Here is a 144,179-nt window from a genome sequence, read left to right on the forward strand (position 1 = left end):
TTTTTTTATTTGCATTTTAAAAACCTTTATTTTGCTTCTTATATACATTTATTGATGAAACAAACTTCTGAGGTAGCGCAAATGAAACGATTTAAATTTATGATGAAGTTTTTTTTTTTATATAAATAAATCGTAACCCAAAAGTGAGCAAACATAATTATCTTTTGAAACGAAGATAGAATTATTACTTCTTATGCCTCCTTTTCCCCCCAAAAGTTTGTTTCTTCAATAATAAGAAATAATAAGTACAATCAATGTTTTTATACTGCAGAGAAAAGAAAAGTGAAAGAAGCTGAAATGGAATAAGAAATGTCATAGGACAACAGGAAAAGTTGTGCTTGAATGAAGGAGGAACCAGTAGTGTAGGGATTGGAAAAGGAGTCAGACAAGGATTTAGTCACGTCTCCCCAATTATGCAGCATTTACAGTGACTGTTTAATGAAGGAAGTATTAATGAGAATGGGAAATTTCAAGATTAGAGGACAGATCATTAACAAGATCAGGCATGTAGATGATATGGTTATTATAGCTATACAGGAGAAGGACTACAGGCATAGGCGGAGCTAGGAATTGTCTGCTGGGAGGGCAGTGGGGGCAGACCTTTTGGTCGGTCTTGAAAATCTTGGTAAGTGGCCATATTATATGTGGCATTTTTATAATTTGCCAGAAAAGTTCGGGGGCAATGCCCCCCATAACTCCGCCCATGACTTCAGTAGATGATGGACAAAATGATTTACACTTTGAAATTATGTGGAGTGGAAAATCAATATCGATAGGCAGAAGATTATCCCGTGGAAACGCATCCTTACAGGTCAGAGTAGAACAAAGAAAACTTGAAGAGGTCGATAACTTCAAGTACCTGGGAAGTATTTTGACGAGAGATTATTACTGCACCAAAGAGATCAGGTCAAGAATTGTGATAACCAAAGAAGCATTCAACATGAAAAGGTCATTCTTAACTAGCAGGCTCAATATTGGACTCAGGAAGAAGTTGGTCAAGTGCTATATCTGGAGCATTGGACTGTATGGTTCAGTGACTTGGGCATTACTGAAATTAGAGAAGAAATATCTAGAGAGCTTCGAAATTTGGAGTTGAAGGAAGATAAAATGGATGGAAAGAGAAACAAACAAAGATGTTTTAAAATGGATAGAAGATTTTCATATAAAAAAAATACGTGTTATCCCATTTTGTGGATACTTATTTTCATGAAATATGAACTTCTTTTAACACTCTCACTGCCTTAGAAGGTGTTTCATAAGGGAGTATTTGCTGTAATGGTTGTTGATTTTAGGAAGAGTGAATATGTAGAACGTCTGGACATATGAGTTAAAAACTATGGTGCATAAAATACGAACAAACACAAACACAAACAAATTTGTGGTAGGTACCACTATAAAGCACGAATGCTGCCTAACCGAATTAGGGCAGGAAGACTGCACAGAAACGATGGGGATGTCCGTAGGGAAACAGTGCGTCAGTGATAACGATAATATAGTGGGGAAACAAAAACTGCTGCCTTAAATGTGGTACAGCTTTGTAACACTTCTATGATCACTTTGTACATTGTCTTTACAGAACATGTTAGAGGTAATCCACCTTATGCAGAGTCATTTTGACATATGATTAGCGTTTTACTAAAGGTCTGATTACTACGGGAAACTTATGTTAGTCGATGTCTTTAGTATGGCACTAATCACGCGTCAAAACGACTCTGAATAATGCCCAATATTTCTATATATTTTAGTTACTTATAGAATGATATTGTAAATTCAAGAAATATTTCTCCCGTAGATTTTACAAATCTATGCCCCCCCCCCCCATGAAATGGGATATCATCCAAAAGCATTTCTTAACTTCCTCATTCTTCAACTTTTCAGTATTGAACTTCTTATTGCCTACTTCTGGTACAGCTTTTTAGTTGAATATCTACTTTAGCCAGCTCAAGGTTACAATAACAGAAAATGTCGGCACCAAACATCGAAATAACAATTATTATTTGTAAAGAGGTAGTTACAATTTTCCACACTGATCAGAGGATACGTCATGGAACATTTTCTAAATAGTCACAGGTTATAAAAACCTCTAAAATAAAAAGAAGAAGACACATTGGAGTCTGCGAACAGCTGCTCTTGGCGTAGCTCTGTAGCATTTGTTGGTTCTTATAGTCACATTACAAAAATTAAAATATGTTAGTAGATGTAACAAAAAATGTATTTGGATTATTTATAGGATAGTATAATTAGTGATTTGGTTTATAAGGGTTAGTGTAGCGTGTTTTGAAAGTATGACTCTTGTATGTTGTAATAGTTCTTCAAAATTACTTTTTTATGTGTGATTGATAGTTTTATGTATATTTATACTTTTTTTTCTACCTTACATGGTTAACATGTAGTTTCTGTTTATAGCTTTTAATGCATTTTAAAATCAATATTAGGGAAAGAAATGACTTTTACTTTATTTAATTTTAGCTGTATTGGTTGGTGCAAGGATTAACTAAACTATAAAAGCAAATCTGAAAGTCGCAAGGAACGCTAAGGAACGTGAATATAATCACTGCCTTATTTTAAGAAACGAGGCATTTTGGGTATATTTTAGGGACATTTCCGTAGTTGGCTTCGTTTTAGTGGAATATTTTGTAATCTCAATCATTCGATTGGTGGACAAAGGCAGCTCAGTGGTAGAGCACTCAGCAAGTTTTACTTTTTGTTATTTCATTCATTTTCAATTCTTCGATTCCGTGATTTGGATCTTTTGGTTCCAGTTTTGAAAACATATCTGTTATTCTAGGCTCGTTACTGATGTCGAGTAACGTGGTGACTTACTGTTGCTTTTCTGTGGGAGCATGATAGTGTGGATATGACTTTGACATCATGCCGTGATAATGTTTTTCTTCATGTGGTCTTGCTTATGGTGTGCTATGGTGCTTTGTACGTACTGTGTTGTTAACATTAGTATGTGTCAATGAAGTTAACACTCTTTTTCAGTGGTAATTCATACTTAGTAGTCAGTAAAGGTACGTAACTGAACCACTGCTCTAATTTCGTCTATCCTATTAGTGGGATATAATCCAATTTGTGGTTCTTATTTTTCGGTCATTTTCTTTTGTGTATTTTTCTGCTTTGGATTTTGGACCTTGATAATTTGCTTTTGGTTTCTTATTGTGTATTGTTGTGCCCTTTATAGCAAACGAGAAATATGGTGGTTCTTGCTGTAGTTTTTTTCGTTGTTATTTTATATATTGCATATTTCAGATTTTAATAAATTTAGAATTGGGTTATGATGGGAAGTTAGCATGGTGTTTAAAAAATTTGTAGAAACCTTACAATCTCAACCACCATGTTTTCCAAATGATTCGATTCGTGGAGATCTTATTCCTAGTGATATTTTAATATTAAACGAACTATCCCGAAGAACCAGTTCCATAAGAATCGATTTATTAAATAAAATGACCAAAGTAAAAGCTTGCCGGGCGCTCACTTCTGGTGGGAAGGGGCTAAGGTACGGCAAATGGGCACATGGAATTATGTACCTGACCTCCGTTTGACGTTCTGATTGTGTATTGTTATATGACATGTTCCCGTGCATGCGCATTTTGCTTACAAGGGAAGGCACCCAGGTGATACATGCCGATTTTAGTGAAACTTATACAGTGGATACTAGAGGAAGTAGAGAGATCCGTATTTTGTGATATCTGCAACGGAGGGATTTAAGGGGGCAAATCCCTTCTTTCAACTTCAATATTACGCTTTTGTGATAGCAAACCATTAAGATGTTTCTCCGATTTTAATATTTAGGCTATACAGTGGGCACTAGAGACAAAACAGAGACTGTCAGTATATCGGCAACCGTGGGGTTTAAGGGGCCAAAAGTGTGGAGGGAAAGAAACGCAGCACTTACATTAAGTATGTCTGATATGACTATTGCAAGACGTATAGTTTTGACATGATTGAAGAGATTAATGTATACATACATGTTATAAAGAACATGTGTCACAAGAGTATAAATCTGTGCCTGAGACCATGAACTGAGTAAGTCCAATTTTAGCGAGGTGAGCTAAAAACCAGTTTTGTAAATCTTTCGGAGGTCTGCAACGAATAGTTGGTTTTCATTTTGTTCTATACGGGTTGATGATTTAATTAACCAAGTATATAATGTAGCATGTCCAATATGTATTTAGTGCTTAAGTAGGGTAAGTGTTTTTGCTGTTTTCTCAAAAACAAGGATTTGTGACTTACGCACTTCATAGTCTCAGGTACAAAAATATGCATTGATGTGGGTGAAAATATGCAACAAGTGTTCAAAAAATACGGAGTTTGCTTTGCATGACACGTTCCAGTTCGTCTTAATGCACATTGAAATATAGGACTGGTTTAGGAAGGTAGGATAGGGAAGGTAACTAGATTCCTTCAGGAAAAATTAATCCAGTGCCATTTTTCGTGTCTACGTAAAGATACCAACTGGAGCGAGCCTTGTAAAGTTAGTCCAAAACACAAACCAACTTATGTTAGATGGCCGGTAAAAGCAAGAATTGTATCTAATTTAGTCAATCAGGAAAAAACACTGATAGTTAATTTTGCCCCGGTTGGAGTAGGTTTACAGACAAAGGAAAAGAGGTGTATGTTGTATTTATTGATCTAGAAAGGGTTTTTGACCTCGTGAATTGGGAATTGTTGAGAGTTCTAAAGAAGGTTGTGTTGGTTTAATATGTGCGTTTGTCTTGGATCGAGTGGTGGACAACATCGTGTCCATGAGTTTATTCGGATACTCGCTTTTTCTCCCACGACTCATTCCACCAATTCTTCCATCATCATTTGCTTTGATTACCTGTCTCCCTTAGTCCAAAGGATATAATCGTGAGACGTTAAAGCGAGAATTATCATTTTCTTCCGATCGAAGCCTACAGTGTGGCGCATAAACATCGATAAATGATAAGGCAGCTAGTCCCCAGCCCAGTTTAAGTTAACAGTGAATGGCGTTTAATGTTCTTGTTTTCCGTAATCTAATAGTATTTTGTAAATAATATCTCTTATTTGAATACAAAAATACTTGAGCTCCTCGGTGGCTAAGCGGTTAGTGTACGCGCCTTTGGCGTGGGAGACCCGGGTTCGATTCCCGGCAGGAGCTCATGTGGTTCGTATTACACGTTAATCCGTAGGTCCCGTCTCATATAGCCTCGCTACTGAAATGGACGTTAAACTCAAAATCAACAAAAATACTTGTAATGATAATAATATAATTTAAATTCTTTCTAGCTAAATTTGAATAAAAAACACTGATTTTCTTCTCGCTGTTGGCCAAGAGAGCCGTCCATTTAACACAGACAAAGGTGCACGTAACGTGTGTGAATGCAACGAAGAGACTTTTGTCGATTTAATATACTCTTCTAGTTTTGCCTAAATATCATTATCATCAGTGAAACCTCTGTAAGTATAGAATTTATACAAGCTAAAATAAGTTGTACAAGTGTAGTTTTCCTGGTATAAAAAATAGAAACTTTATCCAGGTGACTGAGGACAGATATCAATGGAAAGCTTTTGTGAACTTAACATTAAATTTCCACCTCGTATAGGCCACAGAGTTAGTGTCTAAGTGTATTTTCTTTGATTCTGATGAATTGTTGACAAATGCTGGTTATTATATTACTGTTATTTATTTATTTATTTTCTAGAGATCTTGCAGCCATGCAAACATTGCCAAGAATTAATATAGATGAGCCTCGCTGGGACCAAAGCACGTACTGGGGAAGAGCGAAACATTTCTTTACAACGACCAATCCACTGAATCTATTATGCAGCTCCCAAGAATTGGAAGAAGCGCGGTCAATTGTTCACAGATATAGGTAAATGCTCAACCATTAGCGCAACAAGTAACTATGCACGTACGGACAAAGTTCAATTTTCCAAAATGCTTAGACAATAACGGCTGTAATTATTATTATTGCTTAAAGTGTTGATAAGAATTAATAAATTATTTTTTGTAGTACTATTTATGTGTCAGAAAACTAAATTGCTTAGCACTGTTTAGCAGAAGGCATAGTACTTCAGGGTAGAGGACTCACTTCCGCCGCATGAGGTTTTAGGTTCTGTTATAGGTCATTTGAATTTGGGATTGAAATTTTATTTATTTATTCAGTTCCCCACGTTTCCTCGCACTTTCTTGTTCTTGCAGCTTTTCGATAATCAGTCCCTTTAATTGGTCACCGTCCCCTTTAATTCACAGGGTTATAATTACTTGTGTTACTTGTTCTGTGAAAACTAAAAATTTAATTAATTTATTAGGTCAGTGGTTCCCAACCTTTGACAGATGACTCATTTCACTGAACGCTCACTGCTTTGCAACACAATTAGGTTAGGTTAAGATAGATCAGTATTGTGGATTGTTGCTGCTATTGCGGGCTTTGACTAGGATAATGTATCAAAATTTATTTTTACCTACTATCAAAGGCTTCGTCGTAAAAATCAAATTGCCATATAAAGGCTAGGCTTATGCACCATGAAATTTAGTTTTAAATTCTAAAAAGTTTGCGATATATCGGGCTCGTGGGTTTTCTCGGGGTTCTCCCGTTTCCTTCCACTTTCTTCATTCCACCATTTCACTCATTTCTCATATCACCGTCTCCTTTAGCCTAACCAGCATAAGCGTGGGACGTAAAAATTAAAGGTTTGCGATATATCGGTTGAGAAGGCCTGTATTAGGTAATAAAAGGTTTGCCTGATTAGTTAAATGGATAACGACTGTCTTTGGTGCTCATGGGATCAGGTTTTAATTTTGAAGGGGGCACAGTACTTTCGGTGTTACTTCAATAAATGAGCCAGTGAAGGAGCTATTTGAATTAATAAGCAGAAGTGGCAAAGTATTGTTCGGATAGAACACTAGAGCTAGGGCTGACGGATCTTGGCCAATTTCATCTAATACGAGCGATATTGGTTGTGAGAATCAATCATCCATGGATTTTAATGTTAGGAAATAATATTAGTTAATTCTGTGGTAGAGTTCTTTTTCGTAATAATAAAATATAAATAATTTTTTCGTAATCACTATTTTGAAAGGTGCTAGTGTGAATCACCGTTATTTATTGCTTCTTTAGGAGTTTTCCTGAGCAGTTTGTTACTTGTTCTGTGACCTGTCTTAACAAATGAGGTTATTCACATGAAAAATCGAATCACATTATGAAACATCTCGCTTTTTAGGTGCAGGGTTTCTAAAATTGAAAAATGACCTCTTAGTACACTTGTATTTGTAGAAAGAAAGTCATTTCTACACCTATGTTAACGACTTGGATTGTACTTAAAGAGGAGGGGGGGGGGGAGCACAATGGTTCAGTGGTAGAGCGCTTACCTCTGGTTTGGTTTCCGGCCAAGTAGGTTTATAGGATTTAGATTTCTGAGCTTTCGGCATCTATGGCCATTTTAGCCCGTCACGTATGAGGAATAATGTCTCTCGGCGAGCACACTATCCGGGAAAAAGGGAAGGGAGGATTACCTGGGACCTATAAGTCAGGAACCACCCCGGCATTTGCCTGGTATGAATGAGGAAAACTTCATTCAGGATGGCTGGCATGAAAAGGCTTTGTACACTTTTGCGACCGAGTGCCCCCACCGGCAGTCAAACCCGGGACCGCTCGCAAGTAGGTTTGTAGTAGACATCGTCTCAATGGGTTTTCTCGGAGTACTCGCGTTTCCTCTCACATTCTCATTCCACCATTTCTTCCGTTATCCTTCACTTGCCTTAATCATCCGCCTCCCTTAGCGTAATAGGCTGTAGTCATGGAACGTTCAACTGAATGATTTCGTTTTGAATTGTAATATATAGGTTAAGCGTGAGATGTTTCCGCCATTGCGTCCGGCGTTATTTCTTTCCGATAAGTTCCGAAGACATGACCTATATATAAAGAACTTACAATGCTTGTGTTTTGCATTGACATGTAGATATTATTAAAGAAGGGCAGAATTGCAATTTTTGTGTATATTTGCAAAAGAAGGAACTGTAAAGAGCAAGTGGCTCGAGGATAAGGAAAGTAAACAAACGTATTTATATGAAAATAAAGTGAAACATACACCAACCTATGTTTTCTTTACTAAGTAGACGTTTTCTGGATCCGAAAATAAGAGTTTGGATCCTTGCACTTAGGTAAAGAGCCAAAGTTATGAAATTACTTTACTCATTCATTGCAGAGATGATATATAATTCATCTCACGGTGTCATACGTACATAATACACCATAGACAAATAGGTATACTTCGATAATTTTAAAACTTAAATAATACTCTTTCACTCTCAATGTTCGGACACTAGTTCTCTAAGTACGATTTTTTTTTTTTTTTTTTTTTTTTTTTTAAATAACGAAAAAGTTGCATTGAATGGTCAAATGGTTTTTCGAGATTTCTTCTAATGAAGAATATGGTTTTCGTGAAGAAGTTTGGGATAATATGTACTCCGAATTTTAATTTTATAATTCGTGGATTCATATATAAGCAGCATGGCAGGTGATTCCTCAGACGCACCCAACGCCTGTTTGACTCCATGCCAGGACGTATAGAGACTTTGATTTATATAGCACATGCCATACTGATTTATCAGAGTTAGAGGTGTTAGACAGTTCTGAAATAGTAATCATTTATTTATTTATTTGACAATCACCAGATACAGCTCAGAGGCCATTTTACACTGGTTATCCAACAACAACAACAACAATGGAAAGGATTTGGGAAGGTATCGGCCAGGGCCTGTTTAGTAGGTACCATCCCGGCATTTGCCTGGTAGGACTGAGGGAAACCCTGGAAAACATCAGTCAGGATGGTCGGCAGCGGGATTCGAACCCACAACCTCCCGAATGCGGAGCCAACGCTCTACCACTTGAGCTACTTCGCTCGCTGATTTGTGTAACGAATCAGTGGTATACATTTAATTGCACTTTTTTCTTTCGTTGTGTTGCAATTTTTATTAACAATAGAGTATTTTGAGCCATTACTGATCAAGAGGATTTGTTTCTTTGTATTTAAGAAAATATTCTTTGTTGCAGAGCTGGCGAGGTTATACCAGGTTTAACAGAAGAAAAACTGTGGCAAGCAAAACATATATATGACTCTGCATTTCATCCAGATACCGGAGAGAAGATGGTGTTAATTGGCCGAATGTCTGCTCAAGTTCCCATGAACATGATGATCACCGGCTGTATGTTGACATTCTACAAGTAAGTATAACCTGTTTAGTTGTTGATATTGATATATACCCTTTTTGTCTTTCTGTACTAAGGAGAATACAAGTAATTAGGAAAAAAAAGTAATTTCTATTATATTCGAACATTGACATCTAGTAAATTGATTTCAGAAAGCATGAAAGAGAAAATTATTCATACCTTGTATCCTGGAAATAAATATCAAAACAAACTTATCTCGAGGCATCACTGGCACCTTTGTCAGGAGAGGAGTTGCGATGACGTAATCATTTTCCGTTATACAAGCTTTGCTTTTAGTAGACTTACAGGGTGTCCGAGAAGTCCTTCCCTGATTACAGAAATTGATAACTCAGGCTAGAAATAAGATAGAAATATGAAACTGGTGTTGAATTGTTTACAAACTATAAAAGTTTTGGTCACATCAGTACACTTCCACATGAGCACCCTTGGTAGCACATCTAGGCGATATTCAATTTCCATCCACACTTTAGCCAACATCACTGGAGGGATCGATGCAACGACTGTGGTTATTCGTTGCTGCAGGGTTTCAAGATCTGGTACACGTGTTCGGTAGACCTCATCCTTGACAAAAACTTTTATAGTTTGTAAACAATTCAACACCAGTTTCATATTTCTATCTTATTTCTAGCCTGAGTTATCAATTTCTGTAATCAGGGAAGGACTTCTCGGACACCCTGTATATTCGATTTAAACTACTTGCTGAGCGAAACAATACGTTTATTGTAAAAGAATATTAATTGTAATAGTTTCACTGCAGATTTACAGTGTCTGACGAAGCCAAAGTGGATAATTGTCTAAACTGTTACACGTTAATAATTTTTATAATAAATGTATTGTTTCGCTCAGCGAGTAGTTTAAATTGGACATAATCATGAATTCAATATACAGTAATATCTGAGTCCGTGCAAGCTATATGAAAACCTTAACATTTTATACAATAAAATCTTTTTAACTAATGTATGTAATCACCGTTTATTTTTGTTTTATACTTTTGCTAACTTTTCTACAACTTAATTTGTATAATTTTTTGTTTTCTTAACAAGAAGTTAACACATTTATCACATGAGTTTAAGAACCATTGCATAAAAAGAGTTTCCTGATTAGTTGCGTTGTCGTATTTCTTGTGTTCTTGACCTTCGTAATTGTATCTAAGCAAATTTTTATTGCTTTGAAACAAATTGTTTTGATATTTGTTTCAGGGATGCAGAGCTAGCTCTCTCTCTCTCTCTCTCTCTCTCTCTCTCTCTATATATATATATATATATATATATATATATATATATATATATATATATATATATATATAAATATGCATTCTATGGCTGCTTTAAGTTATTTCGAAATTCTATCTTTTCCTTTTTAATTCTGAAATAGATGAAAAGATCGATGATTGGGACAGTTGCACAATTTACACATTAATCAATATGTATCAAGTTCTGCTACCATTTTATCTACTGGGAGGCACGGTGCTCAGTGGTAGAACCCGTTCACATCTGGTGCGTGGGGGGTCTAGTTCGATCCCCGCTTGCGCCAAATGAGCTTTGTAGTAGGCAAACACCGTGTTCGTATGTTTTTCGGGGTTCTCCCGTTTCCTCATACTTTCTTCATTTCATTCCTTTATCATCATCTTTTTTAGCCTAGCTGGCATAACCGGGGACGTAAAACTCAAAAGATTTCGTTTCATTTTATCTTCTGTTTCATTCTTTTTAAACATTTTGCCAAGTGAAGATTTGTTAGGTAGGATTATTCGCAGTTGCAGTATTATGGAAGTAATGATGTACACTGTAAATCTTGTCTGTTTTAGGAGCACACCAGCAGTAGTTTTCTGGCAGTGGATCAACCAGTCCTTTAATGCAATAGTTAATTATACAAACAGGAGTGGAGATTCTCCTGTTACAACTAAGTAAGTATATGATTTTTTTGTATTTATATATATATATATATATTTTTACTTATGGAGAATTTATTGACTTATTGTTTATTTTATGCAGGCAGTGCATACAGCTTATTAATGTAGTTAGTTAATATCTATTTCATAAAGTTTCGTGATAATGTAAGGAGAATTTTAAGTATAAAAAATTACTTTCCTCTCTGACTGTCCAAGCCAGACAGGAAAAGTTGTAACATTCCTCACACTCCACACTGTACTGATTACAAAATTAGGACACGTTGGCTCAGTGTTAGAGCTCTCACCTCTAGCACGAGAATCCCTGGATAGAGTGTCTACTAAAATAGCAAAATGAAATTTCGTTACTTTTTCGTGACCTTTTCTTTACCAAGCCATAAAATTTCGTAGCATTCAAAAACTAATAATAGTACCTATGTTTTTTTAGCACTTCGTGTCGTCTCACAGTTGAATGAACTGGTTAGATGCGTAGGTGGTTTCGGCAATGCGATGCGATTTGCATCGCCACTGCTCAATGATGCCAACTGAAGCACAATCTCAAGAGCAAATTTGGATGCAAACTAGGCCAAATTTTCATGCATGCGATAGAAGCGTGCTTTGCTTGCGATTTGGTAGCGTCTAAAGTCGACCATAGACATTTTTGGCATTTTATAGAAGAAAATTTTCCAGTCTGTCTTTATATTTGTACAGATTTAAAAAAAAATCATGACCCAAAAGCTAAATTTCATGACTTTTTCTTGACTTTTATGGCCATTTTCTGATTTCGTGACCGATAGACGCCCTGCTGGATCAATCCTAGGCCATGTGAGTTTGTGGTGGACAACAACGTGTCTTTAGGTATTCTCAGAGTTCTCCCGTTTCCTCCCACATTCTATTTTATCAATTCTTTCATAGTAACTTACTTTCATTAATCATCCGTTCACGCGATTTAAAAAGCTGAAAGATTTAATTTCATTTTATTTATTACGGAATTTCTATTCAATGCATAGGTGTTACTCGTGGACGTTACATGAACAAGGTCTGCACATTAGATCGAAAGTTCGTAATTAGTGGTAAATTGCGAAGGAAAAATACTTGCGTTCGGTGGTTTTCTACTGGGAATCCTACCCGGGACCGAGTGCGCTAAAGGTGCGCATTAGCTACTAGACCAGAATGCACTTGCATCTAGCGACATGTAGCCTGTGAAATTTTACTTTGTTATACGGGAAACTTTCGTCTTACTTCTGAAGCTCCAAGGAGAGGAAGGATATGTTGAGGGATGAAATTTCTATATTGTAATCTAAGCATTTCAAACGATTATTATGTATGTAACGTTTATTTTAAATATTCCGAACTAGTATTGTTTGTAACGTGTACTTTAATCACTCCGAAATATTACAGTTTTAACGTTGATTGTAAGCACTATGGACAGTCATTGTTTGTAATGTTTATTCTAAGCATTCCAAATGATTATTTAAATGTAACATTATTTCTAAGCACTCTGGACTATTATTGCTTATAACTAGAGACCGGATGTTTAGGCATTAAAATCCTGCAAAATAGGCAGGCAAATAGGCACTTAAAATTTAAATATAGGCAGTAAAATAAACACTAAAATATAACTTTAAATAATGAAGATAAATACTCAATACAATTAGAAACATAAATTGAAATCATAGATAATGTTCAAAGAATATAGAAACATACCTGTTTGTTAATAGGTATAATAACGAAGTTTGACATGTATTCCATGTATATTTGGTAAGTACATTCTCTACAGCACTTTATCACTACACATAACAGTCCAATGTTTATACACTTTATCAGTACACATAGCAGTCCAAACCTTTAGGACATCTTATCACTACAAACAACACTTATATTTCTCGAAAGAGACAGAATCCTTTCTTGAAGTACTAAATTATATATTTTTTCTCCAATAAAGTCTTATTTTGAAGAAAATGCACAGAATAGGCAACATTAGGCACTAAAGCAATTATTTAGGCAGGAATGGGCGAAATAGAGGCCAAATAGACAAGTAAAATTGGCTTAACCCATTAACGCCGAAATTATTTTTTGTTTTTAATTTCGGTGAAATTTGTAATTTTGAGTTATTTAGGTGTAAGGACCACTTACGAGAAATTTTGAGTTCGTGACGTAAGCGGTTTTTTTGGGGGTGGCCCGTGATCATATGAACACGCTAGGCGTTTAAGTACTTTCGTATATCAAGATTAAGTGGTTGCCCTGTTAAATTGAACGAGTGAGTTGAAAAAGGTACACATTCCAGAAAATAGGCAAGCAAAACTGGTATGGTTATATTCATTTTATATGTACTTGCACCACCTTGAGAGGAACAAGGAATGCATTCATTAATTTTAGGTCATCTTTACTGAAGTCTAGGGGAACGTATGTGGGAAAAATCGAAGATATTACTGGAATTTGTTCATGTTTCCACCCAGCGTTTGAAAGTTGAGGTTTTTGGAATATGTTCCTTTTTCAACTCACCCATTCAATTATTAACAAATATGGAAGAGAAAAGAAACATTCTCTGTCTTAGAAATGTTTACACTTTAGAAGACAAAAATAAGCACAGTATTTGGACTATGGAATTGTCATGTTATGAAGCCCATTATCTATGGAACTTTATGGTAATTGAAAAAAAAAATGTCGGTAGGTACACAAACCCATGCTATATTCGAAACATTTCGTAAGTACTGTGCTTGAACATAGTGTCCTTCCACAACGTTTACGTTTAGACCGAACCACAAAGTGGTTTCATCCATAAAGACAAATCTCATTCCTTACATGGTATTGCTGACTGCTGTACTCAGAAATGGATGGAAGCCCTGCATCTAATAGAATGGTTTTATACCTTTGCAAATAAGTTTAAACAATATGTCTTCCAAATTCTAAGTGTGAGATGTCTATTCTGACTTTTCTCAACATTAGACATGCGTTTTGTGCGATACATCACTCATCCACCATTTTTTGGACTTGATTCTAATTCTATAATATGAGAAATCCTCGTCCGTTTGATCAGTAAGTTCCATGTGTTTGCTGATATTCGCCGAATTCATACACACGAGTACTTCCTCTTTTCACTTTGGGAATTTTGCTCCACATTAAAAATAGGCTGAAACCCGTTAGAAGTAGACGCAGTTGTGACAACAGAGTTGTCACATCATCTTCACCAAGTTGAGTATTATCTGTAAAAACAACTTCAGCATGACTGGTAAGTTGTCGCCATGTAAGGTTCTCGATGAGTCCATTTCCATCCTCTTTTCCTGAATCTTCATCCGAAAAGACATTAGGTTTTGGAGGCTCAGCATATATGTCTTGCATGTCATGTGATTCTAAAGAATCAAGAATTTGTTGAAGTGAAAGACCTCTGTATCTAAAGGGCAAACATTTAATTACCAGTAACATGAGTTCCAAAAGGCATTAATAATAATAATAATAATAATAATAATAATAATAATAATAATAATAATAATAATAATAATAAAGTAAAAAGAATAAAGTAAGTCAACTGAAAGCATGTACAAACTGTTCTAAATTGATATACTGTACCTGCAAAATTTTACTGTATTATCGACACCTATACGTACGTACGTAAGAGAAAAAGCTACTTAAACGCCTTGCGTGTTCATATGATAACACTGATGGAAAACGTCAATAACCGTGACCCAAATATTTTCAGATGAGTGGAATATAATCTGTAACAACTTTTGACAACTCTAAAACATAACCCAGCAGAAAATAATTTGAAAGGATAAGATATAAGATTCTTTTTCCATACTTACTACGAGGACGATGCCATATTTCTTGTATTTCTGACGCGTTGCGGATATCTGTGCCTCTAGGTTACATTCACGACACAATGTGGAATTTGTTTTGTCTGAATATCGTTACCAGAACCTTCTCCTAGTAGTCAACACATAAAGCGTAAAGAAACCTCTAAAAGTATGTTATACAAGCCTTATTTTCATAAATACTAACTGCTGTGATCATATGATCACGCACGGCGCTAATGGGTTAAGTTGAAACTATAAACCCCGATATAAACTTTAAAACGTCATTTTTGATGATATCTCTAATATTAAAGAATAGGCATTTTGCCTAACATCCGGTCTCTATTTGTAACGTTTATTCTAAGCATTCCGAATGATTATTGTAAATGTAAACTTTATTCTAAGCACTCCGGATGATTATTGCTTATGATGTTTATTCTAAACGTTCCGAATAATTATTGTGTTTGTAACATTTATTTTAAATATTCCGAACTATTAATGTTTGTAACGTTTATTGTAATCACTCCGAAATATTACAGTTTTAACGGTTTATTGTGAGCACTTCAAACGATCATTGTTTGTAACGTTTATTCTAAATATTCCAAATGATTATGGTCTTTGTAACATTTATTTTAAATATTCCGAAAGATAATTGCGTTTGTAATGTTATTCTAAGCGTTCCGAATGATTATTGTCTTTGTAACGTTTATTCTAAAGATCTGAACGGTAATTGTGTTTGTAACGTTCCATCTACAGGATATATTTTGTATCGGAAGTGCTATTCGGTAACGTTCTACTGCTGAGTCACGTCCGTCGTCAATCGGCAGCATCTCTTTAAAAGTAAATCATTATCTTAGATAAAGCTAGCAATGTCGCTGTGTTCATAATGTAAAGGAGTTTTAATTTACCTTTTCTTGCGATAGCAACTGGTTTTTATTATACGTCATGATTTATTAATGAAGTAGTATTTTCTCAATTAATATTGAAACCGGAAGTGGCAAATTTCTTCTTATATTAGAATGAAGATGATCGAATATGTTCTTGGGATGCTTAGTGTATGACAGAAAACATCTTCACGCTATTTGTTAGCATTTTTTACTCTATAGCAATCGACGTTAAAACCGGAAGTGATTCATTTCTGCCGTTTCCGGTTTTTATAAAAGGTTAAAAGAGAAGGTGATGGCTAGTCTTAGAATGCTAAACTCACTATCTCTTATTGTTTCTGTTCTATGTAGATGAATATTGAAACTGGAAGTTTTTGGTTTCAGTACAGAGTTAAAGATGGTGAAATGTATTCTTCGAAAGCTTTATCAATTGCAGGGAACCATTTCTCGCTATAGTGATTAACGCTAAAACCGGAAATGGTTGAATCGTATCACTTCCGGTGAATGGCTTACCTCCATCAATGAACTTAGTTCCTGTTTTGATCCTGTACATCCTAGCCAAGATTGATGGTGATCCGTCAGATAGCTCTTGAATTTTATCTCGTCCGAACGGACACACGAACAGAGTGAATATATAAAAGTTTTTGGTAAACTAGACTCCTTAAAAAAGATCGGACTTCTCTACAATTTTCCTTTAATACTAATAGATAGAAGTACCTTACCTTGTATCCGATGAGAAGACTTTTCCGAAAGTTTTCGTTCTCCCTGAGAACTTTGTCAGTATCATCAAATTACACTGTTAGGCTGTAAAATGTACGAAGCTTGTCTGGAAAGTATTCGACCTTCTATGTTTTCCGGAAAACTACATGGCACAGGCTGGTCACACTTTGCATCGTGGAAGAGGGTTTCGTGATGTTTTTCACCTGCAGGTGGCGTTACTGTCACTTCCGTCTGCTGTTGTAAAGGAGTGGTTATATTGGATGCTCGTCTGTGGTTGCGATTCTGGTCTAAAATCATGAAGATGTGGATGTACGGATAGGATCCGAAAACGAAGTCGACATCGATATATCCGGCCTCGTCAAGGCTTGTAAAGACTCAGAAATATTCACCAGGTGCGTAGCAAAATCAAAGCAATGTTGATTGCGTTCTATGACTACTGTGGCAATGTGCACGATGAGCACGTAGAGGAAGGACGTACAGGGATCACTTTAGATATCTACCGTTGTCTTCGTGACGCACTTTGCAGGAATGACCAGATCTGTGGAACAAAGGCCGGCAGACTTCACCTGGATAATGATTCCATTCATGCGGCTCTGTGATTGTCTTTTTCGACATAGCACAACGTTTCAATGGTTCAAGCTTCCTACTCTCCGGATATAACCTCATGAGACATTTGACTGTTCCCAAAAATGAAAAGATACCAGAAAGGAGCTCTTTTGCCCCCGAGAGGACATCTAAAGCAACGCGACGGCTGCTTTTGCAGCATTTCCCAACGAGGGATTCCATGCCAGTTTCTAGCAGTGGAAAGACCACTGATCTCGATGTGTGGAAGCAGGAGAGAACTAGTTTGAAGAGGATTAGGACGATGAAAACACTATCTGAGTGTATTTTGTTCTCAAGACCATGGTCTAATACTTTTCCAACAGGCCTCGTATATGGATTCCTTTCTTTCTGTGATGGCCTTTTTCCTAAGCACGGCCTTTTGAGTGGGAGACCCGGCTTCGATTCCCGGTGGAAGCTTGTGGTTCGGATTCCACGTTAATCAATAGGTCCACGTATCATATAGACTCGCTGCTGAACGGGACGTTAAACTCAAAATCAACTCAACTCAACGGCCTTTTGAAAAGTTGCCGTATAAAATTAAACACTCGTACACAGCGCAGACAGCTTTTCGCCGGTTTGTTATTCCAAGATAAAACCTGTAAAAACAATCTAGTATCTACTACGAATGTTTTTAAATTTTTTTTCCCTACATTACAACACACTACTTACATCTTTTATACTTCTACAGGTAGATAGTGCAACAACTAGGTTAAGAATACGTGAGTCGAGTCGAGTTTGAGTTTAACGTCTTGTTCAGCAGCGAGGCTATATGAGATGTGGACCTACTGATTAACGTGGAATCCGAACCGCATGAACTCTCGCCGAGAGTCGAACCCGGATCTTCCAGGCCAAAGGTGCGTACGCTAACTACTTAGCCACGAAGGAGCTCAAGAATATTTGAAAATACTATTCAGTTTTCAATAAGGTGAAACACCACGTATTTTTCAGAAGGCTATGTTAGGAAAAGTTCAGAAGGCTATGTTAGGAAAAGGAACACTACAAAATGGAAGAAATCCAAATTCATACTAATAGCCTTGCAGCATATCTGACTACACTGACGAAGTTGCCAAAGAAGTATTGAGAATTGTTGGGTAAGTCGTGTCATTGCATACAAGCTAAGGTATTTTTATCTCCAGTATTAAATATGTTGTAGATATTGTACTGCCATTAGTAATCTTTTCTGTAAGTTTATTCCTCACTCTGACTAAAATCTTTTACTTTGTTGCAGACAGATTGGTGTTTCGTACGTACTGGCTACAGGCGGTGCATTAGTCACAGCTCTAGGACTGAACAGTCTTGTTAAGGTGAGAAGTAATTTTCTTTCGTACAGTGATACAGCTTGTTAGATAAAAGGTGTATTTCAATTAAATTAAACGACAAAGACCAGTGTTGTGCAAACGGATAAGTGATTGTTGATCAGTGTCCTGCAACTTACAGATTTTTTTTTTTTTTTTTTTTTTCTGAAATACGCACAGGATCAATGTAATAAATGATAGTAATACCATATTAACCCTCCATTTGGAAGTCTGTATTGTATCTAAATACTTTTATCACTTACCTGTTTACGCTTTCGGTAGCAGGAAGATAACTTAAGATAAAAGCGAAAGGAATCTGCTGTCAAGATATAAATTGGATTTTTAAACAAACGAATATCACAACACGATTTAATAGTATTTACCTGTTCTCATCATGTAAATAATGTGCGTTTTAATTTTTTCGTTTTTCGTTTTTTTTTTTTTTTTTTTTCATATTTGTTCTCATGTGATTCAGGTTCCTTTCAATATTGTGTCATATCTTTCTGCTACTGATTAAATCAACATATTAGCTGACGAAACAATTTGCTTATAATAAAGGTGTCGCAGCTGAGGACTAAGAAAAAACAGGCTTAATTATAGACGCCATAGGGTATATTTTAATATAAAATCTAAACCTACTTTGTACTTAGTACTTCCTCGTTTCTTCTCGATATTTAACCCTTGGCCTTATGGGACCTTGGAAGCTGGTCGGATACCACTAATTAAGGCATTTTGAAATGGTTTTTCAGAATAGTGGAATGATCGAGGAGAATGCTCTCATAAAAAAACGAGGAAGTACCGGGTACAAAGCAGGTTTAGACTTTATAAGAAATGGTCTTGTGTAAAAAAGCTTACCATTCGTCTTTGTTTAAAAGATCGGATTATCATGACCATACATAGCATAAGTTAGTATTATGGCTTGAAGTGGGCACGGTGACTCAGTGGTCTTACTTCTCGTGCGAGAGGTCCCTGATTCCATCCTCTGCCAAGTAGGTTTGTGGTGTATCGTGTTCGTGGGTTTTTCGGGTATGATTTCCTTCCACTTTCTCATCCCACCAATTTTTCCATAATCATTCACTTGCTTTAATCATAGTCTCCCTTAGCCTGAAAAGACATAAATGTGCGACGCTAAACTCAAAGATTTCATTTTCATTTACCGTTTCTCTCTCCCTTGCAAGATATGCTAGCTATAAAATTAATCATTGGTTCAATAAACTTACATATATATCTTAATATGTACTAACAGTATTTCAATGAAACTTTGTACTACGAGGACATGTATTTTTCGAGGGTACTGTTCGTGCGTGTGTCTGATCGTAGGTTGCGAAATAAGTGCTCCCAAATAATAATAATAATAAAAAAGAACTTTCTGCGAATCATTTCGAAAAATTTTCCGTATTTGTGAATCGTGACTCATTCGTGTGTATTCATTCGAAAGACATTAATGTATGAATTTTAGGATAATTAGGAATGAGAAGAAGCTTCCAACTACAATTTCTTTTTAAATAAGTTAGCAATGCTTCAGAAATATTACCAAAGAGAATTGACATTTCTAAGTCAATTGTAAAGTCACGTTCAAAAATATTACAATTTTTGTGTTTTTAAATGATTTTACCGTAGTTCTTGGCTATTAAAATTTAGGCAATGCAAAACCATGGTCAGGAATTCTAACCATCGTTTTTCTTACAGATTTTTTTAATTCCTGAATTTTCTTTAAATTTCCAAGCTTTCGACTCTCTTTTGGAAACTTGGTCACGGAGGACAAAAACAGGAAAAAAAAAATTAAAAATAGAAATATCAAGAAATAAAAAGGGAACAGACTTACCAAGGGAAGAGCAGAACGGAAACACGTTGTACGGAACAACGTTATCAAGTGCGTGAGTAATCTCCAGTTAAAGATGATGCAAATTAAATATGCCGGAGTCAATATGTGCGCCTTTCTTGTTGGAAGGTTGCCAACTCATGTTATTTTTATTGTCATGCTAAGGCTGTGAAAATTTTGTAATTATCGCCCCCCATTCGTCACTCAACCATCCATTGTCTAAATTTAATTTCGTTTTTTTAATGAATAAATAGCATTGGCATGACAATAAAAATAATAACACGAGTTGGCAATCTTTCAAAAATAAAAAAAAAAACGCACAAATTGACTCTGCTATATTTTAGTTTGCATCATCTTCATCTGGAGATTACTGATGCACTTGGCAACGTGTTTCTGTACAACTTACGTCTTCCCTTGGTAAGTCCCTTCCATTTTTATTCCTTGATGTTTCTATTCTTTTTCTTCCTGTTTTAACCTCCGTGACCAAGACTTCAGGGGTAGAGTCGGAAGCTTGGAAGTTTAAAGAAAATTCAGGAACTACAGAAATTTCTAAGTAGAATGATTATTAAAATTTAACTTAAAATGTTATTTTTGTGAGGCCAATAAAAATGGCACCAGTTAAAAAAAAAAAAAATATTTGGTATGAAAGGTTTTTTCAGTTCCATACGAAATCATGTACACGTTAAGTGGACAGTGTCCATGTATTTTCTTTGGTTTCCTCTCTCCCATTCTTTCATCATCATTTCCTTACATTTGTTTCAAACTGGAAATAATAGTTGCAGTACTCCCGAGTTTGTTTGTACTTCAGAAAATCATCTACAGCGCCATGCTGAACAAATAGAACTATTTATACAGAGGACTGTTTGGAAGAAATTTCTTAAATTTCCATAAAATTAAAGAAAAAGTACCGTGTAGAGATATTTATGTTCTTTCTTTGATAATGTTTATTAATTTTACTTAGATTTTGCTTTTATCTTTTCAGACTGCACCACCTTTAATTGGTCGTTTTGTTCCATTGGCAGCTGTAGCAGCTGCAAATTGCGTAAACATTCCTATGATGAGACTGAAGTAAGTACACCAGTTATATACTATGGAAATCATTGGAAGTTGAATATGTTAGAAACAAGTCATATATGGCACACAAAATTAAAACACCCTGAATTAATATATACGAGGGAGGATCAGAAACTAAAGTTACAAGACCGATATTTCTGAAGTTTCATCTGTTACAGAGGAATGAGAAGTTGAGTTGAGTTGATTTTGAGTTTTACGTCCCTTTTCAACAGCGAGGCTATATGAGACGTGGACCTACTGTTTAACGTGGAATCGGAACCACATGAGCTCCCGCCGGGAATCGAACCCGGACCTCCCACGCCAAAGGCGCGTACGCTAACCGCTTAGCCACGGAGGAGCTCGAGGAATGAGAAGTGTGTAGTAATTTTAATTCATGGAGTTGGCAACTGTGCAATTTCAGCCACGCGCCACCTACAGCGCTAGTTGTAGGTAAACACAAATGGCGAGTCATGTGGATAACTGGTCTCGCGAAGAAGTCCTTTCAGTTACTCGATTTCTGTGTGCGAAACATGCACCGCGGCTAAAATTCACCGGCAGTTGGTAGAGATTTACGGAGAGACTGTAATGTCTCGTCAGAATGTCGCAGAATGGTATCGAAAGATTGCGGCTGGTAAAGAAAACGTCACCGACGAAGAGCGCAGTGGCCGACTCAGCACGCTGCTGAAGCAGTTTCGCTGGGACATCATCAACCACCTTCCCTACAACCCGGACCTTGCTCCAAGTGATTTTCACTTGTTCCCGCACTTGAAGAATCGCCTAGGAGGCTGTCGCTTCGCTTCAGACAAGGAGGGGAAACACTTCGTGACAACATGGCTAAACACACAAGGACAATATCTTTACCAAGAGGAAAACTTCATACTCATCCCACGATGCACAAGTGCCTTAACGGATATGGAGACTATGTCGAAGGATAACCTAATGTATGTACTACTGTCTGTTGTCTGTATTGGTTGTATGAAATAATATATACACGTTTCACTGCGGGCTTTGTAACCTTACTTTCTGATCACTCCTCGTGTATAGCGATAATTTTCTGCAAGGCATATGAATTGTTTTTGTGAAAGAATACGTACAGTTTCATTAATAAACAAGTGATTATTATAGTGTTGTGTGTTTTCAATAGTGAAGTGTGAGAATGTCATATATTACATATATTTAGGGCATAATAACTGTTTTCATACAGTTATCAGTTAGTATATCGCAAGTAGAATGTGAAGCCATTTGTGAGTTTACATGTTTATTTCTTTTTGTGGAAACTATCCAATAAATACAACATATTCTAATAGTACTTTTTTTTTTCAAACAAAGAATGGGAGACAGTAATTAAAAAATACATGCATTGGCACAAAACCAAAAATCATGCGCTGGCCTCCTTATCTTCCTGGACAAAATAAATACAAATCTTCCTCTACCATGCGACTTGTGATAGGGAGTTAAAACAAGGTGTTCTTTTCACTGCTCTACCTCGGTGTGTTCGTTCTTTTTATCTTCCTGATTTTATTATTTTTCCTACTGTTTCTACCCGCCATGAATAAGTGAAGTGAAATGAAATGAATTTTTTAAGTTTTACGTCAAACGTTATGCCGGCTAGGCTAAAGGAGACGGCGATGAAAAATGAAGGAAATGGTGGAATGAAGAAAGTGGGAGGAAACAGGAGAACCCCGAGATAACCCACGTATACGATGTTTGTCTACCACAAAGCTCACTTGGCGCGAGCTGGGATCGAACCAAGGACCGCATGCACCAGAGGTGAACGCTCTACCACTGAGCCACCGTGATCCCACGCCATGAATAAGGTCTAGTGGAGAGCGGAAAGCTAGGAAATGCAAGATATTTTTAGGTATTACAATTACATGTAAGTTAAAATGATTTTTGAGTGCGTTGGCATATTGTCTGAAGGTGATCTGAGTAATTCAGTTTCTTCTCAGCAGCATGTTCTGGCCACCCTCGGCAGCATGAGTAATTCAGTTTCTAAGTTCATAATTAACAGTCAGTCAATTTCCCTTGCAGTTACCTTTGATGCTGTAATTTAATGTATTGATTATCAATGTTTCAGAGAAATTCGAGAAGGAATTCCAGTGTTTGATGCTAATAATAATAGACTTGGAGATTCCAAAACGGCAGCTAAAGTTGGAGTTAGTTTAGTAGTTCTTAGCAGAATTGGGATGGCGTTTCCTGGAATGTGTAAGTACACTAGTTATTAAACGTATTTCACGATTTGGTACATTTCTGTTCAATAAGAATGAATCCTTTGGTTTGTTTACATGTTTTCGATCTCATATTTCACAGTTTGTTTTTCCAAGACTCAAAATATTAGTTAAAAGATTGCAATTTTTTTGAAAACAACCTTCAAACGTAATAGTTGAATTCATACTGGAAACCATAATTGGAAACTAGTAGCTGTGTCGCAAGCTTTCCGTTTAAGGACTCGTAAACTTGCCAATTTTTGGAACACTTTTGATTTCGGTCTTTTTAATGATGATCTATCTATAGAACCGTGATCTAATTCAATAAAACTTGCCTAATCTCCCAGTAATTAGTACACTTCGCGCAACTACCACTTGTGATAACTTTATTATTTTTTCCTTTTTGGTGTTGACGTTACCAAGTGAAATGAAATGAAATCTTTGAGTTTAACGTCCCACGATTTTGTCCGTTAGGCTAAGGTTGACGATGATTAAATCAAGTGAATGATGATGGAATAAGAAGGTGGGAGGAAACGGGAATTCCCTAAGAAAACCCACGGACACAATGTTGTCCACCACAAACTTACTTGGCCGGGGATCGAATCAGGGATCCAATGTACCAGAGGTAAGCGCTCTACCACTGAGCCAACATGCCCCTACGTTACGAAGTATTCGAAGATTGGTATGTTGATCTTTCGGAGTTCAGATTTAGTTTTGTACTTCTATATATAATAAAAATGTATAATAAAGAATGACTTCTGTACCTGATTCGTATTAAATTTTGGGGGTAATAATCCTAAAAATATTAATTTGGTGTTCTAAAACTGAGACATATCTGGAAAATGTGTGTTCCTCCGTTGCATTTATGTACCATCTGAAGATAATGCCCCAAGAATATCTGACATGGGACACTTATTTTTCCACACTGTCGTCGCGGTATCCAGATATTTCTCTCCGCGTCATAGATATCTACTGTCTTCTCGTTTTGAACATTTTGGTTGCAGACGAATGCTTATGCCATCATTGAAGCGATTTTTATCTTCCCAGATGGTTTTGTTTACAGTCAGCCGACATGTGCTTATAATGACAAACATCGACCATGTGTGTCTTACTATGGATTACTATAGACGCAGACGACAGGGACAGCAATGGCACCACTGGTCATATGACAGCATTGGAACAACAGCCCCACAATCACACTTGGAACACCTATATAAAAGAGAGGATTTCAACGAGAGGCATCAACTGTGACTGGTCACTCCTTCTATAGCTTGCCCGTGAGTGGCTCTAGGAGGTACCTAACTCAAAGCCTCTGGTTTGCCCGGAACTCTAAGCTTCCTCTGTGCCCTCGTAGCTTGCGCGGAGCTCTGTTGGGCTTCCTAACCTCAGTCACCTAGCTTGCTTCGGAGCTCTGTGACTCTTAACCCCCTCACTGCTTGCGCGGAACATTCGAGATCCTAAAATCCACTCCACCTAACTTGCTCGGAGCTGTGTAGAGATCATGCGCTAAGGTGTTCGGGCCTTGGTACACCTCTTTGTAGCCAGTATTAGAGGAATTACATTAAAGTATTTATAGTATTTGTAATATACTGTATTGTTTAAAGAGAATTTTGTAAGAAGAAAAAAAAAATGAAATGAAATCTTTGAGTTTTACGTCCCACGAGGCTAAAGGAGACGGTGATGATGAGTGATGAATGAAATGGTGGAATGAAGAAAGTGGGAGAACCCCGAGAAAACCCACGCACACGGTGTTTGTTCACCACAAAGTTCACTTGGCGGGGGCTGGGATCGAACCCGGGACCCCAAGCACCAGAGGTGAACGCTCTACCACTGAGCCACCGCGGCCCCCCTTTTTTTTTTTGTAAGAAAAGTCGGTAGAGGGAAAACTATTCCGGACTGTAATTTGCTCTACCTATGCTCTGCCTATACCTGCACAAGCAGAACTTTACAATATAGTCCTAAAAAAAACATTCTTTTCCTCTTCGTACCGTTTAACTCCCCCGCTTCTGTTTGTGCTTCTTAGTCAAGATTTTGGATACTCTGTGCCTGCTCATTTTTTCTATGTCATAGTTTCATGAAATATTATCCTTGACATCTCGGGACCGTTACAACTTGTGTAGTGTCATAGGTCGATTTTTGCGTACTTCGCACTTCGCGACGTCTTGAATCGGTGTGCAATTTCACAAGTGTCACTTTTCCACAACACCAGCTTTCGTTGCTACATAAACCCTGGTGACTCAGCTCAAGGTCGACGATAATGTTACCACCTCAAACGTGACAAAAGAAAACAGTACATTAGCAAAACCTTAAGAAACTTAATTTTTGGATATGTCTTCTTTTCAAAGTCGTGGTTTCGAATCACATACGCCTTCCTTGATTCTGGTAGTATAAGTAATATCAGATACACTTTTGTACTGGAATCAAGAGAGACATATCATGATTTCAAGTGTAAAGAATTACCGATTCCAAGTTTTTCGAGACATTTAAAAGATTCAAAATATCAAATTGTAATTATTAAGATTATAAAAAAGACGAATTTAAAATTTGAAATTCAAGTAAATTTTTACCCCTTTTTTAAAAAATAAAATTGAATCTTCGTTGTACAAAACATGATTTCCACTATTTTATAACTTCTGCATCTAGAAAGAAAATTAAAGGAAAAAGAATAAAATAGCACCAGCACGTGTCAGAGCCATTGCAATTGATAATTTACTGAAGTAGATTCACTGCTGCGAGGTTTGGGTTTTACGCAAATTCTAGACTTCTTGTGAACCTTCTTGTTCCTTGTTCTGCTGTTTAGTTTTAACTATTTTTTTCTCCTGAAGATGGAGCCAGAGTAGTTACGAGAAATTGGAAAGTTAGAAGTCATTACACTTGCGAGATAAAGTACTACTCATAATTTCTAACCGTCAGGCATAGTTAACTATTTTCTTCTGGCGTCCTCCGAAAGATGGTTGCTTTGCCAAATCTTACTTTCAGGTATTTGACATGCTATCACTTTTATATACCATAGATGATAGAGTGTGGATAATTATCTCCAAAGATCTATAACGCACACGCTTTCTAGAACATACCAGAATATAAGATTCAAAGGTGCTGCCTGGGCCGCGGTGGCTCAGTGGTAGAGAGTTCACTTCTGGTGCATGGGGTCCCCGGTTCGATCCCGGCTCTCGCCAAGTGAATTTTGTGGTGGACAAACACCGTGTGCGTGGATTTTCTCGGGGTTCTCACGTTTCCTCCCACTTACTTCATTCCACCATTTCTTTCATTTCTCATCATCACCGTCTCCTTTAGCCTAGCCAGCATATGCGTGGGACGTAAAACTCAAGGATTTCATTTCATTTCAAAGATGCTGCCTAAAATGGTGTGGCCTTTGAGTGGACGTATAGAAGCATAAGATCTGTTAGAATAATTCCATTGATTTTTGTTTCATCAGATGTGTCTCGTTACTTTATTGCCAGACCACGTAAATGCTAAAATATATGGTAAAAATAAAGAACGTCTATTTATTAGAGATAATATCAAGGATAGAATGTCAATTTAGTATATTGTGGGAAATATTTTTACGTTCTCTTTGAAGCAGACAATTGAGTGATAAACTCTTTCAAATCTTATGTATTCTGCGCGCCAAATACGACCTTTATTTTTTAATTTTTGTTTTATTTTTAACTTGATGTTACTTCTTTTCAGTCTCTGTACCAATTATAATGAATAGCTTAGAGAGGCGAGGCATACTGCGAAGGTTTCCAATAGTGAATGCTCCTCTGCAGGTTCTTCTCACAGGAGTCTTCCTTACTTTTGCAACTCCAATGTGTTGTGCATTGTTCCAGCAAAGGACTTCTCTTCCTGTGTCGAGTTTAGAAACTGAATTGCAGGTAAAATTATTCGAGGCACTGTTGAAATCTAATATATAAAATTAAAAGTAACTATGTTTGTAACTTCATAACCCCTGAACCATCCGACCGATCTGACCAAATTTGTAACATAGATGAAGTTCGGACTTGGAATTGTTTTTATCATTTCATTTTGACGGTGCAACTTAGCGGAGGGAATATATATATATATAAATGATAGAAAATGACCGATGTTAGTGTGAATCCATAGTTTTCGGAATCGCTGAGACGAACAGTGACACTTCCGATGTCGTTTAAATCGAAATTCAGCCCTTTATGTGCAAAATGAAACTATTCTCCCCGTGCGAAGAACGGGTATTCTGCTAGTGTATTATATAAAAATAAAACTGATCTTTGTGATCACTTCATGGGGAAACGGCTGAACCATTTAAAATATATATATGTAGTTACCATCTGCCTCGAACTGCGTTTCTATATATTTCTTTGACAAATGCATATCTCAAAAGAGGGAGGGGGGAGAGGGATCATTATTTATAACCGAAAAATCGAATATCTCAGGGACCACTCAAGCTGAGAACATGAAACTGTATATAAACTTGTTACCAGGGCCGTGCCGTGGAAAATCAGCGCCCGGGGCGAGAGTATACGACGGCGCCCCCATACATATATTCCAAGCAATTTTTCCTATCTTTTTCCTTTTTCTCACGAATTTTTCGCCCCAATTACTTCGGCGCCCGGGGCCATCGCCCCGCTGGCCCCCCTCCCCACGGCATGGCCCTGCTTGTTACTGAAAATAAACAGACATGTTTTTCAGTTTTTTTAACGGTACAATAGGGACATTTAATATTATATAAATGGATGTATGTACTGTACATGTATGTGTTCCAGCATAACTCTGGAGCGCCTCGATCGCTTTCCCAAACTTAGCAAAGCTATAAGGTACGATCTAAAAACAAATATTGTGGTGATAAGACATCTTTAGTACCAATATCAACATTGGGAAAGAGGGCAGGAAAGGGTGTAATGTAAAAATAATCGAAAATGATTGATATTTGTGCCAAATGTATAGTTTTGGGGATTGCTTAGATGGATAGTAACATTCCTGATGTCATTTAAGTCAGAGTTCAGCTCCAGTGAGGTAAATACAACGCACCCTAGGGGTGGGAAGAGGTAATCTGTAAATATAATTGCAAATCAGGAATCTTAGTGTTGAGTCCATAGTTTGAGGGGTTGCTGAGATGAATAATGACACTCCTGATATGTTCCTTGAGGGTAAGACATCCTCATCTTACCTAGGGAAATAGGAAGGGGTGACATGTAAAAATAGTCGAAAACGGCCGAATCCACAGTTTTTGGATTGGACACAGTGAATTGGCATCACAGTTCTTTTGATGTTCAGCATCATAAATATTTTTAACGATGGCCAAGAGTTCTTTTATCCTGCCTTGAGACACGATAAAGTTTGAAACCTGTGCTTCACAATTTCACAGGTCAGCAATCGGGTTATGATGCCTTTGCCCTTTCCCTTACAAGACATGCTTAACAGTTTTGGGCAACGAATCAGGAACAAATTTCTCTTGACTGAAGAGCTCAGCGTTGTAAGTAGATTTAAGCATTAAGAATAAATATTTTTCACAGACAAGTGTGTGATGTAAAAAGATCATGTAGATAAGGCTAAGATATTGCAAGGAAAATGAACAATGGAAAATTATTCTTCGTGTTATTAGTATTATATATGGTAATCTTTATTTTTCAAATGCAATTTTTCTCATAGAAAAAAAATGTTTTTCTATTTCAGGAGAAGATCAATAAACTAAATAACCCACCGACCCATGTGTATTTCAACAAAGGCTTATAAGGGGAAAAATGAACTGTGAAAGTAGAAATTTCACTCAGGGTACACCGTTCAGGGTACACAGACGACAATAGCTGAACCACCGGAGATTCTTGTAATAATGTTGCGGTGAACCATAGAGACCACAGTTCTCTATGGAATAATTAGTTCTGTTATAGTTTTCCATGATTCTCACTGTACTTTTGTTAAAGAATATCTTTTGTTTTCTATTTTTATGTTTTTACGTTTTGTATTTTTTAGGGGTAATATGTATAAGAAGTGAAATTTAATATAAAGTTTGGCCATCTTCTTTTAAGTGGTTGGATTTTAGATTGTTTAATGGAAAATGTGGATGGAGTAAGTGTGGAATTAAATGAATTGTATAAAATAATAAATATCGTTTTCCCGACTAAGGGTTTACACTTTGTGTGGCTAAGAAGGCTTTCCTGAAGAACATATTTTCGAAATGTTACTTGTTAAATGATAGGTAGTTGATTAAATCTCAAAATATCACTGTAATTTCAGATAGTGCCAAAAGTAATTATGATTGTTTTTGTTATTAATTGTCGAGCTTTTTTCTCTAAGAATAAAGAGAAATGTTTTTACATTAATTTTTCATTATAGAAGAATGTAGGCTTAGATTTACGACTGCAACTTATATTCCACTCCGTGTATATACTGGAAGATGAAATCCTTTATATTTCGAGTTGTAGCCAGTGAAATCTTTTGTTGTTATTCAGACGTTATGATGCGTACTGAAACGTTAAAAAGGAAAAGATTGAAATTATCCCGTAGGATGACAGAACAGATATCCATTGACATAATAGTGTTTGATGTTTAAAAAATTACTTATAAGTGAAAGATAATAGAACAGTACAGTATACCGTTTGTCATTGATGGTTTTTAATGTTTAGATTTGTTGCACCTGAAATCGTAATAAGTATGAAAATAAAGGCATGTCTTATGTGAATTATTCTGTAATGTTCAAATGAAAATTAGTTGAAAAATTTATTTGTGGTGATCAAGAAATAGTGCACATCTGATTTCAAAAGAAAGAAAAACTGTAGTAGCTTCATAATTTTTATCCTTGTAGTGAATAGAAAGATCTTTATTGTTTGAAACTTCAATATGCAAACTACAATACCTTATACGAGGGGAAAGTCTAAAACCAAGTTTCCCTAGGCGATTGTGGTCAGATGTAGGGATGCAAGAGCGAAAATAGCATGTAACATTCAATATCAAACGTACTTTCATTTTTTTCACATAAGTACCACGTACATTGAGATATTTGTCATATCGGTCTATAAGCTTCAAAAACCTTTCCAGGAAAAATTCAGGGCTCTACATACGGATGAAACGTCGAACAGCTTCGACTTCAGCATTGCTTCCAAAGCGCCTGCCGCTGAGAGTCTTCTTCGAAGCCGAAAACATGGAAACTTGCGTCTGGGTGTGTTGCGCGTGCAACCACTGTCTTGCTTCTCCCATTGCTGTCCCCTTTCGTGAGGAAAACGAGAGGGGAAACTTATTTTCGAACTTTCCCTCGTATATGTAAATTTCTATTCATTGTTGTCGAACCTCGATTTCTTCGTGTTGTTCGTTGTTGAAATGTTTTAATTGTTGAAAATATTGTTAATCTAGAATGAGTGATATATGTGTGTGCTTGCTAGATTTTTACTGCAGATATTTTATTTTTTATGGGAATTGTTTTTCGTCTTTTTTTTAGGTCATTAATTATAGCATTGCGGTGTGTAGTGTGTTTGCAAGGAAAGGGAGGAAATATTCTGTAGAATGAATCGAAAGACGGTGGAGAGGAAACATTGATTATGCGTTGTACGAGTAAAATAGAATTGTAATTATCAATGTAAAATAGTGTTGTCGGAATATTGAGAGTTGGTTGATATATTTTTGGAGTTGTTTTGCAGAGTTGAGGACAATAATTGTTTGGTATTTATGTGCATCGAAAACTTATTTCATAGTTTTTGCAGTTACGCTGTATCAGAAAGCCCAAGTACCTGTATAAACTACTTATGACAAATGAATGTTAAAACATATCTCTGATAGGTAAAAATAATGGTCCAATATTGCTCTAGGAAAACAAGCATAAAAATATACAGAGTTTCGTACAAATCATAAACTAGTCAGTTCTTTGTGATGGATCTTATTTTTTGTAGGGTTTTCAGTGAAAGGAAATGAATACAAGGTTTGACAAAGCACCAGGACTGACGTTGGTGTCTGGAAACTTGAAGTTACTGGAACGAACCGCAGAGAGGGTTATTCAAAGTAGTCCCCCGTTTTCTCGAAATGCCTATGTTTGTCAGTTTCACGAGGTCTCCAAAACTAGTTTTGAAGTCATTCTCTAGAATGCGGTTGAGTTGTGCCGTCAGCGATGTCTTAATATCCTAAACAGTTGTGAAATGCTGTTTTTACACTGCCAGTTTGAGTTTGGGGAATAGGAAAAAGTCTCTGGAAGCCAAATTCGGATAATAAGGAAGATGTATGAGCTTGGGGATCCTATACTTCACTAAGAACTGCGCCAAAATTACTACTGAGTGAGGACAGGCATTGTCATTCAGAAGGAACCAGTTACCGCGTTCTCGCAAGTGTGGTGTCACGATGAACCCACTGCCCAAATGATCAAGCAAGTCGCGATAGAAAGGACCGTTGATTGTTGCACCCTTGGGAACCACTGGAACTTCAGGACAGTCATGTGACGGTCTGACTAGCAAGTGGCGAACATGCTTTCACATTATTCGTGGAATGACTTATTGTCGGAGTGTACGTCTGGGGTCATCAGAAACTTCAATCACGAAATAGGGCGTACTATTCGAACACACGACCACGAAATAGGGTAATCTGACAGTAAAAAAATCTGATAATCGCGTTGTAAGTTTCTGTTGTTATTTCCCTTACTTAACAGTAAAACTTAATATTCGCCGCTTGTTCCATGCAAGGATACATTAGAATGGGAACCAGCTGTGTTTTCAATGACCATGTTTAAGAAGGGCTCACATGATCTCATTACTAAACCTTTGTCCGGCAAAAGAAAAATATCCTACCATTAGTCTCATATGATAAACAATTTTCTGTCATCAGCAGTTACAGAGTACTAGTATCAGTCCTGTTACTTTGTCAAAGCTTTTACGACAAATGGGATATATAGCTATTTTCATCAATATCGTAGGTACAAACGGAAAATGTGGCGTCAGAGACCGTATTTCTCTATACATTATCGAGAACCATACTCATGTTCAGTTCGAAGTTATTAATAGACGAACAAACATAAGATATGTACATTTTTTTACAGTGTAATAAAATTTCAAGCATCTCTCAGTTATGCCTTTTTGGGTAAAGGAGACGATGGTAGATGTAAATAATGATAGGGAGGGGGGGACAAATTGTAACGAGGAACCTACACAGAATGTATATACGCTCATTTTTCTTCCATTTACACAATACTTGATCATTACCAAGGTTCATACTCGCAATTCTGCAACAATTCGAACACTTGAGGCGCCGCAGATCTTCCACAGATATTGTATTCACGTGTTTTATCTCTTTTTTGTGACTTAAAGTCGTTACATCACATTTAGGCATAATAGTAACAGACATGAACGAAATTGATTCGAACTTCAATAAAACATTAATGGCAAGTAAGGAATGAGTAGTACTACTTTGTACAAAACCATTTATCGGTGGGAATATTATCAAAGAAATTAAAAGTAAGTTAAAAAAAAAATACTTGTGCTTATTGTACTATATGGATACGAAGGATGAGCTCTAATCCATAGAAAGACACTCAGGATAAAGGCTTCCAAAGAGAAATACTTGTTCCGAAAATAAACGCTACTGGGGGAAAGTTACATAACTATATATACACGTTACCGAGTGTAGCCAATAGTTAAATAAGGACCTCCTTCGTGGCTAGGCGGTTAGCGTACGCGCCTTTGGTGTGGGCGACCCGGGTTCGATTCTCGGTGGGAGCTTATGTGGTTCGGATTCTACGTTAAACAGTAGGTCCACGTCTCATATAGCCTCGCTGCTGAACGGGATGTTAAACTCAAAATCAACTCAACTCAACCAATAGTTAAAAATTATACGTACAAAACTGGAAGCATTGCGACATATCGTTTTACATTCTTATATCAATCAGAAAATCCTGGGAAGATATTTGCTATAAGCTGTTGTATTCTAACTTTTTAATATCTTGAATTTTAGTGGTGCATAGCGTTCTTCTTCCCCAATTCATGTAAGTTGGTTGTGCAAGTATCACAATTACACCGATCAGTCAAGTCCTACCAAATTTTATAGTGATAGTGAGCATTAATGGGAGTGGAAAAGGGTAGCCACATTCGTAATCGCATGTACTATTGAGGAACAATCGCCGTCCACATCATACAATCAATCCTTACCAAATTTTGTACGGTGATAGGGTGGTCACATTGGGAATTGCAAACTACATGAATAATAATAATAAACTTTCCCATAGAGTTCAGTAGAACGTGAAAAAAAGAGTGAAATTATGTGAAACCGATGTCAATAGTGCAATGGAAGTTTATAGAAAATAAACTGTTGGTTTCTTTTTTGCGGTGGCTATGGTAGATAACCCTCAATTATGATGTGGTGACACCGGGGCACGTTTCACAATACTACTGTCTCATCACAGTATATCTCAACAGTTTCATTTCTCCATCTCGGAATTATTTTCCAACACAGTATATTGTTTCGAATCAATGAGAGTAGGTAAATCTTTGTGCATTAGTACTTACGAAATGAACCGATATGAGGAAGTTGCCCTTTTGCTCTTACTGTGATTGTTGTAAATCACCTAGTTTGTAGTATATTTCGGTAACTAATTTTAATGTAAAATTTAAGGGACCATTTTTTTTAAGGCAATAAAAGTAATGAAGCTTACAGAGATTCATTCAAAATATTCTTTTCAGAGTATTTTAGTGTTATTGCTTAGTTTATAATCTAGGTCAGAGGTGACCAACCTTTTTAGGTTTGAGGGCTACTTTTCGTTTTCAGAAATCAATGATGGTCTGCTTCTCTGTTCATAGCTTGTTAGAGGAAATCATGAAACATTAAGAAGGATGGATAAGGTAGTAGCACATAGAAAACCGTGGGCTACCTCTCACGACTTGCCGCTCGACTAAAAGACTGTAATACACGCATTAGGTACCAATTTGTATATTTATTTCTAGCAAAATTAATGCGTACCATTATAGTGCAGCATTCTTTTTGGCCAGCTTTGTTTTTAGTGGAACCACGTGTTATTTTGCATTTCTACGATATATAATTTATCGCCTCTTTATTACAACATTCGTAATGTTTGTAATTACAAATGTAGTTTATTTCTATCAGTACTTTGGTCTCACCTTGGTCTTCCATTGCGCCCCTCAGGTCAGGAATTATTGTTACAAAAAATGTAGAAAAGAAAGAATAATTGGTAATTACTTATGCACACTCTCCTCATTAACATTTTAATTAAAGTGCTATGTATAAATTTAATTTTATGCAAATATGGTTTATACTTATTGTGTTAAAGAGTAGCAGATAATCTGTGAATTTGTATGTTTGATATCACTATGTTACTTTATCACGTAATGTATCATGTAATTATGCTCAATTTACTTTGTACCATATCACACAGATTCTGTAGTTGCAGTTGTGAAATTCACAATGAATCTGAAAACTGTTTATTTAGAAACCAATGTTACTTATTAAAACTCTACTTATCACAAATCAGTTTACCTGAATTTACAACGAATGAAGTATATAAATAGTTCGCACTATTCCTTTTGGTAGGTGCTGATTGATTCTTGGTGATAACTTACGAAAGTGCTTCATCGGCATGCAGAGTTAATTGGATTTGATGTGATTTGCGTCCCTTTCAGCAGCGAGGCTATATGAGACGTGGACCTACAACTTTTTCCGTCAGGGATCGAACGCGGGTCAACCACGGCAAAGGCGCAGAGTTAATTAACTCAGGTGTTTCTTAGCTTGGGCGTTCTAGGAGAGGATTTCAAGATTTTTTTTTGGTTCTTACCGTATAAGTAAATCTTAGAACGTCAACCTCAGTAACTATGGTTTTTACATACCTAAAGCCTTTGTATTTTTCAAGTGTGCCCCTGCTAGCGCTGCTGTCGATATGTGTGTTCCCGTACCTCCCTCGAAAGAGAAGGAACAAGTTGCTGTGGCCGAGTTGGATGCAAATAGGGTTGCTACACTTAAACACGTTATGGGCTTCGCTGTGCAGTCTTGTTAGCCATTCTAAGTAGCCTACGATCTTCACTCGCCAAGACCAAACGACTGAATGACAAATTGGCAACACAGCCGAAGTAATTCACTTCTTTTCTCAAAGCAAAAGGAAGGTTTTCTCTGTAAGAGGGTTGGAGCCGAAGTATGTTTCACATATTTTCCGAGGGCACACTTGAAATAGGAAGGCTCTAGTGATTTGAATCCAACTTTAAACAGTTGGTCGCGTGTCATACAGCCTTGATGTTGAGAAGGAAAGTTGTATCGCTATTAATTAATCAACCAATCAATGTGCTCAATTTTTAACCGCAGAGTAGTCGAGAGAGATATTTTAATAAGGTTAATTTCGATTTTGAAACCATCTTAGTCAGCATGACTATTTTATATCTGCTTCTTGTATACACTTACTTTTAGTGTGAATTATTATATCCTTAGAACACATTTTTTAATCTTTTACGAAGTATTTTGTATAAGCTAAAGCAACAACAGTCACAAGTATATAATACAATCACGTACATTCCATAGAAATAGGGATGGATATTCAGCCGATTCTATTTATTTATATATAAGCATTTATGAGTAACAAATATTGTGCCAATTTTCACACTAGTAACAATTTTGAATATGATGTCTTAAAAGCAGAACAAAATTGTACTTAAGAAATGCTTGACTGATTAGGAACTGAATCCTCTAGTGTTTCGGTTTTCTAATAGATCACTTTTGGTTTCTGTCTTTACTTATGCAGGCAGGATCAATCTAGCATAATTGGAACTTGATTTATTTCTGTACCATTTATACAGAACGTACTGAGATTCACATAGTGGTTAATCCTTTTCTGCAAATTATTCGAGTATTGTAAGGTGTGAATTTAATCCCCCAAACAGTACATATCAATTGTTTTTCATATATAACCGAACTAATTAAATTAATAGCAAAATGTAAGTGAGAATTGGTTTTTGATGGGAAAGATATACTAATTTTTATAATACCTGCATTAGGTGTTATTATTAATATGGTTGTTTTCACCATACATGAAGGTAAGTCAAAAATTTTCCGCAATGTAGCTAGTAGCACGGGAAAAGTGTCTTGCCGCAATGGAATGTCTACGAATGGATTGAAAACTTCAAAAATGGTCACACTAGTGTGGAGCCGGACGATCATCCTGCGTCGTGCGTAACACTTGTGCGACCATTTTTTTTTTTTTTAAGTTTTCAATCCATTCGTAGATAGTTCATTGCAGTAAGACATTGTTCCCGTATTGCCGAAAGTCTTTGATGGATTGCGACTCCTGATACACCCTGCGACCACAAAAATCGAATCACTGCTCGTTGTTCCTCTTTGGTGCAAACTTCTAATGGAGCGGCCATGATCCATCTGCAACAAAAGGAAGACAGATGGAGGAACTAGGATCAAATTTTCACAGCATGACAACAGCAGCATAGCAATAAAATAAACGAGGACAGAGATCCGTATGAACAATGTAAGAAAACTTATAGCTACATTGTGGATAGTTTTTTACGTACCCTCGTATATATTGTTTTATTACGCCATTCAATTGTGTTCAGAGGTCATCTCTACTACAAAATAAGGATCTATTTGTGATTCACTTATTTATTTAAATAATAAAGAGTTTCTATTGCTGAATATAAAAGCTTCTGGATTGATTTTCAGAAAAATTTTAAAAACTTATTTTGATTAACAAAAATGTTCTTTTAATCAGTTTTGTAACTAGCCATATTTTAAGTTCTGTAAAAATATATTTCAAATTGTAAGAAAGAAAACATGCATTAATTAATACAAAAGCTGAAAACTTTCAGCCAAATATTAAAGTTTCTTAAAGAAAAGAAAAATAGAATAGAAAGGGAAACATTAGATTGAAATATCGGTATAATGTGTACTGTTATATATAACAACATGTTTTCTGTGGACCATAATACATGCTACTAAGTGACTGAAATTAATAAGCCCAACAGTGTTTTGTGTTCCTATTTGATTGCACTTCATTTAAGCTTCCATAAATTTTACAATACAGGGTTAGCGTAAATGGTTCATTCGTTTTGAAAAAGCTATTACTCGTACACACATAAAAGATATATGAAAAGAATCACAAACCCACTAAGTTTGTAATGTGTGTGGAAGCACGAGTCCATTATCTTTGCGATCGGGTGTGGCAGTACAAGGTTAGTACCTGTCGAAAATGGAGGGAAAGCAAGAAAAAAGACGAATATCGTCTGGACATATGTCGTGTCACCAAAGGGGCACATATTGGTGAACATTTGTAGAGGATGTATAAACTTGTTTAAACTTGGTGAGTTTGTGATTCTTTTCATATATATTTCATGTGTATACGTATAATACTTTTGAAAATATAGCTTTTTCAAAACGAAAAGATGAAATGAAATTTTTGAGTTTTACGTCCCACGGTTATGCCGGTTAGGCTAAAGGAGACGGTGATGATGAGTGATGAATGAAATGCTGGAATGAAGAAAGTGGAAGGAAACGGGAGAACCCCGAGAAAACCCACGCACACGGTGTTTGTCCACCACAAAGTTCACTTGGCGGGAGCAGGGTTTGAACCCAGGACCCCAAGCACCAGAGGTGAACGCTCTACCACTGAGCCACCGCCCCCCCTTTTTCAAAACGAATGAATCATTTATGCTAACCCTGTATGTCATCAACTGGCAGCATCATATATTCTAGCTTTTTAATTTTTTTAAAGTTAGATTAATTAGTTAAAAATAATATTAGAGGTTCGAGCGCAGATAAATTAGAGTAAACTTGTACGTTTTGCTGTAAAGTATTTTGAATTTCGAGCATAATGTAAGAAACTAGAGAGATTTGGACACAAAATACAATATTTCATGTAATTTATTGTTTTAAATTATGGAAAACACAGAAAACTTCCTTACATTGTTAACTTATACTCCGCTGTAATGTCCTCTGGAAATCCTTTATTCCTAGTAAATTTGACAAGAATTGGAATTTAGCTATAAATAGCTTAATTCAAAATCGTAAATTTCTGAGACTTGAAATTGTATAGGTAACACATTTTTTCGGATTTGTATAAGTAGATGCAATTTTTCTATGGGTCAAAAAGATGAAGAGGAAGAAAAAGAAGATAATAACTGAAGCGAAACATTTTAAATTATATGAAAGGAGTGTAAAGAGTAGCATTGTAAATTGCTTTTTTTATTGGTTTGTTAAGTTGCGAGTTGTTGTATGTAGTGATCACCAACATTTCAATAAATCATTGCTGAGTAGTGTTTTGTGTACAAAAAGTTCTAAGTTGAACATACTTATGTCATCTGATAGTTATATTATTACAATACAGAAAGGGTCATCGGATTTCATTCTTGGCATATAGTTTACAATGCTTTTTTTTCTTAATGTAAAAGATGTATATGTACAGTGTTGGTTAATCTAGTCATCGACACGTTTGATGAGTTCTTCAGAATGAAGGATCGAACAATTAGACTATTTTGAGAATCTTCAGATTAAAATTTTTGCTAGAGTTGTTGCTGGTAAATGTGCAACTAGCGATACTTGTTCGAATTAGTCTTAACAGGGTTTGTGACAATTTCCTAGTATCGTAGATCTTTATGGGATTCCATGTATGGGGTTTGCATTTGAGCGTGTGCTTCCTGGCTCTCGTATATATATAGGGTGATTCCTGATATTAATAAAGAAGGAACTGATAGTAAATAAAATCTGAGCAAGGCAGTAACTATGTGTTAATAAGCCGTCCGACAATTAAGTAATGAAACTGATTTTATTGTGAGCAAAGATAATGTAATAATACCTGTTTCTTGTTGAAACTATATCACTCTTGCGTCAATACAGCGAATGGCATGATCACTCAAGTAGAACGATCTTTGCAACTCAATTTGTGGTATGGGGTCCTCGGTGGCTCAGTAGTAGAGCGTTCATCTCTGGTGCATGGGGTCCATGGTTCGATCCCAGCTCGTGCCAAGTGAACTTTGTAGGGAATAAACACCGGGTGCGTGGGTTTCTTTGGGGTTTTCCCGTTTCTTCCCACTTTCTTCATTCCACCATTTCATTCATTTCTCATCATCACCGTCTCCTTTAGGATACCCGGCATAGGAGTGGGACGCAAAACTCAAAGATTTCATTTATTTTTTTCGGTTTGTGGTATGTCCATAATGCCATTGTCACAGCTCCTTGAATGTCTTCAACATTGTCAAAAAGTCATCCTTTTAATAATAACTTCAGTTTAGGGGACAGAAAATAGTCACAGGAGGACATATCTGGAGAGAATATGAATGTTGTAGCACACACACTTGTTTTATGGCCAAATATTCCTGAACAAGTACTGCCCGGTGAGTGGGTGCCTTGTCATGGATAAGTAAGCAGCTATATGGGGCTGAGTATTCAGGCCGAACACGACGAATTCTCTTCATGAAACTCCCCAAAGTACTTAAATAAAACTGGGCATTCACTGTGTTGATTTTCTGGTACAAATTCATGATGAATGATACCCTTACTGTCGTAAAAGAACGGGAGAATTGTCTTCACTTTTGACTTCTGAAGTCGAAGATTCTTCGTATCCCCACATACTCTCCGCATCAAATCAACAGTCTCTGTGGCAGTTTTACCCAGTTTACCACAGAATTTGATATTCGCTCTCTGCTCCTTGCTGCTAGCGTAACGAGAGCCTCTCAGTGGCTGCTGATAATCCGTGGAATTTCCCGTCATGCTTCGCATGCGACAATGCGTATTACCAGATTGTAAAGGAAGGATTACTCTTTCGAACGCATATATTGATTTACGGATCACAGTCACAGTCGAATCAGTCTCATTACTTAATTGTCGGACCGTTTAAGTTGTGTTGCAGTTTCGGAAATTTATTATTGCTTCATCAGGCACATTATCTGAAGGTACATGGTACGAAACATGTTTGATAACATGGTTAGGGCTTTGATTAAGTTTGATTTATTATCAGTTTTAGACACATTCAAACTAATGCGAAGAAAACGTAAGAAATAAATAAATAAAATTAAAAAAAAACTAGGTTGAAGTTCGTTCGATTACAGTCAGTTAATCGGAAATTTTGACGAGTAAATCTCACAAATATGATATGATTTTCTGTATTTGGCGTCGTTTGTTAGTACATCCATTCGTTTTGAGATTTTCGCATCTCAGGACTTAAGAGTAATGTGCCAACAGCTTAAGATACCCATATATAATTGTCTCTACTCACTTTGAACGTATAATATTTTTGATTTTTAATTTTAAATGGTTAAAAAATAGTGAATCATTCTTGCCATTTTTGATAATTAGTTTTTGTTCGTTGTGTTTATTTTTTAGTATTTTTTTTGTGGAAATTTGATTTTCTTGCCATATTTTGCAGGCATTATTTTTTAAAGTTTTTTTGGTAGTTTATAGTTATCAAGTAAGCACTTATTAGTTTGTTAGTAGGAATAGAAAGAGGAACTTTGTAATTTTGTGTACTTTGTAATATGACGCATTAAACAGAAAGTGACAAAGGAGGCGACGCTACTCCTACAGTTTTCTAGACTCCTTGCGTATGAATAAAAGGAAAAGAGCATTAGTGTGTTATAGTAAAAACAAAGAAGAAAATATGGATACAAGTGCTACTCGTATGAGCATATTCAAACATGGAAACAAAATCATGTAAATATTACCCAAGTTCTTTGTAGTGTGTAAAAAACACACATCTGCTTTTTAACGTAGATTTTCCGTAAGCCTAAAGACAATTTTACTTGCTTAAAATGTTCCTACATTCCTTAAGCTTTCTTAACCATATTTTAAAAATCTAACCACATTTTTTTACCCATATAATAACCGGCTAGAAAAGTAGGTGTGTTTTTTTACTACTGTTCAGAACTTCCAGGTAAATTCTGAATGTGATACTAGTTTATGATAGATTTATGTTAGAAAGGTGCTTATTTTGAAGACAATAAAATTGCTGGTCGTAAAACTACTGTTTTATTTATTTGTATTTCATCCCTTATCTTCTCTTGATACTGTGGATACATACAAATGGTTGTCGAAATAAGGGAAACACCTTGAAATGTAATTGAACTGTCAATATAGCGATAATACTACCTTTAGCTTGATTGATTTGTCTTGAAATGGAGACTTATAAGCCATAAATGGTTTCTATTGAAATCTAAATAAATACAAATTGTGGCTTCGTATGTAATTTAGTACGTTACATGCTTCGTTTAGTAACCTACTAAAGCCAATGGGCCTTATGCAGAGTCGTTTTGACGTATGATTAGCGTCATACTAAAGGCCTGACTACTGCAGGAAACATGTTAGTAGAACTCTTTATTATGGCACTAATCCCGTGTCAGAACGACTCTGCATAAGGCCCAATAACTCAATTACGTTGTTAGATCTATTTATTCTTTTATAATATCTGTTTAATTACTATAATGACTCATAATTAAATCAATCGTATTCCACAAACTAACATAAACTTATATTCCAATCTTTGATGGTACTTCATATTAGAGACCTGCACGGGCCGAATTTTTCGGCCCGAGCCCAATCCAGCCCGAATGTACCTAGGCCCGGCCCAGCCCGGGCCCGAAAAGTTTTGGAGATTTTCGGCCCGAGCCCGGCCCGGCCCGATAAGTTTTTTAAAATTCTTGGCCCAAGTCCGGCCCGGCCCCGATAAATTTTAAAAGTTTTTGGCCCGAGTTTAAAAAATTTAGCTCGAGCCCCAATCTTTCTCAAAATTTAGTATTAAGCTTGACCTAACCCTCAGAAACATTTTCTAAACTGGTTGACAACCTGACGCTTGCCTCCCGAATGGTACCATTGCCTCCTAGAACTTTTCCTGTCATCGAGAGAACAAAAACTCCATTTCCTGTAACAAAAAATTAACTTAATTGATTTTAGCATAAAGTGACAATGGCAATATTGTTTAGCGACAAGCAACTTGGGTTCAGTGAAGATCAAGGTCAGAGCTCAATTTACTGTACAATGCCTGCAATCCTCTATAGTGAAAGTGGAGCCGCTAAGCAACACAAACTGTAAATAACTATTGCATTCTTTGTAACATTTTTCAACGGGCACACTTCTTCAACGTTTGGCTTTATTCCAATTATCGTTTAACGAAAGTCAATAATTATTAAAGAATTGCAATTAATCGGTCCCAGCCCGGCCCGATCTGAAGAGAAATCAGTGTCGGCCGGCCCAAAGAAATAACAGAGTCGGCCCGCCCAGGCCCGGCCCGGTCTAAAGAAATAAGAGTCGGCCCGGCCCGTGCAGGTCTCTACTTCATATATGTAAAATCTTCATTATAATTTTATCTGATTAAGCTACCTGTCTGTACATGCTATAAACTCTCTCAAATGTAACAGTATGTGCCACGTTCATATATCCAATAGTTTCCAGATATATTTTGTACAGTTCCTCTTGCTGTTTAGTACTTAGTTCCATCAGCGGAAATAGAACAGGGTATGTGCTTCGGATTATGAGTTTCACAATTAACATATAATGTTGAGGTCTGGGGTTTAGACAGGCCAAAGGAGGTGTTATAGTTATCCTGATGTTCATGAAACTACGCTTCAATATAGCTCCATCATTGTGGATATTCCGGAGTCAGAGCTCCAGAATTAATTAAAGGTGTTTAATAGTGTTGCAGTCGGGGGATTGAGTAGGTCAGGGAAGGTATTGTGATTCATCTAAGATGTTCATCAAAGTACTCCTTAATAGTAACATCACTGATTATCTGGAACCATATTTCCAGAATAAACTAAAGGTATTTGATAATGTTAAGGTGTTGTAGCTCATTCCGATGTTCACGAAATCACCTCTCAACAGCTCTTATCAGTATGGCAGTGTAGGTTAGTGTTTTTCAAAGATAGGAAAAGGGCAGTGAAACCAACACCAAATGACAAAATGTGAGGCGGCCACGTCTTATTAAAGCTATCGAACGTCGTAGACTCTCAAAGTTGGTACAACAGGATGTAGCACAAATAATAGCCGACTTCAACAGTGAACAAAGTACGAGTATGTGAGCACACAGTTTACCGTGCTATTAGATATAGGCAGATATAGGCTTCCGCAGCTAACGTTCCACACGTGTACCAATGTTAACCGTATGGCATCGTCGATTACAACTAGAATGGGCACGTGCCTATCGTCATTGGACTGCCGAGCAATGGCCAACGTTGCATGGTCCGATTAATCACACCGTGTGCTTGAGTTTTCTCGGGGTTCTCCCGTTTCCTCACATTTTATTCATTCATTTCTTATAATCACCGTCTCCTTTAGCCTAACCGGTATAACCGTGGGACGTAAAACTTAAAGATTTAATTTTTCCGATTAATCACGATACTGCTTTAATCATAGCGATGACCTAGTCGGAACTCGTCCTCTTCCAGGAGAATAGCTGCTCGAGACGTATAAAGTAGAACGATGATAGGCCGGTGGTGGAAGGAATCTTCATGATCATCTATGACCTAAGTAGTGCATGTGGAGGGCACCATGAGGCTCCTCTAGTTATCGGCAGGTCATTGCTAATCACGTACACCCATTCATACCACTGTTTCCAACTGGAAATAGTATTTTTCAACAGGACAACGCAACTTGTCAGAAAGCCAACGTTGTGGTGCAGTGATTCGACGAGCGCAATGGTGAATTTCAATTGCTGCAATGGGACTCAAACTTAGTTGATTTTAATCTAATTGAATACCTTTTAAGATGTCATTAAGCACCAGAACCGAATTCATCTTGGAATAGAGGGATTTAGTAGCTTGTGTATGCAGATTGTGTGCGCCATGTCTCCAACCACTTACCAAAGCCTCATTAGTTCTATGCCAAACAGCATTCCGAATCAAAGATGGACATACCTTGAAGTGCTTGATTCGGCGAGTCATTACATTTTTTTCTTGTTAAACGAAATAGTTTTCTATTTAGTTATTCTGTTCTCTTCAAACACTTACATCAAACCAATCATTCCCATGTTAAAATCTTAACCACTGGAACCACTGATTCTCCTGCACTGTGATTGCCAATGTGACTCGATGTCTTTTTTCCTTAGGTCACCGATTTTTATCAGTCGTTGCGTAAAGTTAGAAGTACAAACATCGTTACCATGCGAGGGTAAGTTCGGATAGTATCACAAAAACTTCTATACTTCAGTTGAAAACATATCGTTACCGGTTTAATTCTAGCCATATCGCTGGTGAAATTCTCATTAAATCACTAACCATAAATTTAACAATTCTAGCCTATTTTGTGTTTTGTGAATGAATAGAAATATACATCAAATTGACTTAAATATAGATTGCTTTGAATTTAATTCTCTTCGTCGGTCAACACTACTGAAAGCATGTTGAAGAAGCTAGTTAGTAAGTTGCGTATGTGATCAGTAAAATTATGTTGTATAAGGGGAAGGCAAGTATGTGCAATTTTAAAGTTGATTTACGGATTCCTTGACAGACTCATTACATTGCGTTGAGTGTAATCCTGTAGTGCTTATACTTAAAAGAAAAAAAAAATTACAAATAATGACACATGCTCACGGAAGATATCTAGATCCTCTGCTATCTTTTTTATAGCAGAAACTCATCGGTCTAACATAATCATTTCAGACATCTTTTCAATCGTTTCGGGTACAATCACTGTAAAGGATCTCCCAGGCCAGGGTGCCAAAATTTCCTGTCCTAAATTTGACAACCAAGTTGTTAACAGTAGCATAGCACGAGTCGTGGACCCCGTTGTTTGTAGCATCTCATCGTGGATTTTTTTCTTTAGACCCGTGGAGAAAGAGGAACTAGTTTTAATATGATTCGCCATCTTCACTCCCCACCTGAAAAAAATATAGGTTCATTAGTCCCACTACATTGGTTTTGGGTTACAAACATATAGAAATACATAGCTCTTAAACAAAACAAAATTTATTGAAATTAGATAATGGAAAAGGGGCAAATCTAAAGACTTCCCAGCAACCCCTCGTAGAAATTAGTAGAGGTAATTCTATGTGTTATTAATAATAAACTATCCTAATTATATTTCGTTGAATCATCCAAAGTAACAATGGAAATATACCAGAGTAATATAAATGAGCCTCGCTGGGACCAAAGCACGCACTGGCGTAGATCTAAACATCTCTGTACAACTGATTTTTCCATTGAATTTCTTATGGCGCTCCCAAGAATTGGAAGATGCAACGTGAATCTTTTACAGACAGGTAACTTCATAGTAAATTTTAGGTCGGTGTTTTCAAGCTTGTACTCCATATTTGAATACTTTAACTTAAGTAGAAAATGTGTTTTGCTTGTTTTGTTTGTATTTTCTGGCGGTAGAAGTAAAATAAAACGTTGAGTTTAATGTCATTTTCTCATATTCACAAGACGAGAAAAGGCAAGTTAGAATTTTCGTCACAAAACTCGAGACGAGACTACCTTTCCTCGTGCGCATCACTATCTGATAATGGTTCAAGACTTTATTTGGCTTGTTTATATTCCACGATATATGATCTACCTAAAGTGACAAACACACACCGTAACTTTTAAAATTTGTTTTTTATATATCAAGTAGGTGACACATGGGAACATTTTATGGAACAAATGTTAATGTTCCGTTTTTTTTAAAGAATATTATTCCAAAAAATATTTTCGAGAACATTTTAAAAATCATTTCACAAGCAAATTCTAGTGTTTCCGGAGGAAAATAGCAAACACAAAATGAAAAAAGAATATTCGTGAAACGTGACTATTCATTTCTGTATTTTCATAAAATACTAGCTGAATTTGCACTCTCTACACAGCGCATCATTCACATATGAGAATGAATCTCCTCATTCCTCACAACATACGTACATGTCCCTTTACAGACACAAGTGAAAGACGTCTTGATAAAAATCGGTAGATTAAAATCTCCCCTGGGTACCATAAAGGGGAGATTTTTTCGATTATTTTCTTCAGTATCTCGCACCGTTTGCAAGACTTGAGACTACTTCCGGTTGGGGTTTCTTATTTATATATGATCAGTGTTTTCTTTTTTCTTGCACGCAGTATGTAATAAGAAAATACATTATATGCATAATTAATTATAATGTCAGTGATATATGGCGTTTCATTGGGCAAAACACTCCAAACAATTAAAATTCATCTTAGCCTAGAGAAATGGTTATCCTTCGTTTTTCATTATCATTTTGGCCATAAAACAAACGCCTGAGAGATATACAACCCCTGTATGCAACTATGTTATGTTGGAATGTAGAACTCATAGTATATGATGATTTACTTTTTATAAATTTCAACACTTCCAGTGTACCCCTAAAAAATTAATAAAGAAATAACTACCACGTTTCTTAAATATTCAATTAGAATTGGACATTCTACACAAAATTTGGAATCGACCAGCGAAAACGGTACGTTCCTAACACTTGTGGTTTTCGAGATCTCGTTGTCGAAAGATTAAGGACAAACATATAAACTTAGCATTTTAATAGACTAGCTGAACCTGCGCTCTCTACACAGCGCAGCATTCGCATATGAGCATAAATCTCCTTCTCATTCCTCGCAACATCTGTACACGTCCCTTTATAGACACAAGTGAAAGACGTCTTGAAAACTTGGCAAGCTGTACCATAAAGGGGAGATTTTATCGATTATTTTTTCTCAATATCTCGCACCCTTTGCAAGATTTGAGTCTACTTCCGGTTGGAGTTTCTAATTCATGTATGACCAGTGTTTTCTTTCTTCTTGCATGCAGTATGTAATAAGCAAATACATTACATATACAATTAATTATAATGTCAGTTATATATGGTGTTCATTGGGCAAAAAAAAAAAAAAAAATAAATAAAAATAAAAAAATAAAGATTCATCTTAGACTGGAGAAATTGTTATCCTTCCTTTTTTATCATTTGGCCATGAAACAAACGCCTGAGACATATACAACCCCAATATACAACTATGTGGTGTTGGAATGTATAATGCGTAGGATATGATCCTTTAGTTTTTATAATTTGAACACTTCCAGTGTACCCGTAAAAATGTAATGAAGAAATAATGACCATGTTTTTTTTTTTAAATATTGAATTAGAACTGGACAATCTACCCAAAATTCGCAATCGATTAGTGAAAACCTCATCTTTCTAGAGCCTGTAGTTTCCGAGATCTCATTGTCGAAAGGATTAGCCACAAACATATAAACGTCTACAAATATATAGTCTAAAAGAACTCCAAAGACGGCAGCACGATTCATTAGCACTGCTTTTGGAGAAGGCTTATTAAAATACAAAGGCTTTGAACAATAATTTTAAAACATAAACTTTATGAAAAAGATCTATTTAAATAATTTATTTAAAGTACACGCACTTAAAATGTTTGTCTTTGTTAAACGTGAAATCACATATAACCGTAAATGAAATATTTGAAAGCCAAAGTTATAGGTTGGAGCTCAGGCGTTTTTAATTGCTATTGTAGCATTTTAATAGATAGACTAGCTGAACCTGCGTTCTCTACATAGCGCATCATTCGTATATGAACATAAATATCCTCATTCCTTACATCTGTACATGTCCCTTTACAGAAACAAGTGAAAGACGTCTTGATAAAAAAAAAAATCGGTAAGGCGTATCAGAAAGGGAAGATTTTATCGATTATTTGTTTCTCAATATCTCGCACCGTTTGCAAGAGTTGAGCCTACTTCCGGTTGGAGTTTCTAAGTTATTCATAACCAGTGTTTTATTTCTTTATGCATGCAGTATGTAATAAGCAAATACATTACATACACAATTTATATTGGTAGTTATATATGGTGTTTATTGGGCACAACACTACAAAAATAAAGATTCTTCTTACACTGGAGAAATTGTTTTCTTTCCTTTTACATTGCTATCTGGCCATGGAAAGAACGCCTGAGACATATGTAACCCCTATATACAGTAATGTGGTGTTGGAATGTATAATGCATAGGATATGATGCTTTAGATTTTTTAAAAAATTTTAACGCTTCCAGATCCATAAAATGTAATAAAGAAATAATGGCCACGTTTTTATTCAATTAGAACTGGACAATCTACGCAAAATTTCCAATCGATCAGTGAAAACGTTATCTTTCTAGAGATTGTAGTTTCCGAGATCTCATTATCCAAAGGATTGACCACAAACATATAGTTTAAAAGAACTCGGAAGATGAAAGCACAATTTAAGTGCATTGGTTTTAGAGAAGGCTTATTAAAATACAAAGGCTTTGAACAATAATTTTTAAACACAAACTTTATGAAAAATAAGTATTTAACTAATTTATTTAAAGTACACATACTCAAAATGTTATGTTTGTCTCTGTTAAATGTGAAATCACACACAACCGTAAATGAAAGATTTGAAAGCCAAAGTTATAGGCTGGAGCTCAGTCGCTTTTAAATGCTATTGTAGCATTTTAATAGATACATAGATACATAGATAGGAATTGTTTTGCCTCTGTACCTTTTCCTCTTTGTTTGTTGAACTTTAGCGTCCCTTTTCAGCAGCAAAGTTATATGAAATGGAGACATACAATTTTAAGGTAGAATTCGAATCACTCTAATGTGTTCAATGTTCTTTGCAGCAGCAATCAAACCCAGGCCAAGCCAAATACACACCTAGGTATTTTCATTTGTTAAACATCGAGAAACTTCGGTAAACGAGTACTTAAATATATAGTGGTTTTGTGTAACTGAAAACATCGCCAGTGGGGTTTCTCGGGATTTTCCCATATTCTCTTTCCACCAATTCTCATAATAATTTACTTTCATTAATCATCCGTTTTCTTTAGCTTAACATCCCTGGTTCGATTCTCGGACAAGTAAGTTTGTGGTGGACAACATTGTGTCCCTAGGTTTTCTCGTGGTACTTCCATTTCCTCCCAATTCTTCCATCATCATTCAGTTCTCTTAATCATCTGTTTCCCTTGGCCCAGAGGGCATAATCATGGGACGTTAAGCTGAAATATTTCATTTAATTTAGCCTAAATGACTTAAGTGTGGCGCGATAAATTAAATATGTAATTTAGTATAATTTATCTTTATATAATTATTGTTCACAATCATCCCTGTCATATGTCAATGAAACATTTTAACAATGTTTCTATTATTGAACGTTATTTCCATAACCTTGGAGACGCCCATTTGATTTGGAAAATATCCACAAGACTGCCTTGTGGAACACAAAATGGAGAGAAAATTATCAGTTTAGTTAACAGTTCATCCACTTGAGTATGCTAAATTTCTGTTCATTAGATCTTCGAACCTTGTATACTTATTAGCTATTACAGGTACGTTGAGAGTCAAATGTGGCTTACAGTTAGTATAAATGTAATTGTTAGAATTAATTATGGACATTATATTAGGATTAATTAGGGCTATTAATGTCAAGAATATATCCTCGTGTAATTTGTCCGTATCGAACACCACAATATTTGAAAAAAAAAACAAAAAAACTCAATACCATAAATATCTATACAACAAAGTACCGTAAAATTTAAAATCAAGATCTGATGTCAAACGTTTTACAATTACGCTAAAATATGATCTAATAGAGTATTACTTTTATAGAATAAATTAACATGAAAATGAAGTATATAAAGATGCAAGTACTATACTTAGAGAGATAAAGGAAAAGTACCCTCCCCCCGACTTACGTAATACGCTACTTATGTCAGTTCACATTTTTATGGAATGATCTTGGAAATCACAAGTACTAGTGCGCATGAATATGTTCGCGACATTTAACATCCCATTGCAGTGCGCAATGATATACGTTAATATATAGGCTATGTTGTCTGTATACAAGGATATTTACAAAACAACTTTTATATGGATATAACCTGCAGTGGCGTATTTACAATTTTACTTCGGGAGGGACTTTGCTAACTTTATTTCTGGAAATGTGAAAATTCTACAAGATATTTAATTTACTTTAATATAGTAAATAAAGTTTCGGGGGGCTTAAGCCTGGAAGCCCCATTAAATACGCCATTGATAACCTGTATTATTTTCCATACTTTTATAGTTTATGTCCGAGTAAATACTGCAGCATTGTGTTTTATTTGTGAAATATATATCATTGTAACTTCTTTGTTATGAAATAATTCTTATCCAACTAGTATATTTAGAAAGATCATCATTATAACTCCCCATGAATACTAGCATTCTGAACATATTTCGTTCATTCATTCGTTAACCATGATGTGGTTTTAATATCACAGTTACAGCACATTAACCAAGTCAACTGTTGCACTATTACTGTTCCAAAGTAAAAAAAAAAAAAAAAAAGTATTAAATTATATTGCATTAAATATCTTTAGTGACGGCACAAATTGCAATCAGAATGGCGCGGGCATAAGCCCGAATCCATCTGCACTAAATTATATATTGTTACAAACAGTGGCGTATTTACGATTTTGTTTCGGGAAGGGCTTTGCTGACTTTCGGGGGGGAGGGGGGCTTTGCCTGAAAATGTGAAAATTCTGCAAGGTATTTCATATATTTTACTATAGTAAGTAAGATTTCGGGAAGGGAGGCTTAAGCCCGGAAACCCCCCTAAATCCGCCACTGGTTACAAAGTAAATACAGTAGGACGTCGATAATCCGGACGTCAAAAATTCGAACGCGGTCCTTAGAAGCTAGTGACAGTATTAAGTGAGTTTTCTTTGTGTGAAGTCAATGTTTTTACAAAAGTTTATTCATATTTAAGTATTTGTCATACATATTTTTATTTTCCCTTAGGCCTATAAAAGTTAAGTTTTAAGTGTGATTTACAAGGGCAGTGTAATTTAGTGTACGAGCAGGTTCTTCAGAAACATTAAATGCAAATAGTCTTACGTACGGTATTGTAATTACTGTATGTACTGTATAACCACTGTATCGATAAAAGAGCATACTGTACAGTATATTTAAGCCTAAATGGCATTTTCCTGGTCATTTTCGAAATTCCGAACAATTTGAAAATCCGAACTACCTGTGGTCCCAATTAGTTCTGATTTTCAACGCGCTACTGTAAGTTGAAAATTATAAATATGTTGACGTCAGTTATGCCCACACATTATAAAAATTGAGTACAAAAGAACACGAATTTAAAATATTAGTTGTATTAAATAAAATTGAACGAAAAGGAAGTTCGGAACAGTCCATTGAATCCTGAGATCATCTTGTCTCAAACTCTCATATCATGTCAACGCATTTCCTTGAACGAACTTCAACATTCGCCACTAACGCTTGCAACAATAAGTTTTCCGGATCGTTGTTGACCACGTCACCGCTTATCCAGAAGCGGCTTTAGGATTTTAATTTCAAGTAGGCCCACTTCCTCGATTATAAACGTAATGGTTGATCCTATTTGTTAAATAATTATCTACCATTAATATAAATAGTGGGCACCGGTTCTGGTGAGTCTAGGAGGATAGCCCCCTCAGCCCAACGCAGCTTCGCGAGGATTGGTTATATTAAGGATCCCTAGTCCAATGCGACCTCAGTGCAGGTGTTGGTTAGTTGATCAGTTGGTCGACTGATGCCGGGTCCCTCGGTGGTCGAGCTTTTATCTGTCCTCTTCGGGTCTTTCCGTGAGATCCGTTTTCTTTCGGCATTCCTCGGTGTCTTTCGTGTCTTCTTCTTGTCTGCTACACTGTTTACAATCAATAGCACGTGTTGTGTTGACATGTGCTTTTGTCGTGATGTGGGGATCCTTACAATATATTTACTCTTTATTGTATCTTATAGCGTTTATATATTTTTCAAAATTTTGGGGTAGGCCCGTGCCTATCCGGCCTACAAGCTAAAGTCGCCACTGTTAAACGTGCGAAGTGATCAAGTATTACAAACCTAGTAACCACTGGTGCAAATCCCGGAGGGATGACGGGAATATGTCTCCTCCAATCTTGGAACTGGGGAGGACTGTTCCCTCAATAATCTGATTTGAAATATGTCTTTTGGAGACAAATTTGTGTTCGATTGCCACAAAGGAAAATGAGATGAAATTGATGTCCCCCTCCCCCCTCAGAACAAGCTTCAAATCTGATCACCTCCCAATGTTGAAGACAACTCTGCTCCCCTGATCCTCCACAGCATTGTTTTTTTTCTAACTTCATAAATATTTTGAACATCGCTTTAAAAGAATACGACAACGGCCTCCCCCCCCCTGTTAAAGACAGATTTGCGCCGCTGCTAGTAACGCTTCAAGAACTTCTACACTAAGTAGAACTCTAAAATTTTGCAGGAATTCGAGAACCTGCAGGGACGGCTTTAGGATTTTAATTTTGGGTAGGTCCGCTCCCTAATTTATGGATACATACACACATTTTAATGATTAATGACAGTACGAAATAATTTTTACAGTAGTGTTTGATGCTATTTGTTAAATAATTATCTACCATTAATATAAATAGGGGAAATATATTTACTCTTTATTGTATCTTTTAGCGTTTCTATATTTTTCAAATTTTTTGAGTAGGGCCGTGCCTACCCGGCTTACCCGCTAAAGCCGCTACTGAGCTCATACAAACTGGGTGGTTCTCCTCCTCAACCCAATCCCAGGAAAAAGGGCGTTAAGACTGACAGTGTGCTGCGGACTGGTCGTTCGCGTGCATTACGTCTTCCAATCCCCAAGAACCTGGGAAGCATATCATGCAGTCATTCGCAAATGTCGTTATCGTAATGTGTAGGCACACTATGTTTTATTAAAAAGAAGCCATAATCGAGTTCTGAGTAACTCAGGCATTTTTCGCCATTCATTGTGTTTCGCATAAAGAAAACGCCAACAGCTGCAGTTGATGTCAAACAAGCTGTATATCGTATATTGTATATTTGGACGACTCTACGCTTTTACAACACACATGAGATAATGTGCTCAGAAATTATTATTGTATCTGTTCAGAAACCCAGGAGCTTCATCACTCCACAAAATGTCAAATATATCGTACATCGTGTCAGTCATCATATTAACCCATGAAAATTTCTCCAAATTCAATGGGCCATATGCAACGTCGTTGTGAAGCGTTATTAGTGCCATACTAAAGAGTTCGACTAACGTATGATTCCTGCAGTAGTCAGGCCTTTAGCATGATGCTAATTATACGTAAAAACGACTCTGCATAAGGCGGAATATGTCTGTCACAATCATCAAGAAATAGTTGTGTGTAATTTGATTTCCATGGGTTAAAAGAGACAGATTCTTCAGAATAGTGGTAACTGCATAACGTATGAGGCGACTTTCACAAGCTGCTTGATGCACTGATTTCTTTGGGATCTTCACAAACAACTCTAGCAATGTTCTCAGATGTTCTTGAAACGGATGCTCTTCCCGATCTCTTTGCATCAGCCACATTGACTCTTGTTATTAACTTTTGGTGGTAATGTTTCTGCATTCAATGTTGCATGGATTCTTCGTTCGGTCTTCCACCATCTTTGCACTTGAACAACAGATCCCCAGACCTCATGTCGAGCTGCTGTTCTCGGTCTCTCTTCCTCGCTTAACACAGGTAGCGTTCAAATCAAACTGTAAACGAAAGATATTAAACAAAACTTCAAATACTGCTCTTCCTAAATATACTAGTTTCATTTAAAAAAATGTTTCATAAATAAAAAAGTTACAATCATTTAAAGATAGGGAGTGACTTATCAGATACAGAGCTTTATCAATGTAATGGAAACACCTAAAAAATTCAACTCTGAAGATCAATATGGGTTGGAGACTACCTTTCGCCCTCAGAAGAGCTGTGATTCGATGTGCAATGGAGTCATAGAGATCGTGAATGTCAGAGCATCCCGTGGACAATGTGTCACTCAGTTCCGTGAGAGAGAATAAGGCGGAAATCTGCACTGGATTCGTTTCCCCGAAACTGACTACAGATGTTGAACTATGCTTAGGCCCAGGGAATTGGCAAGCCAAGAGAGGAGTTAATCTTCAACCCAATGTTTCTCAAACCGCAGCGCAGCAGCTCCAGCTATGAATGGGCGCATTATCATCCTCGAATATGGCGTAATTGCCCGGAAACAACACCTGAATCATAGAATCCACGTGGCGCCTTAAAATGATGATTAACAGTTCAAAGAATGGTATTTGATGACCGTATTTAAAATCCATTTTCATGAAAGTTAAAGTTACACACAGTACAAAACTCGATTACTTGCTTTGCTGCTCCAAAACAGAATTTATAATTCATGAGTCAAAACCAAAAGCAATAGTTATACTGTAAATAGTGTATTTAACAATAAGTAAAAACTGTGTCTAACAGTATTATGATCTTTCCTAAATCCATACTTGCTTTGCTCCTTATTTTCCCTCGTTTTCACTGTCATACATTTTCAACAAACACGTTTTTTCTTTTCTGTTGATGTCGTTGAGGTTCGGTAAATTAATTTTACCTACCCATGATATAATAACAGTCTTTTGGTATGTTAAATTATAATAATTTCTCCTCAGATATGTATAATGAGTTCCAAGGTTGCACGAGGCAGGATAAACTGTAGCATATGAAACACCAGTGAAAAGTTATGTCCGTTTAAATACTCTCTCTCTCCAGAAATTGAACTTGGGAGCCTAAGCACGGGCAAAGAAGGAAGGAAATTAATCGCAAGACCACTAAAAGAGCAGTACAACAATTTTTAAAACGAATATGTCAATCAGTCTAGAACAAATGAATAATGATACAAAACATTCACTCTTTTGCAATCTCTCGAATGCTTTCTAGAGATGAAATTTCGATCCTAAAGAACATGTTCAGAAACCATTTTAAAAATGTACGGAGCTGTTTATAAAAAGAAAAAAAAAATAAAATGAGTCACGTGATGGAATAGCACAATCTATGGAGAAAAATGAAGCCAAAACATGTCTTTCTAAAATCACTTATTTAGTTTAACGTCTTACGATTATGACCTTAAGGTTATGAGGGAGACGGATAATTAAGGCAAGTAAATGATGACAGGCCTGTAACCAGCCCAAAAATATAGGGGGGGGGGCGGCTGAAGTTAGGGGGGCGATCAAACCATATTATAGTTTATCACCATATTATAGTTAATTTGCCAGCCTACTGTGAAACTTTTAGGGGGCAGTCAAAATTTAGGGGGGCGGTCCCCTAGACCCCCTGGATACGGGCCTGAATAATGATTGAAAAGTTGGTGGAATGATAATGTTGGAGTAAACAGGAGTACCCCGAGAAAACCCACGGACATGATGTTGTCCACTACAAACTTCTTGGGTGGGATCGAACCAGGGACCCCACGCACCAGAGGTAAGCAATCTACCACTGAGCCAAGTTGTCTCCCACATATTTTCCTATAAAATGATCTAATAATGAGTTGAAAGCTAAGGTCATGCAGTGTAATAATCAAATCTGTCAACTAATTGTTACATATTTATTCTATAATTTAACGTTTGGCGATACACTAAATGCGTGAGTTAGTAAACAAAATTCCCTCGCCCCAAAACAGTCATCCTTATAAAATGCATTGTAAAAACAACAACAGCAACAACAACAAACTATTCACTTCTTCTAGAGGCAATGGAAGAGTTATTCAAGTACCTACAAGATCCAATAACAGAATATTTATAATGGAAGGAACGAAGTAAGCATGGATTCAGTAACGGAACAAAAGATTAACTAATTTATTACTTTACGCGCCATGTATATATATATATATATATATATATATATATATATATATATATATATATATATATATATATATATATATATATATATATTATGCACACTTGGTCTATTCCTGTTTATTATGCATGCGTATTATGCACATTTACATATTATTCTAAAGGCCAGTAAACACTTATAGCCCCAGAATAAAACATTTGACTTTGGACCTTGGAAGTTAAAGGGATATAAGATCGATCTGCCAAACTATTTTTAATTTTACAAGAACTAAAGCATGTGAGCTCTGCATTATGTTGTTTCAATTCGTCGCCTGAAATAAATTTTGTGTATTTTTTTGTTAAATAAAAGAAAGGAGGAAGTATGGATTTTAGAAAGACTTCAATGAAACGAGTTGAATTCTATTTTATAATATTGGTGAAACATCTAAAATGTATTTTCTGAGTATAGAAAGCAATTTACTGATACACTCGTATTTTTTTATCATCAGGAAAACCTTGTACTTTAACTAACGACACAGAATAAATGAATAGAAACACGAATCCAGAATTTAGAAATCCATGCTTTTGTCCTTGGAACATTCCAAGTGATTTATCAAGTCAAGAGGAAACGTCACCTGAATTAATGGATGAGGCAAGAGCTTTACCAGAAGTACCAGAAGAACCAACGTTAGACGTTCAGGCTTCTCCTCAGAACAGAGCTAGAGGACGGGGGATACCAGTGCCACAGAGGACACCACGACGCCAGGACGTAGTGGCATCAAGACCAAAATCAACAAGAGTTCCTTCAACGTTACAAAATAAGATAAGAAGAGCATTTCGTAATCTAGATAAGAAAACCTGGCTTGCACGACAGGAGCAACTGGCATCTGAATTGTATCGTCAGTCAGAACAAGAAGTGCCACAACAAGAAAGAACATTTGTAATTTCACCAGCCCGACAGGCCCGTGCTAGAACCCAAATGCGAACCACTCCTAAAATCCAACCAGCTAGCACTGTTGCAGAGCCCAATCGCTCTAAATCAAGGATTCCAATACGAATTCCGACTGAAAGGCAGAAGTCAAGTTCTTCCACATATACTAGCGCAGGGCCTTCAGGTGTTGGACGTACCAGGGCTGCTGCTAATCAACCACCACCTAATCTCGATGACAGTGTATTAATTACACCAGAGTCTGAAATACAAACACGTAAATCTACTGGAGCTATCCCTAAGCAAAAAGGTAGGAAACAAGATCCACAGTCAACACGACCTGTAACTAGAAGAAAGGCAACGCAGAGATCTTCACCAGAAGCGGGGCCAAGTGAGCCTCGAGGCCAGCGCGGTCGTTATCCGTTCTCTCCTTCGCCGTACAGATTACCAGAAATACCAGTTGGTAGACCTCATCATTGGTTGCATCATAGAAACGTCAATCGTATCTGTCGTCTTTGTAGGAGTCACCCAAGCACATGTTTCCATTCTAGAGGTGATAGTATTAGAGAAAGAGGGGCATTTTTAGCACTTCCAGCTTCAACTGACTTACCGCCTATGGATGATATGCATTACGAATTTACCAATGTGTCAGCCGGAATAATGAGACGCCTTTTGGAAAGGTTATATACTGACAATCACGAAAACCACTCGTTGTACATGGAAGTTGCACAAGAGAGAATGAATACTGGCTGGTCAGATGAAGAAATATTGGATGATATGCTTTTTATAAGGAGTAAGCTAGAACCTGAAACATCAGATGATTCAATGAGCAGGGAAGAACGCGACTTTACGAAGAAGATGGTTAATCTAATAAGGTCCCTAAGAATACGCCGTGCACTTGAACAAAACAACCAACAGCTGGAAGTTTATAAGTCGGATCTAGTAGATCTTTGGATAAGACAAGGTCTCACTGACGACCAAATAATGGAACGATATTTACTGCAAGAAGGAGGGTGTTCTCCCACGCAAATGGAAAGATTTATGGAACTTGTAAAATACAAACGGCGTTGTCAAATTCGTGAGGAGTACGCAAGTTACAAGAGATGTGCGCGGAAGGTTGTCAACATTTTAGACCATTTCCTCGGTGAAGACAGAGGTGAGGACTACATTAAAAAGTACCTGGAGAACAGTGGAATAGAAAAGAAGACAGTGAATTGTTTGATGAAAATTGCGCGTCAATGCACAGGAACAAGTGTCGATTTGCCGCTAGAAATAGTTCCTGATTGGGCTAAACAGTTAATTGATAACTTCGTAATGAACGGATTACACACAGACGAAGTAATGGATAGACTTTATGAATACCAGTTCCCGCACCAAAGATTTCTAGCGATGGTCGAATACTACTATCACAAACGGGCGGAAGAACTCAAGTTGTTTGGAAGGAGACATCGTATGGAATACGAGGGAAGAATGGTCATAGTTCCAGAATATCACCTCATCCATAGCGAAATTGATAGATTCTTGCGTCGAATACAACTATCACGTGGTTTCGGTCAAGTCTCCGAAAAGTCCAGTATGTTCACTTTACAGAGGAATATACGACGTATTCATAGACGCATGGAACATCTAATACCACCAGATGAAGAAAAAGGAGAGGAAGAGGAAGAGGAAGAAGAGGAGGAAGAGGAGGAGGAGGAACATTGAGGACTCACGACCTCTGAAATGGTAAACTAAATAAACATCGAAATTACTAAGGAAGAATCTGTGTCGGTTTTATCTAACTTGTACTTTAAACATTTATTCCAAATTTACCTCACATTCCGTTAATAAATAGATTTGATTTATAATGATTTTATGTCTACTAGTGAGTATAAGTTAATAATACGAATACTAAAGACTAAAATAATGTTACGAGTGTTACATTTATATTACTAATTTCAACTATTTTGAACAGTTAATTACATATTTGCCCTAAGTTCGTGAAAATAGGATTATTGAACTGCTTAAGACGTAATTTACTCCGTGAATGTTCGATGATAACTCACGGAATAAAATATTTTCGAATACTTTTCAACATTTACCTTGTATTTTAACAAACTTTTTTCTTTATAAATTGAATCTACACCCATTCATAATGGCATCCTTACGTATTATATATTAACTGCATAAAAAAAAAGGTCTGACCACAAAACATAACTACAGGTCTGGCTATAAAATAAAATATTTTCGGTACCGGAAAATTGTCCATAACAACATTTATATATTTATACAGATTTTTCGTTACACGAGGAAAATTTAATAAATTGTTCAGGTAAATTTTCATACAAATAAATGAATAAGATTTATGCTGCAATGTGACGCAACATACTTAGGGAGTTGGTTGATTGCAGAAGAACGTCCAGAGGTGGATCTACCCCGGGGCCGGGGCCGGGGCCAGTTTTTTGAGTGACCAAAATAATTTAAGCTAAGATTTAAATATTTTTGAAAGTTTAAAATAAACTCATGATATACCAATCATAGCTTGGTTCTCGCTGCCCTCCCCCCCAGTTTTTACCTTCTAGATCTGTCACTGGCAACGTCTTACCTCCTAAACAATGATGATTAACTCTTTGCGATCGTGTGTCGGGTAGGACTCGACTTTTAGTTTTCTTCATTCCAGTCTGTAGCAAATTAATTCAGATTTGTTTAGGCAAACTCGGAAAAAAAGAACGAAAAACGAAAGGCCTTAAGGGTAAAAGAAAGATGTATATTCAGTCACAGGTTTAATTTTAGACCACGATTCTGCAATCAGTCTCTGCTGCAATCAAGTCAGCCTTTCATTTGTGCGCTAGTAACTTTTCATCTCTTTTTTCTTCAACTGCTTCCTTTATAGAACCCTTGGCCCTTTTCGTTATGGATTGAATATGCAACTTCCACTGATTAGGAACTTTTCTTTGTCCTACGTATACTCTCTTCTTCTTACAGAATGTGCACTGCTTTGGATTTTAAAAAAAATAGCACAGTCTAATGAATTTTTCTCTATTAATCTACCAGAGATTCAGTACCCTGTATGCTATTCTCACTTACAGCACTGGAGAGGAAATTTCAAGTTTATTAAGACAGAGATGGGAGAAACTTATTAAAGTTTTGGTAGCACGCATGTAGTGAAGGATCGACATATTCTGGAATCTTCTCACAAATACTGACAAGTAAACCTTACGTTTGGGTGAATCGAGTTGCTGTCCGAGACACTCGTGACAGAGTAGTACTAAATGTGCTCAATATGTCAGGGAAGTTTTAGGTGCAAAGCTCAAAGCGTTCATTGAGATACAACCACTAGAGGTCACACGGAAATACATGTTGTAGTTGTAATACATAGTCCAAAACATAAGAGAGAAGTCTTATACTATTATTTAATTGAAACGATCATGTTCGTGTTTCCAGCATACTTAAGTTATGAAACTCAAGAGAAAGTTGTTTCTTTTGCAAATTCGAAGTGGTTTTGTTATTGCATAGAAAAGTTACCAATTATTACAATCAACATGCAGTACAGAAAAGAGTACATGTCTCGCACGAATTCTTCGCTCACAGTGAGTAAACCTAACAAACGCAATCGAATCGCACTTGAAACATTTACCTTTCACAATTCCGTCAAAGCATTAATCTTAAGGAGCGACCCAACTTCCAGGCTCCTCATTCAAGTATCTAGCCTTATAGAAAGTGAATCGAATCATGTTGTAAAAACGAGGAGCACTGAACTGGTAAATTGTGAACGATTGAAGTTGTATGAACCTGTCACGATGCCAAATATTCACGTAATTTCCTGTTATTATTATATCAGTGATAAAACGAACAAAGATTTTGTACGGACGGAACAAGTGAACATCCAGAGGCTGAATCATGCCAGTACATCCATCAGGTATCAGCCGTTTGATCAATTCAAAGCTTTCTGGCACACACTGTGACGAGAGACTGCCGTCTTTGTTCGCAGACAACGAATCCAGTAACATAAGGACTTTCTTCTTATCACTTGGAATGCTTTTCCACATGATGCCCGAATAGAAACATTTGATGATGTCACACCTTCTAGTGGCTGCATCCCCTAAAGCCTCTGAGCTTTGCACTTAAAACTTCCCTGACATATTGAGCTCACTTAGTACTACTCTATCATATGGGTCTCTAGCAGCAACTCGATTCACCCAAACGTAAGGTTTATTTGTAACTAGCCGATGGCTGAGCGCTGCTTTTACGTAAAGCTACTACATTGGCAATGTTCCTCAAACTGATTTCACTTAAATTTGAGAATTTTGTCACTGCAATTTCGTATATAATAAATTGTACAGGATTTTTCAGTACTGACGGAAGAAGATACAGTCAAGTTACGCTTTCTTCCAGCCATGATGAATAATAGATTTTACGTCAGCTCATTATTCTGTAAACCTTAATTAGCACCGCTGTTTTCAAAAACTTGGAATGTCAAAATAACGTACCGACGCACAGTTAACGTTACTAAGTAATAACAAACACTCGTTCAAAAAGATATATGCACTTCGTTTTTTGAAATATATAGGGTGTGAGCCAGTAGGTCATAACGTTTTCCATTATTATACACATACAGAGAAAAAGAGTGCCTGATGACACCATAGGACTCAAACTTGTTCCTTGCTAGTAGCGTGGGACTCATTCTAATTCCGACCTTTGGAAGTTTTGGACTCGAAAATCAAAGATTGAAAAAAAATGACGCGATTCGGTGAATTACATGTCAAGTTTATGGTAGATTTTTCAGGAAGCGTTTAGAGCTAATGACGTCATAAGGCTCCTATGTAACTGTACAGTTCCAGGTGAATGGTAAAGCACTCTAATGGTGACCATTGGAATATTTTGATGTCAAAAACTTATCTTTGGAAAACAATTTACGCGATTTGGTGAATTTAGTAATAAGTTTAACAGTTAATTGCATTTTCCACAACGAGCTTTCCGCTGTTTACGTTATGTAGGATTTGAACGCCTAATTCCAGGTGAGTGGTAAAGCATTCTAATCGTGACTATTATTGGATTCCTTGACCTGGAAACCTAAGTTTCAAAAAAAGAAAAAAGTTGACTCAATTCGGTGAATTTTGTGGCAAATTTTAAATTTGGTTCCGTTTTTGCGAAATATAGCATGCAGATGACGCCATAGGGTCTTTTCGGCCAAAGGAAGCATTTTCATGTTTGCCAACAGGCGTTTGCTTTCTCTCTTAATCATCCTCTATCAGTGTTCCAAGTGACAATTCCACCAATGGGAGAGTTCACCCATTAGCCCACCGTTTAGCAATATTCCTTTTATCATCTGGACATGGCAAGATCCAAAAATGAACCAGATAACATTATAATATTAAAACTGAACATGAGTTGAGTTGTCCTTCGGAGGTTTATTTGTCAAAACTACTAGCCTTGTAGGGGTCTAATAATAGTGCAAATCTTTTCAAAATCAAATATTGCCTACTTTAATTGTATATACTATAAAATCATGACAATTAGAAATATCAATATTAGTATTTAGACTTGGCCTCTACTATTATTTGAATATTTCTACTTCACTATATGTTACGACTTATAAGAAACATATTCCAAGACTAGAAATTTTGAGAAATAAGCCTCAGTACTTTTAATTACTATTACGTTCCCAGTTTTGTTTGTAACATGTTTTGTTACTGACTTTAATTTGCTTCTAATTAATTTGTCGCTTAGCATAATTAAACGTATCCTAATAGATATAGTGAGCTTCTGGTTCAAATTGCATCTGATTCTGATTGCTTCGTACTATTCTCCAGTCATAGTAAATATGGTTCTCAGCATGGGCGCCCGGAGGAGGGGCAGGGGGTCTGGCACCCTGACTCACGAAAATATGTACGTAATATAGCAAACCACGTATATTAACTACCAGACTTAATATAGCAGCCATGGAGATGACCCCCCCTAGAAAATTTTCTTCGGGCGCCCATGGCCTCAGCTCTAATTTAGTGGCTAGAGAGTGCCTTCCGTGCTCGAGGTCCTTGTTCGACTACCGGTGGGAGAGTTATATAACCTCGCAACTACCAAAGAACGTAAATACTAATTTCGATCAATTTAATAATAATAATAAAAAAAAATATTTACGTAAGGGACACAAAGCATTGCAGTTGGTTTTCCCTCTTTATCATTCAGCACATTTCAAAAATATTATTTAAGACTTTACAGTGTAGACAATTTTCACTTTAAAATTCAAAGAATATTACTGAGATTAGTTATTTCTTTAATTTTGTGATCCCACTTGGAATTGAACTCGGGATTTGTAGGGTAAAATTTAAAAAAATGAAATCATTTGTCTACCAATAAATCAATTGTAATTGGAAAGATTCCATAAGCTTTACACAATCCGCCACACACTTTGTTCGTGAAAGGTATAAACTTACTTCTTATTAAAAATGTATTTTAAACTGAAATAATTAATTGTATGGTATTCGTTACTAACAGGAGTCAGTACTTCGGTATGGCAGATGATTGCAATTGTGTTCATTGTCAGCTTCATGAAGAAAAGACAAGCTTCTTGATAACACCCAAGAAATCAAAAGGTATCCTTGGGACACATTGTAGTTGTTCCCATTGCTATAAAGTAGAGGCTGCGGATTCACCTTGTCTCGCCCTTGAAGATTCCGACGAGCCATGCACATGCAAAACTAAAAAAGCAACACAACCCAAGGAGCTATTATCACCGTCTGAACTTCTCAAAACACCAAGGCCTCAAGCAAGGAAACCTAAACTCAAATTGACTTCAAAATCTAGTTCAGTGAAAACTTCACCCACGAAAGTTAGCGTAAAAAGTGGTAAATTGAGAAAAAAGCCTGATCTTACGCTTCAAAAGTCTTACTCATTTTCTGACGAAATTTCGGATGTTACGGAAACAGATGAGCGAGAAAAGAAAATTCACAGAAGACACAAGTTACCAACAAAGCATTCTCCTCCAAGGACAGAACCTGGTCTAGAATACATGGATTCCAGTACTCCTCCACGGTCACTGTTTGATGACATGCAACTATCTCCGAGACCATGGGAGAAAAAGAAAATACGTCGCCCTCGAATCACAGATGAAGATGTACGAACGATGAGAACTTATGGTTTTCTCAAAGAGCAGCAAAAACTGGAGAAAGATAGACAGGAAAAAGAGAAAGAAGAAATAAAACAGTGGTTGTCGAAGAGAAAGGAGACGGGGAAAGCTTTGGACATGTTGGTACAAATACTGACGGAAGCAAGAGCAGCCGGCAACTTAAAGGAGGTAATGCAGTGCATAGATGAGTCGGAGGAGACAGGCACTCACTCAGCAAATACTGGAACTTTATCGAGCAAAACAGCAAAACGTGAAAAGAAATCTAGCAAAAAGCATGAAAGATTAAGTCCAATTCAATCAAGAAGAGAAAGCGAACCTTCCAAGATTCCTATACGATTACCAGTACAAAGGGGACGATCACAAAGTCTTCCGGTCAATCTTGAACAAAGAATCAAAACCTCTGAAAATTTATTAAGACTATCAAAAGCTATGAAGACACGGATACCAATAAGAACTCAACAGTTAGACGAAGGCAACACCAAAAGAACTGCAGGAAGAAAAAAGCAGGTCTCTCCTAGAAAACTTACTCCTGACACAAAAAGAGCAACTAGCCGTTCTTTTAAATCAACATCTGCTGGACAACAGTCAGGTAAATCTAGGAAGACAGGTGATACCAGACGAATTCCTCGAGGGAAAATTGTAACTAAGAGTACAGGAAATCGTAAACTGAAGGAATGTCTTTTGGACGAAACTATTATGCCTGGGGGAGAAAATACTTCTGAAGAAATAACAAATTTGGAACCAGAAGTGCCAATGGAATCAGAAACCATTCCAACAGTTGAAACACAAAGAGCTACAAGATCCGTTCCAATTCCTGTCATTCACGGTCCTTTTGCTAGACGATGTTTTCACAGCAGAGGAGATAGAATTGGCGAAACTGGAGGTTTTTTGACTATGCCCACTGGAAGATATGATAAATCTCACAGTGATGATCCTCATTTGCCTCCCCAAGTTAGGCAGATGCTCTTAAATAGATTATATGCTGAACATTGCTATGTGGAGGCTGCTTATGCTAGTTTAATAAGTGCACTTGTAACATTTGGAAGGAGTGACCGAGAAATTTTTGAGCTAGTAATGGACGCCAGAAATGCCTATAGGTATGGGAAATTGGAAATTGAATTGACAGATGAAGACAGGGACTTTATGAAAAGGTTAACTCACCAGATAAGGGCGACACGAATCCGTGAGAATCGTGGTCAGAACTTAGAAGAGCTTCGCCAGTACAAAATAGATCTGGTTGATTTGTGGATCAGTCGAGGCTTAACCGATGATCAGATTATGGAAAAGTATCTGGCTCAAGAAGGAGGTCTTTCAGAAGAAGGATTAGAGAACTTCATGGAGATGGTGAAAGCGAAACGACAACGTCATATTCGAGAAGAATACTTAAGCTACGGCAGATGTGCTCGGAAGTTTATGAACATTATGGTTCAATTGTTGAAGAAAGGTAAAAGTGAACCTTATGTTCGTAAGTATTTAATGGATTCTGGTCTAGAGGAACGTTCTGTATCAGTGTTGATGAGATATATGGAGAAGTTAACAGGAACACATGCTGATTTGCCGCTGGAAGCAGTTCCCAATTGGGCCAAAGAATACTTATTTGAGTGTATGGTGAATGGACTGACCACAAAGGAAATTCTGGACAGGCTCTATGTTTTCCAGTTTCCAAGAGAGAGGTTTCAGTCGTTGATTGACCTTTATTTGGACTGGAAAGCGAGGTTAATGGCACAAGAAGGAAAAGCTTATTTTATCGGCCGAGAGAAGGAAGTTGTAGCGATATCTCCTGTTCATTTAATTTATAAAGAAATAAACAAGTTTCTGGAAAGTGTTGGATTGCTTCGAGGATTTGTATCTCAGGCTCATCCTTCACATGGAAGCATCTATCAGGAAGTGCGGAACGTTCATCTTAGGGTACGTGATAACACGATACAAGAAGAAGATGAAGGAGAAGGAGAAGAAGAAGATAGAAGATAAAATGTTCAAAGTAAAAAAAGTGAAAGAACAACGGCAGGAATTATGGTTACAGTAAAAAGATGTTGCTAAAACACTCAGAGTAAAAGATTAAAGCAGAATTCATGAATTCAACGGGGGAATAAATAATTACATTTATTATGCATTATTTTTATTAATTGTTACATTTATTTTTAATATGAATAATACGAAGTACATACTTCTTATGAACAACGTAAGTCTTTTCATATTCCGCGGTAGAGTATTAGGTGTTCAAAAAGTTACGGATGAAAAATGAGCACGAATGATGCTGAAATAATTGATGGAATGAGAATATGGGAGAGAATGGAAGAATCTTGAGAAAAACACATGAATACGATGGCCTCTTTTACAAATTCAGTTCGTCTGGGATCGAACCAGGGACCCCTAGCACCAGAGATGAGTTCTTTACCACTGAGTCGCCGTACCCCCCTTTGAACAAGCAAACTTTTAGTAGTTAGCTCAATCATGAAAATAATCATTAAAATAGAGGGTGATGACAGAATTTGTTCCTTTCATTCACTTTACGGTTGGAAGATAACACAGTACTTCATGAAATAACATGTTTCATACTCATTATTTACACTAAAAGAAGAGTTTAACGTCCCATGATTGTGCACTGATAAAAAAAGACGGTAATGATGAGGAATGATAATTGTGGAATAAAGAGAGTGGGAGGAAACGGAATAATCGCAAGAAAACCCACGCATACGGGTTTTCTGCACCACAAAGCTCACTTGGCGGAAACTGGAATCAAATCTCACCTCACAGACCAGAGGTGAATGTTCTATCACTAAACCACCGCGTTCTCTCTTTGATTCTTATTCCGAATTTATATTAACAAGAAAATTGGAGATCAAATTAGAAACAGAAATTAAATAAAGTACTTACCTGTGGCTCTATTGTAAATCTTCCAATAACGTAGATAGAATCAGCATGCATAAACTTGGCTCATGTTTGAGTCTGGGTATAGAAGTAGGCAAAGATATATATGAAGTCTTTGCTCAAAGAGGTTGAAAGATTTCTTGATTTAAATCCAAGGAATGTACAGGGTGTCCGAGAAGTCCTTCCCTGATTACAGAAATTGATAACTCAGGCTAGAAATAAGATAGAAATATGAAACTGGTGTTGAATTGTTTACAAACTATAAAAGTTTTTGTCTGTGTTAGGTTTGTTCAGCAAGACGGTGCACCACCTCATTGGGGTTTGGACGTCCGTGCCTATCTCGATAGGACATTTCCTGGGCGATGGATTGGTCGTGATGGACCAACAGCTTGGCCTCCACGCTCTCCTGACATAACCCCATTAGACTTCTTTTTATGGGGTTATGTCAAGGATGAGGTCTACCGAACACGTGTACCAGATCTTGAAACCCTGCAGCAACGAATAACCACAGTCGTTGCATCGATCCCTCCAGTGATGTTGGCTAATGTGTGGATGGAAATTGAATATCGCCTAGATGTGCTACGTGCTACCAAGAGTGCTCATGTGGAAGTGTACTGATGTGACCAAAACTTTTATAGTTTGTAAACAATTCAACACCAGTTTCATATTTCTATCGTATTTCTAGCCTGAGTTATCAATTTCTGTAATCAGGGAAGGACTTCTCGGATACCCTGTACTTAGTTCGCAAAGAGAATATGAACTGAATTTTTGTTTTTCGATTATATTCTTAATGCGGTGTTAAAAGCCAACGTGTATTAACATTAGGAGTCAGGGGAATAACAGACAGGGCTATATCCAATAAAAAATACATCTTAATTGGTTGTAACATCAGTGAGTGAAAGATACACGTACAAAACTTAAGATTTTATTTTTAATTTTCTAGTTTCAAACATGGTAACATCAAGAAAATAATTTACTCAAGTAAAATCTGAACTGAAAATGAAGGTAATTTTAAAGATAATTTCTGAATTAAGTATTTATTCTCTGACAAGTTTCATCCTACTTTTTTTAAGTCCCTACGTTCGAAATGTAATCAACAACAGCAAAAGAAAAACCTCAAACTGTAATTTTTCAAAGGAATAAACACAAAGTTCTGACACCATTTTGTTTCCTCCATACTCAATGTTGTATTGTTGCTCTGATTTCCACATGTAGCCCAGTTGAAGTACACAAGATGGTATGTTTATATCATAATGTGATCTGGTTCCATCAGGATTATGCTCCGGCACACACTGAAAATCAATTCAAATGTAACTCTGGGAACAAATGTGTTTTGAGGTACAAATTATCTGCTCTAAGAAATATTCAAATATTTCTTCTCGGAAATAATTGAATCGAATAATGGGAAAATTTTCTCACGATGCTGTGTGTGCTCTCATTGGTGAATGACCGCAGAATAGCAGCCTTATGAAGTTGCACGAGAAGGACAATTTGGAGTATATCGATTAGAGACACCAGACGTCCGGTTTTAGCCGGAGGGACCGGTTTGAGACGAATGAAATTAATGTTCTGTTTAGGAAGAAATCCGGACGTGTCTTGTTTTCCTTTAGTGACTTAAAAATTTTTGTTAAAAATTGAGAATAATGTTTGGTTAAGGGAATAATGTCATTTGAGAAGTCAAATCAAGTTATATCAGACAAGGAAAAGTACACAATCATTTCTTGAAAGAAATTTCTTTCGACACAAACTTCAACAATCACAGAATATTAATCCCTTACATTTTCTCATATCCAACTGCAATGCTCAATGTGAAAGAATATGTTCAAAAATTAAATATCTGTGCATAGATATTAGAAATAAATTCTATGTTGCTGCAGTGAAAGTGGAACTTTACATTTGTACACATTATGCACAAAGTGGTAGAATAATGATGGCGAGTTCGAAACGTATTTCTATGTTACAGTGTATACTCAGTTTTTAAGTGACAAGGCCTTAACCGAAGGAGCTCAAGATACATACAAATACCTTTGTTATCATTTTAGAGAAATAGTTTATCATTAATAATAATAATAATAATAATAATAATAATAATAATAATAATAATAATAATAATAATAATAATAATAATAATAATAATAATAATAATAATAATTGTGTGTATATGTGTGTGTGTGTGGGGGGGTGTCATCAGCTTGAAGCATAGAAGAAGTCACCTGAAGCCACCACATTTTCTACAGATAGATCTTCACCAGATATGGTTACATACGAAGCCGTTTGTTGTTTTCGGCTCGAGGTTAAAATGTAAGCACGTTTCTAGCTGTTCTTAATAATGCATTCCCCATATGCAATCAACATTACATATTGGTTATGCGGGCTTATATAAAAGTCGAGGATAAACACATGGGCAATGGAATAAGGACATTCTTCTTCCTCTCTTTTATTTTTTTATCTAGGTTTTGAATCAAAGCTCGATAACACAGGATTTTGTTTCACCCCTGAAAACTTCTATCACCTTGTCGTTTTTTGGTTATTTCAAAGAAAGTGTCATGTGTTAATAGCCAGTGGAATTCTGGAAATCTTTACCTTTCTTGCCAGTTTTTGGTTACTTCGACGAGAAAATCAAAAGCTGCATTATAAATTGATACCATTGCATTTGATCTCATAAGAAGTGCACTCACTTCGGCCATGGGCGGAGTTAGTAATTGTCTCCTGGGGGGACAGACCTTTTGTCTGCTGGGGTTCATGGTAAATACAAATGAGTATTATTTGAAGGATCCTACAGGTGGCATTTTTATTTTTTGTCAAAAAGTTGGGGGCAATGCCCTTTATGCCCCCCCATGGCTCCGTCTATTACTTCGGGCAAGATTACTTTGTATTCCAAAATTAAATAGGGAGTAAGATTTAATACAGCGTAAAAAATAAAACACCATTTAAACAGTTTTAGCACAGATGTTGAGGGGAAAATTGATGAAATAGTGTTTATAAAGTGTGCTTCGCATGTCCAAAAGCGTTAATTCTTAATATATATATATATATATATATATATATATATATATATATATATATATATATATATATATATATTCACCATATATATATATATATAGTGTGACGTATTTAAAACACTTTTTGTCGTCAAACAGTTCGAAACAAAGTGATGACAAATTTTGCAAATACATCTGGGACATATTTCGAAAACACAGTATCTAAAATGGGGTGAATATGTGCCATCTGGAGGTGTTCAAAGAGTGTCGGTAATGTATAAAGTGTCCTACTGTGTCTAAAATTCGTTTCTTTATTCTTTGCAGTGTAGGAAACATTTACGTCCTGATTTTGGAAGACGCATCACTTTTCTAAGGCACACTCAATTCACTTTGCAACTGCCTAATTTGTATTCTAAAATGAATCCAGCTGACGACATTTTGATACTTCTAAAACTCAGTCAAATGTTAAGATATTAATTAATATGCAGTAGTTCAATATTGTCTTTCACAAGGTGATTTAATTTCTTCTTTTGTGCTTTCCGTTCATTAGAAAGTTGACGTAATGATATTATTTAGTAATGTAACAAATGAGATTGACTTTGAAATAAGCCGAAACTGACGAGGAGAGTAATTGTTTCCTAGGAAATATTTATTCCTATGAAACTGTTGGATAGCAACCAGGAAAGACCAAGATGAATGCGTCCTCCAGGAGATAGTATTTAATCATATTAATTAACATTAAAATACTTTGAAGCAACCAGACGCCGACTGGCGATCAACACTTGCGGACAGAAATTAGGCGGAGCCAGAGTGCGACTTATGCAATATTCAGTAATATTATTTAGTAGTATAACATTTGATATCATAGACGTAATTTATACAGATTTCTCCAAGGCCTTCGACGTAATTAATCATAATATACTTCTCAGCAAACTTGTGACATTCAATTTTTCACAAAATCTTCAACAACTTATAGCGTCCTATCTTTGCCAACGGAAACATCGCGTTCGATACAAGAATATTTTATCTAAAGAATATGTCGTAGACTCTGGTGTGCCTCAGGGATCGAACTTAGGACCTCTGTTATTTATACTATTTGTTAACGATTTACTACCCGTAATAACATCTTCCCACAAACTATTCTTTGCTGATGATCTAAAAATCTATCGCAGTATCTCCACAGAATTAGACGCAATTTTTTTGCAAAGTGACATTAATGCTATTTCCCAATGGTGTGAATCAAACAAGTTGCTGCTACATATTAGAAAATGCAAAGTAGTATCATACACCAGGAAAATGAACTATGTACGTAATGTGTATACTATTAATCAAACACCAATTGGGAGAGTGGATTATATAACTGATCTTGGAGTCACTCTGCAATCAAACTTACCATTTGGCATTTTGTGCATACATGATTAAACTTTAATTCATTAACGCTGGAACGCATCTTCAGCAAAACCTCTTTGTCTAAAGTAGCTGTTGCAATTTCGAAATCTCTCGATAGATTGAACAGACAATTGAATTTACTTCAGATTATGAGAGATTATAGCTATGACTCCTTCAAAGAACTTTAACAAACATGAACGGGTTGAAGCCGATTGGGCCGATTGCTCCCAATCGGGCCCCGCACGCAAGGAACCCTGCGCTAGGGTGTACTCTAGGCCTATACGTGACTTGTGATGTAGTACATACAACAACTCATAGCAATATACGTTTATGTAACATCACATTTCAGGTTTTGCAGGAAAAAAAGCAGTGATTATTGTAATAAAGCAACACAAATCGAGATGTTCCGTTTTTAGGACGCTAATAAGAACTATTAGTATTACAAAATTTAGTAGTAAAATTGTAGGTAAATCTAAATTTAAATTTAACCTCTTGCAGCTGGAATTAGGTTAGTGCGTATCAGAGGCGGATCTGTGTTGGAGCGGGTAATATTCTTACATTTGCCGCTTCCTTCTTACCTTTCATTCTTTTGAGCATGAATGGAGAAATATACATCTTTTCTGATCAGTGGCGGATCTAGATAGGGGCTTGCACGCCCCTCAAGGGAAAATATAACCCTTTCTTTGTTATTTCCACATACGAAAAATGTAGTTTTTGTCAATATATTAGACCAATAACTGCGCTCAATCTATTGTTAGTACAAATTAGCTAATATTCTCAAAAGTTACACCAGGCAATATTTTTGTGCCCCTCCAAATCTACTATCTTTTTGTGTAAGAATGAACAAATATTTTGAACATCTTCCGAACTTAGTGCAAGAATGAAAAAAATATAAATCTTCTGGCGCTGATGGTCTAGCTTGCTAGAAAAATTATAAGAATTATTCAAGACGAATTTGTGAGTATACGCCCTATCATCCCTGGCACCAAAATGAACAAACTTTTCCAGACTTGCTAGGGATACATATTTAAAAAAATTAAAAATAAAAGCCAGTGACTTAAAAACTGAACTATACAGAGGTTTCCAATAAGCTGTAGAACAGAAGTAATAAGTCAGTACGTTATGAGAAAGAAAATCAATATCAGTTTCTTCTTTTCAAAATTATTAGCCCCATCCCGGTTTCAGCAGGAACATGTAGCTAAAAGCACTTCCTGCAAGCAACTGGACATACTTTCTTCCAGAAAATTTTGTCCAGGGTCGAGAGAATTGCACTGGAATATTAGTTGTTAAAGGATGTACACATGCATGTACACGAGCAAAAGTGCATTCACATTTCCATTTTTCATATCCTGCAATGTTAGACAACTAACAATAATATTGAGGTTCGCTGGTTGAGAACAACACAAGGCGTTCTACAAGTGCAATAGTTTGTTCCAAATATGTCAGTGAAGCAAACAGCAAAAAAATTAAAAAAAAAATATCCATGCCTCTGCGACGAAAAAAAAATCAGGTAGAATATGTCGTTTAGTATCTACAGAGCGATTAATACATTGAGAAAGTCACAAAGAGATCTTATTTACCCTTACACATACCAAGGAAAAATCAATGTTGGTCAAACAATCATTTTATTTTACAGGTTACAGTATTTTGTAAAATCTCTGAATCTTTTACATTATTCGTTTCAACGTTACCTTCACTTTCGTTAGTTATCAGTTTTAATATCTCTAGTAAAACTTTATGAAAAAAATGAGGTCAAGGTGTTTTAACTTCCATCTTTGTTTTGCAAGAATATTTTTATCAGCAAAACCATCCTAGTTTTAATTTTTAAATGTATTATTATTATTATTATTATTATTATTATTATTATTATTATTATTATTATTATTATTCATTTACATATTTAACACGGAAAATGAAACAAAAAAGTAAAAGAAAAATACGAAAAAATAAAAAACAAAGATAATCTAACAAAGTAAAAACAAAATATGCAGTGTGTGTTACTTCAATTTGCGAAAACGATTGCATCAGTAGAAAACATGCCATATGTTTCAAATATAACAAATGGTCATATTTCGTGTGCACATAACATGAGCTTGTGTAATTTAATCCCTAATTAATAATACAAGCATATTTTTATTAGAAGCATATACGACATCAAAAGAATACGAGTTCTTTCTTGTAATACGCCATAATACACCATTCATTATTCCGTGCTATATTCTAAGTAATCGAGAGCTCTAATTCCATAAAGAAAAAGGAACTAAAACGTAAATAAATATGAATATCGATGAATGTTTCGGATAATATTTCAATTGGAGATATCTCTACTCTCTTTTTCTCTCGGTTAGCATATGCATGATTCTTGCATCTCATCTCTAGATGGAGAACTTTGAGTAAAGAGAAGTCATCACACACCTTGCAAGAACAAATTAAATTTAAAAGTGTTAAATCGACTTACAATAGATTTGAACCCACGACTCATGATTTCTAACGTAGTGCCTATAACACCTCGACTATTCTTTCACTACTGTCAGTATCTCCTAACTTGGGAGTTGTGTCATGAAATGATGGTCGGAGGGAGAAAGAACGGAAATAAAAGTTTGATTCCTTTTTTTAAACAACATAGGCATTTTTGGTTTGCCGAACGAAGGCTTAAGTAGCCAAGTCTCGGTGAGGACAACCCTTTTGAAGAAATCTTGAGTGTGACACAATATTTCTTTTCTGCCATAGATATCGATTTGTCTTGGTAGGTATTCAATTAATTACGCTGAAATCTAAAAGAATCGTCTTGTATGCTAAAATAATATATTACTCTCTGTCAAAAAGATTTTTGTCGTGGTTCTACATTGTTTAACCCTTCTTGTAATCGATGTTATGAACAATCAGTCCATACACTATGCATCCTCTTCGTAATTTAATTATGTTCAACAAAGCTATTCAAGTAGCAAATATGAATAAAATAGATATTTACGTTCATTTTACTGTTTCAGTTCACACAACAAGCTGTAAAAAGAGAAAAAAGAAATCAGAACAAATCTTCATAGCTTAGTATTTAACGTTAATACAACAAAAATATTGCAACTAGTAACAGATATTACATTTGTTACAAAAATTTCTGTTGTGTGTTGTTGGATGAGTGACTATCGTACTTACCATATTGAGATAACTATTAGGTGTCATCGATTCGAATCTCCGCCACACCTGGTTTATGATACTTTTTTCTAATGCTTGTTAAAAAAAGAACCATAAAAAGAAGGCAACACTTCAATCATTTCCATTTGGAAGTGACCACGTGATGTTTGTGCTTCAATAGTTCGTCGTGCAAACGTTTGTCTATAGACGGACATCAGTCCTTGACCATGTAATGACGGCTGCCTTGGAACCAAATGCAGAATATGAGCATTTAATTTGTAATATCTGTAGTTGGGCGTGGAGAAGAAATAAAATTGAGGACCAAAGTTACAAGAATAACTCGAGTTATTAACATAAAATATTCCAAAGATTTTTGACTTCTATCATCTTAATTAAAAGAAATACGAAAGACGTTTTGAAAAGAATAAAAATTACGTAGAATTTTGTAAGCAGAGGCAAAAAAAAAAAAAAAAACTCATGTGAATGCACTAAGGTCAAGTCTTTTACCGCGTATTGATCGTAGTTCAGTTGTCATGAACTCGGACAGTAATCTGAAGGTCCTCGAATCGGATTCATAAAAGACAAGTACTTTTTCTTACTTTAGAATTTTTGGTGGCGATTGATCGGCGATGAATCACGTTTAATTATCTTCAGATATTTAAATAGTCGGATGGATGGATGAATTATTATTATTATTATTATTATTATTATTATTACTATTATCATCATCTTGTAGAAGATTAGAAGCTAGCAGCTTATTACCGCTCAGGTCATACCATTACAAGTAAAAACGTTACATTTGGTAAGACTATTGCGGTTTTGTTTAGTGTTGCCCACGAGATGAATAATTTATCATCTCGTTACTAAAACAAAACAAACAAAATCGAGACAAGAATGAACATTTTACATTCGAGACGGGACAAGGGTAACTCAAATTATCGTCTCGCTTTCAAGATGAGACGAAAAGTATCGTAAACATTTCTCGCAGTGGCGTATTTAGGATTTTGTTCCGGGGGGATTAAGAACCAGTAAGGAAGCATTTGTAAAAACTAGTAAGAAGAAACTAGTAAGAACCAGTAAGAAGTATCAGCACTCCCTAAATACGACATTGATTTCTTGCTTTATCTCGATTCTCGGATTCTCGGCAGGCTGTATGTTCAGTCTTTAAGTAACAATTGCTCCGTAGACTGAATCTTATACGCTATTTTGTTACTTTGTATTTCTGAACTCATCCAATTATGGTCTTTGTAGGTATTTTTGTAGCAAAGCTTTTATAATTACTTCTGTAATCCTAAAAATTAGTTTGTTATATGCCTTACTGTTCATTGATATTGAGTTATTTTTATTACTGTTATATTTATTAAAACGTACAGTAGAATACTTTCTACATGAAACTTTAGTGGAACGGTTTCGTTTAAAACGTTGGTAGTAGAATTTTCAATCTCTGTATAAATTGTTACTCACAAAGTATTATAAAAAGAATTTTAAGTTCAAATGTTTAGAACATTTTGGACTTAACACCTTTTACGCAGCAAACACAGGTATGTTATTTTTCCATGACGAACTGTTCCTAAAGTGAGCTCCGGGGTACAAGAGTAACCCCTGCCTCTGCATCATGAACTGAAAAGTCTTGGAATGAATGCGTATATTTGTATGAATTTAGATGGCAACTGTCGTCGATCATTAGAAAGTGAATATGGGAAAACTATGAAATGAAGAAAAGAGACAAGTGTCATTTTGTTATAAAATTACAATGCGAATGTATTATATCTGAATCCAGACGGTTATTATGCAACATACACGGTTAAAGGAGCACTCTGATTAGCCAAATTAAAAAGATGTCAATGATTTATCACTCCACAAGCGGTGTTTTTGTCAACGCCTCCGGGGCGAAGTCGGAAGAGAACGCTACTAGTAATCACAAGGTTGGTGGTTCGCGCCCATCCGGAAAATTTTTTTCAGTTTTAAAGTGTTTTTATAGACTCGCCTTAATGTATACAACTCACGCATATTGTCGATTTAACGTATTTCTTGGGAATAACTTATGATTCATTGACGTTCAGCCGCGTCTCTGCCGCTGGTGGGCCAATGCTGGTGTAATTTTCAAAACGAAAGTGGGGCCACCACATAGTCGCTGCGATTCCTCCAATTCCAATGTTTGACGAAATGTCACTACTTGCTCATTATTATTATTATTATTATTATTATTATTATTATTATTATTATTATTATTATTATTATTATTATTATTATTATTATTATTATTATTATTGAAGTTTTGTGAATTTAATGATTCACCTTGTACCAACAAGGTTAGACGCTTTCTTTATGGTTGTTTCAGTTGTGGCCCACTCAGCTCTGGAGCTTGTGTCCCTTTATCTCTCTAAGCTCTCCCTGTGTGCATTATGTTGGACAAACGACGTGTGTGTGGGTTTTCTTGGGGTTCTGTATCCTCCCACTTTCTTCATTCCAGTATTTCTTTCATTCTCATAATCGGCTTCTCATCTAGCTTAGCCGGCATAACCATCTAACGTAAAACTTAAAAACATAAATTTTTGTGAGTTCTGTAACCCTACTTTCTACATAAAAGTTTACTGGAAACCTTTCGTCCAACGTTTAGCTACTTGTAGGAACGTACGCAGGGGGTATGTCCTGGTGGTACGGACAATTCTCTCCAATTTCGACTATTTTGTAAGTTTTGCCTAATGTTAGGGACGATTTTACAAATTTTAATACAATCTTTTCTCATACGGAATTTATATTTTATATTTTTGCTCCTCCTCATTTTCTTCTTCTTCTTCTTCTTCTTCTTCTTATTCTTATTATTATTATTACTGCCGAAAATTTGAGACTTCAATATTACGTCCTATTCCAACAAGATCGAGGATATTTTCGGGCTGTTTCAGTGGTACACTCCTGTTCATATAAACTTGGAAATTTGTTCAGACGATAAGTCCAAAAAAAGTAAACCTAGATCCGTTACAATTCCCGCAGATTTGTACAGAGGGAATTGCATTTTCCCTCTGTTCTTTATATAGATACTAGGTGCAAGCCCTACGTATGCAGCCAGTGGGCAAGCGTGTTGAGCCGCTCTGTCTTCGTAAAGAACTTTTAAAATTTAAAGATCGAGAGTTCGAAACTCTGAGATATTTTATTTATTTTTAACATGAAAATATGATGAAATATTTAAAAATGTAATACTTTTTACATGTGTAAATTGCAAATATAATGATCTGATATTAAAATTGGTGTTTACTGCCTATATTGTATGTTTGTTTACATTTAGTTCAAAGGAAATGCTTATAAACTTCTCGGTTTAAAATATCTAGAATAATCAGTAACACTTGGATGGATGAAATTAGACTGATATAAGTGCAAATAAGCATACTGAAAACAGAGATGAATCCAGGGATTAGGCCTGGGGGAATCTCTTCCGGAAGATAATCCATTCTCCTTGGGAAAACTCAAAATTTCAATCACACAATATAGAGAGGAGTTACTTTTAAGTGCAATGCGAAAAAAATATTTATGTTTTAATCCCAGCCAAAATTGGTAATTTACAGGATAATTTTTACGTGATTAGTATCATATTTTTTGTTTTTATTATAATTCTGTATAAGTTATGATACTACCATTTCAAAATGTGGAACCAGAAACAAGTGTAATATTATACTTGTTATGAAAAGCTTTTAAGCAGTGATAATTTCAGGGAGTGATCTGAGCGAGAATTTTGTGACCCCTTTCAAGCTAAGAAATTTCTGCCTTCGGGACCATATCTTCAGTTGTCCTTAGTGTGGGTTACCAGTGTCTTAGAATGTGCCCTCCACCCATATTAAAAATTCCCGGAAGATCTTTTACTGAAATCACCACTGTTTATAAACTGTTTTTCGTTACAAATCAGATGATAATAAAGAGTAGTGAACATACTTATTATTTTGCTTTCTGCTATGGATTTTAGATTTACAATTGATACATGTTCCATTTTAATCGAATTTGAAACAAAAGAATTTTCCAATGAGTTACTCAAAGTAATATTTTCAGCCTCCGGATGAAAATAGGAAGACACTTAAAAAGGAAACAACTTGCTACAGCGTTTGAACACACAAACATGTGATTGATAGAGTAACGACCCACACCACTCGAACATTTCACATGCCTTTACAAACCTTCTTTTGACTTTTGTGAAATCAGTTTACTCTTCCATATTCACTTTTGTTTATTTCGATACGACTATGAGTTCTCAGTGAATATTTGGACGTCACAGTTCTTGCAATGTATAAAAGTGTTTTTAGAATAAATCACATTCGATTTAATTTCCTAATAACATATGTAAAACAGGTTGAATTCATGAAATGAATGAGGTTGGAGTGAGAGTAAATCATTTCATAGTTAGGAGTCTGGATATGCAAACCCGCTTAACGTGGGGATTTACTTATGTGAAATCTGTTAAGACTGAAACAGCCCGAAAATATCCTCGATCTTGCTCGAATAGGAGGTAATATTGAGGTCTCAAATGTTCTTCATCATCATCATCATCAATAATAAAAATAAAAATAAATAATAATAATAATAATAATAATAAAGAGCAAGTAGTGACATTACGTCAAACATTGGCGGAATCGCAGTGACTCTACGCGATGACTCCAATTCCGTTTTGAAAATTATACCAGCATTAGTCCACCAGCGGCAGAGACGCGACGGAACGCCAATGAATCACAAGCTATTCCCAAAAAATACGTTAAATCGACAATATGCGTCATTTGTATACATTAAGGCGAGTCTAGAAAAAGTACTTTAAAAAAGTGAAAAAAATCTCTGAGATGGGCACGAATCACCAACCTTGTGATTACTAGTAGCGTTTTCTTCCGACTTTGTCACGAAGGCATTGACGAAAACACCGCTTGTGGAGTGATAAATCGTTGACATCTTTTTAATTTGGCTAATCAAAGTCCTCCTTTAACCGTGTATATGCACAATAACCGTTTGGGATCAGATATAATAAATTCGCATTGTAATTTTATAACGAAATGACGCGCGTCTCTTTTCTCCACTTCATAGTTCTCTCATATTCACTTTCTAATGATCGACGACAGTTGCCATCTAAATTCATACAAGTATACGCATTCACCTCAAGGCTTTTCAGTTCATGATGCAGAGGCAGGGGTTAATCTTAACCCCGGAGCAATTCGTCATGAAAAAATAACATACCTGTGTTTGCTGCGTAGAAGGTGTTAAGTCCAAAATGTTCTAAACATTTGAACTTAGAATTCTTTTTATAATACTTTGTAACTATTTATACAGAGATTAAAAATTCTACTACCCAAAGCGTGTAGCGTTCCCATCCGCTATCAGGACAAGAGCCGATGTTAAAAGGACAACATTCATGGATACCAAAGCTCATGCAATGTTGACCAATCAACACTACCCAAGTCCGACCTCAGAGGGATCTACGAAGAAGAACGCAATTCCGAGTCATACGGCAGGTACAGATGGATAATTCAGCATAATCAACAATAAGTAAATGTAAATATCAATTACCAGTCATAAATATATGTAAATATATATATAAATAAATAATAATAACAACAACAATTCAAGTGTATATAATTTATTATAATAATATACAATATTATTTCGGGTAAAATATATGTTGAGCAACAAACAATTCTTTATTCCTTCGACGTCTGTTCGTAATATAGATTCAACGATAATATTCAGTCATTGATCATATTATAGTTCAACTCTCATCGGAGTAATAAGCCTATCCAGGAACAATAACAATTTAACCTCAATATGAAATTCGTAAATAATATTTATAATTCCTTTTTCCTTTTATCAATTTCAATTTACTTGACCAGAGTAGAGAGAATAAATTCCTTAAATCGAATTTCAGAATCTTAAATCAAAGTTCTCAGGAGAAGAAAAAAAAAAACAATCTAGAAAAACGATCAAGAAAAATCCTTTTTTGGGGGGGGGGAATCTCCAATATCCAGAGATCCGTTAGGTATAAGTTGAAAACTACAATAATAATTAAATTAACAAGTATGTCAAAATCTTTCAGCAAATTTGGAGTGCCGTGCCTCACCGCATCATTCGCCTACAATAGCAAGCAATAGGACAAATCTCAAAATTGTTCAAAAACTATTTGGTTCAATTTCAATACTAATCAAATTAATATATGCTGAAAATAAAGCAGATTATAAACAATTACTATATGCATCGGGTTTTAGCCCGCTTACCAAAAATACAATGCTGAATTATCAATCGAAATTCACGTAATTATCAACGCGGTCCAGAGAAATAATCTATTAATCGACTCTATTTTGGAATCAAGAATGACGACCCACAAACATAGAACACAAACAAAGGACAATCAACTATAATATATATATTAATGAACACTCACCTCTTATATTCTTCTTTTTTTATTACCTTTCTTTGGTATTTACTACCTCACTCTCAGTCTGCTTGTCGTCTGTTCTTTATCAGATTACAAGAATAAACGTGCTTAGGCTGTGATCGAAAAAGTAACTCAAAGACCAATGCTTAGGTCTGAAAACCGAAAACGTCCGAAAAGTAACTAGTTCTATCACTGATTCAGTCGGCTCTCTCGGACCACAAACATCGAGAGTCACTAAAGAAATCAGTGATACTACGAGACAAACCCAAGATAAGGTATGGTGTCTCTTACCAAACGACATTCACCACTACTCTCACCTCAATCTTCAACATTCTCATTCCACCATTCAGCCAAACTAATTTCCATTCAAAGATCGAAAGTCACGCTCTATTTCCAGGTTCGCTAAAACCACTATGACCAAACTTAGGTCTGATTTCAACAAATTGAAATGCTCTCCCTCTTTTTCCACATTATCATTCCACCAATCCGTCAGACAATTGAACCCAGAGAGTGGTCGTTCCTACGATTGCAGGGAATATTATTATATTGCAAGACCATGCGTTCCAACGTGCAATGGGGAGCAGACCTCTGTTCTCACTCGAAATATCCCACTTTATCATTCCACCAACAAAAGGAAAACCACCTCAGATTCTGGATATTACGAGTATTAATGCATGCATAACATGCTATTTTTAAGGCAACAGCCAAGAACAGATTTATTTTACTCACTAGCACATCTACTCTTCTTGCCGTAAGGAACCCACATAGAAATTCACCATTTAACACTCTCGATAAAATACGATAGATTTTGTCGCCGAAAGAAATAGCGACTTATTGACCAAGACTTAGGTCAACTATACAGATTTCTACGTCACTGATTGAATTCATCAAATGCCCCTGCACACCTGAACACGAAACAAACTTGTCTGACTTAAAAGTGTGGAAATTTAAACAAATACAAATTTCACTCAATACTTCGAGCACCATTTAGACACTGGATAACCACAGAGCATAATCTGACCTCTTCAATTTTATTCTGATAGCACCAATGCACATGGTCAAACACCAACCTTCCGTTTGCAATTTTTCGTATCACTATTTTTCTTTCTTTCTTTTAAAAAGAAAGAAAACACGAAACACAACACAACTTGCACTTTTATTCTTGTACATTAAATCAACTCCTTCCAGATGTAACTACTTTCAGAAAATAGCAGACACTACAAACTAAGTCAAACGAACAAGACACGCGTCCCATTTTCTGACATCGACGATAAATTATCCGCCTGCTAGGAGACTGCAGGAAAACGTCCTCCTTCCTTCCAAATTCATAGGTCAGTTCGCAGCCGGAAAGGCTGCGAGCTCCCACGAAGGACAGCGGCGCTACGATCGCGATAAGGCACGTCACCTACCGCGCAAGCGACCTTGAATTGACCAAACAGAAAAAGGAATGTATTTCTCTCTCTCTCACACTCACCACAATCGTAGATTCACATTATTTCTTTTGCTTTTTTTTAAAAAAAAGAAGCAAACGAGGAAAGGTTACAAATTCTTGTTAGTTTTTACAGATCAGAGAAAGTTAATCATCGATATTACATAATTATAAACATTTTCTTTCTTCTTTTTTTTACTTAGTTTTTCCATTATTTCTTCGTCTCCAACTCATAGTAACGGGATCGTTACAGGCTGGCCTTCGTCGAAAAAAGAAAAATTCTCCATCAAGAAATTTTTCGTCTACAGCACTGGATAGCTACGGAATATATAAATATCATAAGTAACGTTCATAACAATACAGACAACAACAAATGCAAAATAAAAGATAATAGCAAATGCTGAAACAACAATAAATACTCTATTTACATTTTTTTGTTCACTATGGCCATAATGAATAAATAAGTATAACAATTAACAATACTAGCAAATGCTCAACAAATATCACAGTTAATTCATTTAAAATTTTCTTATATCATAACTACATATACAAACAAACCAATACTATTTTTCAAGACCAGGACAACTAAGTTCTGACAATATTAATCTCTCCTACTCCTATAGACCTTCAATTCTGAGACATGCGAACGGCGATATGAGTCTGGCGAGTCATTCTCATCAGAAACTAAGACGGTATTCGGTGTCAAAAATTTCCTAATCACAAATGGACCATACCACTTGTCGCTTAAAGATTTCGCTACCTTATCTCTTAATGATGATTTAACGTGTGCCTTTAAGAGGACACTTTGTCCTATGTCTAAATTAACGGGATTTCTTCTTCTTAACATCAACTTACGCCTTGTTGCCCAACTTTTCTCCATATTCTGAATAGCTTCTTTCCATATCTGAGCAGATGATTTTCCACCAAAATCAGAATCATTGATGCTCCATCGGTTTCCTAACGGTGTATTATATGGACGTCCAAAATATACTTCGATGGGCGACATCTTTAATCCTGAGTGCTCGCTTATATTTAAGGTGAATTGGAGCTCCGGCACAAGAGTTGACCACAGATGTTGCTTCGTCGAGATGTAAGCTCTAAGGGATGCCTTCAGGGATTTATAAATAAATCAGCCGCATTACCACCAGGGTGATAGGGGCTCAGCCGTATGTGCTTGATACCCAAACTAAACAGGAATTTCTTGAAGTGTTCGGAAACAAAAATTGAAGCATTGTCAGTGGACAGGGCCTCCGGAAAACCTAGTCGACTGAATATTTCCATCATCTTGTTAGCAACAACACTGGAACTTATGGTTCTCAAACGCTCCAAAACCACAAATCGGCTGGCGTTATCAACACCTATAAGTATAAATTTAAATCCATTCGAATTTGGTAATGCACCTACTTTGTCAAACATCCAATGAGAATTAACTCTCTTACTGAAATCAGAAATTAAATGTCCCATTTTCTTTTGATTCGATTCCTTAACATTCTGGCACACATCACACGTACTTACGAAATTTTTGACGTCTTCTTTCAATCCTTCCCAGGTAAATTTCTTCATCAGTTTAGCTAATGTTCTTGACACACCAGCATGACCACCAATGAACGCATCTTCATGATGATATTCTATAAGCACCTTCCTCAAATCTCTCGGGATTACTATCTTATAGGGGTTAATCGCCGAATTAGTTCTTTTTAGCAGAATATTCTTATTAAGGAGATACCCTTGAACATCGTCACCGTTCTCAATTCTTCTGATAATATTATCTAAATCTGGATCTTCTCGTTGTAATTTATCGATAAGATCCTTAATTAATGGCAAATTCCAAAGATGCATTATATTCATATTTCTTCTAAATGCAGCTAATCCTACCGGTCCATCCAATATACTGAATTCAAACGGATCGTAGATTCGTGTCAAGAAATCCGCTACTATATTCTCCGTTGACTTTATATGGCGTATCTTAAAATTAAACTGACAAAGCGTTTCGACGAAAGGACCGTACTTTAAGAGCCTTTTACTGTTATTAAGTATCCAGGACAAGGCTTTATTGTCTGTTAACACGTCAAACTCATTAACCAAGTAGTGTCTATAACGAGATATTGTTTTTACAAGACTTATAAATTCTATCTCATAAATACTGCGGTGTTTATCCGCCTCTGAGAGTTTCTTGCTATAGAAGCACACAGGTTGAAGGTCCCCATTCGCATTCCTTTGGGAAATACATCCGGCAATACTTTTTCCACTGCCGTCGACGTGGACTACAAAACGTTTGTTAAGGTCTGGAGTCTTTAAAACTATGTTATCTATCAAAATATTTTTTAATTTATCTAGAATTTGTTGATGTTCTTGAGTCCAAACAAATTTAATCTTAGGAGATTTCAAGGCACTAAGGGGAGCCATTAGCTGTTGGAGCTCCGACGCAAACTTAGAATAATAACTAAATACTCCTAGTATTTTCAACAATCCACGCCTATTACGAGGTGGAGGAATATTTCGTATAGCAGATACTCTGCTTGGGTCAATTTCCATCTGGTCTCCTTGAATAATATACCCCAGATAATTGATCTTTTTATAAAACATGAAGCATTTGTCAGGAGATACAGTTATGTTATAATCTTTGAACCTCTGTAACACCTTTTCAACCATTAACATGTGTTCTTCAATTGTATCGCTAGCTATCAGGACGTCGTCAAAATAAATTTTGACACCCTTATCTGTTAGATCACCTAATACCTTTTCCATCGCAATTGACAAAATGTTGCTCCCAGTTTTTATTCCGACCGGAACTCGGGTGTACTGATAACATCCCTTGGGAGTAACCAAGGTAGTAATCTCACGTGACGATTTATCAAGGTAGATTTGGTTGTAGGCCCGCTTTAAATCAAATTTAGAATACAGTTTCTTATCCGCTAGGCCTGTCAGACACGCTTCTAAATTCGGGGATGGATATACGTCATTTACAATTAAGCTATTAGCCTTAATGTAATTTCCTACTATTCGATATGTATTGTTCTTATTTTTCACTAGAAAACAACTACTGCCATAGTTAGCATGGTCAACCTCTTCTAAAATCCCCTCCTTAACAAGTTCTTCAATTTGATCATAAAAATTTTCTCCTTAATTTTAGGAACTGGAAAGGGGGTATCCTTGAAAGGTTTATTCTCCTTTAAATGGAGTCGACCAACGAACCCTTTTACACATCCAACCCTATCGGAAATTACATCGGAATATTTAGTTTTCATTGAGTCGATGAAAGCAACAATCTCAGGGTTATCGAACTTCCACGAGTCTTGCCCTAAATTCTGATTTTTCACCTGTATGTTAGGTTGATTCTTCACCCGTGTGTTATTCTGAGCCATTACCCGTTGATTAGATGAAAGGTCAGGAGGCTGAAACTTCCGATTCCGCTGAATTAATTTATGGAAATTTTCAGACTGTTCTAGGTCAACGTCAGACGCTTCGGAACCACTACTATGGTTTAACACCGCATCCTTACGTTCATTGTCGTTCGACGAACAATTCACTCCCGAAGGACTAACATCATCTAGTTTTTCCAAGACACTACCATTTTTCGAGGATTCTGTCACATTATCCACCCTTTTCTTCTTTCTTCTACGATTCCTCTTTCTTTTGCGAGTACTGTTCTTCTTAACACTCTCAGATTCTGGAATCTCAATTGCCGATGGATCCTCATTCTGAACAAGATCTAAATTGTCTTTTGTAGTAACAGTTTTGCTAGATGACTGATTAACACCATCAGTAAGTTCCGAAACATTCATATTACTAGGTCTTTCATTATTTAAAACTAATTTCGAAGTGTCTCTATCAGCGACAATCCGATGACCAAAGCACATTTCATTCGCACCACTACCATAATCCTGAAAAGATTCTCCCGAATTACGACATCTCACGTCGAACTCAGAATACACTATTTGTCCCATGGACGAATTATTCCCAAAGGGCATGTCACTCGCACCATGAGATCTTCTATTACAACACGTTCGAGTCGGAAAAGAACCATCTTCCCATGTAGATGTCACCAAAGTTCCACTAGACGGATTCACAAAATCGGACATTGCATTCGCACCACCTAAAGTCTCAACAGATCGACAATTGATAGTATCATTGTTCATTAACGATGTCATCTCTCCCAAGTTCTGATCAAAAGGCAAACGAGGAATGGAATTCCCCCTTTCACCATCTGAACCACTAGCACAAGCAGCTGTTCCAGACGAACAACCAAATCTCGATGACGAAGTCACCAAGTTCACGTAAGATGGATGCTGGTCACAAGAGTTTCCAATCACACCACCAGTATTGCACGAATTAAACTGCGATGAATCGTTATTCTGCTTCGAAGTCCCAGAAACTAAGTTTCGGTTCGGAGACAAATGACGGTTGGACCTTTCTATCGCACCATGCACACTACTAAATGGTTGAACCCTCGCATAACTATCAACCATAGAAGATAAAGTATTTTCTATATGATGACCCGAATCGATTTCTGAATCAATCATCGCTCTAAGTTGACCAAGCTGTAGGTTATTCGGAGCACGAATCTCCAAAATTCTAGATTCGGCATCAACTAGATCCAAATCGCACTGAATTCCTTCATCTCGCAAACCATAATCAAAGAAATCTTCGTATATAAAGATCGAAGCCATTTTATCTTGATCCAGAGAATCCCGAATCTGTATTCTCTGTTGATTTCCATTCTTCCCCTTCAACTGGCCGACATGAGGACCAGACTTAAACCCTTTAGATTGAAAACCAAAATGCCGAACTGTTTTCTTAAAGTTCAATGCAATTCTTTTCTTGCCACCACGGAGAACTAAGGTATTATTAGAATAATCAACAACCGAATTGGTGAAACGCAAAAACGGAGTTCCCAGCAAACACTTACAAGGTAACTCATCTACCACCTTGAAACTAACTCTTTCAAAGTGTCCTGAAAAATTGACGGTCAACACAATTTCCTTGTTCGTGGAAAAATTCAATCCTGAAGGAGCATTTACTAATTTCTCTTGTGTTGTAGCAATATATTTCTCGAGACCACAAGCACGAACCAAATCTGCACGAACAATGTTGAAGCTTGAACCACCGTCGACGCAAATGTCCGTCAACTGACTATTAATTTTTCCGACAACGAAAGACGCCACAGTATTGTCCATCTCTGAAGGAATAAACGATGAAGTTGTTCTAGGATTCCCTCGAGGCTCAGATAAATTACTTGGACCCCTAGAATTCCGAAAACCCCGAGAACCACCTATCGTTCGACTCAATTTATTTTCGTAAAGGGTTGATCTACATTTATTTTCTAACAAAGTATTATTCACCGAGGTTTCATTCGGACCCAATTTATTATTATGATAGCTCGATACTAGAACACTAGATTTTTTTCTATTATCACTCATTTCTCTATTATAATCTAACTGGTTTCTAAAACTCAACACGTGTTTTTCAGCTATTTCCAATAATTCCAAACGTGATGCAGGCAAATAGTTATTCAACATCCTGTACTTTTGATTGGGATTTAAACCACTCATAATTATACTCACTAATTCCGATTCCGGACCATCAAATCCTAGAACATTCATAGCTACAATAACAGACCTTACATAATCATTAACTTGCTCAGACAACTTCTGTCTTCTATAAACATATTCTGATACAAAAGAATGCCTACTCACTGGAGTAACAAAAGTACTTAGTAAATTCCCTCGTAGATTATACCAACTTACATTGTTGTTCAAGGCAAATAAGATTTCTCTTAATAAAGCCCCCGTACATTTAGCTACAAGAACGGTTAATACCATCCCGAGTGAATAACTAGTTTCTAATAATGTTTCTTCTATTTTCAACAATAAATTGAAAACTTGATGACTATTACTCCCATCTGTTAATTTTACATCCTTAAATCTCAACTCAAGAGATTCACTGTTTCTTTTGAATGCATATTTTACCATTAAGTTATGTTCGATCCCACCAGAATCTAATCTATTAACTCCAGCATGTACACCAGATTCCGCACTATTCCTAGCTTCATATCTATTTATAGGTTGCAGAAAAGGAGAACTCAAAGGAGCCTTCGGAGTAGAATTCCTTATCTGAGAAACTCTTCGATAATAGTCACGAAGATTAAGGTATCTGTTAGTATTTTGACCTTGAATATTTCCAGCAACGTTAACGTTTGAAGAATCCCGATTTACAAACCCTGTCTGTTCAGATTGCCTTAATGGAGCTTCAAAGGCAACTTGCCTTACATCTCGCTGAGACTCTCCTAAACTAGTTGCATTAACTTGCCTACTAAACCCATAACTAACAGAATGCATACTACCATTATTTCCAATAGTACTCCGATTGACTTCATTTAAAACCCGTCTGGCGTAAAGACTTCCCTGAGTGGGAGGAGTTAATGACATATTGAATTGCCCAAAATCAGAACGTGAATCAGCATCACAACAACCAGTTCTATCCCGTGTTACAAGTTCGGAATACCCGTCGGGTATATTAATACTCACAAACTCAGATCGATTATCCATGATAAAGTGGCAAATTCACAAAAATTCCTTCAACACGCTTTTTTTTAACAAGAGAAATAATACACAAGAAAATATATAACAGGTTAGCATAAACAAATTAATAACTACACTAACTACGGATACTACAACAACCAAGGAGAACCAGCATGGAACAACCGTATATACCAAAACCTAGTCTTGAAAAATATTTGTTTGTTATATTCAATCGACTTGATTACAATCTTAAATTTCACTTAATATTCAATATTCTCAATTTAATTCAATTTAATCCAAAATATTTTACCCTCTGTTATGACTAAACTGTCTCACGATTATAGTTTTTACTTACAATAAACTTCGAATTTAAATTCATATATGACTAGAAGCAAAAAAAAAGGTTCGAGAAAAAAAATGAAACTAAAAAAAAAGAATGGAACTGACCTATGAACCATTTTGTAGCGTTCCCATCCGCTATCAGGACAAGAGCCGATGTTAAAAGGACAACATTCATGGATACCAAAGCTCATGCAATGTTGACCAATCAACACTACCCAAGTCCGACCTCAGAGGGATCTACGAAGAAGAACGCAATTCCGAGTCATACGGCAGGTACAGATGGATAATTCAGCATAATCAACAATAAGTAAATGTAAATATCAATTACCAGTCATAAATATATGTAAATATATATATAAATAAATAATAATAACAACAACAATTCAAGTGTATATAATTTATTATAATAATATACAATATTATTTCGGGTAAAATATATGTTGAGCAACAAACAATTCTTTATTCCTTCGACGTCTGTTCGTAATATAGATTCAACGATAATATTCAGTCATTGATCATATTATAGTTCAACTCTCATCGGAGTAATAAGCCTATCCAGGAACAATAACAATTTAACCTCAATATGAAATTCGTAAATAATATTTATAATTCCTTTTTCTTTTTATCAATTTCAATTTACTTGACCAGAGTAGAGAGAATAAATTCCTTAAATCGAATTTCAGAATCTTAAATCAAAGTTCTCAGGAGAAGAAAAAAAAACAATCTAGAAAAACGATCAAGAAAAATCCTTTTTTGGGGGGGGGAATCTCCAATATCCAGAGATCCGTTAGGTATAAGTTGAAAACTACAATAATAATTAAATTAACAAGTATGTCAAAATCTTTCAGCAAATTTGGAGTGCCGTGCCTCACCGCACCATTCGCCTACAATAGCAAGCAATAGGACAAATCTCAAAATTGTTCAAAAACTATTTGGTTCAATTTCAATACTAATCAAATTAATATATGCTGAAAATAAAGCAGATTATAAACAATTACTATATGCATCGGGTTTTAGCCCGCTTACCAAAAATACAATGCTGAATTATCAATCGAAATTCACGTAATTATCAACGCGGTCCAGAGAAATAATCTATTAATCGACTCTATTTTGGAATCAAGAATGACGACCCACAAACATAGAACACAAACAAAGGACAATCAACTATAATATATATATTAATGAACACTCACCTCTTATATTCTTCTTTTTTTATTACCTTTCTTTGGTATTTACTACCTCACTCTCAGTCTGCTTGTCGTCTGTTCTTTATCAGATTACAAGAATAAACGTGCTTAGGCTGTGATCGAAAAAGTAACTCAAAGACCAATGCTTAGGTCTGAAAACCGAAAACGTCCGAAAAGTAACTAGTTCTATCACTGATTCAGTCGGCTCTCTCGGACCACAAACATCGAGAGTCACTAAAGAAATCAGTGATACTACGAGACAAACCCAAGATAAGGTATGGTGTCTCTTACCAAACGACATTCACCACTACTCTCACCTCAATCTTCAACATTCTCATTCCACCATTCAGCCAAACTAATTTCCATTCAAAGATCGAAAGTCACGCTCTATTTCCAGGTTCGCTAAAACCACTATGACCAAACTTAGGTCTGATTTCAACAAATTGAAATGCTCTCCCTCTTTTTCCACATTATCATTCCACCAATCCGTCAGACAATTGAACCCAGAGAGTGGTCGTTCCTACGATTGCAGGGAATATTATTATATTGCAAGACCATGCGTTCCAACGTGCAATGGGGAGCAGACCTCTGTTCTCACTCGAAATATCCCACTTTATCATTCCATCAACAAAAGAAAAACCACCTCAGATTCTGGATATTACGAGTATTAATGCATGCATAACATGCTATTTTTAAGGCAACAGCCAAGAACAGATTTATTTTACTCACTAGCACATCTACTCTTCTTGCCGTAAGGAACCCACATAGAAATTCACCATTTAACACTCTCGATAAAATACGATAGATTTTGTCGCCGAAAGAAATAGCGACTTATTGACCAAGACTTAGGTCAACTATACAGATTTCTACGTCACTGATTGAATTCATCAAATGCCCCTGCACACCTGAACACGAAACAAACTTGTCTGACTTAAAAGTGTGGAAATTTAAACAAATACAAATTTCACTCAATACTTCGAGCACCATTTAGACACTGGATAACCACAGAGCATAATCTGACCTCTTCAATTTTATTCTGATAGCACCAATGCACATGGTCAAACACCAACCTTCCGTTTGCAATTTTTCGTATCACTATTTTTCTTTCTTTCTTTTAAAAAGAAAGAAAACACGAAACACAACACAACTTGCACTTTTATTCTTGTACATTAAATCAACTCCTTCCAGATGTAACTACTTTCAGAAAATAGCAGACACTACAAACTAAGTCAAACGAACAAGACACGCGTCCCATTTTCTGACATCGACGATAAATTATCCACCTGCTAGGAGACTGCAGTAAAACGTCCTCCTTCCTTCCAAATTCATAGGTCAGTTCGCAGCCGGAAAGGCTGCGAGCTCCCACGAAGGACAGCGGCGCTACGATCGCGATAAGGCACGTCACCTACCGCGCAAGCGACCTTGAATTGACCAAACAGAAAAAGGAATGTATTTCTCTCTCTCTCACTCACCACAATCGTAGATTCACATTATTTCTTTTGCTTTTTTTTTAAAAAAAAAGAAGCAAACGAGGAAAGGTTACAAATTCTTGTTAGTTTTTACAGATCAGAGAAAGTTAATCATCGATATTACATAATTATAAACATTTTCTTTCTTCTTTTTTTTACTTAGTTTTTCCATTATTTCTTCGTCTCCAACTCATAGTAACGGGATCGTTACAAGCGTCCCACTAAATTTCATGTAGAAAGTATTCTACTCTACGTTTTAATGAATATAACTGTTATAGAAATAGCTCAATATCACTGAACAGTAAAGCATATAACAAACTAACTTTAAGGATTGCAGAAGTAATTATAAAACCTTTGCTACAAAAATACCTACACAGACCATAATTCGATGAGTTCAGAAATACAAAGTAACAAAATAGCGTATAAGATTCAGTCTACGGAGCAATTGTTGCTTAGAGAATGAACATACACTATTCCGAGAATCGAGATAAGACGAGAAATGACTGACGTATTTAGGGGGGACTATGGGGCTCAAGCTCCCCGAAATAATTTCGTTATTACTTTTTCGCATTGTAAGTACAACACTGGTGCCCAAGGCCCCTAAACAAAGTCCTAAATATGCCACTGCGAGAAATGTTTATGATACTTTTCGTCTCATCTCGACAGCGGGACGATAATTTGAGTTACCCTTGTCACGTTTCGAATGTAAAATGTTTATTATTGTCTTGATTTTGTTTGTTTTGTTTTAGTATCGAAATTAGAAATTCCACGTCTCGTGGGCAACTCTAAACCAAACAGCGATATTATTGCCAAATGTATAATTTCTCCTTGTAATGGTATGACCTGAGCGGTAATAAGCTCCTAACTAGTAATCTTCTACTAGATAATAATAATAATAATAATAATAATAATAATAATAATAATAATAATAATCCTGAAGATTTGTTAGTTCAAGTATTGAAACATCAGACTATTTAAATATCTGAAGATAATTAAATGTGATTCATCGCCGATCAATCGCCACCAAAAATTTTAAAGTAAAAAAAAAGTACTTCTCCTTTATGGATCCAATTCGAGGACCTTCAGATTACTGTCCGAGTTCCTTGACAACTGAACCACGATCAATACGCGGTAAAACATTCCTCCTTAGCGTGTTCACGTTAGGTTTCTTTGCCACCGCATACAAAATTCTACGTAATTTTTATTCTTTTCAAAACTTCTTTCGTGATTACTTTATGATATAAGTCAAAAAATCTTTGGCATAGTTTATATTAATAACTTGAGTAGTGCTAACAAGATCATCAATTTTATTTCTTCTCCACCCCCAACTACAGATATGACAGATTAAATGCTTATATTCTGCATTTGGTTCCAAGGCAGTCGTCATTACATGGTCAAAGACTGATGTCCGTCTATAGACAAACGTTTGCTCGAAGTAGTATTGAAGCACAAGCATCACGTTGTCAGCTTCAAATGGAAATGATTGAAATTTTGTCTTCTCTTTATGGTTCTTTTTTTAAGCATTAGAAAAAAGAATCATAAACCAGGTATGGCTGAGATTCGAATCGAAGACACCTAATGGCTATCTCAATGGTAAGTACGATAGCCACTCACCCAACAACACACAACAGAAATTTTGTAACAGATGTAATATCTGTTACTAGTTGCAATATTTTTGTTGTATTAATGTTAAATACTAAGCTATGAAGATTTGTTCTGATTTCTTTTTTCTCTTTTTACAGCTTGTTGTGTGAACTGAAACAGTAAAATGAACGTAAATATCTATTTTATTCATATTTGCTACTTGAATAGCTTTGTTGAACATAATTAAATTACGAAGTGGATGCATAGTGCATAGACTGATTGTTCATAGCATCGATTCCAACTAGGGTTAAACAATGTAAACCGGAGACAAAAATCTTTTTAGCAGATAGTAATATATTATTTTAGCATACAAGACGATTCTTTTAGATTTCAGCGTAATTAATTGAATACCTATCAAGACAAATCGATATCTATGGCAGAAAAGAAATATTGTGTCACACTCAATATTTCTTCAAAAGGGCTGTCCTCACCGAGAATTGGCTACTTAGGCCTTCGTTCAGCAAACCGAAAGTGTCTATGTTTTTTTTAAATCAAACTCTTATTTCCGTTCTTTCTCCGTCCTACCATCATTTCATGACACAACTTTGAAGTTAGGAGATACCGGCAGTAGTGAAAGAATAGTCGAGGTGTTATAAGTACTACGTTAGAAATCGTGAGGTCGTGAGTTCAAATCTACTGTAATCGATTTAACACTTTTAAATTTAATTTGTTCTTGCAAGGTGTGTGATGACTTCTCTTTACTCAAAGTTCTCCATCTAGAGATGAGATGCAAGAATCATGCATATGCTAATCGAGAGAAAAAGAGAATGGAGATATCTCCAATTAAAATATTTTCCGAAACATTCATCGATATTCATATTTATTTACGTTTTAGTTCATTTTTCTTTATGAAATTAGAGTTCTCGATTACTTAGAATATGGCAATGGATAATGAATTATGCTTATAATAAAAAATATGCTTGTATTATTACTAGGGATTAAATTACACAAATTCATGTTATGTGCACACGAAATATGACCATTTGTTATATTTGAAACATATGACATGTTTTCTACTGATGCAATCGTTTTCGCAAATTGAAGTGACACACACTGCATATTTTGTTTTTACTTTCTTTGATTATCTTTGTTTTCTTTTTCTTTTTCGTATTTTTCTTTTACTTTTTTGTTTCATTTTCCGGACACACCAGTAATATATCTTCAGAAAATATTCTTGTTAGCTTTAATGTGTAAATGAATAATAATAACAACAATAATAATACATTTAAAAAATAAAAACTACGATGGTTTTGCTGATAAAAATATTCTCGCAAAACAATGGCGGAAGTTAAAACACCTTGACCTGATTTATTCATAAAGTTTTACTAGAGATATTAAAACTGATAACTAACAAAAGTGAAGGTAACGTTGAAACGAATAATGTAAAAGATTCAGAGATTTTGCAAAATACTGTAACCTGTAAAATAAAATGAATGTTTGACCAATATTGATTTTTCCTTGGTATGTGTAAGGTTAAGTAAGATATCTTTGTGACTCCCTCATGATATCAATCGCTCTGTAGTTACTAGACGTATTCTCCCCTCTTTTTTTCGTCGCAGAGGCATGGATATTTTTTTTTAAATTTTTTTGCTGTTTGCTTCACTAACATATTTGAAGCAAACTATTGCACTTGTAGAACGCCTTGTGTTGTTCTCAACCAGTGAACCTCCAGAGTATTGTTGTTCTCAACCAGTGAACCTCAAGAGTACTGTTGGTCGTCTAATGTTGCAGGATAAGAAAATGGAAGTGTGAATGCACTTTTGCTCGTGTTTATACAAGAGCGGCATGTAATCGTAGTTTAATTCACCTTAGCTCCGGCAAGGGGCGGGGACCTTCGGGATATGTGCCTGGAAAAAGCACTGCAGCTGAACAATTTAATGTTTGCCCGTTTTTTCATCATACCTCATTTGATTTTTTTTGTTGTAAAACCAATGTGTCGTTTTCCTTCTATGCATGCCTGAGTTCCTGGATCGATTTTCCTTTTCTTGTATTCTTGCCTATAGATCAGGGGCAGATCCATATGGCCCCCCGCCCAGGAGAGGAAACTTACTTATTTAATATATAAATAAAACCCATACCAGAGTTTGGAGCTCTTAAAAGTTGCTCCAAGTAGCAATATTACAATCCACCGCCCCCCCCAGAAGTCCGTCCTGGATTCGCCCCTGTTCTTCTTTGGTCCTTGTTTTCACACACTGTGTTACTCCTTTCTCACTCCGCACTTCTTTTCAGTTTAACGTCCCTCAATTATGGCCGTTAGGCTAAGAGAGATTGATTATCATGGCAAGTGAATGATGGTGAAAGGATTAGTGGAATGAAATTGTGGAAGGAAACGGGACTTTCCCTAGAAAACTCACGGATACGATGTTGTTACTGGGCCAGGGATCGAACCAGGGACCCCATGTGCCAAAAGTAAGCGCTCTACCACTGAGCCACCGTGCCTACCGACACTGCACTTCTAGGTGCTTTACTCCCTTCTTAATGTTTTGCCACAACCGGTTTTCCTGGATGGCATTTTATCCCTGTTTCTTTTATTTCTTTGCTTACACAGAAATATTCACGTTTCCTCACACAGATTACTGACTACGCATTACTTACATTGACACTTAACACACTACAGTACACTTTGAGGCAAACGGGTCGGATTTCCTTACCTATGCTACGGCCACTACAAAAATTAAACTCAAAACATACATTTATGACTTTTGCTGTTCTTTTCAATACACTACATTAACGTTATGGAGATTCAAGTTAGTTCTGCTAGACTGAATTTCTTCAGCTTGCGTTCCACTGCAGAGCTTCAATACCATGTTGCAAATTTCTTCGCATTCCGTTAGGTTTGCATCACTAATTATGTCGAAATAAGTTGTTTCCTGCTCTCCGTTTATTATCTTCTTCTCCAAAGTCATTAATGATGCATTCAAATATTACATATTCTGATGTCTGTCGTTCTCCGCACTGACATTCTTTGCTTTTTCTTAATCCTGTCTTTCTTAAAGTGGCCCCAAAAGGTCCATGGCTGTTTGTTAGAGCCTTTCTATTTCAAATGTGCCTTTGGAAAATATGTGAAACATGCTTCGGCTCCACCCCCGCCAACTTCTTACGGCGGAAACATCCCTTTGCTTTGGTGAAAGAAGTGAATGACCTCAGCTGTGTTGCCAATTTGTCATTCTGTCGTTTGGTCTTGGTGAGTGAAGATCGTATGCTACGTAATGACTAACAAGCCAGTGCACAGCGAAGCCCGTAAAAATAAGTTAATGTGGCAGCACTGTCCACATCAAACTATTGAAGAATGTCGGCCACAAGAACTTGTTCCGTCTCTTTTGAGGGAGTTAAAAGGAAAACACAAATGGACAGCAAAGCCAGCAAGGGCACACTTGAAATAGGCACAAGACTCTAGTTGTTTCATCCTTTGCTGGGATTAAATTTACTGTTCTCTGCCAGGATTCTGTTGCTCACACGCTTCCAAACGTTGATGCAAAGAATATGATTTCAATACAAGGAAAATATTCAACTTACCGCTAGACGTTGACTGATCTGTCTCAGTACCGTTATTTCAAATTTTACCAGGAGGGAGATCCTCCTTCGACATAAAAGTTTGAGATTTTCACTGTTATATTAGCGTACAATCGGCTAAAAATACGAACTTCTCAAACTCAAGGGGGAAGCAATTGCCCTCTGTCCTTCCCTGATCTGTGGACTTATGTGGAAACAGATTCTAGAAAAGTATCAAGTTGTATCGTGTCGAAAAAAGAAATCGGAAAAGAAATGATAAAAAATTTCTATTTAGGAAAAGAACTGAACTTAATGAATATAAAGTTCTAAAGGTTTGACACTGTTTTCCCTCAAGCCTTGCCATTGAAAATGGCGCCAGAAAGATGGCTACCATTTTCGCGTACGTATTTCTGAAGTTGTCGGGGTACATCCAGCATTGATCAATGTAACAAGTGTAAGAGGTTAGGGCTTAATATAATACATTTTGCATATTGACAAAGCCATTTACATAAAAAAGGCCTTGTCTGATATTCATACTTTGAAATGTTCGTGAAATTCCAGTTTCGCTAAAATTGCAGTTACTCGTGATAATTCGGTTCCAATTTCTGGACAACCTGAAGTGAGTATGGATAAAACTTTAGCTTACACTTCATTATTCTATACACGATTGACTTGCACAGACACTGGCTACTGTCCAGAAGAGCGTTGTGCACTTATCTCCATGGGAAACTGGGTAACCTGTATGTTTTGTGTTCTGGAACTACGAGGACGTTCTGCGAGTTTCTGTTTCAAGATTGAACCTGTCCACCCAATATCCTAGTGCAGGCGCAGATGGAACTTGTTGCATTGCCGAAATTCTCGACGTGCAGTAGCGATACTATTGTTATTCTTATAATATGCCTTCACAGCGTACGCACCACTACACTCTTCCATGATAACTGAGTGGCACGGGATGGCGCTTCATCTTCCATACATTACTTGCACTGTTATCAAGTTTCGATTTAAAAAAAAAATTTTTTTTTGGTGCACCCTTTATATAATCTTGTGGTATATAATTAAATTTAACACTAACACAATGTAGAATTTTCTTTCATTATTTTTCATGACAGTCTCTATTCATACAAGCTACAGGAGATGAGGATATAGTTTTGGCGACAAATGGCCACAATCATGACTTCCTGGTTCATCATTCTGCTTATATTGAAAGATATATATATTTCCATTTAACCAGATTATGCCCACATATCCATGACCGATTTTTGAGCTTTAAGTGTGGTCAACTTCTGCATTATTCATCCATACTGTAGTATAATAAGGGCAATTTCGGTTTCCTATACATTAACACAGATAGAAAAAAAAAACTCGGCTAATTATTGATTTTAAAGATTGTTTCCATAGAATATTCTTGGAGCCAATTAATTGTCGTACATGTTATCAATTTGGCATCATTTTCAAAATTTATAAGTTCTTACCTTCAGCTCAATTTCTACCATCTTTTTCTTCTCCTAAATGCAGTAACCATATGATAAAATGGATAAATTTGAAGCAGTGGTTCCTTTGTGAGAGGTAATTAATTTTGTCTAAAATTAATACATGTAAAATAAATTTTATATCATAGTTTTTACATATTACTCAATACAAGTTCTGAAGAGAAACTGACAAGTTCAAAATTTCATTAACAAATGTTACACTATTCCACAAATCTAGTTTTAAAATGTTAACTATATTTGCTTCTATTGCATCCATCAGGTAATAAACATTGGGCTTTTAAAAATAAACAACTATTCACTCAGAGACAGGATGAAAATATTGCCCAATTGTCATCTATACTTGGAAGACAAAAAACATTGAATGATAAAAACTGAAAATTATATTTTCCACACTAAATGACATTTATTTCTATTTATGCAAATGCATAATCTCTTTTACAAATTACTGATATATGAATATTATTACAATGAGAGATTACAATATTGACCATCGCAAATCCGTAGGGAAATAACAATATCATACATTAACATCACTTTCATTTAAGGTATAAAAGGTATAAAAGTTACATGCGTGCTGTATTCGACCAATGTTGTCTTCAGGCGGATCCAGGACCGACTTCTGGGGGAACGGGGATTGTCATACTGCTACTTTTAAGGGCTCCAAACTTTCGGATGGGTTTTATTTATATATATAAAATAAGAAAGTTTCCCGATCGCCCCCCTCCCCCGGATCCGCCCCTGGTTGTCTTAAGTGCAATTTAGTTTCCTTACGCTTTGCAGGAACAGTACCATTGTATATGAACAGTTACAAGGAGAAACACTGTAGTCTTATTCAACTATACGCAATATTTAAGTCAATACCTTATGTATATAAAACGAAAAGTTTACCAGAATATAGTGGAAACAATCAATGTAAGCTACTAAGCTAAACATTTCATCAAATAGTCAAAAGGGGAAGAAGTAGGAGAAGAAAAGAATTGAAGAACGTATTTGTCGAAAGGAGTAGGGAGAAAAGAAGAACTAAAGAATGCAAAAGTACCTGTCACGAGTAATGGATTGCCACATTGGATTACAGGACAATGTTTCCAAGCTAAAACTATGTAGTATTTAGTGAAGGAAGATACAATTAATAGGACAGGTGAGAATGCAGGAGAGAACAAAAATAATAAGCAAAAAAGTTAAGAGGAAAATAATAAACACATACTATTGAAAAAAGAAAGAATTCAGATGCAAAAATATAAATTTGTGAAGAAATTCTGAAAATTATATTAGTTATTTAGAGTTATTAATAATAATGTTAAAAAGTCAAGTAATGATACGTAATACAGAATGAGAAATATATATGAAAAATACTATATATTAAAAGAAAGAATATTTTTATAGTATATCCTTCTCCAGTATATGTGATTATGTTTCTTTGTGGTAAGAAATTGCATTTCCGTGTTGGGATTTTTTTTGTTCTGTGTATGCCAATATATTAAAGTGAAACAAATAAATTCAAAACGGGATAAATAAACGAATTGCTTACTAAAAAATAGTGAAGAGAGCTGAAAAATACACTATTAGGACTTTCGCTGAAAACACTTGATCACATAGGGAGAGAGGTACGGTGAATAGTGAACAAAAGACCGGGAGAAGAATTTGGATGCCTTACATCTTTTACTCTGTTCCTTAAATTCATTTACTATTTTCAGTTCTGGATTTCTTTTCCCAACTTTTTATTAGACATATATAGTTAGAACAAACAATTTCTGAAGTAGAAATGAAAAGGGAATTATTTACCAGAAAATAGTATTAAAAAAAATGTGTACAAGTCGAAGTCGCATAAGTTTATACTCGTCTTTTCGAGAGAAATCGTGACAAATGCATCAGTTTTCTTGATTCTTCTACAAAGTAAGCCTTGTTCCTAATTTTCACAGCATAGTATTAATCTTGCATAAACATCTCTTTCCACAGCCGCCAGTAGAAATTTATTTTCCAACTTAAAGTCATACTTAATAAGTACATATAAACTCTTTCGCTAAATTGTATCGTCAAATAAGAAGTGGAGAAATAGGATGAGAAGAAAAGATGAGTAACTTTGAGGTAGGGCTGCGAGATCTTATGTTTCTCCCGAAAGTTTTACGTTTTTTTTGCACTTTTCAAACATACACAGTGGCGAAGCTTGAGGGGAGACACGGTAGACAGCGTTTATCCTTTAGAATTTTATATGTATTAAGCTATTAAGCCTAAATCACTAACTTAAAATTTTGTAATTTAAAGATTCTGAACTTAAAATTTCCTATAATTTATTCTGATTTTTTTTAAAAAATGCTTCCATACGAAAGACAGAAAGCAAAACGTCTCGCGAAGCCTTGAACATTATTTCTCTGCTACATCCATTTAACTTGCATCAATCCATAGAAGTGTAGGAGAAACAGCCACGTGAGAAGTTAAAGTATGTGTACTAGTACCTGCGAAAATACATTTGCTGTTCTCTCTACGCTTACAGGGCTGCCTATCTTGTTTATTTTAAGCTGGATTTGTAAGTGACAGAAACAGACCGCTATTGTTTTTATTTTAAACCATCTTTCGAACTCCCTCTATAAAATGTTAAATTGTTACAACCTACCCTTGAAGAACATTAATATATATATTTTGCCTCTATGTTTGTCCAACATCAGAAAAAAAAAAAAAAAGAAGACCCTCTAACGAAAAGTTGAGATGTATTGGCAATTATATCACTTTTATGTTTTTCGCGAGAGTGACAAGTACTTCTACATGTCCCGGTAAACGCCCCCCTCTAAGACCCCCCCCCTGGTTCGAAATGAAAGAAAAAAAGCTTCGTCTTGGTCTGGGGAATGAATGAAGGTAACAATGACCAAATTTTGGTAACTCGGTCCACTCGTCTGGTCCCCTGGCGCACACAGACACAAAGACAGACACAAAAACAAACTCTTTATTTTTATTTATATTAGACTCTTCGCTCAATAATTGTGCAGATTAACGATTTGAAAAAAATACAAAAATCTGGTCATTGTAGAACTAATAAATTATAGAAAATTTAGTATGTATCAACAAATTCTTCCATGCGGCAAACTGAATGACTTGATATCCACTTTTAGTAATACTTTTTGTTCATATCAGCTTAAGAATGAACTTACCAACTTATGTTCCGATAGTATCGAACAACATTTCTCTTCCCGAATACTTGAAATATATTCTCAGTAATGAACTTCAAAGCATATATCAGGAAACAACAAATCTGCTAAGTATGGTATTGAGCATTCCACCAACTCCAGTTTTTTTTCTTCTTTTTTTTTGTAAACATTTAATGAGTGCCCTGAATAGAGTGAAAGCTTACTTAACAAACAGCATGACAAATTACGGACACACTTTCTGAATTCCGGAATTTACAATAAAGAACTTGGTGTGGAAGCTTTGCAGGATACCTGAATCCAAAGAAAGAGCTATTAATATTTTGGCTAAAATAAAGAACAGGGTACTAGGTAAGGTATTTGTATTAGATATTAGGTTAGGTGTTGTAAGGTATTTGTGTTTTTTACTTTTTTTTTTTTACTTTACAGCTCATTTCTAAGATATCTAGACATGACTATCTCTAAAGAGGGTATGGGGGAAGTAATGGCCCCATTTCTAGCAAATGTGGTACCATTCAGAAATCTATACTTCGGAAAAAATACTATACACCAAATTTCATGAATTATAAAATTTTATACTTAAAGGAACTGAGTAAACATATATTACAAAGAATATTGGAAACTCGAACATTAATACTATATTTATGAATTGTCAGGGATCATCTTATTTGGAATAGTGATTAGTGTATATCAGCATTCTTTATAGAGTACGAAATATCAGAACTTATATATATATATATATATGTTTCAGAATCCTAAGGTACTCATGCAACAATTTTTACACAGGGAGCTTGGCTATCGGCAAATAATTTGAAGTACTCACCAACTCTTTCTGTAAACATTGTTGCGGAAGTAAATTGGATTCTGAAACATGGATATTTGGATAGAGCACATATTAGTTCCTAAGTGAAGTCTTGACGCGACTACGGTAGATCTCATAATATTGGAGCTATGGACTTTTAAAGTTCAACTTTTCATGTTTTCGGCAGCCTATAACTCCGAAAGGAAACATTTGTGCACCCAGGTTGGTCTATACTTTTGTCTTATCTTGGTGTCAGGAATCACCTAACAAACGTTGTCGGTGTTGTTTTGAAACACCCTGTATATGATATGATATATATATATATATATATATATATATATGATATAGTATATGGTATAGTATAGTATATCTACTATAGTATATATAGTATAGTATGTAGTATATGATATATATCAAATTGTCTTTTTTGGTTTCAATTTTAAGAATGACAATTCGACAAATCACCTGCAGTACCTCTCAGACCTCAATTCAACTGTTGTCAAATTCTATGCTTTAGGCAGGAGTACATCTGATGCAGGGCGGTAAAGTTTTCGTGCCATAATAATAGGATCATAGTAGATGCTTACAAAAATCCAGGGTGTTTGAAAACTTTTGAGCGGTAGTGTAAATGACACATACAGCTAGAAATATTCCTATTCTTTCCCTCTGTAAAATCTGAAAACTTCAACTAGATGCTTCACAGTTCTTGTCCTTATTCTTCCTTTAATTTTTCTTTTCTTCAATTTCTACCTTATTTTGTTTATCTGATGAAGTATATTTAGCGAAAACGTTAATAGTGTACTTTTTTATTTTTAGTGTAATCTTGGCTATTTTTGATAATTCATTACATATGTAAGAGATTATAAGATAAGAAGTTAAAAAAAGTTCAATTTCTATCAACGAAGCACACAGCTGCTATATCTATATCCTTTCAAAACCTAGATCTTTATCCAATTTTATTTATGGGCAGATTTAATAGGCTTATATTGACTAACATATAAATTATTAGAGGGTAAAAGTTGTATCTTTCTGTTATGCAAAAATTAACACAAATAAAATAGTAATTATAGACTTAAACATTCAGGAAAAGTATACAGTAACCAAGATCATCGTGACGAACCAACGCATAAGCTTAGACGCTTCGAAGCATAATTAGAAGTTGGTATCCATATTGATATTATTAACAATCAATTAAACTATTATATTAAAAGTTGTAATAGTCACTAAAAGTTTTAGATTTATTTCAGAGCGACTGGAAGAGAAACTGGAGAATGAGATTATGGATCAAAAGAAAAGTGTTAACAAGTCAATAAATCGGTATTAACCAAAATTTTGATTAAGTATCAATTAAACCTAACAAAAGCAACAGCGAGGGATTATATACCAAAAAGTTCCATTCTTTTTTGCAAAGAGGTACATGCAGCATTAGTAGTAAAAAAAAAATGTAAAAGCAAAAAGCCCTCATAATGAGGAGAACAAAGAAAGATTTGAATGAAAAGGAGGAGCCGAAGAAAGCTGGACAGAAAACCAGCAGAACACAAATGCCCATTGACGAAAGCGATGAAAAGATGAAAATGTCTCGTAGTGAAAAACAGAAATTGAAACAACGGAAGCACGATATTGAAGGGCACTTAACGCAAGAAAAGGCAGAAGAGAAGTATTTAAATGATGAAATTGGTATGAGAGGATTAGAGAGGGATCAGCCATGTGAATGTCCACCCCGACAACGACTACCCTTAAGAGACATATCTCTCGAAGAATTCCTTGAGCTTGAAAGACAAGCGAATGAGGAATATTTATTGGAGGAAGAGGAACGAAAGAGGCGTGCAGTAGAAGAAAATTTAAATAGACAACAAATGACAGATGGTAGAGAGATAAAACAAACAGGAACGAAATCACCAGAGAAATATAAATCTTCAAAACAACATACAGAGGAAATCTTACCCAGATCACAACCCATGATACAAGATATATCTGATGAAGAATTCAGACAGTTAGAACAACAAATTGAAGAAGAATTTTCCCATGAATCAGAGACGGAGGAAGAAAAACCCAGAGCAAGATATAAAGAACAAGAAATTAAAAACATAACTAAAAAATCTGATCGAGGTTTGTCATTAAAGAGATCGAAAGTCACAGCTGGTAGAAAAACAGAATCTTCTAGACAAGAAAGAAAACCTATTAAAAAGAAAGTTAAATCCACACAGGAAAAGTTAGAAGAAGCAAAACGACAGAGAGAAATTGAACATCAGTTAAGGGAGGAACAAAAGGCAGCTATGAAATATTTAACAGACATTGGAATGAAACCATTAAAGAAACGACAGCCGTGGCAGAGACGGGGTCGCCGAATGCCAATTAAACCACGACAACCTCTCAGAGACATATCACTTGAGGAATTTTTAGAATTAGAAAAAAGAGCGAGTGATGAATATTTAGTAGAACAGGAGAGACGTAAAAAGCGTGATATAGATCAATATTTAAATAAACATCAAAAAGCAGCTGTTAATAAATTAAGACGTATGGGGATGCAGGCACCTAAACATGATGAAACGACACCTGATACACAATTTGAAGCTCCAGCAATCACACGTCCACCGTTACAAGACATCTCTGATGATGAGTTTAGACAATTAGAGGAACAGGTTAAAGAAGAGTGTCCTTGTGACACAAGAGATGAACTTAATAGAAAATTATCTGAAAGGCAAATACAAAAGCAAGAACAACGTAGAAGTCAAACTTCAAGTAGGAGAGGTCGTAAAGTTTCATCTTCTAAATTTAGACCTACAACTACCCAAAAAGGAAGTGTATCAGATTCAAATATTAGACAGAATGTGAGGCGAAAGCAAAAATCTGTTGACGAAAAACTGAAGGAAGCAACAAGGAAAAAGGAGGTGGAACAGTACTTAAGCAAACAGCAAGAAGAAGCTCTAAGGTATTTGAAAGATATTGGAATGAAGCCACAGGAGCGCCGTAGACCTCGGCAACAAAGATCTCGTCGTGGTCCGCTAAAACCACGCCCGCCTTTACAAGACATTACACTTGAAGAATATTTAGAGCTCGAACGTCAAGCAGCGGAGGAACCCTTAGAAACACGTAGAGGAAAAGAAAAGAAACCTTTGAGAAGGTCTAAAGTACGGGATCGTAAAGGCGATAAAGTTTCAAAAACCAAGCAACAGAAACTCACCCCAGATCTGACAGATTCCGAGGAAAATGTTGTTGTAGATTCTCATGAAGAAACTGAAACTCCTCTCTACACTAATATTTCATCCGGAGATACACTCCCTAACGAAGCTGAGCAAGATGCAGATATTGTTTCTCCGTTTCCATTGAGTTCATCTGAAAGAAGATCGGAGCAAGAAGCAGATGACGAACATATACCGCACAACTTAACGTATCAAGAATACCTGGAAAAACTGGAACGTGAAAGTCCTCATAGAGATTTGGAACGTGATGAAAGATCACCTAAAGAAAGGAGAGGAAAAAGTTCAGGGTCATCGAGAATACCAATAAAATTGAAGAAATATAAAGAAATTTCTCTGTCAACTGGCCCTCGGCATACCACACCATTCCCTTCTACTGAAATTGCAGCAACAAAGACACCACAAACAGAAATGAAGTCAAAACAGATAAGGAAGGTGAAATCACCTAGCGAGAAGCTTGAAGATGTACGTAAACAACGTGAAATTGATAAATATTTACAGAAAGAAAAGGCAGAAGCTCTAGAATATCTAAAAGGACTCGGAATGAAGCCTCCAGGAAAGCGACGTAGTTGGCAACGCCAAGCACGGCGAAAAGAGTTAAAGATACAGCCACAGTTGAGAGATATATCTCTTGAAGAATTCTTAGATCTTGAGCGTCAGGTGAAGGACGAAGAGGAGAAGCGCAAGAAAGTTGAGAAATACTTAAGAAATGAAAAAAGAGCTGCATTACAATACTTGCGAGATTTAGGTATGGAATCTCCAAAACGAACTCGCTCCATGAAAAGACGGGCTCGTCCAAAGTCATTGAAGCTACATTCACCGTTGAAAGATATTTCCTTTGAAGAATTTCTGGAACTGGAAAGAAAAGCAAATGAGGAATATTTATTGGAAGAAGAAGAACGAAAGCAGCGTGAAGCAGAAGAATATTTAAACAGGCAACAAAAGGCAGCCGTTAGGAAGTTAAAACAAATGGGAATGAAATCATCAGAAAAACACAAACCATCAACACAGCATACAGAGGAAATCTTACCCAGATCACAACCCATGATACAAGATATATCTGATGAAGAATTCAGACAATTAGAGGAACAGGTTCAAGAAGAGTTTTCCCATGAATCAGAGACGGACGAAGAGAAACCGAAAACAGAACATAAAGAAGAAAAACAACAACATAAAAATATAACTAAAAAATCTGATCGCGATTTGTCATTAAAAGGATCGAAAGTCACAGCTGGTAGAAAAACAGAATCTTCTAAACAACAAAGAAAACCTATTAAAAAGAAAATTAAATCCACACAGGAAAAGTTAGAAGAAACAAAACGACAGAGAGAAATTGAAGATCAGTTAAGGGAGGAACAAAAGGCAGCTATGAAATATTTAACAGACATTGGAATGAAACCATTACAGAAACGACAGCCATGGCAGAGACGGGGTCGCCGAATGCCAATTAAACCACGACAACCTCTCAGAGACATCTCACTTGAGGAATTTTTAGAATTAGAAAAAAGAGCGAGTGATGAATATTTAGTAGAACAGGAGAGACGCAAAAAGCGTGATATAGATCAATATTTAAATAAACATCAAAAAGCAGCTGTTAATAAATTAAGACGTATGGGGATGCAGGCACCTAAACATGATGAAACGACAGTTGATACACGATTTGAAGCTCCAACAATCACACGTCCACCGTTACAAGACATCTCTGATGATGAGTTTAGACAATTAGAGGAACAGGTTGAAGCAGAGTGTCGTTGTGACACAAATAATTTAACAAGAGATGAACTTAATAGAAAATTATCCGAAAGGCAAATACAAAAGAAAGAACAACGTAGAAGTCAAACTTCAAGTAGGAGAGGTCGTGAAGTTCCATCTTCTAAATTTAGACCTACAACTACCCAAAAAGGAAGTGTTTCAGATTCAAATATTAAACAGAATGTGAGGCGAAAGCAAAAATCTGTCGACGAAAAACTGAAGGAAGCAACAAGAAAAAAGGAGGTGGAACAGTACTTAAGCAAACAGCAAGAAGAAGCTCTAAGGTATTTGAAAGATATTGGAATGAAGCCACAGGAGCGCCGTAGACCTCGGCAACAAAGATCTCGTCGTGGTCCGCTAAAACCACGCCCGCCTTTACAAGACATTACACTTGAAGAATATTTAGAGCTCGAACGTCAAGCAGCGGAGGAACCCTTAGAAACACGTAGAGGAAAAGAAAAGAAACCTTTGAGAAGATCTAAAGTACGGGATCGTAAAGGTGATAAAGTTTCAAAAACCAGACAAAAGAAAGTCACACCATATCTAAATTTCGGGAATTTTGATGTAGAAAAATGGCTAGAACGCCAAAAGAGATTGTTTAGAGACGAATTAAAATGGACAGATTATCCGGTAAGGTCTGTTATAGATCCTCTGGATTTCGGGGATTTTAATGTAAAAGAATGGCTAGAACGTCAAAAGACATTGGCTAGAGACGTCTTAAAATGGACAGATTACTCGGAAAATTCTGTTCTAGATTCTCATGAAGAAACGAGTACTCCGCTCGGAGATACACTCCCTAACGAAGGTGAGCAAGATGCAGATATTGTTTTTCCGTTTCCAATGAGTCCATCTGAAAGAAGATCGGAGGAAGGAGCAGGTGAAGAACATCCTTCGCACAACTTAACGTATCAAGAATACATCCAAAAATTAGAACATGAAAGTCCCCATAGAGATTCGAAACCAGACAAACGAACACCTAAACAAGGGAAAGGAAAAATTTCAGAGACATCGACAATACCATTGAAATGGAAGAAATATAAAGAAATTTCTCTGCCAACTGGCCCTCGGCAAACCACACCATTCGCTTCCTCTGAAATTACAGCAACAAGGACGCCACAAACAGAAATGAAGTCAAAACGGATAAGGAAGATGAAATCACCTAGCGAAAAGCTTGAAGATGCACGTAAACAACGTGAAATTGATGAATATTTACAGAAAGAAAAGGCAGAAGCTCTACGATATCTAAAAGGACTCGGAATGAAGCCTCGAGGAAAGCGACGTAGTTGGCAACGCCAAGCACGGCGAAAAGAGTTAAAGATACAGCCACAGTTGAAAGATATATCCCTTGAAGAATTCTTAGATCTTGAGCGCCAGGTGAAGGATGAATATTCATTGGAAGAAGAGAAACGCAAAGAACATGAAATAGACAAATATTTAAAGAAACGACAAGAAGCAGCTGTTAGGAAATTAAAACGAATGGGAATGAAATCGCCGGAGAAGACAGAATTTTCACTAGAAGTACCAACGAATGTATCACCAATGGTACGACTGCCTTTGCAAGATATATCAGATGAGGAGTTCAAGAAATTGGAGGAAGAGGTTGAAGATGAATATAGAGAACTTGAGGCTGAAGAATATTTACGAAAGCAACAGGAAGCTGCTGTTAAGTATTTAGAAAGTTTAGGAATGAAACCATTAGAACGACGCCGACCGTGGCAAGAGCGTGAGCGAGAGTTGAAAGAAAAACCTTCCACGGACGATATTTCATTTGAACAATTCGTGGAAATTGAGAAGGAAGCTGAAGAGGAGCGTGTGTCTGAAGGAAAGACTAGAGTGCATGATGTAAACAGGTTCTTAGATGAACTACAGGAAACAGCTGTAAGTGAGTTGGCCTCACACAGTGGAGAATCGGATTTAGAAATTATTTGTGACGATGAAGTCAGGCAATTGGAACAAAAAGGTGCACAAGATGAAAAAGAAGTAAAGAGAACAAAGTCACCGACTGAAACAGGCCAGGTAGCCTCATCTGGAAGAGTGTATGAATATATGTATTGCCACTCTTGTGGCCAGGGTTATAAGCCTTTCCGAGGTAGACTTGATTCTGGGAAGATAGTAAAAGTTCATTTAGACCCAAATCAACCGGGCTCATCTACTGACCTAACTTATCAAGAATATCTGCAAAAACTCGAAAATGAAGAAGACGACGACGACAGTAGTTAAAGCGATCAATTATGTATGCCTGTATATATCATATGTGTGTAAATCATTGTATCATGAATTGTAAAATACATTGTAAAATGATGCCACAATAATGTTTTGTTCCATTAGTGAGACTTCAATCTTATTTGCAGTCCGGACTTAATATAACCGTGCAACTTATAATGCATTCTTTCTACTTAAGTTCTGAATATAGGGGTCTATTATTTATTCTAATTTCTTCATTTTTATATTGAATAGGATCTATTGAGCAAATTTTCAGTATTTTTGAGGTTCTTGTTCACAATTACAAATAATTTGAGTTGATTTTGAGTTTAACATCCCGCTGAGCAGCGAGGCTATATGAGACGTGGACCTACTGATTCACGTGAGATTCGAACCACATGAGCTCCCGCCGTGAATCGAACCCGGGTCTCCCACGCCAAAGGCGAGTACGCTAACCGCTTAACCACGGAGGAGCTCGACAAATAATTTATAACCTGTTGTCTCCAGAAAAGCTCCCAGCGGGAGTTTATGTGGTTCGGATTCCACGTTAAACTGTAGGTCCACGTATTATATAGCCTTGCTGCTGAAAGGGACGCTAAACTAAAAATCAAATCTTTAGAAAAGCTATGTGTAGGACGAATTAGGTAGCCACCTAGGGGGCGAGGCGGTCGATTTTTCTCATTTTTGCTTTGCACACTTTGTAACATTAATAGGGTGAACAATTACTACAACAAGCTATGTAAAAGCATTAAAACAAGCTACCATATAAGCATGGACGTCAGCAGAAGGAGGAAAGGGCAAGTGCCTCTCCTTGTATTCTTGTATTTAAATTTTTTTCGAGAAAGTTCATTTCGAGAAAGTTGATACTACAGGAGGACTATATACCTATATATATACATTGAGAGCCTGAATTAAATTTAATTGTTTTAGTCGTATGGTTTTAGTTTAGCAATATTCAGTTCTATTGTTTTAGTTGTACGGTTTTAGTTGAGCAATATTCAGTTCTAGTGTTTATGCTTAGTTTTGTATGCATCATGTGTTGTGGATAACGTTTTCTCACGTTGAAAATACATCAATTATTATTATTATTATTATTATTATTATTATTATTATTATTATTATTATTATTATTATTATTATTATTATTATTATTATTATTATTAAGTATTCTGCCTTTCGGCAGGTCCTGGGAGTAATGAGGTTTTCCTTTTCAACTTTAGATTTAAGCCTGAAAATGTTTCTTCCAAATTTTTCGATTTTCAGCTTCCTCTTTTAACTCTGAATATTTTCTTCTGTTTCTCAAATCATCGATCAGTTGTGTTCTTCCTATTTCTCGCTTTCCTTCCATCTTTCCTTCTATGGTGGTATGAAGACAGTTTCTTCGCAAAATGTGTCCAATCCAATTGGGCTTCCTACGAAAGATGCTGGCTAGAAATGTTCTCTTCTCTCCTATCCGTTTTAAAACATCTTCGTTTGTTGCTCTCTCTGTCCATTTTATCTTCTCCATCTTCCTCCAACACCACATTTCGAAGCTCTCTAAATATTTCTTCTCTAACTCCCGTAATTTCCAAATCTCTGAACCATAGAGTCCAATGCTCCAGATAGAACACTTGATCAACTTCTTCCTAAGTCCAATATTGAGCCTACTAGTTACGAGTGATCTTTTCTTGTTGAGTACTTCTTTGGCTATGGCAATTCTTGACCTGATCTCTTTGATGCAATACAAGGTGTGTGAGAAAAGTAATGAGACTGGCAACACTGCGGGAGATTTAGCAACGTTGTGTCTACCGGCCTATGCTAGGCAGGTTTATTTATCCTTTTCACTTCCTCAGTCCGAGTTACAACTCCGTACAGCTAACACATTATTTTTGACAGCATCATTAGTGAAGTTGTGTGTTACAGAAATGGATCACCGGAATTTAGAGCAACGTTGTGCAATTAAGTTTTGTGTTAAACTTGGTGAATCCGTGAGTGTGACTTTTGAAAATTGAAACAGGCTTATGGGGAACATTGCTTATCAAGAGCACAAGTTTTTCGCTGGCACAAATCATTTTTGGAAGGCCGAGAACACGTTGAAGATGAACCTTGCTCATGGAGACCTTCAACTTTAAAAACTGACGAAAATGTTGAACGTGGGAGGGCTCTTGTGAGATCAGACCGTACAATAAGGATGATGAGTGAACAGTTAAATTTAAACACTTTTACCGTACATCAAATTTTAACAGACGATTTGAGCATGCGAATGATTTGTGCTAAAATGGTGCCGAAAAACCTCACAACTGAACAGGAGAGTAATAATAATAAAAAAAACGTGCATTGATCTTCTTGAGAGGGTTGCCAATGACCAAGAATTCTTCAATTGTGTGATCACAGGTAATGAATCCTGGATATTAGAGTACGATCCTGAAACAAAGCGGCAAAGCGAAGAGTGGCACACTCCATCATCTCCACGGCCGAAGAAATGTCGAATGAGCAAATCAAAGATCAAGACGATGCTGATTTGTTTTTTTGACAGTAAGGGATCGTGCACAAAGAATTTGTTCCACCAGGACAAACTGTCAACGAAGTGTTTTATTAAAGTGTCCTTGAAAGGCTAAGGAAAAGAGTGATTCGTGTGAGACCAGACATTGCAGACAAGTGGATGCTTCATCATGACAATGCCCCGTGTCACACGGCCATTTCCATCAGTGAATTTTTTACCTCAAAATGAATTACTGTTGTTACTCAACCCCGCTATTCACCTGATTTGAGTCTTTGTGACTTTTTCCTTTTTTCGAAATTGAAACATGTCCTAATAGGACGTCATTTTGGAACTCTGGAGAACTTCAAAAGACTGTGACCGACCAGTGAAAAGCCATACCAGTTGAAGACTTCCAGCGCTGCTACCAATAGTGGAAACAACGACTCCGCCGGTGTACAGCTGCCCAAGGGAATTACTTTGAAGGTTGATAACATTGTTGTTTGAAAAACATAAAAACTTTAGTTAGTACAAAATCAGTCTCATTACTTTTCTAACACACCTCGTAAGCGTCTCGTGTCAAAATACTTCCCAGATATTTGAAACAGTCTTTTGAATATCAATCAATAAATCTTTATTCCGGTTTAACCGAATTTTCGTTCCACTGAAGCATAATTGGTCTCAATAAATTCGGTTAAATGGGACTAACATATTGAAGCTCTCTGATTTATGTCAGTTAGTGATAAATATGTAACATGTGAGGATATATACCTTACAGTTTGCACCAGTGGCAATGCTAGAATTTTTTGGTAAGTATACGCTCGATCGCTTCCAAAAGCATAGCATATACGGAAGACTATTAGCGTATACGCATCCCAATATACGCTCATTCTTTCGTAAATTTAAGGTGAGTATACGCTGAACTACAAAGATTTTAAGTGGGTATACGCCGTATACTCTCGTATACGCCCCATTACATCCCTGGCACAGCTTCGAGATTTGAATTGTCTTCAATCATTCCAAATTATTGCGAAATAATCTTTTGAATTGAAGTCAGTTGCTAACATTCTTCACGATATTCAAGTTGATACTTTTTTCTTTTCAAGATCACATGATGCAGTTGGTGATTATTCCAAGATCACAAAGTGAGCTCCCTAGTGGCTAAGCGATTAGCGTTCGAGCCTTCGGCTGGGTAGACCCAGATTCGATTCCCAGCGGGAGATCATGTGATTCGGATCCCACATTAAGCTGTAAGTCCCACTCTAGTATAGCGTCGCTTCTCAAAGGGACGCAGACCACTTCTCTTTGTCTTTGTTCTAATATCTGTTAACAGACAAAAAGAAGGACGGACGAACACATAAAGTCGTTCAATAGTTTCTCACATATTTAAGGAAGCTTAGTTTGGATAAACATGATTCAATATGTTTTCAGACTCACTGGATGTTCAATGGGCCAGAATTGATTGGACTAGTATGAGTATTCATTTCATTGATTTCTAAGCAAACCTTCATTAACAATATACTGCGAAAATTTCACCAAGTCGAAAACTCAAACTTGATAGTTCACAACTCGGAACCAAAAATCTGCACATCATATTTCACACACACACACACACACACACACACACACACACACACATATATATATATATATATATATATATATATATATATATATATATATATATATATATATATATATATATATATATAAATATATATATATATATATTTGTACAGTCAATGATAAAAGCTTTTCCGTTTTATGAAATTAGTTTCGTAAATATCTTCAGAATGGACGGACAACTTGGATACAGTTTTCAGTAAATTAAAAAGAATGTAATTTTCTGTACGTTCAAGCCTTGAAACTCGGTGAAACGGTGTACGTTTCACCATTATTCCGAAAATAAATTTTACCAAATGGAAAGAACTTTTGTCGCTGACTGTACAGTAAGACAAAATCTTACCTCTATTCTAACTTTGATGCAAATCGGGTAAGTTCGGTTTAAATCCTTTTTCTTACGAAAATATAACTATACAAACACCAAATGTGGTGGTTCATAAATTGCTAACCAAAAGTTTGCACTCAATACTATTAGTTTGCACTCAATACTTGTATAGTAGGTCAAAATCTGTCACTATGCCAACTTTCATCTACTTCAGGTGACTTCGGTTTAACTCAGTTTTTTTTCGGAAATTGTGAAACTCCAAATTTGATGGGCCATAACTCGGGGATCAGAAGTCTGCACACTACAATATTTCATAAGTTTGCATTGCAGATCAAGATTTATGACCAAACCAAGTTTGATTTACATAGGATAATGAGTTCGATTGAATCCTTTTTTCCATTCTCGAAGATATGATTTGTTTACTGATGTATTTACGGCTGATGTATTTACTACTCGAAAGGTTACCATACCAGCCAGGTCACATTTCTTTTTACCCATTAATGTCAAGAATCGGAAAATGGCTACTGAGTATTTTATTATCTCTCCATTAGAGAATTTATTGAATAAATACGAGTTACAGACTTTGCCTACTAAAGTACCTAAGAATAATTTCACACTATTAAAATCAAATCCAACTAATAGGCCAGTAACACTAGCAAAAATACAACGATCGTATATGTTGAAGAAAACGTTCAAGAACTAGATATACATGGTGATTACCAAACAGACAAACAAAATGATGAAACATTCTATAGAACTGAACAATAAATTCAGTATAGGCTGGACAAAAACCAAATCACTTTCCGATATTAAGTTATTCGACATATATCCGGATTTAACGGATGAACAGAAAAAGGCTGTACATAATCTACTTTTTAAATACAGGGATGTCTTTTTATATACACCAACAGACATAGGATACTTTCAAGGTTATGTACATAAAATAAGGATAGACAAAGGAGCTTCTTTCCATCAGAGGTCACCTCCCATTCCTTTGGCAGTAAGGCCGCAAAAATATTTGCAAATTAAACAGCTTTTAGAAGCCAATATTATTAAAGAGACTAGTGACAGCTCTTTCTCTTCGCCACTTCTCATAGTTCGGAAACCAAATACTTCAGAATTCTTCGTAGTTTTGAATCTACAGGCATGCAATAAGTTTACAAAATATTTGAGCAATCCATTCCAGTCCTCAGAAGACACTTTGCATGTACTGACGTGAGGCAAATCTTGCTTTTCGACAATCGACATAGTCTTCCTATTTTCAGCTATATTGAGTCATAAAAGCCAAAAATACATGACTTTTGAACTTAATCATACCAGAAAGGCATATCAATTTTAACACTGCGTGATGGGTCATCCTACATCAGCTGCTGGGCTGACTATAGCAGTGCGCATGCTTTTAGAGGGTTTACCACCTCGTATAACTGCATTTGCAGATGACCTCGTGATAGGAAGCAAAAATTGGAAACAGCAACTATCGGACTTGGAATTGCTCTTCAAAAGACTAAGAAAAAACGAGTTTAGATCAAGCCCGAACAAGACCCACCTATTATACTCAGAATTGGATGTCTTAGGATTTAGTTAGTGGCAAGAAGATCAAAATTTCCCCCAAAATTTCCAATAAAATACGAAATTTTAAGAAACCAAGCTCTAAAAGGACCTTAAAGAGTTTTCTAGGACTTTGCTCTTATTTGAGGGCGCATATCAAAAATTTTACGGAAAAAGTTGAACCATTTGAAATTCTTTTGGAAAAAAATTCAAAATTTAAATGGACAACTCAGCATGACGAGCTATTTGCGAAACTGAAAACGGATATTATTGAGGCCCCATCTTTGTTTCATTTCGATTAATGAGTGGAAATCCGAGTGTACTCTGATGCTTCGTAAATTTCAACGGGAGGAATTTTAGCATGTTATAACACTAACACTAATCAGGAACGTGTTGTTTCCTATTGTAGTCGTTGCTTTACCAAGACCGAGGCCTCAACATGGTAGAAAGAGCTATATGCATTGATATATGTGCTTAGAAAATTACGGTATTTTCTACTGAATAGAAAATTTAAGTTATTTATAGACGCTAAATGTCTGGCTAAACTCAACACCATGCCTAACAAAGTAGGGAAATTTACTCGCTGCAAGCTATTCTTAGCAGATTATAATTTTGAAATTCACCACATTAAAAGTCAACGGCATCCTGCAGATATTTTTAGTCGCTTAAAAGACAAGCAAGACATACAGCGGGACGAAAATCACGAAGTTGATAACTTTTCGGATACGAAGGACGCTAAAGTCTTTGCTTCTCACTCATTGGAGCACACCTTTCAAATTAACCAACCTGTGACATTACCCTATTTGGCGGATGAACAAAGGAAGGACCCTTCATGTTGAGACATTATCACTGTCTTGTAAAATAAAAAACCTAATAAATTGTCTACACTCCGTGCTGCGAAATATCCTTGCTCCATAATCCTTCTACACCTATCGTTACTGCGTTGCAGTACGATTCAATTGGCAAGATACCGATCGGACAAGGGAATTTTAAACATATACTAGTCGCTATTGAAATGGCCACTCGATTTTGTGTGACTAAGATTGTAGACATCGCAGCCAAAGAAATTGAACAATTTCTTATATATGAAATTATTCTTAAATATGGAGTTTTTCTACCAGTATTTAGATAGACACCCTGTACATAATGCTAAGAGTACAGAAACTAGCAAAGTTCTACAACTTTGAATTAAAATTTTGTTCAACATATGATCATAAACTCTAGATGTAGTGGAAACATTCCACAGAATTATACAGAATGCTCTTAAATTTTTCGTACAGGAAAATCGAAACCATTGGCCAAAACTAATTCCATACATAACTTTTGCGATTAATATATTCGTACAGACTGGAACCTAGTATTCAAGTTTTTTTCCTTATGCACGGATATGAATCTAAGACCATTTCTGATATTGCGCTTGCATCCACTCCGACGTTATGTGTCGACAAATAACACTTGAATAAAATGCGTGGAATCGTGCAGGACAATATAACTGCAAGTTATAACAAGCAGGGAAAATATTATGACATTTAACATAAACAAACTAACTTTGACAAAGGACAGAAGGTACTTGTATTCTTCCCCAACCGTCAGATTGGGATACCAGAAAGTTTTTCGTCTAGATTTGTTGGGCCTGTAGAAACTCTCGAAAGAATCAATCCTAACCTTTATAAGCTCAGATTACCTGATTCATATCGTGAATCCATACAGGAGACTTCTGTAGACAGAATTAAACCGTATTACGAAGATATAGACGATACTCAGCCAGATGATAAATAACTATTTTTTCTACGGGAGCGAAGACTTTTAATTAAAAAAATGTATATAATAGCGACGGCAGAATGCAACATACACGATAGGATCTGGAATATCTCATCTTTTACATATTTCTCTTCTTTCAATTAGCAGCACGAAAAGAAAAGATAACGAAATAAACTCATCTAAATTATTTAACTCAATTTGCAAAGAACATTGAATAGCATAAAACATTTTACTTTGAAAATAAGAGAGGAGAAAAATTGTATACAATGACGAACATTCGTATGGACTTTAAAACATTTCTCTGTCACTCGCAAAAAGCTGATTCATTACTCTGCACAGAACGAAAGAATGCAGATGTTGCATTTCCGTATTTAAAAAGCGAATGATCTATACAGGGGACGAGTAACATAATTCTACACCTTCTTGATTATATTTTTAATTTTTCTTTCCGCAATTGACCATATATTCTCACTAATATTAGACAATTATATTATACAGTCTCCACGAAATCAAGTTCATAAAACATCATTATCATTGAAGTTCAAAATTAAAACAACTATTAGATATAGATACATTGGAAATATATAACGTAATATCAAGTAATATCAACACGCAGAGTACTTACGTAGTAAACGCTGGACTTCAGGCTTCTTTTCCCACTCTTATCTACTTTTTTCTCGAATCCCACTGTCACCTCCCCGTTTCGTTCTAAAATCTCAAGATAAGCTTCTGCTATAATCTTCACTTGTCTCCACAATCTCCCCCCCTTTACTTTGTCCAGATACCTGTACGCCTTAACAATTTTTCTTCTATCTCGACCTAGTACACTTTTTCTTTTAAAAACTTATTGATCGACCGTAAAACCTCACTATCCATACGCATGTTTGTAAACTGAATGGCACGTATTATTTGATTGCTATACAGTATCATTTTACTATTCAGCATTATTTTTTCTTCTTCTTCTTTTTGTAGGAAGTACGCACACTCAATACGAGAATGCTGATCGCTTTAGCTTGTCACTTCCTAGTTCTGCTCATAGCTGGCATAAAAGGGAATGAACTCATATTGGAACAATATGGTTTATCGATAGCCAAGTTCAAGCCTGTGATCAATTATGAAAGTATAGAATTCTTACCCTATAGACTCCATTTAGACTTTTCGGCAGTACACCTTCCGAATGATTCTTGTGCTGGATATGAACAGCTAGTGTCACTTCTACATGATAAAGAGCGTCAGTTTACTAATTAAATCAAAGATATAATACCCTTTCAGTGGCAGTCGAAAAATTGATAACCGAAACTCATCATAATATTTTACAATTGGTATGTACAACGGCCACAAATGAACGTTTTTGGATAGCTCTTCTTAATTTCCAAGTAGTAGAACAGCACTTTGGTGCTATAATACAGAGGATCCTTTAGAATAAGGTTAATGATGCTTTAATAAAACCTGCATTAGCCAAAGAAATGATTAAACAAAATATAAACCTAAGAGGCACACTCATGGAAAGATATCTCGGACTATTTTATCAGTGTTCAAAAGTATTTTAATCCCGTTCGATCCAGAATCTGCCAATTTAGATATTATAGTTCAAACCCCAGTTGTACACACCAATGATTATCATATTTTATACAAATTTTTTAACAATGGATTTCTTACCAATACGGCTCATATACACCTTCAAACTCCTGAATATGCAATTTGGACGAATCAAGGAATCTATGTACTGGACTTATCACTGTGCCAATCTCACAATATGTTTTCTGTATGTAAATTACAATTACAACCACGATCCCAAATAATAGACTGTCTATATAATTTAGTTTTTCGAAATTCAACTAATAGCTGCCATCTAAAACCTACTTTATCACGGACTGAGGAATTTTATTTATATACACCTAAGGCACTTCATCTTACCACTCGCAAACCTGTTAAAATCTCATTTCAAAGGAACCTGAAATTCCATTAGCAGCTGACGCTGTTAATCATAAGTCAACTTATTATTTTTTAGATACAAAGAATTCCAGCGCATAATAACAGACACTTTGAATTTTCCTACTAGAATTTCGGCAAACTTTACATTGATATATAGAAATTTACCGAAGAATCCAAATTTAAACTTCACTTACAATTTCCAGAATTTACAAAGTACTATTACTTCTATGAATTCTTTACTACAGCATGAAGAGTTCTTTATTGGATAAGATGCCGGAATTTCATCTCTCCAATGCATTTCCATGGACCATACTTGCTATTGCTAATCTCATTATTATATTATTGATTGGTCTCGGAATATTTTTATATTTTGTTTATAAACGTTTTATTCGTAGCAATACCTCATAAACATTTTTACTTCATATAGGATCTCCGATAAATCACCGATCGTAATTTGAATATTTTTATCTTCCAGAATGGAACATCTTTATATCCCTGTGATAATCGCAACTTTTTTAGTATTCGTAACTCTTATTATTTTATACAAACTATATCTCCGTCTTCGCTCGGTAACGAAAACTTCAAAAAGACCTCGTTTAGATATATCTCCTTCAATTACACTGGATACATTTAATACTATTCATACAACTAAAGAGCAACCGGTCTCACAGACTCCAACACCCCTCATCATAAGTGAGCTAAAATATGTATATTAACACCAAAGCTTAAAACAGCCCTACCTCGAGGGAAATGAAGTGACATATAAAATGCACCGATCCTGCCTGTCATTAGGGAATAACTCCTTAGTGCTTTCTTCCACTGCCTTAATAGTGCTCCGAAAAGTGAAATTTAATCAGTGTTACGAGTGTTATTAGTGTTTCTAATGATTTTTAGTGTGTGATCCCTTAGTGTTGCCAATCCTCACAAGAAGAAAAACCCTTTGGCTTATTTTTTAAAAAGCCATAGAGTGTAATATCCCACATGATGTTGTGTATAAACAATTCTACAGGCCAGTGTTTACAAACACAACCACGTGGTTTAGCAAGAGGATTCCACATACCAGTTGAATCTACTATTACCTGCAGACGACGAGCTTCTGGCCCTCTCACGGAGCAGACGATGTCAACGGAGCAGCAGCGCCACCGCCACTCAAGGACCTCTATAAATTGGCTGGACGACGGCAATTCTGTACCAGTTCACTGGTGCTCCTCTATTGTTTGCTTCGGAACATTAGGAGTAATCTAACCCCAGGCTTCTAGTCTGCTTCGGGACTACGCCTTTCCTTTCTCCTGGCCTAGCCTGCTTCCGGGCATTGTCGGGAATCCCAACCTCAGCCGCTTAGCCTGCTTCGGGACTCTGTGGTCACCTAACCAACCTATTGCTTGCTTCGGAGCTTTGTGCCACTAATTTCACTCTTCCTAGCCTGCTTCGGGGCTTTGCAGAGATCTTGTCTGCGACCTTACGGTGAAAGACTACCTATAACTAACCTTGTAAATTTGGAGAGATTATTTGTATACTATTTTGTAAAAATACTTTTTATAATGGAGATTTTATAATAAAAGCCGGTAGTGGGAGTCGATTCCGGACGCTCTTTTTTTATTAACGCTCTACCTTTAACCTATATGGGACAAAGTTTTACAATATATAAAATAAGGAAGTTTCCTCTTCTGGGGGGGAAGGTGATTGCCCCCCTGGGTCCGCCCCTGTATTCAACTTTGTTCTGGAGTACACTATAAGAAAAATCAAAGATAGCAACTAGGACCAAGAGCTGAACGGTATTCACCAGATTATAGCTTATTCTAATGATGGAAATATGATAGGGGATGATAGCAGAACAATAGAAAGAAATGCAAAGATATTATTAAACGCTTTTAGGGACAACAGTTTAGAAGAAATGCAGAGGAAACTAAATACATGAAAGTTCACTGAGATCGTAATACTGCAAATTATGGATGTGTTAAAATATTAAACAATACTTTCGACAAAGTGAATACTTTCAAATATTTAGGATAGATATTAAGAGACCAAAATCATATCCATGAAGAATTAAATGTAGACTACAAGCAGAGAATTCGTGTTGTTATTTAGTTCATCCTATAGAGGCACCTTGAATTCTGTCGAGGAACTTCAAACTTAAAATATATAAAACATTAATCATGGCTGTTGTGCTGTATGGTTGCGAAACATGATCGTTTCTCTGAGGGAAGAAAGCAAACTGAAAGTATTTGTGAATAAAATCCTGAGACGAATATTCGGACCCAAGAGGAACAGACATGGGGAATTGCGGAAACTTCATAACCAGGAACTGCATAATTTATTTCGTTTACCAAACATTGTTAGGCTCACCAACTCTAAGAGACTTAAGTGGGGAGGTCATGTAGCCAGAATGGAAGAAAGTAGGAACACTTTTTAAATTTTAACTGGAAATTCAACCTGAAAATGACCATTAGAAAGACCTAGGAGCAGATGAGAGGACAATATTAAAATGGGTCTCGCAGAAATAGGAATACAAATTAGAAACTGGATCCTGTTGGCTAAGGACAGAAGTCAATTGAGACTTTTGTGAATGCGGCATTGAACCTTCGGGTTCCATAGACCATAGAGTTAATTAGTTATTATGAAACCACGTATGTACCAGTTGGTTTGATGACCTACTATTCTTCCGCCAACAACACAATCCCGTCGCTATAAAACTTCTGTGGTTTTCTGGTAAAAATTGAGAGACAAAATTCACAACCCTCTTTTGAAAGTAACCTAACACCATTCAGGGAGATCTACAGAGACTGAAACAAATGATAGTCTGATGGTGCCAGGTCCGACGATGCTTTGAATCCTGCCAACTAAGTTTGTTCAAATTCTGAAGGCTTATTAAAGGTGTATGAGGTCTGATGTCAGCACGATATGCGACACCCTTTCTGTTGACTAATTCAGGCATTCTGTTTTGAATTGTAAGGTGCACTCGCATTGATGGACAGCACAGATCCAAATCTATCGTTTTACCCGCCGGTAGCAGCTCGTGATATACAATGCTCTTCTAATTCCACCAAACAAACAGCATACTCTTCCTGGGCGCCAGTGTAATTTTTACCACCACGGCATGGTGCGTCCTCAGGTTGCGGATCGAGGAGAAGGTCCCTAGAAATATAGAGGTTAGCTGCGAATATACTGAATAAGCAGTCATGGACAGAAGACAAGGAGTTTGGGGGTTTGGGTGAGGCTAACAACCTCATCCTGTAAAAAAAAAAAAAAAAAAAAAAAAAAAAAAAGAGGCCTCGGACCAGGACTGATAACTTGGCACGACCTCAGCAAAACAAAATAGGCATGATATTTGGAACATGGAATATTAGAAATATTTATAGGCCAGGCAGGTTTAAATCAGTACGAATGAGTTAGAGAAGTATAGGATGTGCCTAGTAGGGGTTCATGAAGTTAGGTGGGAAGGAAATGGAACTGTAAATTTCTGAAATTTTACGTTTTCCTTTACGGGGAAGGAAATAAAAATCATCAATTAGGAACAGGGGTTTTCGTTCACAAACGAATAATATCAGCAATTAAGCGGGTTGAGTTTGCGAATGATAGACTTTTCTTATTACTCTTAAGGGTCGGTGGTGTGATATCATTGTTTTAAATGTAGATGTCCCAACAAATGATAAGGATGACAATATAAAAGACAGTTTTTACGAAGTGGAACGCATATTTGACCAACTTCCGCGACACCATATGAAAATTCTATTAGGGGATTTCAATGCCAAGGTAGGACGAGAGGATATTTTCAAACCGATTATGGGGAACGAAAGTCTGCATAAGGAAAGTAATGACAACGGTGTTAGACTCGTGAGCTTCGCAACATTCAAAAACCTTATCGTGAAGAGTACAAAATTTCCACATCGCGACGTTCATAAATATACTTGGACATCACCATACAGAAAAACATAATCAAATCTATCAAGTTTTAGTAGATAGAAGACAATCTAGCATAATTAATGTTCGGTCGTTTAGAGGAGCTGATTTTGACACAGATCAGTCACATCCTGGTAGCAGCGATAATAAGAGAGAGATTATCGTTGAATAAAGGAAATATTCAACATTTGAAAACGGAGAGATTTAACTTAAAGAAATTAGAATAGAGCCAGGTAAGAGGAATACCAGATTGAAATTTCGAATAGATTCTAAACTATTCTTCTTCTAAAACGTCTAAAACTTTTAGAACAAAAAACGCGATTTTTTGAAAGTTAAAATTAAGGAACTTGAAGATAATAGTAAAAATAAAAACATTCGGAATATGTATAACGAGGGGACCAACGAATTTAAAAAAGGCTATCAACCTCGTGCCTACACAGTACGTTAAAGAAAGCTGACGGAACAGTTCTCACTAACACAGATAGCATCTTAATAGATGGAAAGATTTCTTTGATGAATTGCTTAACACGCAGCCAAAAACTAATGTGCGTGGAGAAAAGGAGATACAGACCGCATAACTGCATATCCCAGAACCTAACCGAATAGAAATAGAAATCGCTATAAAAAAATTAAAGAAACATAAAATTCGGGGTGTAGACGATACTCCGGCTGAGTTAATTTTAGCTGGAGGCGAAAAACTGTGGAACAAGATACACAAACTCATCCTCCTTATCTGGAACAAGAAAGAACTATCACAAGAGTGAAAAGAATCAATTATTTTTCCAATTCACAAGAAAGGCGACAAAACTGACTGTAATAATTATCGAGGCATTTCTCTTCTGTCAACGCCCTATAAAATTCTCTCAAATATTCTAATTTTCAAGATCGACCCCATACGCAGATGAAATTATTGAACATTATCAGTGCGGATTTAGACGAAATCGATCAACTATCGACGAAATATTTACCACTTGACAAATACTCGAGAAGAAATTGGAACACAGTATCCCGGTACATCAACTCTTTACTGATTTTAGAAAGATTTACGACTCGGTTAGGAGACAAGCATTGTACAACATTCTTACAGAATTTGGAATACCGAAAAAGCTAATTAGATTAATTAAGATATGTTTAAATGAATCCCAAAATAAAGTCTGGGTAGGAAAATTTTTGTCCACGAGCTTTTACGTCGAGAATGGCCTGAAACAAGATGTGTTGTCGCCATTATTATTCAACTTTGTTCTGGAATACGCTATAAGGAAAATCAAAGATAGCAACCAGGGCCTAGAATTGAATGGGGTTTACAAGGTTATGGCATATACTGATGATGTAAATTTAATAGGGATGATAGGAGAAAAATAGAAAGAAATACAGAGATCTTATTAAACGCTTGCAGGAACATGGGTTTAGAAGTGAATGCAGAGAAAACTAAATGCATGGAAGTTCTTCGGGATCGTAATACAGCAAATTATGGATGCGTTAAAATATCGATCTACTTTTGATAAAGTGGATACTTTCAAATATCTAGGATATATATTAACAGACGAAAACCATATTCAGGAAGAAACTACATGTCGACTAAAAGCAGGGAATTCGTTACTATTCGGTTCAAAATCTCTTGTCGTCGCGAATTCTGTCGAGGAATTTGAAGCTTAAATATATAAAACGATAATCATGCCTGTTGTTCTGTATGTTGCAAAACATGGTCGTTTACTTGGAAGGAAGAACATAGATTGAAAATATTTGAGAACAAGATCCTGAGACGAATATTCGGACCCAAGAGGAACGGGAATGGAGAATGGCGGAAACTTCATAACGAGGAACTACATAATTTATACGGTTTCCCAAACATTGTTAGGGTCAAGTCTAGGAGGCTTAGGTGGGCAGGGAATAAAGTAGATAGGATGGAAGAAAGTAGGAACGCTTTCAAAGTCTTGACTGGAAGACCAATCGGAAAACGACCATTAGAAAGACCTAGGCGCAGATGGGAGGACGATATTAAGATGGATCTCGCAGAGATTGGAATACAAAGTAGAAATTGGATCCAGTTGGCTAAGGATAGAAGTCAGTGGAGAGCTTTTGTGAACACGGCATTGAACCTCCGGGCTCCATAAGCCATAGAGTTAGTTAGTTAGTGTAAGCTACTTCTGGCTTCGAACATGATGTTTTACGGACATTGTGTTTTGTTGTACCTTATAGCAGAGTCCCAAAAATTCGGCCTTATGAGTCTTTTATGCTAACGTGTTTATGGTCATTCTCCATTTCAAATAGTAACTTCATTTACTTATGTTGTGGGTCCAGGTAAATGGCAACGGTGCATTTTCATTTAACATTGGGCGCATAAAGAGTTCACAGTCCAAACGGCTCGTCCGACTTAAAAAAATCCTTCACTTAAATGAAAACATCATATTTGGAGACGGTTTCCTCTCTCATATTTTGTTGTAACTCTGATAATAGCATAGTCACCCTATATCTATCAGGGGACTTCTGAGACACCCTGTATTTGTGAATTTCTGTATTGTGTAGTACTGTGCAATACTGTGAGATCACCGTAAAGTTATTACAACTACATATACAGTGGACTATTTAAATTCTGTTAAAATCAAATAATTTTAAAATCTTTTCTAAATCTTATTCAATTCATTAGCTTAAACTCAAGAAACATTTGATCTTGACTGTACATTGCCGGACAGGTATTTGTAAAATCATTACATTCATTTCATCATTCTGTAAGAAAAACCAATAAACGATAGGCTAGTATTATTTCAACCATTACACCACATTCCTGTAGATTGCACGAGCCTCGTGGTTATCATCCTCTCCTATCAAAACTGCTGGAACACGCTTCTCTCGAGGTGGATATAGAGTGAAGTGCATTGCCAGAGCAACCACTATTCTGGGCTAGGATCGTCTCCAGCCCAACAGGCAGTTGGAACCTCCAAGAGTTATGATCGCAGACATGGGCGGCGATTAGGGGTCAGTTCCCCCCACTTTTTTGAAAAAATAAAAAAATGAAATCTTTAAGTTTTACGTCCCATGCTTATGGCGGTTAGGCTAAAGGATACGGTGATGATGAGAGATGGATGAAATGCTGGAATCCAGAAAGCGGGAGGAAACGGGATAACCCCGAGAAAACCCACGAGCACGGTGTTTGTCCACCACAAAACCCACACGGCGCGAGCTGGGATCGAACCAGGGACCCCAAGCACCGGAGGTGAACGCTCTACCACTGAGCCACCACGCCCCCATATTTTTTTGAAGTGGGTCCTTAATGTTGAGTTGAGTTGATTTTGGGTTTATCATCCCGTTCAGCAGCGAAGCAATATGAGACATGGCCCTACTGATTAACGTGGAATCCGAACCACATGAGCTCCCGCCGAGAATCGAACCGAGTCTCCCACGACAAAGGCGCGTACGCTAACCGCTTAGCCACGGAGGAGCTCGGCTCCTTAATGTATATAGTTTCATTCGGAAATGTAAAGTTTTTGTATGTGTTACTGCTTCATAGAAAACATAGTGCCATATAATATTTGCCATTGCGTGAGTACTACGTATTGGTTATTCGTCTTTTCGTGGAGTTAAGAAAGCTACATTAACTGTGTTTTAATTGCAATTCAAAGCAATTAATATTGCAATTGCACATTTCTTTAAATGTCGTATCATATGCATGTAGTATTTACTGTCTTTCATTTTCTAAGAGAAATAACACACATTTAATAGCATGTGTGTAATTAAAAATGAATTCCCAGTTCAATATAACTTCTGCAAAACAAGCCTCATTATTCATTACTATGATTAATATTATCATTTCTATTTATTTGTTTTGCAAATTTGTTATTAAATAATCTGATCACACAATTTTCCAGACAGAATTTTACGATGTTCATGAGCAAGGAATCAAATCTTTTCTTACACTTTCGTTGTTTAAGAGTGCAAAGGGCTAGTACCTACTTTCGTTGCTCTTGTCAATTTACTTAATAAAGTATGAAATATGATATACGGTATTTTAACTGAAAAAGATAGTATCCTATTAGTTATACAACCTTTCGTCAAACAAAGTGTTAGAAACAACCAGGAAAACTAACGCTGATATTCAAATATCCAGATCATGTCTTGCCCACCACTTTTAACGTCGAATCGCCGCCACTGATGGCAGGAGCAGCTCTTAAACGAAGTTCAGGCCACCATATAGATATCATCATCAAGCTGAGATACGATCATTTGTTTATCAAACCTAGCAGATTTAACTGGACTTGATATGAAATTCAATCTTCAAGTTCAGAATTAGTTACGCTGTATCCATACCCAGTGATGCTAATTTGGCCTATTTTTGGCTAAATCTAGCATATTTGGAGAGGCACTTAGCCATAAAAATCTACGAAATGCTTATAGCCATAAACATAGGTTATTTTGTGAAACTGTTTTGCCATTTTTCGCCTTTTCTATTAGCCGTTGAATAAATTCTGAAAATACCTTTTTCTTTGAAAATAAAGTTTAAAGTTAAAACAGACTATCTGTCATTAGGCCAATAAATCTGTAATAATTGATTTCTTAAGACAAAGGATGTTATTACGCAATAAACCCTCTTTTTTTTAAAGTTCTTCTTTTCTCTCCCACTCCACAGATTTACAGCTACTCAAAAATACTTGTCAACTTAGAAAGAATTGTACGCTGCGGTAACGGCTCCGTTTGCAACTATTTAATTATTTTAATTTTGCATTTCATTGCAAGAATGAGAATTATCTAATACGAATTTAATAACTTCAGTTCTTCTCCTATTATTTTAGTTTATTATTTTTTATATTAACTAGATTATTTTAGTTTATTAAGGGAAACAAATTAAGTATAAATTTTAGTTCATGACTTCAAAGAATTCTCACTATCCCACTACGTTGTTTTACCACTTAGAAGTGAAATTAAATGTGAATTTTATTTTCTGTAAATTTTGAACACATGAGCTTGAAAGCACTCAATGCAATCATAACGATTCGTGTGGGTATACAGAGAAATAAGTGTTGTAAGTACTATAACCTGCTGAAAGAAGTACTACTGAAAATTGGACAATGGCAGCCTACACAATCAATCCACAATCCAACGATGTTGCATCCAATTCTAGCTCTTCAGCTAGTTGCGACATTTATGATGACTGATTTCAATTCGACTAATAATTATGGCTGTTGACTTTCCCAAATCAGGTGAGTTGTTGATTAGACCTTATTTTATTGTAATTTAAAGTCATATATGTTATTTGTAAGTCTTCAGTAAATAAAATGCAGCATTTCAAATTTTACTATAACTCACTTATAGTTTTACACACAATAAAGGAGGGGGAAGTTAAAATTTACAATCTGTGTTATAGATTAGCAGTCTAAAATCTAGCTATTTTTTGCGTAAAAGTCCTTATTTCTGAAGGTCATCTAGCCTTTTTTCTTAAGAGGTGGTTGGCAACATTGTCTAGACAGCTACTTTGGACAATCATTTCATCAGTTGGAACAACTTCAACTTCAGTATCGCCAAGAACAAAGAATAATTAAGACAGTGCTCACTATCTATCCTAGTAATCCAATCTTTCTTTCTTGTTTTCACTGTTTTGCCTTCCATCTAATCTAGTCACTATTTCATCATTTGAAATTGTTAAGTTTCATTTATGAATTGAAGTATAATCTCTCGTACTTTTAGTTAATTATGGGTTGGCGTATTTTACGGTTGTTTTGAGTATTTGAATTGAAATTTCTTTCATTGGAATATATGATCTTTCTAAGTATCTCTTTAAAGTCCATTCTCTTACTCGACATCATTTTCTTTTCTCTTCTTGGTATTTTAATTTCGTCATGCAATTATTCTGATCATCTTTGAACTGAAATTCGTGGTTGATTTCGAATCGGCAAGAGAAGGAATCGACAAATCGAAAAGTATCCTTCACTTTTGGTTGTAATAGTAATTGAATAGAATCCAAAGAATGGATTCGATATAGTCTCTTCGATTTAGTAGCAACTGCTGTGAGTCGATTAGTAGTGCGACCAAATTGAGTAAGTGAATACAGGGCTCAAGATGCCTATAAAGACACGTTTGTATTTCGTGCGAGACTTCATTCAATTTCTATATGAAAGGTGCAGCAGGGGCGAAATGAGGGGAAACACAAGGGACGGCGTCTCTTCAGTAAAAGTTCAAGAAAGAAAGAATTATACAAGAATTATAGAAAGAAAAGATTAATTAGAATCACACAAAGAAAAGGCTACAGAAAGAACTTCTCGTTTCTTCTTAGAACATAAAGACGCTGGTGCTCAACAAAACGGTTAAGGTAGAGATGCAAAAAAGCCGGCTTTTTTGAATCGATGGTTTTTTCACATAAAAAGCCGGCTTTTTGGCTTTTTTCATTTTCATGATTTTTCTATCTAAATAGCTTTCTTATAGTATATTCTATAATTAGATAAGAATTCCATGACCTAAATGCAATATTTCGCTCTGAAATTCACCATCAAGATGGATGGAGCACATGCTTTACGAATTAAAGCTAACATGAAGAATGTAGTATTTGAGGGCAATTTTAGAGGCTATTTAACTTTATTTTGAATTATCGACATCTTTTTTCTTCTCTAGATCATTTTAGTTTGTCATCCGTGTTTCATTTCTAAGAGCTTTTAGTAGTCTAGCTTCTAGAGCAAATGTTAATCTTGCCCATTTTTCTATTTATCCGTCAAAGCGTACGTTTTTCAATATACCCGTCAAGCCGTACTTACACATTTCTGTTATACTGTAGCTGTGAAATGATTTAGCAATAATTTTCCGGACACAACCTTGAATACCACTTTATACAAATAATCAGTAGCGGATTTAGAAAAGTACTTTAGGAGGGGTTTTTCTGATTGTTTCGTTTCCTAAAAAGTCCTAATTTTATTTGGGAGGTGCTTGAAGTTTATGAGTACAGGCATAACTAATATTTCGTTTCGTTTATATATTTAGCAATAATCTTCCGGATACAACCTTAAAAATCACTTTATACTGAGAATCAGTGGCGGATTTACAAAAGTATTTTGGGAAGGTTTTTTTTTCTTACTAATGTTTAGTTTTTCTATACATTCGTAATTTTTATTTGACGGGAGCTTAAAGTTTATGAGTAAAGGCATAACTAATAGATATTTCGTTTGTTGCAGACATTCCGTAACTTTAGGGAACAGGCTTCAGTCCGAAAGACCGCCCCCCTAACCTTCGCTAAACCGTCACTGCTGGTAATTAGTAATAATAACGATTTAAAAACAATAAGAAAGGAAGTCAGCCAACTCACAGTACACGCACTATTTCTACATTCACAGATGGAATGAAGAAAAGCTTTGTCAGAATGGTCGAATGCTGGTTGAATCCCGGACTTACCGATAAAAGCGCAAAAGCTAATCACTCAGTCATGTTTGTTGTGCAGTTGTATTTAGCTTAACTTAAATATATTCCGTAGTCCTTTTTTTATTGGGGGGGGGGGTGAGGGAGTTCCGTAATGATATGTTGAATCCCTCTTGTTAAAATTTCAGAAAACTTGAGGATTGGGTAAACCGTGATGGTGGTTATATAAAACTTAACTGTAGAATTTCAAGAATATACAAAACCAAAAGCTCTAGATGTGCAGCCTTTAAATGTATCATATAAATCCAAGTATTTCTCTTATGTTTTATTTTAATTTTATTTTGTTTCAAAAAGAGGGTATGGAATATTTTGAAGTAAAAATACTACATACTATTTTGCTAGTTATTTGTGTATCTTTTTTAAAAGAAGTGTTTACTTTTAGGGTTGGCTGGTTTACACCAACTTTTTTTTTAATAACTGGTTTAAACCAAAAAAATAAAAAGAATGAAAAATGCGAATCGTGTGAACTTCATGGTGACGTTTCCAGATATCAAACCACCTGCAATAGTTTTATTTCCCTTTCACCTTTTAATCAAGGTGTCCCATGTTCAATTCTCTGTCGAACCACAACTCTTCTTTCATGCGTAAACCAAGTAGCGGTTCGGATGTCAGTTTAAGCGAAAGTCTTCTCCTTGATAACCTCAGTATTTCGTAAGGATGTTAAGCCTAAACATGCGAAACAAAACCACATTGTATATATCTGCATGCCTAAATGCCTGTTGTTTTATAAAGAAGCCAAGATTGCTTAAATATATTGATAGAAATTGACAAAATTTTACGTAGCTTCCAACATTAGCTTGGATTGGACTTTCAATGATATCTACGTACTAAATTTGTAATTTAATACCTCAGTTTTAGCGTATTGATTATAATACGTTGACCTTTATATTTTACATGCAAAGCAGATTTTTCCGTTATTGTCTTACATTTCATATAATGACGGGATTTTCCCTATGGCTAGGGCGGGAGATTCTCAATTTAAGAAATTTACTGACCGGACTTCTTTAAGCTTATGGGAGTTCTTCCAGATAACCCCGCTGTTGCATAACAACACCAAGGCGAAACAAACTTATTTCTGTGAATATGTAATATAAATACATAAAGCAAAAAAATCTAAATAAAAAAAGCCTGGATTAAACCAAAAAAGCCTGGTTTAAACATCCCCCCCAAAACGGGGTTTTGGCATTTTCAAAAACAACCATGGTTCTTGCCAACTCTGCTTACTTTTGTATATAGGAGGTTAAAAAATTCGTATTATATACATTGGTTAATCCTGTGGAATTCATAATGTAAATATGTTGAAGAAAAATTGTTTGAAATATCTTTTCGAAATTCATAGTTTATTTTCGAGGTTTTATATTATTATCAGCATCAACCACTAATTAAATGACTTTTTGTGTTATAGAGAAGCGAAACAAAGTCTGCTTTATCGATTTAAAGCAGAATTTTGAAAAAAGCCCAAAATTTCCCAAGCAAAAAAGCGAAGCAGAAAAAACCGAGTTTTTTTCAAAAAAGCCGTTTTTTTTCCGAGCCCTTGCATCTCTAGGTTAATGTCACACAATAACCTGAATCCAGGTCAAGATATATTTTTTTTAGGATTTAGGATTTAGAAATTAGATTTCTGGGCTTTCAGCATCTATGGCAATGTTAGCCGTCACTTATGAGGGATGATGTCCTTCAGCGATCACACTCTGAGAGGAAAAAGAAGGAAGGAAATGGCCTGGGACCTATATGTTAAGTACCATCCCGGCATTTACCTGTTGTGAATAAAGAAAACCTTACTCAGGACGGCTGACCTGAAAATGCGTTTACACTTTTCCGGCCGTGTGTCCCCACCAGGAATCGAACCCGGGATCGCTCGCACTACAGACGAAAGTGTTAGCGACTACACTAGGCGGGGGGGCACAAGATGTATTTTGAATGTTCTAAAAGTGAAATAATTGTACGAAATTTCGCTAATAAATCGTTATTTTAATGATATTTTTACAGAGTCTGAATAACTTGGGTGATACTTTGTTTGAAATGGGTAATGGAACGTTTTAATTAATCGCCCACGAAATTTCCTTCGCGACCCCATCCCTCTGGATTTATGTTTTCGTAAGGCAACCCGATTCGACTGTATCTATTACCTCTGGAATTCAATTTCCAGTTGTGAGATGCATTGGGGAGTTTGCAAGTCTAAATATACATTGGATGTAACATTTAGTGTGCAACAATAGAGTCTGTTTCAGTTATTACAGACTTACATTAATCGTCTCTAGGCAATAATTCTAACTATGCTATAATGTAAAAGAAATTTTCTCTGCGTTTAAAATATTCAGATCAACAGAAACATAAATTTTGGACCTAATCTAACAGTAAGTTATCAGAAATAATAGTTGTAGTTCGAAATAATCAGGCAAGCCTCTAGATCCAGCTTAGTGTATTTCAGATGTAGGAATCTTTTTAATTCTCCATTAAACAAAGTTTGTAGAGCTCCCATTTCTCCCTAGTAGCTAACATACTCGATACAAAGTTCATCTCTAGGATAAAGTTTAGAATTGGTTTCAGATTTTTCTGTTATGAAGTACTCTAAAGATTAATTGACGAATGCTGAAATTGCAAAAGGAATCCTCCTCACCCTCCTCCTCCTCCATCTTCATCTTCTTCTTCTTCTTCTTCTTCTTCTTCTTATTATTATTATTATTATTATTATTATTATTATTATTATTATTATTATTATTATTATTATTATTGAAAGACTGTAGGGCAAGTTTGTGTGTAAGGGAAGACTGTTGTTAATCCTCTCCTGACTTCAGACACTGGCGTTTCTGACATGTAAAATTTGGGGGAGGGGGACATCAAAGAAAGTGATTTAAATGGTGCTACCTAGCCCAACCTGTGTATTATCTTCAATTCCATTTCTTATCTTTCTGCTTACCTTCACGAACACCCTGAGGAATATTAAGAACTCTGATATAATCATTTCATAGCCTGAATATTATATTCCAAATAAATATTATTTATATGTTATTCTGTCGTTAGTAAATAAATTAAATTAGAATAAACTATTGAATATTTTGAACTTCAAAATATTGGGGTGGACGCGTGCCCCTCATCCCCCGCCAGAGACGCCCGTGACTTCAAATATCATAATTATGAAATGTTTCATATTAAATGCTACGATTGCTCGATTCCTAAGCTCACTGTCAAATATTTTGGGTTTCAATGTCTTGATTTATGTAATTTTCTGAAAAGAAATCATAAACTAAGTCAGCCTAATTTAGGACAAATGAATAGAAAATTTTCCAACATTTCTTTCGTGCTTCTACAAAACAGTGATAACCTCGGAAAGTACGTACTGTACATCATTTATAATAATATTATTGTGTGTTAAGAAAAATAACAAATTGTTTTATAGTGTTTGTTCAAAAAATAATGAGACTAACGCACTCCAGTCGTTACCAGCTCGCTACCCGGCGAAGGGATTTGTGGTGGAGGGGTCTGAGCTAAGCAACGCACCGAGCCTGCACCGAGAGGCAGTCGCATCCGTGCTCTGATGCAGTAAGGGTCACGTGTGACACAAAATTTGTTCTTGAGATTTTGTCACGGCACAGAACGTGCGAAATAGAGCAGCGCTACGTGATTAAATTTTGCTTTCACCTGGGCAAAACCAAGGATGTTATAAAATAAAGGATCTGTCCATACGTATCTTCATCATATGAACTCAATGAAGCCAAAAAACAACCGAGCATCGTCTTAGCCGGCACGTCTGATTGGCTACTCTGGTTTCCGCCATGATTGTTGGCTCGAAACATTGCAATCTTAGTAGCGCGGAGTGGGCAGAGTAGGTGTGGCGAAGCTGTGACGTATGGCTTCACGATTTTCTTGTATGGGCAGGTCCTCTATTTTATAACATCCTTGAGCAAAACCGCTTCCCTTCGTCAAGGAGGCTTATGAAGATGACGCCCTGTCAAGGGCCCAGGTCTTCTTGTGGTTCAGTGCGTTCAAGAAGAGACGAAGACATGAAATGATCTGGATGCCCTTCAATGAGTGGTTTGGATAAAAATGTGGTCAAAGTGAAAAACCTGGATTCCGGTCTGTAATCGCATAACGCTACTCGAACTAAGGCTCCATTTCTCACATCCTCTGCCGCAACAACTCAAATATAGCTTTTGCGCCACGCGTGATCCTCACTGCGTCAGAGCTCGGACGCGACTGGTGTCCGTCGATGCGTTAGCTTACACACCCTAACCACAAATTCCCCCGCCGGACAGCGAGCTGCTAGCGACTGGAGCGCCGCGAGACTGCCAGTCTAATTACTTTACGAACAAAGTCTGTATGAAGGATGTTATAAAATAGAGGATCTGCCCATACAACAAAATCGTGAAGCCATACGTCACAGCTTCGTCATACTTACTCTGCTCACTCCGAGCCACTAAGATCGCAATGTTTCGAGCCAACAATCATGGCGGAAACGAGAGTAGCGAATCAAACGTGCCGCTCAGACGATGCTCGATTGTTTTTCTGCTCCATTGAGTTCATATGATGAAGATACGTATGGGCAGATCCTCTATTTTATAACATCCTTGGCCTTTAGTGACCAGCACGTAGCAACAGTGTTGTCAACAACGTTAACAACAATGTAACTAAACGTACTGATAAAAGTTGCTAGAAACCTTAATTGTAATGGAAATAATGCTAGTTTATTTCCTGTACGACATTTCGAAAATCGCTAAATCCCTAGTTTAACAATGGTAATCGAAATAAATTTTGTTTAAAATACATTATCAAAGTCACTGGAAAAGCAGGCGAATTCCGAACAGCGATTCTATCGTCAATCAGCTTTCCAATAACCACAGTGCTGCCAGTCCTAGACAATTATTCCAGGACTCAATACCAAAAAGTATAGTCAATCACAGAGGGTTTAACAACAGATAAAAAAAGAATCCTTATAATAGAAATAATAAAAATAAATTAGTAATGGCATGTGTGCGCGTACTTCTGTCTTAAAATTTATTTTGAGATCGAAGTGCATCATTTCATTCAAAATGATGGCATTTATATTTTGTAACCCATTTATATTTTAATCCGGGAAAATGCCTAATATATTTACATTTCATTACAACTATCCGGAACATTAAACACGATTTGAAATAAATAACACTGTATAGCCTATATTTAGTTTAACACGAACAATCGCACCAATTTGTCGTAAAGAACATCTCCTTCGGGTAGAAAATAATGAAAGTTTCACGTCCCTACATTAATCAATACTGTGTAACATTAACATAATTCCAGTATATGTGCGACAATTTTTCGCGTATTTACTATTCCCAGTTCAGCGTAAGCTCTAAACTCCGATAAACAAAATATTTGTATCCTTCCGCTTGTCACAAATACGATTGGTTAGTGATGTATCACTCCCACTCCCCACGGGGAGGAGCAAATTATACACGTGCATTTTGAGAATACTGTCTCGTGTTGTCCAGATACTTACAGCAGCAGCAGAAAAAAAGAAAAAAAAACTCGAAAGATTAAAAAAATATATATTTTAATTTCGCTGGTAAACAATTGTTGCTTGGTGAGTAAAGGTTTACCTTGTTGATGTTTCACCACAACACTCGCTGAACCGGGATTCATGTCAGCCATCTTTCAGACTTAAAAGCAGAACACGCCTTCGCAGTTAAATTGGCGCCATAATTACTGTGCACGCTTAGTGTTTATTTCTATTGTTTCACTAACCACACTCCATTGCAGTTTTATTAGATAATCCATATTATATTTCTGTCATTTATAATAATGTAGCAGTTTTATATGGAGCTTCATAGCAAAAATAATAATCAAATCGTATGAACTACTTTGCAGAGTAGTAGAAACGTCGGTAGGCCAACAGCAAATCAGCGAGTTTTAGTTTCACGTGGCTTTGTTTATCGCAGTTTAGAGCTTACGCCGAACAGGGTTTAGAATGTTATATTTGTGTTTTATACACAAACTTAGTTGTGCGGGAATTGAACCAGGAACCCCGCGCACCAGAGGTAAGCGCTGTACAACACTTTTAACAGAAAGCGATTCAAATGTCTGTAATATCGTCCTCTTTTTCCGGTATCGGGCTGTACTACAATTTGTCTGGTGTGGGTTTTGGATCATTCTTTCTTAGATGTAGGAGTGTCGTCCGGTCTGGATTATATGACGGATGTTAAACATCTCTATATTTACAAACCTTAAAATAACTTATAAATACTAAAGAAGCAGGAGAAAAAGACTGAAATATTAAAAGTGGTTTTGTCCCATTCCTTCCTCCTCTCTCCCAAATATTACAAACAATAACTTTTGCGCAATATAAGATTTATTACCATTCACCAAAAAATCAATTTAAAGACCACAAATCTACAAAATAAACATTCAAGCTAGTTGCATATAGCGCAAGGAAGAGACGAACCACTTTCCTCTGTCACACAATGACAGTCACGGGCGTCTCTGGCAGGGGGGGGGCGAGGGGACGCGTTCCCCCCAATATTTTAAAGTACAAAATATTCAATATTTTATTCTAACTTAATTTATTTACTAACGACAGAATAACGTATGAATGATAATAATTGTACTTATTTGGAATACAATATTCAGGCTGTGAAACGATTATAACAAAGTTCAGAGTTCTCAGGGGATCCGTGTAGGTAAGCAGAAAGATAACAAACGGAATCGAAGAAAGAAAACAGCGACGAAAGAAAGGAATGAACCTACACTTGATACTATATTTCATGTAGTGTAGGCTTGGTTAGGTAGTACCACTTAAATCACTTTCTTTGATGTCCGCCCCCCAATTTTATGTGCCAGAGAAGCCAGTGATGGCAGTGATGAAAATGTAGGTTTAATTGTTGTAGAGTCAATCCATTCTAAGTGATAAAGCATGTGCCGCTCGATCATCTCCAAAAAATCTAAGTTTTTCATGAATGTTTATCCTATATCAGGGTACTTCAAAATCCACTATCATTGGATTTTTAAAAACATTTCGTAGCTACGCAGTGCCTGCCACCATTTTGCGTTTTCTCTATTTGAGGCATTTACTGATTATTCAATATCTCCACATGAGTTAGTCCTACCGAAATGAAAATTGCTGGGCGTGTCCAACTTGTGCAGACCTAAAACTTTGTTCTCTTAATATTTTTCCCTAAAACCACTTGAAAGGGATGAAATCAGGGCCTACAATAGCAGCATTTTTGGACATTGAAGACATATTTGGGAAGAGGAAACAATTGACGTACAGATCTTAATTTGTGTGTGCATATAATCTGAGGTCATAAGTTTACGCACAAAAAATTACAGACCTGTAGCTGCTCCCAAAGGCCTAAAAAAAATCAGTGTTTATAGCGAGTGAGTGTTTACTGACTTTGAAATGTAGATCAAACGAAAAGTCAACAGTCTCCTGCATGAGTTGACAGTTAAAACAAGAATAAACATGATTGAATATCATTGATATAGCAAGCAGCAAGAGCAATGAGTAGCCTACTTACGGACTTTTAGTCAAGTGTGCATTTTGACTTTTCTCGCCTTCTGATGATAGCGGCATTCTTCACCAGTGCTGCTGTGGGTGTGATAAGACAGTGTTACAACTAGAGGAAAGAAACGAACTTGAGAGCTTTGACTGGACTAACCATTCATCATACTTTATTTTACTTCACAACAACGAATTTCCAGTTGAATTTATGAACAAAACACCTAGACTATGACATCATTCCTTAATACTTTGACTCCCTTCTGCTAAAAAACACGAAACGCGCTGTTGTTGTGTGTGATGGTATACTAAAGGAGTAACTATTCCTAAAATTTCAGATTTTTTAAATCCAGGCCCATTGAAGATATTGAACAGTGAAATATGCCAAATTGGTATAGTAATTCCCCAAATTTACGATCTTTTCAAGCCTTTGGGAGCAGCTACAGATCTGCAAATTTTTGTGTATAAACTTATGACCCAGGACTACATGCACACACAAATTCAGACTTCTACGTCAGTTGTTTCCTCTTCCCAAACATGTCTTAAATGTCCAAAAATGTTGCTACTGTAGGCCCTGACTTGACCCCTTTCAAGTGGTTTTAGTCAAAATGTTACAAGATCAAAGTCTTAGCTCTGCACAATTTGGAGACGCCCAGCAATTTTCAGTTTACTAGAAAAGAAAAATATATTCAATATGATTATTCATTATTAGGGGAAAAACTGAAAAACTTGATTTTATAAGGGATTTGGGAGTTATTTTTGATTCAAAATTATCCTTTATTCAACATATTGAAACTATTTGCAAAGAAGCCTACAAAAATCTTGGATATATTTATTGAGTCAGTGAAGACTTCCAAAATGACCAAACTTTAATTGTATTGTATTATGCATAAGTCAAGTCGAAATTAGAATATTGTAGTATTACAGTATATGGAACCCTAATATACAGAAATACTCATCTTTGAGCGTACTCAAAATAAGTTTTAAAACTTCTCACACTTAAGAAAACAAAATTCTACAAGAAATTTGAAAGCTACATTAACCTTGTTGAAAATTTTAAATTTGAAACTTTAGAACTCAGGAGAATAAATATTGATTTACTACTTTTACACAAACTCTTTCATGGCAAAATAGACTGTCCTGATCTTAACAAACAAATATGTACCCAAGTACCATCCACTAAATTGTGCACAGGTTCGAAAAATACATTTTTTTGTACGACAGCGAAAACAAACGTCTTAAGCAGATCTCCTATATAGTGAGTTAGTGCAACCTACAACAAGTTAGTTAAAGAAAATTTCAACCTTGACGTACTCGCAATGGACATAAAAAGTTTTAAGAAGTCTATTAATTCTGTAAGCCGAATGTAAAATACCAATAGTTCTATTAATCCATGTAATCTGTATAATGTATATACTATGTAACACTATAATTAGGCCTATGCCTGCTGTGTTATATGACAATAAACAATAAACAACAATAAACAAATACATGAGAGATATTCAAAACAACGTAAACGCCTGAAATTGAGAAAACGCAAAACGGCGGCAGCTTGACCCTGTAGTTTTTGAATGGAGTAACCTTAGTTGTTTTCATTAACACATTCTTTTATGATGAAATGCACTAGTAAAGAACAAAAGCGAAGAAATCTATTTCAAGAACGTTGAATACTGCTTTCAATGAAATGTTGTAAAAACAAGTTTTGATCTATCTCAAATAAAAAATCTCGCCTACTAAAGAAATGTGTGAACTTCTGCTTCAAGAAACACACAGTGTCTAGCACACATCCGCCATGACACTACACCAATGTTCACGCTGCATTCTAGAGGATAGTTTATCAATTATGGACCTGGTTCGTCTCACTCAGAGAGTCCATCTATATCTGACTACTAATCTGACAGTGACTTCAAACTATGCTACGTGTAGGTACAGAAAACTCTATAGATCCATCTGCCTACAAGCATCACAACAATATTGTAAGATAGCGAGAAGCGGTTTCTTGAAATCGCTTCAGCATTTCAACACTAGCTTCCATCTCCTCCCTGAACCCTATATTCAAACCAGAAGTGAAAAAAATCAACCACTGCGTGTTTCAATGTTGATCATCATAGAGCAGGTAGCGAGTTAGAATCGATTCAGCGTCCCGAGATTGGATTTCCACTCTACCTTTCTTCCCAGTGGCTGATTTACATATAAGCTAAACAAGCTGTAACTTAGAGTCTCATTCAATTAAGGGCTCTCCAAAATTAAGGATTGTTCTGGAAACCGTCCTGTATGTAGAGCACGGTCGAACCACTGTCCTGACGATTTACGATTGACATAACTGATTCCTTTACATCTGGACTGTCGATTCGATGTAGCAAGTTTCCCAGATATTCTTTATACTCAGAGAACTGTGTACCTCCAGACCGGTTCAACTCGTGTGGTAATCGTGAGTCTAACTATATATCTCACCGATTGTATGGACGGTCGAACAACAGTAATATCATGTTTACTTAACCCGTCTGCAATGGAACGAACACTTTCCCGAGAGTTCACTTCTACGATGTTCTTGAGGTGGTTGTTCGAACATGTTGTTAATCGGTGTACACGAGGCACATTTTGCAATGCTGTGTCACCCGAACGAAATTTGACAAACCAATGACAATAGTATGTTCATTCGCCACTCTTGGCCCAAAAATACTATTAATGTTTTTCGATATTAATGGATTACTGTTCACTATGTCCCAGTTTGAATGTGTGTGTAAAGATAATTCACTGGCAATTGTGCACTGCCGCACAGTGGTCGAAAACTTGGAAAAAGCGGACAAAAATAGTTTATTCCGAAACAAAATTAATGGATGTCTCTCTATCGTTCTATACGTAATTGTACTTTCTAAATCGATTGCAACTACTGTGAAAGTGATTTGAAGAACCCCTGCTGCAGTACATGCAGTTATATATACAGGGTGATCCAAAAGTGTGGAAATTCCTCGCATAAATGTCAAATATTGCAAAATAAAGCAAAGGAACAATGTAGGAAAAGAAATTGGGGAGGACACAGAACAGTGAAAGCCGCCATCTTGAAATCCACGATCGTGAATCATACATACAGTTTATAAATTGAAACATAACATGTTGACGCCTTATATGAATTGGACATCGCTAGCCAGTACGAAGTTATGACAGGTGTTAATATGCAACCAAGAAGCGGTTACAGGTTGAATGTGCTCTAAATCTAATTGTATGTGCAGCTAATAAAAAGACGGTGCAAAACAAATGTGTGTTTGGTCTTAGGAAACAAAATTAAAGTCCGCGATTTTGCACTCACACCATCTTCGAAGAAACACTAATACTTACTGGAATGTAATTTAGTTCAGGATTATGTTGTTCCAGTAAGATTAAAAGATTCAGTATAGAGACTTCTTATATACTACTGCGCTAACGTGTAATATATAGAATCTCCACATGACTGATAGTTAATCACTGCAATATGTATGAGGCTTCCACTACAACTTTGATTCAGTATCGAAGGGCAATCCAAATTACATACAAGACAATAAGCCTTTTTTCCTTTGTAAGGCACAGATAGCGGATCTCAATTGCGACCACAAACATTACTCATCACGCATTTTCAGTTACATGGGGCTGAGTCCTTCAGGTGCACTTGGCTGCAGCTACTTCCAATGCTCAACGTTTGCATTACTCATGATTAACTCAATAAACCTTATTTTGCAGATAAGCAAGGATAAGCTTAGACTACAGAGCTACTAATATTAGCGTTTATGTTACTTTCTGGTAACACTAACAAATCTATCATATAAATGATATGACAACTTATAACAAATAAAACTCTTCACTAAACACACAGTATTAGAGTCCAATGTACTATCCAACCGCTTTCATCGACCTCAGTAATATATAAATGGCTAAAACACATCATATTGTTTGGTTCATTTTTTACTAATTTTCGGCACTTTTATTTATTCATGTTTACATGCGTTTTATGGGCAGCGAAAATATTCCTATGTCCTGAAACTCCGGGTTTGGAAGCAGGAGAGATACTTATAATCAAATATCAATACTTATTTCATAAGCGGCGAAGTTGACAAAATCGATTTTTGACCGCTTTTTCCCAGTTTTCGACGACTGTGTGCCGGCCTCTCTGGTATCCCAGTCTGTTTGTTAGGTGGGTACAGAGTTTGTGCTATTGGACGCGTTACGTTAATTAACCCCTATTTTATGACGCTGAGAGAAGTTTCCTACCCGATGTCCAAACGTAGGTTTCATTCATACCAATCTATTAATTTTTTAACAAAAACATAGAAAACATTAAGTTATTGTTTTAAAAAGCCATTCTTGTTCTGTATCATTTATGTATGAGAAATGCGCTTTCTGTGTTCATTGAATACTGTTGAGCTCATCAACACTACGTTGTTCTATAAAACACATATTCTTTTCATAGGCGATAGTTCTTAATGAGAATCTAACTTAGCGTAAATCATGTTCTTTCCTTTCTTCTAGTGAAATCAAATTGACAAGTGGCTGGAAATTAAGAGACCTCTGCAATGGCGAACGAAACACTCGACGAAAATTCCAGAGAAAATGAGGACAGCACAGATGGATCGGAGGAAAATCTGGATGTATCTGCTGAAAGCGACGCTGCTGCGGAAGAACTGATTGATTACGCTTTGTACAGAGAATGTGGAAACAATGATACTATTGAAGACATAAAACGTTATTTCGATTTTGTCGTACCTAAGAATCGAGATGACGTGAAAACAATCGTAAGTGTGGGGTTGGAAAGAGGAGCCCCACGTGACTTAACGCGTATCATGCGTAATGCGCTCACATGGTTACTAAATATGGGAACAAATATTCCAAGGATCCCTTCTGCCTCATTGAGACCTAGAGACATGACTGGTTCTCGGCTGCCAGTACCAAAGGTATCTAGCGACACCCAGATAGCAAGAGCATCTCCAGAGAGACAGCTCAGGGAAAGATCCTTGGAAGAATCAACTTCTTCTGGAGTACAAAGGTCTCAGCACAGATCAAGAATAACCTCACGGACGCCTTCTCGGATTCCGAGACTGAGGACAGAACCTCCAGGGGAAGGATCGCCTCGTACAAGAGGATCACGCAAACCAAGTCCAACTTTAGCTGAACTGGCTCAGGAGCGACTGCTAAGACGTACCTGCCAACCTTGCGGCCAAGAAGTCGTTAGGTTTTCTCGCAGACAGCCGGACTATATTGATGCCACTTTTCCAACTAACATTATACATGGTCAAAATTACATGCCTAGAAGAGTTGCAGAAATATTGTGTCGCAGAGGATTATTGGTAAGACCTAGTGATGCCCTCGAGCAGCACCTTGGACAGACGTTGGATAATTTAATTGCTGAAGGATATAATGATGCGGAAATTATCGATCATTTTTATAATGAAGGTAATTGGATACAAACGGACGAGAATGGCGAATTGACCAGAGAAGCCTTGAACTATAAGAATGTGTTGTCACAAATAACAAGACATCTTAGGTCGAGACGGGTTCTTCATCAAATTAGGGCTTCTCAGGAAGGAGCGATTCGCGCTTACGACGCAGATCTCATTGACACATGGATTATGGAAGGAAAAAGCGACTCTGAAATCATAGATATAATACTTTGGCACGAAGATTTGACTTTGGATGAAGTTCAGCATTTGATTAAAGTCATTGGAGCAAAGAGACGACTCCACAGAGAGGCACAAGGCATAGCACAGAAGCGGAACGTCTATTTATTTATGAACTATATTCAAGACTTGATAGAACAGGACTACTCAGACAGCCAAATCAGGATAATGTTACTAAGAAACAAGCTTGAAGAGAGAACTGTCGATATCCTAATGTCCCTTGTCAGACGTTACAGAGAAACTGGAGTTGTAGGCACCGGAAGATCCAGGCCATACATTGGCCTTCCCCCGTGGGTACCTCATGTAGTTGAAGGATATATACGACGCGGGTTGACAAACATGGAAATTCTGCATAGATTCATGGATGATTCCTTCACTGATTTCCAATACGTGGATCTTGTAAGACTTCTTGTTACATTAAGGAGAAGAATGGAACAGTCGTCCTATTTACCTGAACAGCAAGAAGCCGAAGAACATGCCGAGGAAGAGTTGCCAGATGAAGGTGAACCAGGCGAACCAGGTTACAAGAAACTTCTGAGAAAAGCTGAAGCTAAAAGGAAGGTACCTCTTCCGCCACTGCCGCCAGAGCCTGAGTGGCGTAAGTTGTGGAGAGAGTTTGTCAAATTTTTAAGAGCTCGTGGTTTGTTGATGAGACATGAC

At 36.2% G+C, this 144,179-nt stretch overlaps 4 protein-coding genes across 6 annotated transcripts in view; all 4 read left to right on the forward strand.

Moving 5' to 3' along the window:
- The first annotated feature begins 2,085 nt into the window (after positions 1–2,085).
- Positions 2,086–41,362, forward strand: LOC145666987 (sideroflexin-1-like). 2 transcript variants are annotated; one of them, XM_081734663.1, is made up of 9 exons: positions 2,086–2,189; positions 5,670–5,840; positions 9,024–9,194; positions 11,005–11,103; positions 18,312–18,387; positions 21,183–21,268; positions 23,331–23,458; positions 27,151–27,335; positions 29,113–41,362. In XM_081734663.1, the coding sequence occupies exons 2-9, from the start codon at positions 5,683–5,685 to the stop codon at positions 29,170–29,172; spliced, it is 963 nt and encodes a 320-aa protein (XP_081590789.1). In that variant the 5' UTR covers positions 2,086–2,189; positions 5,670–5,682; the 3' UTR covers positions 29,173–41,362. The 2 variants fall into 2 exon arrangements, with proteins under 2 accessions (XP_081590789.1, XP_081590790.1); XM_081734664.1 differs by having other exon boundaries at positions 2,115–2,261.
- An 8,151-nt stretch (positions 41,363–49,513) lies between these two features.
- On the forward strand, positions 49,514–66,115 carry LOC145666989 (uncharacterized). 2 transcript variants are annotated; one of them, XM_081734665.1, is made up of 2 exons: positions 49,514–49,668; positions 63,379–66,115. In XM_081734665.1, exon 2 carries the CDS (start codon positions 63,395–63,397, stop codon positions 65,978–65,980), a length of 2,586 nt encoding a protein of 861 aa, XP_081590791.1. In that variant the 5' UTR covers positions 49,514–49,668; positions 63,379–63,394; the 3' UTR covers positions 65,981–66,115. The 2 variants fall into 2 exon arrangements, with proteins under 2 accessions (XP_081590791.1, XP_081590792.1); XM_081734666.1 differs by lacking the exon at positions 63,379–66,115 and adding an exon at positions 56,486–58,751.
- Positions 66,116–98,284: 32,169 nt separating this feature from the next.
- On the forward strand, positions 98,285–109,556 carry LOC145666990 (uncharacterized). Its single transcript, XM_081734667.1, has 2 exons — positions 98,285–98,435; positions 103,546–109,556. Exon 2 carries the CDS (start codon positions 103,765–103,767, stop codon positions 109,468–109,470), a length of 5,706 nt encoding a protein of 1,901 aa, XP_081590793.1. The 5' UTR covers positions 98,285–98,435; positions 103,546–103,764; the 3' UTR covers positions 109,471–109,556.
- A 23,095-nt stretch (positions 109,557–132,651) lies between these two features.
- The window catches only part of LOC145666991 (uncharacterized), an 11,857-nt gene continuing 329 nt past the window's right edge, over positions 132,652–144,179 (forward strand). Inside the window, exons 1-2 of the mRNA XM_081734668.1 lie at positions 132,652–132,754; positions 142,375–144,179. The exon at positions 142,375–144,179 is cut by the window's right edge and continues 329 nt beyond it. Of these exons, the coding sequence (XP_081590794.1) occupies positions 142,419–144,179 (1,761 nt within the window). The 5' untranslated portion in view covers positions 132,652–132,754; positions 142,375–142,418. The remainder of the gene's footprint in view (positions 132,755–142,374) is intronic.

This window comes from Thermobia domestica, chromosome 12 (assembly GCF_964235325.1).
Source record: "Thermobia domestica chromosome 12, izTheDome1.hap1.1, whole genome shotgun sequence".
NCBI classification, from domain to species: Eukaryota; Metazoa; Arthropoda; class Insecta; order Zygentoma; family Lepismatidae; genus Thermobia; species Thermobia domestica.

Excerpts from the sequence above, each read along its gene's own strand:
- LOC145666987 (XM_081734663.1), top strand. The coding sequence starts at position 5,683 with ATGCAAACATTGCCAAGAATTAATATAGATGAGCCTCGCTGGGACCAA. Across the intron at positions 11,104-18,311 it reads GATTCTCCTGTTACAACTAA|ACAGATTGGTGTTTCGTACG; the intron begins GTAAGTATATGA and ends ACTTTGTTGCAG. Across the intron at positions 27,336-29,112 it reads GTTTAGAAACTGAATTGCAG|GAGAAGATCAATAAACTAAA; the intron begins GTAAAATTATTC and ends TTTCTATTTCAG.
- LOC145666989 (XM_081734665.1), top strand. The coding sequence starts at position 63,395 with ATGGCAGATGATTGCAATTGTGTTCATTGTCAGCTTCATGAAGAAAAG.
- LOC145666990 (XM_081734667.1), top strand. The coding sequence starts at position 103,765 with ATGAGGAGAACAAAGAAAGATTTGAATGAAAAGGAGGAGCCGAAGAAA.